Here is a 144,179-nt window from a genome sequence, read left to right as displayed (position 1 = left end):
CCTCCACCCCTCTGCAATTGGCCACTGCATCTGATGATGCTGCAACGTCTGATGAGTGCTTAGCTGGCTCAGGCTCCAACAGCCAGAGGACGGCTGCCAAAGTCATCAGGGCCACCAGGAGAGCAGAGTCAGCAGGCTGCCTCCAACACCACTGACAGCGAGGGGGCGTGGTGGGGGGGGCAGGTGGGTGGGTGCGGGCGGGCACCAAAACAGCACCCACAGACGTAAACTGAAGGCACAATAGGGGCGTGTCACGGCTGACATTTTTGCATTAATTATTTTGACACTTGTGTTAGGGATGGACACTTTGTTCTTTGTTTGTTCATGTGAAGTAATATGAGCATTTATTTGACTTAAATGGGTTGAGTTGGCTGGATGGTATGAATAGGTGTTAGGTGCAGCACAGGTTTGTAAATGTATAGTATCATTTGGTGCTGGCGTACTGGGTTGGGTTCTCATTTATTGATTGTTAGCGAAGGAGACAGTGCCATTGGCTTGACCAGGCATCGATGTCTTGGATGCCTAGCTGAAGGTTCGCTGGATCAAAGCATCCCTGGTGTCCCTTCTTCCATGAAGGTTCCTGTCCTCTGCCTCGAGGTTCTCACTCCATGCTGTTCCTCTGAGCCATCACTTGAGTCATCTTCTGCGGTCTGTGGAGCTGTCTCGCTTTCCTCAGCCTCCAGTGGGTCCCCCCTTGACAGAGTCTGGTTGTGCAGTGTGCAGCATGCGCTGACTATGAGGGAGGCACACTCTGGAGGATACTGCAATGCTCCCACTGACTGGTCCAGGCATCTGAAGTGCATCTTCAGCAGCCCGATGGTCCTCAGCCTCAGTTCCTGGTTGACGGAGTGGGGTCATCAGCCACCTCTTCAAGGAATAGCCCTTGTCACCCAGGAGCCATCCATCCACTCGTGCTGGAGCAACAAACAGCCTTGGTACCTGTGAGTGCCACAAGATGTAAGTGTCATGTAAACTCCCAAAGTAACGGGCACAAACTTGGAGAATTTGTGTCCTGTGGTCACAGATGATCTGAACATTCATTGAGTGGAATCCCTTTCTGTTTACGAAAGCTCTAGCTTCACCTGCTGGCGCCTTGATGCCCACATGAGTGCAATCTATTACACCCTGGATGCGGGGGAACTCAGCCATCGCAGCAAAGCCTCGTGCTCTCTCCACCAGGCTCACCTCAACTGCTCCAAAGTGGATGAACGAGCGGACATGTTGAAAGATAGCGTCAGTCATGAGCTTGATGCAACTGTGTGCAGCTGATTGAGGAATGCCACACAGATTCCCCACTGAGCCCTGGAAAGAACCAGAGACAAAGAAGTTGAGGATTACAGTGACCTTCAAATCCACTGGCATTGGGTCTCTGCCCATGCAGCTGGAGGCGATTTCCGGACCATGTGATATATTGCTGTCCTCCTGGAGAGGTACAGCCTCCTGCAGCACTGGACCTCAGATATCTGGAGGTAGTTGGAGCGCGGCCTGAACACTGTAGACACTGGGTAGTGGTGTCTTCGGCATGTCCTCCTGCCTTGGCCTCCCTGCTGGCCCTGCACCAATTGAGTCTGTGCCTCTCCTCTGACAGGTCAGTCCCTGAGACTCTGCCTGTGCTCACCTGGCCTCCTCTCCCTCCTGCCCCTCTCTTCCTCTTCAGAGGATGTTCCATCAGTGAAATACACTATCCCCATGTGTTGGGATGCCGAGATGCAGTGCCTTGAAAGTGAAGAAGCAACTGTGCTGCAATACTCAGGGGAACCTTCCAGGGAAGATGAGGGCCTGAGATGCTGAAAGGCAGGCTTGGCAACCAAATGAGACATAAAGAGACTCTGGGACAACTCTACTCACACAGCAATGGACTGGCAATGACAGAGAAAGTGCTGCTGCTTTGGAGGCTTTTATCCCACCCGTGGATGAGAAAATAATTAAAATATGATTTCTGCCCACCTGTTTTGCCCATGCGATGAGCTAAAAATCAAATGGGCAATGTAAAATTGCAGTTAATCGGCTTTTTAATGACCTTAATTGACCCTTTAATTGTCAGCAGGTGCGGCTCCAACTCCCACGCGCGCCTGCTGACCTCAATATTTCATGTGTGTGTAATGATGTCGGGACACACGCCCAACACCATTTTGTGCAATTTTACATGTGTTTGGGTCAGGCGCTCACCTGACCTCGGAACGCGTAGATTCAAGCCTTAGTTCTTCTTTCAATCTGACTTGCCTGTTGGCAATGCCCTAACTGAATTCACAGAGTTAACTCAAAACACAGAATCTCACTAAGCTCCATCCATCTCCATGGTAATGTGGCACTCATGGCCTGTTCCCAGATAAAAATGCAAATGAGCTACCTTTTAGTTCCAAAGCTTTCCTCAGCTTTTGGGATATCACACAAATAACTTAAATACTTTGCTGGAATAACTGCAGATGTCATGGCTCCAGTTCTTTAGCTAAGTAAGACCAGCCGTTTTATGACTCTCACCTTTTTACTCTGGATTTATCCCATACATACAAGTTGCCATTTGAATTGTAATTATCTTAAGGCTGTGTGGTTTTCCAGCCTCTAGATACTTAGCAGGGTTTTCTTTTCCCCCATGAATTTACATTTAAGATTACATTTCTAAAACTAAAAAGCTATACATCTAAAACTTATGAATTATGATGTTAGCATATGTAATATCATAGTCTAGGATGAAATTTTCCATTGAGTTGGGCCTTTCTTTAAAGAAACCATTCAGTTTTCCTTTTTACCAAATGTTAGTGGAAATTATTCTTTTTTGCCTACCTGTTTTATACCAATTTGTAATTGACAGCTAAAAATTTCAGGAAGCCAAAAATTTAAGGAGTTTGGGAGATCAGTTCAATAATTAATATTTTCTGTCCAGTAGTTATGAGGATAAATGCTTGCACATGAACGTGCTACATATTTGTAGAAATCAATTTCCAATTTTATACAGTTTACATTTTATATTACAAGTTTCTCTCTGCCCATCATTAATCTCTGCCTTTCCACTCAATATTTAATAATGGAGCCTAGTGTGACAGCTACTGTGAAAATATTTGAATCAGCTGTAAGTGGGCGGGAACTGGTGCATTTCTTGAAGAAATACAATCTGTTATGTGATTGATAACTGTTGTGACTGACCATATAAAACTTTTAAATTAGTAACTATTGAAAATAATTTTGAATATTTTCTATGGGAGTACAATGGAGAGGGGCTAATTAATATCCTTCCTCAGTATTTTTGTGCGTCACATTCCTTTTTTACATTGTGTGCTCACTGCTCAGTATTAACCAGCTGGATATTTTTACACCCATTACCCTCTGCAGGTGATTTGCTCAAAGATTTGGGTGGTGCCCATTTCACCAATGATAGAACAGTGCCTGTAAATTAGAGGATATAGATATTGGTAATGGCACTTGTTGTATGAGAAAATATTGCAATCATACTTTGATTGATGAAAAAGATGGCAGTTTCCAAGATTCAGGCTGGCTTTTGATGGAAAGATCTTAAAGATTTGCTCAGATTTGCTTTAGAAATGGCATTTTCAATAGTAAAATAGTACTGTGATCATGGATGCTTGTGAAATCAGTCTAATGACATGCCCTTCCCACCTCCAAGACTGCCACCAGCAAGAGTAGAAGATTCCGCCCTGTGTAGCTTGTAGCCCCTAGGAAGTCAAGAGATAAAGCCAGACCCACCATACCAACCTCTGCCCCTGTACCCAACCATGGCCCTTTGTAGCCCCTATGCCAACTCATGCTAACCCATGTCCCCCCACCTACCATCCTTTGCCCTTACATGCACCATGCCACCAGTATCCACCATGGACAGACCTCAAAATCCATGCTGAGATCAGGTACAATTAAGTTCTATAAAAATAAGTTATTAAGTGTCTATTGCAGACTTCACCTTATTAACAAAAGCACCCTCATTCATAAAAACCACTTACTACATTTATATTCCTTCACCTACACCAAGCCTTCTAACAACAAACATTTCATTTAAGTGCATAATTTCTTATAACAACAAGCATTGGAATTCATAGAATCTATAACCACTTGTAGCTGTCAATCAAACTGTGAAATGGCAGGCACCCTACTGTGATAATGGATGATTGTGAAATCAGTCACGCACCAAGATTCCAGTAATGGGAGCTTCAGTGAGGCAGCTAATGATTTAAATGGTCAGCTGCTTCCGTAAACTGTGCATGTGCAAAACGTGAACTGCACCCTGCGAAAATGGGAAGCGCCACATTCAGGGGTGGGACTTACGATTTTCAAGCACTTCTGTCTCCATCGTGGCAAAAATCCAAGCCCTAGTGTCCATAAATTATTGCCAATTTCTCATTGCACAAGATGATTTTCTTTCATCACTAATAACATAAGCATATGGAATATATTTAAAACAAAAACAGAATTACCTGGAAAAACTCAGCAGGTCTGGCAGCATTGGCGGAGAAGAAAAGAGTTGACGTTTCGAGTCCTCATGACCCTTCGACAGAACTTGAGTTCGAGTCCAAGAAAGAGTTGAAATATAAGCTGGTTTAAGGTGTGTGTGTGGGGGGCGGAGAGATAGAGAGAGAGAGAGGTGGGGGGGGTGTGGTTGTAGGGACAAACAAGCAGTGATAGAAGCAGATCATCAAAAGATGTCAACGACAATAGTACAATAGAACACATAGGTTTTAAAGTTAAAGTTGGTGATATTATCTAAACGAATGTGCTAATTAAGAATGGATGGTAGGGCACTCAAGGTATAGCTCTAGTGGGGGTTTGTTTTTTTTTTATAATGGAAAAAAGTGGGAAAAGGAAAATCTTTATAATTTATTGGAAAAAAAAGGAAGGGGGAAACAGGGGGTGGGGATGGGGGAGGGAGCTCACGACCTAAAGTTGTTGAATTCAGTATTCAGTCCGGAAGGCTGTAAAGTCCCTAGTCGGAAGATGAGGTGTTGTTCCTCCAGTTTGCGTTGGGCTTCACTGGAACAATGCAGCAAGGGTGGTGCTGTTGTTGTCTGGCGCGCTGACCTCTACCTCACGGAGGCTGAGCGTCAACTCGCAGACACTTCCTCCTACCTCTCCCTGGACCATGACCCCACCACTGAACATCAAGCCATTGTTTCCAGGACTGTCACTGACCTCATCTCCTCTGGGGATCTCCCTACCACAGCTTCCAACCTGATAGTCGCCCAACCTCGGATGGCCCGCTTCTATCTCCTACCCAAGATCCACAAACAGAACTGCCCCGGTAGACCGATCGTCTCAGCTTGCTCCTGCCCCACAGAACTCATTTCTCGTTATCTTGACTCCTTCCTCTCTCTCCTTGTCCAGTCCCGTCCCACCTACATCCGTGATTCCTCTGACACCTTACGTCACATCAACAATTTCCAGTTCCCTGGCCCCTACCGCTTCCTCTTCACCATGGACGTCCAATCCCTCTACACCTCCATCCCCAACCAGGATGGTCTGAGGGCCCTTAGCTTCTTCCTCGAACAGAGGCCCGAACAATCCCCATCCACCACTACTCTCCTCCATCTGGCTGAACTTGTTCTCACGCTGAACAATTTCTCCTTCAACTCCTCTCACTTCCTCCAAATAAAAGGTGTGGCTATGGGTACCCGCATGGGCCCCAGCCATGCCTGTCTCTTTATGGGGTATGTGGAACATTCCTTGTTGCAGTCCTACTCCGGCCCCCTTCCACAACTCTTTCTCCGGTACATCAATGATTACTTCGGTGCCGCTTCATGCTCTCGTCGGGACTTGGAAAAATTTATTAATTTTGCTTCCAATCTCCACCCCTCCATCATTTTCACGTGGTCCATCTCTGACACTTCCCTTCCCTTCCTTGACCTCTCTGTTTCAATCTCTGGTGATAGACTGTCCACCAATATCCATTACAAACCCACCGACTCCCACAGCTATCTCGACTACAGCTCCTCACACCCCGCTTCCTGTAAGGACTCCATCCCATTCTCTCAGTTCCTTCGCCTCTGTCGCATCTGTTCCGATGATGCTACCTTCAAAAACAGTTCCTCTGACATGTCCTCCTTCTTCCTTAACCGAGGTTTTCCACCCACGGTCGTTGACAGGGCCCTCAACCGTGTCCGGCCCATCTCCCGCGCATCCGCCCTCAAGCCTTCTCCTCCCTCCCAGAAACATGATAGGGTCCCCCTTGTCCTCACTTATCACCCCACCAGCCTCCGCATTCAAAGGATCATCCTCCGCCATTTCTGCCAACTCCAGCATGATGCCACCACCAAACACATCTTCCCTTCACCCCCCTTATTGGCATTCCATAGGGATCGCTCCCTCCGGGACACTCTGGTCCACTCCTCCATCACCCCCTACTCCTCAACCCCCTCCTATGGCACCACCCCATGCCCACGCAAAAGATGCAACACCTGCCCCTTCACTTCCTCTCTCCTCACCGTCCAAGGACCCAAACACTCCTTTCAAGTGAAGCAGCATTTCACTTGCATTTCCCCCAACTTAGTCTACTGCATTCGTTGCTCCCAATGTGGTCTCTTCTACATTGGAGAGACCAAACGTAAACTGGGCGACCGCTTTGCAGAACACCTGCGGTCTGTCCGCAAGAATGACCCAAACCTCCCTGTCGCTTGCCATTTTAACACTCCACCCTGCTCTCTTGCCCACATGTCTGTCCTTGGCTTGCTGCATTGTTCCAGTGAAGCCCAACGCAAACTGGAGGAACAACACCTCATCTTCCGACTAGGGACTTTACAGCCTTCCGGACTGAATATTGAATTCAACAACTTTAGGTCGTGAGCTCCCTCCCCCATCCCCACCCCCTTTCTGCTTCCCCCTTCCTTTTTTTTCCAATAAATTATAAAGATTTTCCTTTTCCCACCTATTTCTATTATAAAAAAAAAACAAACCCCCACTAGAGCTATACCTTGAGTGCCCTACCATCCATTCTTAATTAGCACATTCGTTTCGATAATATCACCAACTTTAACTTTAAAACCTATGTGTTCTATTGTACTATTGTCGTTGACATCTTTTGATGATCTGCTTCTATCACTGCTTGTTTGTCCCTACAACCACACCCCCCCCCACCTCTCTCTCTCTCTATCTCTCCGACCCCCCACACACACACCTTAAACCAGCTTATATTTCAACTCTTTCTTGGACTCGAACTCAAGTTCTGTCGAAGGGTCATGAGGACTCGAAACGTCAACTCTTTTCTTCTCCGCCGATGCTGCCAGACCTGCTGAGTTTTTCCAGGTAATTCTGTTTTTGTTTTGGATTTCCAGCACCCGCAGTTTTTTTGTTTTTATCTCTGGAATATATTTACATGTTCCAAGTGTTTATTATTTAATACATTTTCCAGTAAAACAGTCAATAAATTCATCCTTCACTGGAGCTACAAACATAAAAGAGTCTAATATGCTACGAGTATCACGGTTGAGCCTTGTACCTGTGTAAAATGATGTGGAGTCAGTTAATCCAAGTTACATTGCCATCTCTGATGTTTGGTGAGGAAGCAGATCTCTGCTCAGCAGCATTCAATGTTTTGAGGTAGCCTGTACTATTTGACAAAACATATACACCATTAGCTTGGTGGCCTTAGTCCTACCGTATAACAGTTTTTGCACTAATACTGGATCTTATATCAAAGTCATTGACAAAAACCTGGATTATACATGGTCTGTAGGTAGGGGATCATTGTTTCATTAAGTTCCCTCTCAATTCCTCCCAAAATGGTCTGTGTAGTTTGCAATGGTTATACTGTGAGCAAAAACCCACATTAATATGAATTAAGTTCTCGGGACTTTAAAGACAGTTTAAAGGCAGATCAAGCTTCCCAATGATCAATGCAGGGAAGCCCTTTTGCATGCATTAGCAAGTCTTGCATGCTCACTAAAAGGCCTCCTCACCGAAATTAAGCCCCCCCTCCAAATTAAGCTGCCCACCAGCAAGAAATTAGAATGTTCACATTTACAACTGTATATGAGTGGCTTGCTCCTTGTAAGCTTGACTTCCTCCACAATTTTGAGGGTGAGTAGACGCTGCTTTGGCCTTTTTGGGGACCACTCACAAATTTTGACTCACATCGGGTGCCGGGAGGACAAGCTGCGTGAGGGCTGGACACAGGAGGCAGGCGAAGGGTGGAAGGGAGGAGGGCTGTCCAGGGAAGGAAGGCAGACTGTCCCAGGTGAGGAGGGAAGCAGCAAGGCAATGTGAGGGTACAGCAAGGTGGGATGGAGGGAAGGGTCTTTCTTGTTGGGCCTGGGGGTCCTGTGGCTGGGTGAGGGAGGAGGGTTCCCGGGCAGGGATGTCGGGAGAGAGATAGTCCTAGAGGGCAGGGTCACTATTGTCAATGGTGGGGTCCTGGGGGGTGAATTGAGGGTACTGGGCAGTGGATGGAACAGTCACAATGAGAGGGAGAAATGGGATGCAATAAATTGGCAGGTCCAGAGTGATGGTTGGGTCAGTGACGGTTTCACGGGGGCATGGTGGTCACGGAAACGTATGAAACAGGTGGCTCAGATAATGGAAGGTGTTACAGTCAGGGTGGGCATGGGGACAGTAAAAGGTGTAGGTTTAGAGGGGCAGGATGGCATGTGGAGGTGGATGGTAATAGGTGCAAGGGTAACAAAGGTAGGTTCAGGGGTGACAGAGGGTAGAGTAGCAAACACTCCAGACCCTCCAATCACAGACCCCTTTATTATTATTGCGAGACTGTGATCCATCCCTGGGGACACCCCAGTCAAGTTAAACATCTTTCCTGCACAGACTCTGCCAAACCCTGTTAGAGCTGCTGATGCTTCACATGGATAGCCTCACAGTCCTCGGCATGGTCCAGCACACAGGACCATTCTACTCTCTCTCGTCTCGTGGACTAAGACCTTGGTCCTTCGATGAGGTCCAATGTATTTTGTTTGCAAACCCCTTATGTAAGATCTACTCCCACCATTAATAAGGAGACAAGCAGGCCAAACAAATCTCCATGTGAGATCTGACAAAGGCTTCAGTCAACTGCATACAGACCTCTTTATTCCTACACTCAATCCCTCTTACATCATTGCTTCCTTACTTGCAGCCTCCCCCTACATGTTAGCTCAAAATGCCAAATCACCAAGGAAGGCCAGTAGCGATTGGATGTGCCCACCACAGCTTTCTTCAGACACGTAGGGCAGCCTCTAGTTTTCTACTATTAAGAAAAAGAATGCAAGAAGGAAAAACTGGCTACCAATAGGGAGTTAGAATTTGCCGTCAGGGATTTCAAATAAACTGGCACAAGGACAGAGCAAGGGTTCCAGCGAGAATCGGGGATTTTTAAAACATAACTGGCGTGAGGACAGATGAAAGCTCCAGCGAGAGTCAGGGATTTTTTTTAAAATACCGTTGCGAGGATGGAGCGAGAGTTCCAGTGAGAGTTGGGGAGTGGAATTTTCCATGCCCGTTGGCGTGAGGTGTGTTTGGCGGTGTGAGCGGACAATATGGCAAGATGCCAAAAATCAGTTTCACGATGTTGTGAAGCCAGTTTGTGATCATCCATTCTGTCCATCAATGCTGGGCCATGTTTCCTTCCGTCAGATGTCAGGAACTTCATTGTAATACATCTGCACATTGTTATAAGCCCAGCTTGCTGGAATCATCCCCCCATGCTGAATCATCCGCGCACATCAGTGTGACTGCACGCCGACTGTACATAAGCGACGTGCACCTGATGAGCTGCATGTCGCTCGGGACATCGAGGTCTGTTTGCCTACCTTGCTTTAGGCAGCACTCGCAGTCATCAACATCAGGCCTCGCAGGCAGCTCCACATCATTTTTAGGGGGACGCAGGGGCAGCTCTCTACCTAACAGACCAGCTATAAGATGGGTGGTTTATTAACGGCTGCAGGGCTAGGGCTTGCTTGGGGAAGAAGTGGCCTAAGGTAAGGGAAGAGACTGTGGGGCGAGGGCTGTAATGGGGAAGAGGGTATCCTACGGTGTGTGTGGGGACACATGTTGATCTGTGCAAGTGGCCTCAAGATGGTGAGGGCTGAGGAGGGAGCCTCCAGAGGAGATGAGGCCAGGTGGAGATGTGAGGGTGTGTGAGAGACAGTGAGTGGGTGATGTCCCTTGAGATGTTAGTAAATGAGATACCAGTGAATGTGAGATGGGCTTGTGAGTGTGTGAGATTAGAGTGATGAGATGGTTGCCTTATCCTGGCGGCATGGATGAGTCATTCATGCTCCATCTGCATTGGATGGCTGACCTCTTCTGTGAAGCATTGGCACTGATCACCACTGCCATCGTCTACCAAGCCAGAGTGGTAATGTTGCTGCCCCTCCTGCGGCCAGAGCAGGAGTAGAAGACATCAAGGAGAGCCTCCAAGGTTTCCAAAAGGTACTCAAGAGAAGCATCACTAAACCAGGGGGCTTCAGTCTTCTTGCCTTTCAGGACCATGTCTTCTTTACAGCAGCCCTGGGCTGGGAGCACTGAGAGGTGTGCGCGCGGCTGCACTTTAAGCGTGGCGCCCAGCGTGTTGAAGCAGTGAGGTGACGGAGAAGCATGATTAATGAGGTGAGATTGGGATGATACGGTGTGAAAAGCCGCCATTGTGGCTGGTGGGTAAAACGTTCTTTTCCATGCCCAGTACCGAACTTAGCGCAAAGTTGGGATGATTCCACCCGGGAATTTTTAAAATAACTGGCACGAGGACAGAGTGAGAGTTCCCGTGAGAGTCGGGGCTTTTAAAAAAACTGCCGCGTGGACTGAGCGAGAGTTAATTAATATTTTATTGTGTTTACTTGAATTCCAATTTCGGTGCAGTAAATAAATAACTCAAGGCAATGCAGGGTTGCTCACGCTCTGTCGAGTGCACATCCTGTACTATGTGGGGACTCCAGGACACTACCCCGGCAACTACATGTGGAGAAAGTGCCATCAAATGGAAAAACTCGAGAACCATACCTTGGAACCCGAGGAGCAGCTGTTGTCTCTGAGGTGCATTCATGATGGTGACAGCCACATGGATAGCACATTTCAGAAGGTGCTCACCCTAAAGCTTAAGAAAGAGCAGGCAGAGGAGGTCTGGGTGGCTGCCAGACAGACAAGAAAGACTCCTGCAGGTAGTGCAGCAGACTCCTGAGGACATCCCACTTTCTAACAGGTACTCAGCGCTGAGTACCAAAGGGGAGAGCGTTCCTCTGCAGAGAGCAGTGAGAGTCATGACCACAGCACCGTGGGTGGCTCAGCTGTGCTGGGAGGGAGGAGAAAAGACAGGAGAGCAATAGTGGTAAGGAATTCTATAGTTAGGGGAACAGACAGGTGCTTCTGTGGTCACAGACATGATTCCTGGATGGTATATTGCCTCCCTGGTGCAAGGGTCATGGATATCACCAAGCGGCTTCTGAGCATTCTGGGGGGTGAGGGTGCACAGCCAGAGGTCATGGTTCACATTGGTACCAATGATATAGGTAGAAAAAGGGATGAGCTCCTGCAGGCTGAGTTCAGAGAATGAGGAAAGAGATTAGCAAGCAGGACCTTAAAGGTAGTAATCTCCAGATTATTTCCAAGGCCACGTGCTAGTGAGTATGGAAATAGGGGAATCCACTGTATGGATGTGTGGCTGGAGAGATGGTGCAGGAAGGAGGGCTTCACATTTCTGGGGCATTCAGATCAGTTCTGGGGAATGTGGGATCTAAAAAGCTGGACAGTCTACACCTGAATATGACTGGGACAAATCTCCTTGCAGGGAGATTTGCTAGTGTTGTTGGGGAGAGTTTAAACTAGATTGGCAGGGGGACAGGAATCTGAGGGCAAAATCAGATAGGACAAATTCAGAGCAAGGAGCGGGAGACAGAAAATTAGCGAGTGACTCTGAAAGACAGAAGAAGCAAAGGTTAAAAGATTTACAGCACAGGAATTTGGCAATGTTAAAACTATTCAAACAAAGCCGATGAGCTGAGGGCACAGATAGACACATGGCAGCATGATATCATTGCTATAATGGAAACTTGGCTTAAAGATGGGCAAAAATGGCAGCTCAACATCCCTGGATCTAAGGTTTTCAGACAGGATAGAGAGGGGGCAATAAAGTGAGGGTATAGCATTATTGGTTAAACAATCAATTACAGCTGTGAGGTGGGATAATATGCTAAATGAATCATCAAATGAGGCCATTTGGTTGAGCTCAGCAATAAAAAGGGGGCAGCCACACTACTAGGAGTGTACTATGGACCCTCCCAAAGCAGGAGGGAGATAGAGGAGCAAATATGTAGACAAATACCTGAGTGCAAAAACAATAGGGCAATAATAGTTGAGGACTTCAGTTACCCTATCAACTGGGATATGAACAGTATAATAGGCACAGAGGGCACACAATTCTTAAACTGCATTCAATAGAACTTTTTTAGCCAGCACGTAACAAGCCCAATGAGAGGGGTGCAATTCTAGATTTAGTCTAAGGAAATGAAGCTGGGCAAGTGAATGAAATAGCAGTAGGTAACCATTTTGGAGATAGTGACCATAATACAGTTACATTCAATATAATTATGGAAAATGATAAAAATAGCACAGTAAAAGTTTTAAATTCGGGAAAGACAAATTTTACGAAGCTAGGAGGTGATCTGGCGAAAGTGGACTGGTTACAGCTACTGGAAGGGAAATCAGTGAAAGACCAGTGGGAGGCATTCGAAAGCAAGATTCCATGGGCACAGTGTAGACATGTCCCCAAAAAAGCAAGAAGGTGTTTGTTTTGTTCCTTCTATCGGGTCGCTTTGCTCGTGAACATGATCGCACACCTATCTACCAGTGGGTGAGTTGGCAAACAATATACTGCAGAAGCAGACACCAATATAAGATAATGCACATGCTGTTTATTTACACAAGTAACAGAGGACTAACACAATGGGCTGTAACTTCCTCAGCATCGGATTGCCACTCCGTGCCCACTTACCTACACCAAATTCCTTCCATGTCCATCTCACGCAACCTTCTGACTCAGACTAGGGGAGACTCAGGCAGCACAGCTATCTCCAATGTCCAGTGCTGAAGTCCACCACTGTCGAATTGAAGGAGGACTTCAATTCAATAGGAGCACTAGCTGCCATAAAGCAGATCAGTTTAAAGGTCCCATTGAAATTGACAGACCATGGAGAAGGTAAGTGCCAAAGGTAAGAGAAAAGGAGTTGGGGGGTGGGGGTGTTTGGAGGTCGGGTGAGGATGGGGAGAGGGTGGTCGGACATCAGGGGTGGGGGTCGGACATCGTGGTGGGGGGGGGGGGGGTGCCAGACATTGGGAGGTTGGGGGGGGTCAGACATCGGGGAGTTTGGGGATGGTGAGGATAGTTGGACAGCGGGGAGCTTGGGGAGGTTCAGTGGGGTGGGTGGGGGTGGTTGGATATCGGGAGGGGGGGTCGGATATCGGGGGGGTGGGTGGAGGGGGTCTGACATTGGGAGGGGGTGGGGTAGTTGAGGGTACCTAGGTCAGGGGGGGATTTTGAGGTCAGGGTCGTGGGCTCCGAGGTCGGTGGGGTGGGTGGTCAAGTGTTCTGAGGTCTGGGTGGGGGGGGTGGGTTCAGGGGTTCTGAGGTCAGGTTGGGGATGTCAGGGGGTTCCGAGGTTTGGGGAGATCAGGGGTGTCCGAGGTCAGGAGGGTCGGGGGCAGGGATGGGTTCTGAAGTTGAGGGGGGTGCCTGAGGTTGGGGAAGGCTCCAAGGTTGGGGAGGTCGGGGTTCCGAGTTCGGAGGAGGGGTCGGGGTTCCGAGGTTAGGGGAGGGGGTTGGGGTTCCGAGGTTGGGGAGGTCGGGGTTCTGAGGTTGGAGGAGGGGGTTGGGGTTCTGAGGTTGTAGGAGGGGGTCAGGGTTCCGAGGTTGGAGGAGGGGGTTGGGGTTTTGAGTTTGGAGGAGGGGGTCGGGGTTCCGAGGTCGGAGGAGGGGTTTGGGGTTCCGAGGTTGGGGAGGTCGGCGTTCCGAGGTTGGAGGAGGAGGTCGGGGTTCCGAGGTCGGAGGAGAGGGTTGGGGTTACGAGGTCCCAGGAGGGGGTCAGGGTTCGGAGGTCAGAGGACGCAGTCGGGGTTCCGAGGTCGGAGTAGGGAGTTGGGGTTCAGAGGTTGGGGAGGTCGGGGTTCCGAGGTCCCAGGAGGGGGTCGGGGTTCCAAGGTCGGGGAGGGCCCGAAGTCAGGGGGCTGGGGGGGACCCTGAGGTGGGAGGGGTCCATGTCGTTGTGGTACCTGGCATAGCCATCTGAAGTTTGCGATTGAAATCACATTTCCGGATGGTTCCCAGCGCAGCGTAATTGTCCAGAGGAAGTTAGCACTTCTGGGCAATTGCCATACAAACCCTTACATGGGAATTTGCCAGAGGGATTCTCTAGCGCATCTTTGAGGTACCCCCCAAATCCAACGCTGGGGAGCGCGGTAGTTAAGGCCAATGTATGCTTCTCCAACCAGATCCTATTCTAAACTACTGATGAACATTGTAGCCCGCACTACACAGCCATTGGGTAATACAGTCATGTGGTCAATCTTCTCACGTTCTCTTAAAGCTGTATTGCACCTCAGATTACCACAGCGACACTGCCCCTGGTTATCTAGAAGCTCACAAGGTAGGATGAAGCAGTAAAAGAAAGCTTATGACAATCACAAAAAACTTTATAATGTAGAAAGCCTAGAGGAGTATAGAAAGTGCAGGGGGTAGTAAAAAAGGTAATTAGGAAAGCAAAGGGGATACGAAAAATTATTGGCAGGTAAAATCAGTATATTAAAAGCAAGAGAATAGCTAAAGAAAGGGTAGGGCCTATCAGAGATGTACATGGTAACTTGTGAGTTAATGCAGAAGATGTGGGCAGGGTTCTCAATGAGTACTTTGTCTCTGTCTTCGCTAAGGAGAGGGATGATGCAGACATTCTAGTTAAACAGGAGGAGTGTGAAATATTAGATACAATCAGAGAGGAAGTATTGGGGGGACTGAAATCCTTGAAGGTGGATAAAAGACCAGGGCTAGATGGATTGTATCCCAGGCTGTTAAAGAAAGCCAGGGAAGAAATAGTGAATGTTCTGAGGATCATTTTCCAATCCTCAGTAGATACCAGACAAGGTCCCAGAGGATTGGCGGTCTACAAATGTTGTACCATTATTTTAAAAGGGTGCAAGGGATAGGCCAGAAAACTATAGGCCAGTCAGCCTGACTTCAGTGGTGGGCAAATTATTGGAAACAATTCTGAGAATCAGGATAAAATGTCACTTAGAAAGGCTTGGGCTGATCAGGGATAGCCAGCATGGTTTTGTTATGGGAAGGGCATGTCTTACTGATTTGATCAAATTTTTTGAGGAAATAGCAAGGAGGATTGATGAAGGTTGTGCAGTGGATGTTGTCTAAATGGATTTTAGTAAGGCATTTGACAAGGTCCCACATGGCAGACTGGTCAGGAAAGTAAAAGCCCATAGGATACAGGGGAATGTGGTGAGTTGGATACAAAATTTGATCAGCGACAAGAAACAAAGGGGAATGGTTGATCGATGTTTTTGTGAATCAAGAACAGTTTCCAGTGGCATCCCACAGGGCTCAGGGTTGGGTCCCTTGCTGTTTGTTGTACATATTAATGATTTGGATTTAAATTTGGGTGACATGATTGGGAAATTTGCAGAAGACACAAAAATTGGCCATGTAGTTGATGGTGAAGGGAATAGCTGTTGTCTCCAGAACTATATCAATGGCTTGATTAAGTGACCGGAAAGGTGGCAAATGGAATTCAATCCAGAGAAGTGTGAGGTAATGCATTTGGGGAGGGCAAACAAATCAAGGGAATTCACAATAAATGGGAGGGTACTGGAAGGGTTAGAGGTGGTGACAGACCTTGGAGTGCATGTCCACAGGTTCCTGAAGCTGGCAGGACAGGTAGATAACGTGGTAAACAAAGCATGCTTTCCTTTATTGGATAAGGTATAGAAAACAAAAGCAAGGATGTAATGATGGAACTTTATAAAATGCTGGTTAGGACACAGCTGGAATTTTGTGTACAGTTCTGGTCACCAAATTACAGGAAGGACACAATTGCTCTGGAGAGAGTGCAGAGGAGATTTACAAGAATATTGTCAGAGCTTGAAAACTGCAGCTATGAGTAAAGATTGGGTAGACTAGTGTTGTTTTCCTTAGAACAGAGGAGGCTGAGGGGTGACTGATTGAGGTGTACAAAATTATGAGGGGCCTTGGTAGGATAGATTGGTAGAAGGATTAGAGGGGACATGAGGACAAGCTTTTTCACCCAGAGGATGGTGGGCATCTGGAACTCACTGCCTAAATTGGTGGTAGAGTCTGAAACACTCAACTCATTTCAAAGGTACCACAGACCAGGTGCTGGAAGGAGGGATTAGAATTGGCAGCTAATATTTTATTTTTATTTTTGAGTGGTGCAGACATGATGGGCTGAAAGGTCTCTTTCTGTGCAGATAACTTTTCTCTGGTTCAATGGTTCTAAGACAGTGTAGAGCTTCACTCTCTCATTCCTGAAACTGCATCTACAGTGTTTCTTGCTGCTCACATGACAGATTTAACTCCCCTGGGGTACTCGTGGCATCTATGTACATCTCACATCAGGGCAGCAGCAGCAGGAATTGCAATGACCTTGCTGAACACATTTTCAGAGGTCAGAACAAGTATTGACTTGCATGATGCACGCTCACAAATGATGGCCAGTGCTTAATCATGCACATGTGGGATTATTGAGTAATCACTACGTTGATAACGTGAAAGAAGTGAATTTATAGAAGGTCATTACTGGAACTGGATAGGGGTCCAAATTCAATACCCTTAAATACCTGCTACCATGGAAGCAATTGGTAGCAAAACGAGAATTCAGGAATCTTCCAAATAGGGCAAGTAAACATATATTTACAAGTGCCAAAACAATATAGAATAGTTGTACACCTGTGTGCCTTCAAAACTTCTTCATCTTTCTTTGCCTACTGCGACATCTAGGTGTAGCTCCAACATCTGCATCTGATTTGAAGACAGCCTGCTATGCCCTGTTGACTGTGATAACTTTGGCAGGCGTCCTCTGGTGGCCTGAGGCCTAGATAGCCTTGGCTTGCTAAGGGTCTCCTGCTCAGGTGTTGGTGCACCCTCCTCGGCCTGACCTGCTGGAGGCAATGGTGTCACTGGCAGGCGGGAGGTGGAGTCGCAGGGGACCCTTGGATACCCTGTGATGAAGCCGTCTGGCTGCCTGGTTGGCAGTCCTCTTTCCTTTGGGTGCCCGATGGCACCACCCTGGCTCCTTGAGGAGAAGGGGCACTAAGAGGGAGGTCGAGGTGTCTCATCCCCCTCGCCTAGCCATGACTGCACTGCACCCATGGCTAGAACGAAGGAGTGCAGGTCCAAGTGCATATCCAGCAGCCGTTCTGCTGGACCTGGGCCTCTAAGGTGGCCACCACCCTTTCTATAGAGGCAGCAAAGCACCCAGATGCCGGAGCCACAACAGTGGACAGAATGTGAACTGACCTCTCCAGCCTTCAGTCCAGCCTGCAACTGGCCTCTGGCATCTCTGCCTGATGTTCCTCTGCCTGTCTCTGCACCTCTATTGGGTCTCTTAGGGCCGAGTCAAGAGGCTCATCATCTGCATGGGGTTGGGCAGGGGCTTGGTCTCTTGCAATCCTCCGAGCATCACAGACCTCACTGCATCCGTTAGCTGTGAACCCATATCAGTGATTGTGACCCCAAGACTACTCTAGAATGTGGACCCATCAAGGTGACTGTATGTGTGCTGGTGGAGGGTGCAGCTGAATGCCGTGACAGTGTATCGTCTCCAGCTTCTGAGGCATCCTCCTCAGAGGTGGGGTTGCGGCTGGTTCCGTGGGTGGTCTGCATTGTGGGGCTCCCCGTTTTCTTGTTGATACCTGGAATAGAGAAAAGAAAGATTTAGTAAATGCCTAAGCAGGGTCCTTAATTAAACCAATGTGTTACTCTGTGGGTGCAGCTGACAACACCAGACTGGGTGCATTCTCGCTGGCGTCCTGGGGGAATCCAATCTCACCTTCAGCACAGGCATGGTCTGCTCCACCCTGGTTATTTTGGCCGCCTGCCCAGGGATGAACAGCAGGAGGTCCTCCCGGTCTTAAAGGGCAGCCAGACTAAAGCTCCTGACCTGCAGTGAATGAAAGGCTGTCCAAGTGCCCTTTAAATATGACACCGGGACATTTGTCCCCAAGAATTAACAATAGGAGGATGATTTCTTGTTTGCCCCTGCAGTGAGGTTTGGTGAGCTCCTTACGGATATACAGGTAATGAGCTGAATAGTGCAAGATTGTGCATGGTCAGTCATCCCACCCCACAGCAGAAATCACTCCCACTTCCAGGCCCCCCACCAAACTTAAACTCTTAGAATGGAAGATTCCGGCCAGTTATGCTTCATAAAAATTACATGGACGATTTTGAGGAGAATAGACTTTATTAAAAATAAGGCCTGACTTTTCCGTTCAGCATGCACTGATGTGTAAAATGATGCAGGGTGACATCGGGTGTGTGTCCCGACGTCACCATCCGTCATTCCGGTCTTCAGTTCAGCTGGCGGCACCGGAGTCGGCTGCGCGCCCGCCGAACTGTCAAAGGCCTATTAAGGCCATTTAAAAACTAATTGGAATAATTAACAGGGCTGCCCGTCCAACTTAAGGTTGGTGGCAGGAAAAGAGCCCAGGCAGCCTTTGCATTTATCATGGAACCTCATCCACAGGCGGGGTGAGGTTTCATGAATGGTTTATAAATGTAATCAAATTTTTTAGTGAAATTCATTGACATGTCTCAGCTCATTTTAAAAATCTTTTTATCAGTTTTTCAGAATGAAATTAATCTCCCTGAGGCGGATCAGTGCCTCAGGGAGATTTCTGCGCTCTTTTGCACACATGCGCTAAAGAGCGCAGGCCCCGACTCTCCCTCCTCCCCCCCCCGCCCGCACAGGTAGTGCTGAGCACTACTGGCTGTGCGTCACGCTGGGCGGGCCTTAATTCCTTAATTGGCCCACCCACAGAAAATGGCGGCGCACAGCCAATCGTGGGCGGCAATCGGCTGCGCGCCTGCCAGTGCCCATTCCCGCCCAGCCCGCACAACAGGGAGAAAATTCTCCCCTCTAAGAGTTGCTCCATTTTACAATACATACAAGTAGTGAGCAGGTGACTTGTTGGTCTAGGGATATAATTCTCATTTTGGGGTAATGCATTAAAACTTGCAGGAGGCCCTGGGTTCAAATCCTGGACAAGCCTTATTTTTCTGGCATGGACTCAATAGGCTGAATAGCCTCCATCTGTTGCTGTTATGACTCTATGGCACTATGGTTAAGTCCTGAAACATATGAATACATTTGTGTGCTACAGTTTTGGCTCATGCGAAAGGGACTCATGCCATCTTTATACCTCAACAATTGGTGCTGTGTTATTTTCCAACAAAGGAAGCTGGAATAAGCAGTCAAGATTTATATTGTCGTGCAGAGGGACACAGCACTCTTCTTCTTGGCCTTCAATGGATGGGAAAGTTTTACTGATTAACAACAGCTAATGGAACAATTCTTAAAATAAGACATTCACTTTCTGAAAAACAAAAAGAACTAAGTTTCAAAGGAGTTTCAGGTATGTTGTGTCAAATTGAAGCAAAATGGTGCAAGATCATCTCTGAGGTGATTACTCCTGCTGCATATTCTGCTAAGGGTAGCTCATCTGCAAATGGCTGGTACATAAGCTATTGCCTTGTGGATAGCAGAGAAGCGCGAAGGGTTAGGAAGTGAGATATTAGCCATAATGAGCTAATGAGCTGACTAGTGCAAGACCGCACTATGTACCAGCCCTGCTTTTGTGTGCACAGTGTTTATATGGCTGGTCAAGTTAAGCATCAGGTCAAAGGTGAACTACCGCACCCTCAGGATGGTGATGGTGAGGAACTTGAGGCTGAACACTCTACAATCCTTAGATCAGGTATGGAACTGTTTGTTTATGACAAATGGAAGGTCATTGATGAAGCAGCTGAGTGTAGACAGAAGATGCCTCCCTGAGGAACCCCAACTCCTTGAAGCTGCAATGATTAACCTGCCAGCAATCCTAATACTACTCATTTATGTCAGGCATGGCTCCAACCACAGGAAGATTATTTTCCTTGGCCCCCATCCCCATGCCCACCCCCCATTCCCCCCATGCCCACTAATCTCGATATTACTCTCCTCGGTGGAATGCTGCATTAATTCAATGTCAGGTAGTTGTATCTCTCCTCTGGCATTAAGCCTTCATTGGAACTTTCTATTCTCATTTCTTAAAAAGCAATTTATTTTCCTGCAAAGAAATTATAATCATTGCTCTGAGGCGATATTTAGCACTACTGCTGAATGCTAGCAGGGCCTACAGTCTTTGCTATTTTATTGCACTTAACTTCTTAATATTACATGGAATATACCAAATTGGCTGGCTATTGGCATCTAGATGATGGGAATCTTAATTGCACAGAGGTGTATTGTCCACTTGACACTTTTGGCTAAAGACACTTAACATTTCAACCTTGTATTTTACATTGATTGGTTACCCACAATCATTCTGAACTGAATTTGGTGGAGATACAAAGCCCTGATCTTTTGGAAACCTTTTAGCACATGTGTTGGAACTTTGTCACTCACGTCAATACTGTCATGAACCATATATATTTGCAGTAGGCAGGTTAGTTATTCCCTCATGATGATTCCCTTAGCACCTGATAAAGACCCATCTGACTGTCATTGTAGCTATGACCTTCAGGGCTGGGCTAGCTCAGTTATAGTACTGTTGAGCCACCCCAGATGTTGCACATTTAAACCTTCAGTGCTTCTTCCCAGTGTATTCAACATGAAGGACTGATTGAGCAGTTGAGGGAAATGGTTGTAATATGGAGAGTGCATTTGACCTGAAGCCATGAAACTTCATGGGTTCAGAGACAATGTTGAGGACTCTCTGGTCCTAATCCACAAATATATATCACTGTGCCTTAACCTACGGCTTGTGATACAATAAGCCGAGTGAGTGTGTGAGAAGGAGAAGGATATATAGGCTGGACACTTCTTTAATGTGTATTAATTCATCAGTTAGAGTTTTATGACAACCTGCTTTCTCTTGGTGGATATTTTTCCAGTGCTATCTCGAGCACACATTACCATGTAGAACTGAAACAGAGTTGCTAGTCCAATACAATACCACATCCCAATACAATACCACACCCTCCTAGTTAATTGACCTTAGCTGAAATGGTAGTATGGACTCCACAACTGGTCTCAAAACCCCAGGTTAGAGAGAGAAAATCAGACAGAAATCCCATTCATGATCTGTATCCAGTCCAACGGCCATGCCAAAAATTTCACATTTGGACATTGGGTGAGAAGAGGATTGGGTGCAGTATTGATGCTGCCCATGATTGAAGAGCCCTCAGCAATAACGCACATACATGAATATTAGTTACTTGGGAGAGGTGGTGGATGGTGTCCAGAAGCTGCAGAAAAGATCCACAACAGAAGTGAATGATTTGACAAAAGGAAGAAAAAATAAATGGCCCAAGCAATTGTAGTTTGAAAGGAGACAACCACATCCAGAATATTGCTAGGATTAAATTCTGAATTGACCAAATTCTGTTGATCTATTGCCAGAATACTAGTGCAATTTTTTAAACTTGTTGTACAGTAGTAAACTTAGATGCATAAAGAAATCCAAATTGAAATCTTGGTTCAACATCTTTGTGTGAGGTTTTCGAGCTCTGTGAACTGGAGAAAAGAAAGATAAAAAAAACACCTTAGAGAGAAAGAGTGAAGTGAACCCGGTGGAAGGAGCACTTGGCTGTTGCAAAGTACACAGCTATATCTCATCAGCTTCATTCAAACAGGCAACAAATGGGTCCTATTCTTCCAACATTACAGCATTTCTCAAATAAAAAGCAAGTGGAATTACAAGAAAAGATGTCCAGAGGCCTTTAAAGAGAAAATTTTCTAAAATCAGACATAACACAAAGTTCTTTTGTAGCTCCTTTAGTCCCAAATATATAAAATACCTATAGAATTGACAATGATGTTGTTTGCAATGTTTGCCATTACAGATGATGCACCGATGTTTGCTGTGCCTCAAGCAATATCAATGCAGATATCCACAAATGCACAGGTATATCGTATCATATGATGAACAGGATGATGTGATCTCACCACCACCATCAAAGGAATGAATGTTATACATTTGAAACACAAGGTTCCAACCAGACTTTGTGAAGGGAAATCAACCCTTGCAACCTCAAGAGCAACCAACATACATATTTAAGTGATGCAATGCAGAAGACGGGGGCGGGGGCGGTGGGGGTGATACTTTGGTCAGTGTTTATTGCAACATTATCCTCAGGCCCCCTGGAGTTGCAAGGGGCAGGAAAATTCCAATTTAGTTTGTCATTAAAAGAAATCCAATGTTATCCAGACTGCCTTCAAAAGGTGGATGCATATTGAATGAAATGTGTACTATTGAATACAGTGGCCTGCTGATGTAACTCAACTCCTCCTAAGCATCCTGCTCTGTGCTTTTTTCATGCATCGCAATGTTCTTTTTTATAATTAAAATAATATTCTTTGTGGATATGACTACCTCAAAATTATGAACAACACAGAACCATATGGTGCAGAAAGAGGCCATTCAGTCCATCATGTCTGCGCTGACAAAAAAGAGAAAAAAGAAACTAGCCTCTCATTTTAATCCCACTTTCCAGCACTTGGTCCATAGCCTTGCATCTGCACTTCAGATGCAGATCCAGGTACCTTTTAAATGAGTTGAGTGTTTCGGCCTCTACCCATTGAATTCCAGATGCCCTGGGTGAAAAAGCTTTTCCTTATGTCCCCTCTAATCCTTCTACTAATCATCTGAAATCTTTGCCGCATGGTAATTGATCCCTCAGCTAGGGAAAACAATTCTTTCTTGTCTACCCTATATAGGCCCCTCATCATTTTGTACACCTCAATTAGGTCACCCCTTAGCCTCTTCTGTTCGAAGGAAAGCAACCCTAGTCTATCCAATCTCTCCTCATAGCTGCAATTTACAAACTCTGGCAACATTCTTGTAAAAATCTCCTCTGCACTCTCTCCAGGGCAATTATGTTCTTCCTGTAATGCAGTGACCAGAACTGTACACAAAATTCCAGCCGTGGCCCAACCAGCATTTTATACAGTTCCATCACTACATCAGTGTTTTTGTATTCAATACCTCACCCAATAAAGGAAAGCATTCCATATGCTTTCTTGACCACCTTGGCCACCTGTTCTGCCCCCTTCAAGGGCCTGTGAACATGCACTCCAAGGTCTCTCACTTCCTCAGCTGCTCTCAATAATTTCCCATTTTGTGAGTATTCCCTTGCTTTGTTTGCCCTCCCCAAATGCATTACCTCATACTTTTCCGGATTTAATTCCATTTGACACTTCTCCATTCACTCAACCAAACAATCCTGGAATTGACTGCCAACCTCTTCACTAACAACCACAAGACAATTTTCATGTCATCTGCAAATTTCCCAATCATGCCTCCCACATTGAAATCCAGGTCATTTATATAAACAACATACAGCAAGGGCCCCAACACTGAGCCCTGTGAAACAACTACTGGAAACCATTTCCCATTCACAAAAATATCCATCAACCATTACCCTTGTTTCCTGTCATTGAGCTAATTTTGGATCCAATTTGCCACCTTCCCCGGATCCCATGAGATCTCATTTACCTGACCAGTCTGCCATGTGGGACCTAGTCAAATGCCTTACTAAAACCCATGTAGACAACATCTATGGCACAACCCTCATCAATCCCCCTTGTTACTTCCTCAAAAATTCAATTTAGTAAGACACGATCCTCCCCTAACAAAACCATGATGACTATCCCCGATCAATCTGTGCCTTTCTAAGTGGCAGTTTATCCTGTTTCTCAGAATTGCTTCCAATAATTTTCCCACCACTGATGTCAGGCTAACCAGCCTATAATCTTCTGACCTATCCCTCGCACCCTTTTTAAATAATGGTACAACAGTCACAGACCTCCAATCTTCTGGTACCTCGTCCGGTGTCTACTGAGGATTGGAAAATGATCCTCAAAGCACTTGCTATTTCCTCCCTGGCTTTCTTTAACAGCCTGGGAAACAATCCATTTGGCCCTGATGATTTATCCACCTTCAAGAATGCCAGTCTCTCCAGTATTTCCTGTACCACTATGCTTATTGTGTCTAGTATTTCAGACTCCTTCTCTTTAACTAGAATGTCTGCATCATCCCTCTCCTTAGTGAAGACAAAGACAAAGTACTCATTGAGAATCCTGCCCACACCTTCCGCATCAAACTACAAGTTATCATGTACATCTCTGATAGGCTTCACCTTTTCGTTAGTTATTCTCTTGCTCTTAATGTACTGGTAAAACATCTTTAAATAGGATTTTCTTTGATTTTACCTGCCCATATCTTTTCATATCCTCTCTTTGCTTTTCTAATTACCATTTTTACTTCACCCCTGCACTTTCTATACTCCACTAGATTTTCTATAGTATTAAGTCATTTGTGTCTGCCATAAGCTTTCTTTTTCTGCTTTATCTTGGCCTGTATGCTCCTGGATTACCAGGGGACTTTAGATTTGGCAGTACCACCCTTTTTCCTTGTAGGGCCATGTCTACACTGTGTCCGTAGAATCGCTCCTTTGAATACCTCCCTCTGATCTGACAGTTTTTCCTAATAGCTGTATCCAGTACACTCTTGCTAGCTCACCTCTCAGCTTTGTAAAATTTGATTTCCTCCAATTTAGAATTTTTAGTCCTGTTCTACCTTTGTCCTTTTCCATAATGATGCTAAATCTAATTATATTATGGTCACTATCTCCAAAGTTCCCCACTGCTACTTCATCCACTTGCCCAGTTTCATTTTCTAAGACTAAATCTAGAATTGCGGCCCTTCTCATTGGGCTTGTTACGTGCTGGCTAAAAAAGTTCTCTTGAGTGCAGTTCAAGAATTTTGCACCCTCTATGCCCTTCACCCTGTTCATATTCCCATTAACATTAGGGTAGTTGAAATCCCCAACGATTACTGCCCTATTGTTTTTCATTCAGAAATCTATCTACATATTTGCTTTTCTAACTCCTTTCCCCTATTTGGGGGTCTATAGTACTCTCCTAGCAGTGTGGCTGCCCCTTTTTTATTTCTGAGCTCAACTCATTTGGCCTTATTTAATGCTTCATTTAGTATATCATCCCACCTCACAGCTGTAATTGATTCTTTAACCAACAATACTACACCCCCACCTTTTTTATCCCCCTCCCTATCCTGTTTGAAAACTCTATATCCATTTTTGCCCCTTCTTAAGCCAAGTTTCCATTATAGCAATCATATCATGCTACCTGTGTCTATCTGTGCCCTCAGCTCATTGGCTTTATTTACTATGCTTCTTGCATTTACACATATTTCTTTTAACACTGCCAAATTCCCGTGCTGGACACTTTTTAACGTGTGCTGCTTCTGTTTTTCAGAGTGACTCACTAATTCTCCATCCCCCATTCCCTGCTCTGAATTGCTCTGAGTCTCCCTTCCCCCTGCCAATCTAGTTATGCCCCCCCGCCTCCACAATAGCACTAGCAAATCTCCCTGTGAGGATATTCACCCTGTCCTGTTCAGGTGTAGACCATCCCGATGGTACATATCTCACCTTCCCAAGAACTGATCCCAATGCCTCAAAAATCTGATGCCCTCACACCTACACCAGCTTTCCAGTCACATATTCATTCGCTCAATTCTCCTATTTCAATATTCACTTGCATGTGGGACTGGGAGTAATTCTGAGATTACTGCTTTAGAGGTCCTGCTTTTCAATCTCCTTCCTAGCTCCCTAAAGTCTGCTTTCAGGACCTCATCCCTTTTCATACCTAAGTCATTTGTACCAAGTGGATCGCAACCTCTGGCTGATCACCCTCCCCCAGAAGAATGTTCTGCAGCTGCTCTGCGACATCCTTGACCCTGGCACCAGGGAGGCAACATACCGTCCTGGGGTCACGTCTATGGCCACAGAAACGCCTATTTGTTCCCTAACTAATGAATCCCCTATTACTTATGTTCTTCCCATCTTCTTTCTCCTCTCCTGCACAGCACAGCTGCCTGCAGTGCCACAAACTTGGTTCTGACTGCACACCTCTGAAGAACCAATACCCTCACCAGTATCCAAAACGGAAAACTGATTGGTGAGCGGGATCCCAGGGGACTCTTGCACTACTTGCCTAATTTTCTTGGACTGCCTGGTGGACATCCATTCCCTTTCTGCCTCCAGGCTCATAAGCTTCGATGTGACGACCTCTCTAAATGTGCTATTCACATAGCTCTCAGCCTCTCAGATGTGCCACAGTGACTCCAGCCACCGCTCAAGCTCTGAAACCCAGAGCTCAAGGTTCTGCAGCTGGTGACACTTCCTGCATACGTAGTCATCTAGGACACTGGTAGCATCAACATTGCACATAGTACAAGACATGCATTCCACACAACTGAGCTGTCCTGCCATGGCTTCAATTTACTTCCTTTGCATTAACTTTATTTTATTCTGGTTTACTATGTATCTTTATTTTACCTTGGCCTTGACTTAACTTTATTTCCCTGTTGCTTGTGTTTCTTACTTAAATGTAAGTGGCCCCTCCTTTTAAAAAGAATGTACTTTTTTAATTCTCAGCTACTTGATGACACTCCCTAACAGCAGTTTCACCAACCAATGAACTTATGTTTCTCCTGTGATGTTAGATGCTAGATGCTGTTGACTTCCTGGCTCGGGATCCTCCTCTCACACTATCCTCTAGGAGCTGCTGACTGCCTGGCTCGGGGTCCTCCTCTCACACCCTCCTCTGGCCCAGGCAAAGTGTTCATACTGAAAATATACTCATAAACCAGGTCATGTACATGAAAAATTAGGAAATCTATAAAATTTAAAGACTTGTGTATACCAAACAAAATAAGTAAATGTTGCATTTTCTTGACAGGAGTTGACTGACTGGCTAAGTCTCTCCAATGCTTTTGTTTCTGATTTACAACATCTCCTGTGTTTTGTTTTTTGTTCATCTTGCTTAATTCACTGCTACTTGTCTTCCAGGAATGCCACCTTGAAGAAGTTCTGCCCCCTTTGACATGATTTCAACTCCTTTTACTCTGTTCACTGTTCACCCTTTCTTGTTTATATTTGATTACATCTGCTACTACCAGTTCCCACAGCCACATCTCTTTCCTCAGCATGTCTCCAGATTTGTTGTACATTTCCTTCCTGTTTCTGATCCACCTACAATCATCAATATCTTTGTGATATTAAATGTTCCTTGAACCACTGCTCTTGCTGCTTCATGAGATCCACCCTCACCTCCAAGGCATTGCTATGGCAACCCGCATGGATTATGCTTTTTGTCATTCCAACCCTACTCAGGTTCCCTCTTTGACCTCTTTTTTTTGGTACATTGATGACCATGTTTTGCTTCCTGACTTCGTTTGAATCTAGAGAACTTGATTAATTTTGTTCCAAATTTCTTCCCATGACTTATCTCAATGAGGTCCTTTCTTTTCCCTTCCCATCTCTGGCTGTCCAATATCTGGTACAAGCTCACTGACTTCCACAATGATCTGTATTAGACTGTAAGGACAAAATCCACTTCACAAATTTCTCTGTCTCCGTTGCACCTGTTATAACTTGCCACCTTCCACATTAGAGCTTCTGAAATGTCTTCCTTTCTCCTCAGCCAAAATTGATCCCTCATGATTGAAATGATCCTTGAACAAGTCTCTCCTGTTTCCCATTCAACTGCTCTCCTCCCTTTCCTTCTTCCACAGAACAGTGAAAGGATCCTTTTTGTCCTCAATTACCATCCCACCAGTCTTCACATTCAACAGACTATCTTCTCATCTTTTGTCATGGCCAATGCAATTTCACTACCAAAAACATCTCTCCCTCCCCTCTTGGCAAAAAGAACTGATTCCACTTGAAATCCAGTTTCACTTTTCCATCCACTTCCCTTACCCTGGCACCTTCCCATGCAAATACAGGAAAGGCAAAACCTGTGTATTTTCCAACTCCCATACTAATGTCCAAAACTCTAGACACTCCTTCCAGGTAAAGCAGCAATTTATGTGTACCTCTTTCAACCTAGTGTAGTATATTCACTGCTCACAGTATAGCCCCCTGTATACTGGGGAATCTAAATGGAGATTAGGTGATTTTTTTTGTCAAACACCTCCAGCATGTCACTGGCGTGCTCCCAAATTCCCTGTTGCTTGCCACTTCAATTCTCTAGCCCAAACCCACTCGCACTCAGATTTCTTGGTCTTTGTCTTTTCTACAATTTTCCCATAAAGTTCAACACAAATTCAAGGAACAGCACTTCATCTTCCTTCTAGGAACATTTCAGCCCTCTAGTCTGAGTGTCTTTAACAACTTCAAACTTTAACTGATGTTTCCGTTCTAGGAGGTGCCAGCAGCAGGGAGTGTGTACCAATATATTTTTAGGAATGGTGGAGGAACCAGATTACTGTTATGGGTGGGCACCCCCAAAACCCTTGTCACAATACTGCTGGCAGAGTGATCTACATTCCTGCTCTCAGCCCACTTTTTCTTCCATTAGATGTCTGGTTGGTTGGAACCTGCACCACATTGGAGGGAGGACAGAACCCAAATTGAAAGAACCATTTACAATGTCGTCTAACATGGAGTCAGGAAGGCAGGAACAGATGCTGCCGATGTTAGAGGTGGAAGTATGTGGTCTGGGTGATTAAGTGGGTATGGGACCACAAGTTCAACTTGGGGCCCAATATGATGATAATGTTAAGATCAATCTGGTTCAATCCCAGAAAGTTGAAAGGGGGAAAGAATCAATGGAAAGGGTAGTGGGCTGAAGACTTGGCTTTAGTCCTCTCAATGAGTGTTTGGAGGAAATTATGGGTGGGATTTTCCACCCTCTCCCACAGCCGGGATTGTCCAGTGCCACTGAAAGTCAATGGACTTTTGGCTAGGCCGCGGCTGAAGGTTAAGCGGTTTGACAGTACAGAGGGAATGCAGTGGTTGAGAAAGATGGCGGAGAGGTAGAGCTGAGTGCCTTCCGTATACAAAAAGAGGTGCCTCCACATTCCATAGATGATGTTACCAAGAGTCATTGTTTAGGAAAAGAAGTGAAGGGGCCAAAGATAGATCTCTGGGGTCTTCAGGAGATATCAGTGCCAGGGTGAGGATTTGCTATCACTAGAGATCTGGCTATCATTTGATAGGCAAGAGTGAAACCAAATCAGAACAGTCCCAATTGAGCTGGACAGCAGAAGTGTAGAGGGGGTTGGTGTGGCCAACCATGTCAAAGGCTGAAGAGAGGTTAAGGAGGGAAAATACAGCATAGTCACAGTGGATTAATATTATTTCATGGGTGTCTTGAAATGCAAACCTGGTTGAGGAAATTCAAGCATGGTGTTGTGGGCAAGACGAGCATGTATTTGAGAGGCGACAACATGGTCAGCGACCTTGGATAAGAAAAGGAAGTTGGAAATAGAGGGTTAGTTTAGGAGGCAAGAGGAGTTGAATGTGGTTTATTTTTGAGTAGGTGGTGATGACAACTATTTTAAAGGGAGAGGAACAGAATCAGAGAAGAGAACACAATTTTCTGAGTCTAATACCATACTGGACAGAAAGGGCAGGACTTACAGTTTTGGTCACTTTACTTTAGCATTGGAAGCAGTTCAAGGAAGGTTCACCAGGCTAATTCCTGGGATGAGGTTTTTATCTTATGAGAAAAGGTTGAGCAGGTTGGGCCTATACTCATTGCTGATTGGAAGAATGAGAGGTGATCTTATTGAAACATGTAAGATTCCAAGGGGGCTTGATGGGGTAGTTGCTGGGAGGATTTTTCCCCTCATGGGGGAATCTAGAACCAGGGGACACAGTTTCAAAATAAGTGGTCTACCATTTAACACAGAGGTGTGGAGGAATTTATTATTTCAGAGGGTCATTAGTCTGTGGAATTCTCTCCCTTGCTGAGCAATGGTGGCTGAGTTATATATATTCAAGGCTGAGTTGGACAGACTTTTGGACATCAGGGGAGTCGAGTGCTATGGGGGGGCAGGCAGGAAAGTGGAATTACGGCACAATCAGGTCAGCCATGATCTTATTGAATGGCAGAGCAGGTTTGAGGGCAAAATGGCCTACCCCTGCTACTATTTCTTGTGTTCTTATGTCCTTACAGACAGAAACATTTGGCACAGTTTTTGAACAGACGATCTTGTGGTCATAGAGAAGTTATTGGGATAGAAATGAGTCTTGGGCAGTGATGTTAAATAGGTACTAGGGCATTGATTGTCCTTTTTACCCTTGATTCTCTTTTCCACTTCAATGGCAAAGAAAAATGGACGGCATTTAAAACTGGCCATTGATTCTTAGCATCCAGCTTGTGTTCCCTCCCAAGATGAATTGTTTTTTTTTTAAAGATGCAACCTAATTTGACGGTTGGAGAAGAAAAAGAAATCTCCCAGATACAGCTGTCTGATTGCGAAGGTGGGAAGCCTAGTAAAAAATTGAACTTTTTACAATCACTGACACAATGGGCAGAATTAAGGCCCACCCAGCGTGACATTCGGTGTGAAGCACTATGCACTTCCCGTGCGAGCAGGGGGATTCCCTAAAAGCGAGAGTGCGCTCGTTCACACATGTGCACAAAAGAGCACACATCTCCCTGAGGCTAAGCGCAGCCTCAGGGAGATCGCTTCCACTTTGAACAATATTAAAAATAGAAAAATAAATTCTCTAACATGTCCCCCTCATGTGACAATGTCACATGAGATGGGACATGTTAAACCTTAAGGTTGGACGGGCAGGTCCTTTAATTGTTTAAATGATCCTGTCAGTTGGCCATAAACAGGTCGGTGGGCCTGCAGCTGATTTTGCTGCACCCCCGCCTTCCTGAAAATTTAAATGGGGCGGGATGATGTCGGGGGTTTCGCCCGATGTCACCGCGCATCATTTTACGCATCAGCGAGCAGGCCCCACCCCCTGTTCGCCGACGGAAAAATTCTGCCCAATGTGTCTTTATGATACTCGATTAAAAGCTCAACTGCGTGATCTGAGCTTTCAACCATACATCTCATTGTATTCTGTACCCTTAGGCTTGACATTGTCTGAATCTTGCTCACTTTGGACTCCCATCTGTTAGTGCTGCTACCAGTCATCTGCCATCTATCACTGCCACTACCTGCCTGTCTACTGAGGTTTTAACTGCCCAGTCCTTTCTGCCACCTGTCACTGCTGCTATTGGGTAGCACAAAGTCACATCTTCTATTGATGCTAATGGCCCATTGTGCTTTGTTGACTATGCTGCAATCCAAAATGGAGTAACTTCAACCATCAGGTGCTTTCTCAACCAGCATGTGAGCAGCACAAATAGTAGTCAAAAAAAATGACTATCCACTCCAAAATGGATGATTGTCAACTACGTAGCCTGAAGAATATGTGAATTGCACTATAGGCACCAGCTAGGATCAGCTAACTCAGCACAAACTAAGGGGCACAACCTAGGGCTTCTGAACTGTATTGGTCACCAGAGCTGGTGCCTTTGTGGGGGCCCTTTCCTCTGATTGGATATTTCTTTAAAATCATTTATCTATTAATAAAATAGCTGTTTAGAATACCTTGATAGCCACTTGGCTATTAAAATAAATAATGTGTTTTTTTTAATGTTAATCCTATTTTGGGAACATCTCCAATGAATTTGTACATGGCTTAAAACATGATACCAGCAGCTGTGAAAGTTCTGAAGTCTAGAGGATCTTTGTATTTGAAGAAAAGGTGAGCAACAGGGCAGGATGGACTCACTTAACATAGCAGCCAATTCCAGGCTCTGCAGAATCTGCAAAAGAAAATCAGAAAATGGCAGCTCAGATTAGGTTAGGAGGCATCATGAGGTAAATAAATTAGCTTTATTTAAGAGGTATTGTCTTAATAGCACAATGCATGGACTTTTCTAGCAGTTGCATGGTGTACCTGATATTTTCTTTGAAATGGGATTACATGGCCTCCATCCAGCAAATCTATTTTTCACCATGCTAAAATAAGTGATCATGGCCTTGTGGCTGAATGGGTGTTAGAGTAATTGGAGCATGTCAGCAGAAATTTTAGCTTGCTCATAATTTTTCCTCTCCAAGACAGGTGTGATGATAAGGGTTTCTTTGTTTTGTTCTTATCAGCACTTACTGAGTTTAAGAGGGAAAAAAACAAAATAGATACTGTTCTCAGAGCAACAGAACCTCAGCTGTGTAAAATCATAACCACATAGTACAAGTTAATTAATTTTGGCTCCTATTTTTAAGAGCAGCCTGACACTTCACTTTGGGGCAGGCGTATATATATATATTTTTTAATTCACTCATGGGATGTGGGCATCTCTGGCAAGGCCAGCATCTATTGCCCAACCCTAATTGTCCTTGAGAAGGCAGTGGTGAGTTGCCTTCTTGAACTGTTGCAGTCCATGTGGTGTAGGTACACCCGCAGTGCTTATAGGGAGGGAGTTCCAGGGTTTTGATAGTGAAGGAAGGGCGATATATTTCCAAGTCAGGATGGTGAGTGAGTTGGAGGGGAACTTCGAGGCAGTGGTGTTCCCATGAGTCTGCTGATGTGTATGTCCAAATAGTAGCAGTCATGGGTTTGGAAGGTACTGTCTCAGGAGCCTTGGTGAGTTCCTGCAGTGCATCTTGTAGATGGTACACACTGCTGCCACTGTGCATCAGTGGTGGAGGAAGTGAATGCTTTTGGATGGGGTGTCAATCAAGCGGGCTGCTTTGTCCTGGATGGTGTCAAGCTTCTTGAGTATTGCTGGAGCTGCACTCATCCAGGCAAGTGGGGAGTATTCCAAAACGTTCCTGACTTGTGCCTTGTACACTGTGACCATTTTTACATTGATAATGAGCCATTAATGCTAGAGCACTGTGCTCCTGCTGCAGACATTAAGCAGACAAATTTGTTCACTCTAATGATGACAAAGACCAAAATGTCATGGCCGCCAAGAATTTTTTTTTATTCATTCATAGGAATTGGGCATAGCTAGCAAAACCAGCATTTACTGTCCATTGTTGTTAATATTGAACTTATAATTCATATGTTTTTAAGTACAATTTCTAGCTAAGAAACTGATAAGCAACCCTGAAGTACATGCAATTCAAACAAACTTGGATTTTATTACACTTAAAAGGTTGGGGCCATGCTGATTTAAGAGGTTAACAGCTAGTAAGATAAGATCCTAAAACAGCAGATCCTAAAACAACTTGGGCTTACTTAGCTAAAGAACTGGAGACATAACATTTGCAGATATTTCAGTAAAGGATAAGTTATTCATGTAGTTTCCCAGAATTAAGGAAAACTTGGAACTGAAAGGTGGTTAATTTTCATTTTTACCTGGGAACAGGCCGCATGTGTCACGTTGGCATGGGATGGGTGGAGCTTAATCAGATCTTTCATTTTGAGTTATTCCTAAGAATAGCCAGCAGGCAAGACTGGTTGATATTTGGAAAAGAAACTGTGTCAGCTTTGGGTCTTATGGACAGAAACTTGTTGAGGCATCGGGGTCTTGCCTGCTGGATGGGGTAGGGTGAAAGAGGGTCAGAAGCAAGGGCAGGAGGGTCACTTTCACTGGGCCCTCCTTCCTGATATCCAGTCCCTTGATTAAAGACACTGAAAGTTTTTGATCTGCTATATCCGTTCTCCTGTCCTGAAGATGCAAACATATTAGGAACACAGTCAAACGGATTGGCAACCTTTTGGTACCTCATCTCAGGTGACCAATTTCATTTGGGTCAGAGTGAATCCAATTGGTGCATAAAATGAGAATCCACTGAAAACAGAAATAAAGAACACTACATGTCTGCTCAGAAGCTTACAGTTTAACTTTTTGATTTTTGCTCTCTCCTCCTTCTGAGTCTGTTTCTTTTATATCAGTCTGCCTTATCATTTTTGCAACTCTACTCCCATATATTTTGGCTGTCTAATTGCTCATCTTCACTTGGTTTTAAAATGGTGACCAAGATTTCAGAGAAAAAAAGTCACCACATATTTGTGAGGAAATTCCTAGTAACACAATCGTGCAAGACCCTATAGGTTGAGCATTTTCATGTTTTCATGCACTTACTTCTATTTGCCTCAAAGTTCTCTTTAAGTAAGTAAAATCCTCAAGAGATCCAAGAGGTTTAAGCTGGGACCTTAATTTATGAAAGGAAAAACCATCTCACGCACGTCTCCATGAAATATCCACTACATTACACCCGTATCAAATCTGATCCTTCAAAATGAGCAATGAGCTACATTATTTGTTATACTGTAAAATATATTCTATAGAGATTTGAAAGCATTCTACATTCAACATCTGGAAAAGTGCATTGTAAATAGTTGTCTGTTTCATAAGCAAAGCAAGAGGGAACATCAAAAACTTAAACTGTCCTTTGAAACACTGACATTTCATACAAGGATGTAAATCATTTTTGGAGCTATTATTCTTCAAGAATGTAGTTAAGTACTTTAAAATAAAACTCACAGGAACAACAGTTAAATAATGTTAAATGAGTTACGCACGAGACACCATCGATGGCAAAAAAGCTTTTAAAAAGTGCTAATGTCCCCTTGCAAGTCTCTGCCTAAAGATTAAAAGGAGAGGTTTAAATTATTAAAGGGAAATACAGTCAAGTACATGCAGTCAATTACTATTATTCCAGTAGAACATTAAAAAAAGTTTTAGTGCAATTATAGGCCGGAATATTGCCCTTGTTGGACAGGCTCAGCGGGGATGAGTAGGAGCATTCAGGAAGCCGACCGCTGCCCGCAATTGGGGCCCGATGATGATTTCATGCTGGCGGGCCAATTAAGGCCTGCCCAGTTTGAAATGCGTGCTGCAGCACCTAGCGCTACCTATGTTTTGGGGGGGGTGGTGGGGGCGGGTGGTGGGTGGGTGGTGGGGGGGCGATGGAGGAGGGCGAGCATGCAAGTTCATATATGCGTGCAGGTGCACACAGGGAAAGCTCCCAGAGGCACAGAGATGTCTCAGGGAGATAAAGATTTTTGAAAATGGAAAATAGAGAACTTTGAAATGTTAAAAAACATGTGACTCTGTCACATGAGCAGGAACATGTTATGAATAAAATGTTAAAATGTTAATTTAATTTTTAATTGATGTTGGAAACCTCATCCTAAAAAATCCAAAGGCTGCCTGGCCTTTTTGCCTGCCCGATTAAATCGTCAATGGCCTTAATAGGCCGGTTAATTGTTGACGGGTGCGCTGCCGACTCCCACGCGAGTGCATGATGACATTGGGACGCTCGCCCGACATCATCGCACATCATTTTACATTTATTCAGGTCGGTGCACGCCCACCCGACGAGCGCAATATTCTGGCCATAAAATCGAAAATTTCAAATTAATATTTGAAAATAAGCATTTTTTTGCTAATTCACTCCACTGTTACCTCACAATTCTCGATTCCTGTTTCAGTTGAGAGGCTTTCCATCCAGGCTTCCAAACGTTATCACTTTCTCATTTTCATTGTTGATGTTTGATTTGCAGAATGTTCATTTGAGTAGACGGGACTAGTGCTTTTTGTAACACATCATGTAGCAATTAAAAGAAACTAGGAATTGTCACTCAGTGAAAACTGACAAATCTGAGTGTCACTTGAAGGGAAATTCTCCATTGCAGTCTTTGCCTGGCTAATACTGGAGCTGAACATTAAGTTATATATTAAGAACTTACTTCACCCATTACAATTAAAATACATTTTTTAAAGAAATTGCCTAGCAAATTATATTTTCAAACAGGAAAATATATTGGTTTCAGGTACTGGGTTTTGTGTGTGAAACGATGAGAAAATTTTACTTCAGAGCTGAAAGACTATGGGCAGGATTTTCTGGCCCTACAGTGGGCATCATGGCAGGCAGGGGCGGAAAATATTGCAACATCGGAAAAATCAGTTTACCACCGTCATAAGAGCAGTCCGAGATTGTCCACTCCAGCTATCAATGGCAGCCCACATTTCCCGACACGGCACGTTGGGAACGTCACTTTAATGCATTTGCATCTCAATATAAGGGCTGCTCGCTGGAATCATCCCCCCACTGAATCAAGAGGGCACGTGGGTGTCCTATTAGACCGACATGTTTCACAACTATATATAAGCGGCGTGCACCTGGCGATCTGTGCTTCACTTGTGAATTCGAGGTCCGTTCACCTACCTTACATGGTGCAGCGCCCGTGGCAACTCAGGCTCAGTGCCAGGCTTCGCAGGCAGCACCACATCACTTTCAGTGGGGAGTGAGAGGCAAGTGTCTACCTACCAGGCCAGTGGTAGGGTGACTTTTAATGTGCTGCAGGGCAAGGCCTCTACTGGGGAAGGAGGGAATCTGGCCTAAGGCATGGGAAGGGGCTGCAGGGCAAGGCTTCCACTGGAGGATAAGAGTGGGAAAGGTTGCGCTCAGACACATGACTTGGTTGGGGGGGGGTGGGAGGGTGGGGGGGTGCGTCCTCAGTGCCAGGATCGAGTGAGAGTCGGTTACAGAATGGCATAAGGTTACTTTGGGTCAGAATGGGAGGATTGCTGATTGGAGAGGCATTTCAATGTTGAGCTTGTCCCAGCCTAGGCAAGGGGAGGGCTTGTCAGTCCAGTCTCAGTTGTGCCCAGGATGTTGTGCACAGGGTACAGTTGTAAAATCATGCACGTTGGTCCGGTGGGGGGAGGTTTCTGACATCATACTGGGCGGCAGATGGCACACTCAGTCAGAGGAGGCATCTGCAGCCTTTAGATGTGGAAAATGTATTTTCGGGGCATTTGAGGGGGTCAGGACGGGAGGTAGATGTCAGACTGTGCAAATGTCCTCAAGATGGGGAGGGGCGAGATCCACATGGGGCATAGGCACATCTACCTCACCATATTCTGGGGGTAACAAAGTCCACCACTACCATCATGATGGGATCAGGGAATTCAGGCGGAGGATTGAGAGGTATGGAGAGGTATTGAGGGAGGAAAACCTGAACATCAAGCTCCTACAGGACAATGGAAGGGATTTTCAGACACACCCAGGGAGGGTCCAAGCTGGTCTGGCAATGAGAGCTCAGCGCCACCATCTTCCAACCTGCAGCAATGGTGCAGTACAAAATTAAAATGAGGAAAAACACTGCCAATGAGGGCTCTGAGGGCCAATTGGAGGGCAGGTGTATGCACTGGAGTGGGGGGGGGCGGTGGCGGAGGAGCTCAGCAAAGGGCACCCAACTTACTTGTGCATTCGCAAATGAGGAGAGATGCACATTTGAGACATGTTAGGGGTCTTTCAATAACAATGCAGGGAATCAGGAAGGTGAAGCGCTTTCATGCAAACCTAATCCTGCAAAGTGGCCCTAATCGATCTCCTTGTATTAACCCCTTGTTCACAGTGTGGAAATTCCCCAGAGTAGTAATGCACTGCAGAGCAACCGGACAAACGGACAAGCTTCAGATACGTGTTAGAATCGTTGCGCTGGCAGCTTCACAGAAGAGAAGCCCCAGGCCCCCCTCAAATAATCTCAGTTCCTGACTAAACATTTTCCCACATGTTTATTCCAAAGGGTGTGGTATTAGAGTGCAGTGAATGAGGATCCAAATGCCTGAGCTGAAAGCAGCACATCCAAGCACCTTGCCAAAGAAACCCCATAGCAGTCGGCCATGTAAAGTGGGTGGGGGGAGGCGTAACATGAAACGAACCTTACGCTGGCCTGGATTTTTGGGGCGATTAGTTTCTGACGCTAGAACAAAGCCCTTGAACCCACATTCACTGATGAGCTATTGACAGAAATAGGAGCTTCGCAGGCTGAAGCTGATTCATGTCTTTTTCTCATTGACGCTGCAGAGAGGAGACCAGCAGGAAGATGGAGCCTGGATTTATCGCTGCTACATAATCACATACAGGCAGGAGAGGGGGAGGAGAGGATTGCGATGGAGGCGCCAGGCTCGCCAAAGGGAGAAGCTAAACTCTCAAGATCAAGGGGCAGCAGGGGCCCCTCCAGACGCAGAGGATGAGGGCCGCAGAGATATGGTACACAGGTGCCTCGCAAGACCGAAGGCATACAGAACTCCCAGGTCTTATCTGCAGAGGAGCGAGAGACAGTGTCACCGACGCCTCCACTTTTCCAGGGATCTGGTGACTCAAATTTGCCACATTCTCCAGGATTTGGTGCCATGGGGTCTGGGAGGGCATCCATTGCCACTGGGAAAAATCGTCCCAGATTTGCACCAAGTGCAGTAGCAGGCGGGTAAAATGACATTTTACCCCCTGGCTGCAATAGCAGCTTCTCACACTGTATCATCCCAAACCCATCACATTAATTATGCATTCCCTGGAAACATGCCGTTTCAATGGCAGGCAGATCTGATTGACGCCACGCCATCATCTTACCACTTCATCACACCGCACGCACACCTCTCAGTGCTCCCAGCCCAGGGCTGCTGCGCTGAAGATGTGGCTCAAAAGGCAAGAAGACTGCAGCCCCCAGGTTTAGTGACAGGTCCCCCGATCACCTTTTGGACACTGTGGAGGCCCACCATGATGTCCTTTACAGTTCTGTTGAAGGGTCATGAGGACTCGAAACGTCAACTCTTTTCTTCTCCGCCGATGCTGCCAGACCTGCTGAGTTTTTCCAGGTAATTCTGTTTTTGTTTTATGATGTCCTTTACCCCTGCTTTGGCCACAGGAGGGGCAACAACATTACCACTCCAATTTGGTAGGTCATGGCAGTGATGATCAGTGCCAACGCTGCACAGAAGAGGTTGGCCATCCAATGCAGATAGACGATGAATGATCTCATCCATGCCACCAGAGTAAGGCAACCATCTCATCAGTCTAGACTTACACACTCACAAGGCCATCACACATTCACTGGCATCTTACTCACTGCCAGCTCAAGGGACATCACCACTCACTCTTTCACATACTATTACATCTCCATCTGGCTTCATCTGCTCTGGAGGCTACCTCCTCAGCCCTCATCATCTCGAGGCCACTTGCACAGATGAACTTGTGCCCCCACACAAACTGTGGGTTACCCCACCTCCCCAGTACAGCCATCACCCTGCAGTCTTCTTCCTTGCCTGAGGACACTTCTCCCCCTTCTCCAAACAGGGCCTAGCCCTGCAGCCGTTGAAAAGCCATTCCCAGCTTCATGATTGATCTGGTAGGTGGACACCTGCTCTTGAGCTAAAAGCGGTGAGGTGCTGTCTATAAAGCCTGGCACTGATGACTACGAGTGGTGCCCAAAGCACGGTAAGCAAACAAACCTCAAAGTCCTGAGCGGAGTGCAGCTCTCCAGGTACACATCACTTAAGTGCAGTTGTGATAGACGTTGGCATGCAATCACGCTGATATGGGCGGACAATTTAACTTGGGGGGATGAGTCCAGCGTACTAGCCTTATAATGATATGCAGATGTATTACAATGAGGTTCCCGGTGTCTGAAGGCGGGGAATGCAGCCCACCATCAATGGGCTTAGCGGACGATCACAAACTGGTTTCACAATGTCGTGAAACTGATTTTTGGCCTTCTCACCATATTGTCCGCTCAGGCCGCAGCACATTGGCTGTGTAAGTAGCTGCTGCACTGACCTCCTATATTAGTTGTTCCTTCCAGGGCTCTACTGGGGTCCTCTGTGGGACCTCTCAAGCATCCACTCATAAATGCATACATGAGGTCACAGATGTTCATTTTGCCAAGGCCCACAATTACATCAACTTCAATAGACATCAAGCAAGCAAGAGCGGCAGAGCAGTGATCATTGCAGCAATTTCTGGGTTCGCACAGATGCAGCGTCACATCGACAGCAATCATGTGGCTATAAAAGTTCCTTGGCAGCAGACACTCCAAAACACAAACACCAAAGGCTTCTATTTGCTCAATGTACAGCTGGCCTGTGACCATCAGAAACCTCTCATGCAGGTTTGTGCCAGATGCCCAGGAAGTGTCCACAACTCATACATCTTGAGTAGATTTCTGATCCTGGACATCTTCAAGGGACAACACAGGTTCCAGGGTTGGTTCCTTGGTGACAAGGGGTACCCACAAAGAACGTAGTTAATGATGACTGTGCAGTGGCCACAGAATCTTGCAGAGAGAAGGTACAACAATGCTCATGCCCCTGCTGAGCATTGGTGGAGCAGACCCTAGGCATTTTACAGATGTGATTCCGATGTCTGGACAGATCTGGTGGAGCACTCCAGTACAGTCCCCAGAGGTTCTCGTGGATCATCATGACTTGCTGCGCGCTGCACAACCTGGTGCTGCAAAGGGAGAAGGACTTGCCAGATGCCAACATGGAGGAGCTGCATATCTCCTCAGATGAGGAGGACATGAAGAAGTTGAGTTCAAGGCTGCCCAGGCTGCAGGGGAAGAGGCCACACCATGGGCCAGATGAGGCAGGCGTTCATGTGAGACCCTCATAGCCACCAGACTCCACAAGGAGGATGACGAGTTGCAGTGAATATCCTCTTGGATAAGTGCCTCCATCATGAGCCAACATGAACAGCAGCATTGCTATTCCTCTCTTTTCTACCATGTACTTCAACATGAGAGTGAATAGTTACACATCAGGCTCACATTGTCCTGATCCTTTCAAGGATGATGAAATCTCGAGGGCATGTGTCCTTGCTGAGATGAGGTGCTAACTGGAGGAAGGTGTCCTGGCATCAGCTACCTTTTCAAGCAGTACCCAGTCATGCAGGTATCTCAGTTGCAACTGCAGCCTACAAGAACCAGGAGCTACTCCACTATCCTCAGTGGGCTCATAGCTGAAATGGCTTCATCTCTTGTTCATTTGAATATTACAATTAAGCGATAAAGCTTCATCTGTTTCAATTGTCTGAGCGGGTCTGCCAGATTTATGCCTGCAAAATGTGAGATCCCAATTAGAAAATGTATTGTATAATTCCAGAAAGAAAATAATTAATAATGGGAGCTAGTAATGATTAGACTGCACATTCCAATCATCTAAGACCCAATAATCAGCATAACAGATCTGATTCACTGGCAGATACTGCCCTTTCAGTTTCAGTCTCCCTTCAAGTTTCTTTGCACCAAATATTCCACCATAACATCCTTTTCTGGAAAAAGCATTTTAAGCTCTTGTTGCTTGCCACCTAGAGACTAGTATACAGGCAACTGAAGGTCAGCCTCTGCTTTGCTTTCACCTTACTCAATAAAGTACACAAATTTTAGTTTCTCATGAAGGATTCTACATGTGATGGAAATAACATCAAGCTGTTTTGTAATGTCTTCCTTGGTTGCTTGTGGAAATGGTTGAAGGGTGCATTCCTGAAATGAAATTCACTGTGATACTAGTTAAAAGAAAAGAAAAGAAAGGACTTGAAGCTATATGGTATCTTTCATGACCTTAGAACGTCCCGAAGCGCTTTACAGCCAATGAAGCAATTTTTGAAGTGTCATTAATGTTATGATGTTGGGAAACACAATAGTCAATTGGCAAACAGTGTTTTTTTCTCCTTCATTCACTGGCATTTATTGCCAGTTCTTAATTGCACCTGGGAAGCTGGTGGCAGGCCACCTTCTTAAGCTGCTGCAATCTGCATTGAAACACTGCCACAGTACTGCTCAGGATGGAGTTCCGGGATTGTGACCCAATGACAGTGAAGGAGTAGAGATATATTTCCATGTCATGATGGTGTGCAACTCGGACAGAATCTTGGCAGTGGTGATGTGTCTATACTCCACCTGCCCTTATCCTTCTTGACGGAAGAAGCCTCAGGTTGGGGAATTGCAGCGGAAGGAGCCTTGGCAAATTGCTACAGTGCATCTTGTAGATGGTACACACTGCAGCCACAGTGCACCAGTGGTGGAAGGATTGAAGATTTAAGGAGGTGAATGGGGTGCCGATCAAACAGGCTGCTTTGACCTGTATGGTGTCAAGCTTCTTGAATGTTTTTGGAGCTGCACTTATCCAGGTAAGTAAGTAATGCATCTCTCATGCCCATATCTTCATCCTTGGCCTGCTGCAATGTTCCAGTGAAGCTCAACGCAAACTGGAGGAACAGCACCTCATCTTCCAACTAGGCACTTTGCAGCCTTCCGGACTTAACATTGAGTTCAACAACTTCAGATCATGAACTCTCTCCTCCATCTCCACCCTCTTTCCGATCCCCCTTTTTCCAATAATTTATATTTTTAAAATATATTTTTCATTTCCCACCTATTTCCATTATGTTAAATGTATTTCCATCCATTGTTTCATCTCCAACTTTTAGCCTCTTTCGATCCCTTCCCCCCACCCCACCCCCACAAGGGCTATCTGTTACTTGCTCGTCCTGCTTTCTACCCTTAATGTCACCATTAGCACATTTCTTAGCTAATATCACCCCTTTGTCCTTTTGTCTATGACATCTTTGGCAATCTCTCCTTTGCCTCCATCTATCACTGGCCCTCTATCCAGCTCTACCTGTCCAACCCCCCTCAACCAGCTTATATTTCACCTCATTTCTATATTCCCTCAGTTCTGATGAAGAGTCATACGGATTCGAATTGTTAACTGTATTCCTCTCCGCAGATGCTGTCAGACCTGCTGAGTTTTTCCAGGTATTTTTGTTTTTAAGTATTCCATCACACTCCTGACATGCCTTGTGGACAGTACACAGGCTTTGGGGAGTCAGGAGGTGAGTTACTCACTGTGAATTCCCAGCTTCTGACCTGCTCTTGTATCCATTGTATTTATATGGGTGGTCCTGTTCAATTGCTGGTCAATGCTAACCCTCAGGATGCTGATTGTAGAGGATTTGATGATGGTAATGCTGCTGAATGTTAAGGGTTGTACTCTTTATTTTTGGAAATGGTCATTGTCTAGCTTTTGTGCAACGTGAATGACATGTACCGCTTACTAGCCCAAGTCTGAATGTTGTCCGGTTCTTGTTGCATATGGACACTGGCTGCTTCATTATCTGAGGATTTGCAAATGGAACTGAACACTGTGCATTAGCAAACAGCCCCACTTCTAACACTTTATTGGAGGACAGGTCATTGATGAAGCAGCTGGAGCTTAGGACATTACCCGGAGAAAGTTACACTGCAATGTCCTGGGGATGAGTTGATTGGCCTTCAACAACAACAATCAACTTGTGCTGCATAAGAACATAAGAAATAGGAACAGAAGGCCATTCAGTCCTTTGAGCTTACTATACCATTCAATAAGGCCATGGTTGATCTCAAAGCCACCTGCCTACATTATCCCCTTAGCACCCAAAAACGTATCAATTTCTGTTTATATATACTCAACGACTGAGCATTCACAGCTCTTTGGGTTGAGAATTCTAAAGATGCATAACTCTCTGTGAAGAAATTTCAGTTCTAAATAGCTGACACTAATTCTGAGACTTGGCCGCTAGTTCTTGACTCCCCAGCTGGGGACAACATCCTCCAGCATCCAACCTACCAAGCTCCTTAAGAATTGTATGTGTTTCAGTGTGGTCATTCTGCTAATCTCTAGGGAATAGAGGCTTAGTCTACTCAATCACTCCTCCTAGGAAAATCTCCTAGCAAACCTTTGTTGCACTCCGTCTAAGTCAAGTACATCCTTCCTGAGGCAAGAAAATCAAAACTGCACACATTAGTCCAGTAAAGGGTTATCAATCCTCCAGGATTGCCCTGGAGTCTCCTGGAATTGAAAATTATTCTCCAGGACATACTCTCTTCAGGTACCATGCCCTAAGAGGGCGTTTGCAACCATGGGCTTCCATGTGTTGGTCCATAGTTAAACCTGGCAAGGCCCTGCAGTGGTTTACCATTGCCTTCTGCAAATTCTGGCTAACCAGGAGAGTCTCCCACTCTTACTGCCTGCCAAAGGCATATTGGAAGAATTTACAAGCTGATACTGAATTTGTCTGGCCATGGAGTACCAGAGTGGGACTTGAACCCAGATTTTCTGGCTCAGGGACAGGTTTGCTACCCATTGTGGGATAACACGCTTCACTTCACAACACTGCTGGAAGCAAAGCCCAGGGGAAAAGCTACGTGGATCATTTTTAAAAAAATCTTTTATCTCTTTAGTTTATTTAATAAACAATTGTTGGAGATGGGAGAAAAAAAGGCTGTTTGGCCAATCGTCAAGAATCATCCAATTGGAGAAAATGAAAAGTCTGTTTGCTTTCTGATTGGTTGTGGGAAGGCGGGGCTCTGTGATGGCATGATGGGTGACCAATGGCAGGAGTTTAGGGGCAGGGCCGTTGGATGAAGGTACTCATGTGATGACATCTCCAGGAATATATCCAGCCAGATTTGGCAACCGAGGCATGATCTCACTGCAGCCTTATATAATTTCAGAAAACTTCCAAACTCCTAAATTTCAATTCCTTTGTAAGAAAGGCTAACATGCCATTTTCTTTCCAGATTGGTTGATATATCTGTATGTTAACTTTCAGTGATTAGTGTGCAAGGACATCCAGATCCCTCTGAATACCAATGTTTCCCAGTCTCACACTATTTAAAAAATATATTGCTCTTCTACTTTTCTTTCCAAAGTGGATAATTTCACATTACCTCTCTTGTATTCCATATGCCATTTTCTTTCTCACTCACTTAACCTGTCCACATCCCTTTGCAGCCTCTTTCTATCCTTCTCACAGCTTACTTCCCTACCTAACTTTGTTTTGTCACCAAAACTGGATAGAGTACACACAGCTCCCTCATATAAGGCATTGACACCGATTGTAAGTAGCTGATGACCGAGTTGATCTTTGCAGTACCACCCTAGTTACAGCCTGCCAGCTGAAAATGGCCTGTTTGTTCCTACTTGCCGCTTTCTCTGCTAGGTATTACTCCAGCCAATGAAGAGTTTTCCCCTGATTTCCATTGACTTCAACTTTACTAGGGGTCCGCCAGGTTCTATCTATTCTTATCTATTTAACCATAACCAGAGTATCACATACTTATTGTTATCACTTATTGTTATAAATTAACAATATGCTTATTATGTATAAATATAAAATCAGCTTGAAATATATAAAGGAGTAGCTTAGCCGGCATCCAGCACCAGATGAACAGAAATTAAATATTGGGAAGACTGAAGACAAAAACAGAATTACCTGGAAAAGCTCAGCAGGTCTGGCAGCATTGGCGGAGAAGAAAAGAGTTGACGTTTCGAGTCCTCATGACCCTTCAACAGAATTGAGTGAATCCAAGGAAGGGGTGAAATATAAGCTGGTTTAAGGTGTGTGTAGGGGTGGGGGGGGGGAGAGAAGTGGAGGGGGTTGGTCTGGTTGTAGGGACAAACAAGCAGTGATAGAAGCAGATCATCAAAAGATGTCACAGACAACAGAACAAAAGAACACATAGGTGTTAAAGTTGGTGATATTATCTAAACGAATGTGCTAATTAAGAATGGATGGTAGGGCACTCAAGGTATAGCTCTAGTGGGGGTGGGGGGAGCATAAAAGATTTTAAAATATTTAAAAATAATGGAAATAGGTGGGAAAAGAAAAATCTATATAATTTATTGGAAAAAACAAAAGGAAGGGGGAAGAAACAGAAAGGGGGTGGGGATGGAGGAGGGAGCTCATGACCTAAAGTTGTTGAACTCAATATTCAGTCCGGAAGGCTGTAAAGTGCCTAGTCGGAAGATGAGATGTTGTTCCTCCAGTTTGCGTTGGGCTTCACTGGAACAATGCAGCAAGCCAAGGACAGACATGTGGGCAAGAGAGCAGGGTGGAGTGTTAAAATGGCAAGCGACAGGGAGGTTTGGGTCATTCTTGCAGACAGACCGCAGGTGTTCTACAAAGCGGTCGCCCAGTTTACGTTTGGTCTCTCCAATGTAGAGGAGACCACATTGGGAGCAATGAATGCAGTAGACTAAGTTGGGGGAAATGCAAGTGAAATGCTGCTTTACTTGAAAGGAGTGTTTGGGCCCTTGGACGGTGAGGAGAGAGGAAGTGAAGGGGCAGGTGTTACATCTTTTGCGTGGGCATGGGATGGTGCCATAAGAGGGGGTTGAGGAGTAGGGGGTGATGGAGGAGTGGACCAGGGTCTCCCGGAGGGAACGATCCCTACGGAATGCCGATGGGGGGGTGAAGGGAAGATGTGTTTGGTGGTGGCATCATGCTGGAGTTGGCAGAAATGGCGGAGGATGATCCTTTGAATGCGGAGGCTGGTGGGGTGATAAGTGAGGACAAGGGGGACCCTATCATGTTTCTGGGAAGGAGGAGAAGGCGTGTGGGTGGATGCACGGGAGTTGGGTTGGACACGGTTGAGGGCCATGTCAATGACCATGTGTGGAAAACCTCGGTTAAGGAAGAAGGAGGACATGTCAGAGGAACTGTTTTTGAAGGTAGCATCATCGGAACATTCCTTTCTCAGTGACTGTCTCCGTCTCCAATTTACCCCACGTGGATTTCAACTGAAATTCCACCCCTCATGTTTCGAACCCACCCAGGATTACAGGTATCTCCGGGACATAAAATGGACTGCTGTTCCCATCACATTCTGAGATCCACACTCAGTGCCATGCACCGCCATATGAACACACTCGATCTCTCCCTCCAGCAGCACCGCCGTACCCTTTTTCAAAGCTGCGCGTGCCCCCAGTTTCATTTTATTCTTCGTCTCATCCGACGCCTCAACAAGAAACTTTTTCTCTTTCTCTCAAGTGCTAAGGAACGCAAGCTCCAACAACTCATTGACACCAACATCCATCTAGGACCCTCCACCCCTGCCTGTCCCTCCGTCCACACCCCATCTTCCAATCCCAGCCCCAGCCGTGTATTCACCATACCCCCTGACCTTCCCCTCTCCGATGCTGAACGTTCAGTGCTCAGCAAAGGACTTAGTTTCATACCCTTACGCCCTCACCTCAATGAATTTCGGACTCGGCATGATGCTGAACTCTTCTTCCGCCGTTTTCGTCTCCGGGCTCACTTCTTTGGGCAGGAGTCCTCTCCCCGTTCAACGGATCCTTTCACCCACCTCCAATATTCTCCCTCCACCTGGACCCCTCCCTCTGGATTTTTACCTTCTCTTGATCTTTTCATTGAGAACTGTCGGCGCGACATTAGTCGTCTCAATTTCTCTGCTCCTCTCACCCATTCTAATCTTTCTCTCTCTGAACTTACTGCGCTCCATTCTCTCAGGTCCAACCCTGACATTTTCATCAAACCCGCTGACAAGGGTGGTGCTGTTGTTGTCTGGCGCACTGACCTCTACCTCGCGGAGGCTGAGCGTCAACTTGCAGACACTTCCTCCTACCTCTCCCTGGACCATGACCCCACCACTGAACATCAAGCCATTGTTTCCAGGACTGTCACTGACCTCATCTCCTCTGGGGATCTTCCTCCCACAGCTTCCAACCTGATAGTCGCCCAACCTCAGACGGCCCGCTTCTACCTCCTACCCAAAATCCACAAACAGAACTGTCCCGGTAGACCGATCGTGTCAGCTTGCTCCTGCCCCACAGAACTCATTTCTCATTATCTTGACTCCCTTCTCTCTCCCCTTGTTCAGTCCCTTCCCACCTACATCCTTGATTCCTCTGACACCTTAAGTCACATCAACAATTTCCAGTTCCCTGGCCCCAACCGCTTCCTCTTCACCATGGACGTCCAATCCCTCTACACCTCCATCCCCCACCAGGATGGTCTGAGGGTCCTTAGCTTCTTCCTCGAACAGAGGCCCGAACAATCCCCATCCACCACTACTCTCCTCCGTCTGGCTGAACTTGTTCTCATGCTGAACAATTTCTCCTTTAACTCCTCTCACTTCCTCCAAATAAAAGGTGTGGCTATGGGTACCCGCATGGACCCCAGCTATGCCTGTCTCTTTATGGTTATGTGGAACATTCCTTGTTCCAGTCCTACTCCAGCCCCCTTCCACAACTCTTTCCAGTACATCAATGATTACTTCGGTGCCGCTTCATGCTCTCGTCGGGACTTGGAAAAATTTATTAATTTTGCTTCCAATCTCCACCCCTCCATCATTTTCATGTGGTCCATCTCTGACAATTCCCTTCGCTTCCTTGATCTCTCTGTTTCAATCTCTGGTGATAGACTGTCCACCGATATCCATTACAAACCTACCGACTCCCACAGCTACCTCGACTACAGCTTCTCACACCCTGCTTCCTGTAAGGACTCCATCCCATTCTCTCAGTTCCTTCGCCTCCGTCGCATCTGTTCCGATGATGCTACCTTCAAAAACAGTTCCTCTGACATGTCCTCCTTCTTCCTTAACCGAGGTTTTCCACCCACGGTCGTTGACAGAGCCCTCAACCGTGTCTGGCCCATCTCCCACGCATCCGCCCTCACGCCTTCTCCTCCTTCCCAGAAACATGATAGGGTCCCCTTTGTCCTCACTTATCACCCCACCAGCCTCCGCATTCAAAGGATCATCCTCCGCCATTTCTGCCAACTCCAGCATGATGCCACCACCAAACACATCTTCCCTTCACCCCCCCCTATCGGCATTCTGTAGGGATCATTCCCTCCAGGACACCCTGGTCCACTCCTCCATCACCCCCTACTCCTCAACCCCCTCCTATGGACCACCCCATGCCCACGCAAAAGATGTAACACCTGCCCCTTCACTTCCTCTCTCCTCACTGGCCAAGGGCCCAAACAATCCTTTCAAGTGAAGCAACATTTCACTTGCATTTCCCCCAACTTAGTCTATTGCATTCGTTGCTCCCAATGTGGTCTCTTCTACATTGGAGAGACCAAACTTAAACTGGGCGACCGCTTTGCAGAACACCTGCGGTCTGTCCGCAAGAATGACCCAAACCTCACTGTCACTTGCCATTTTAACACTCCACCCTGCTCTCTTGCCCACATGTCTGTCCTTGGCTTGCTGCATTGTTCCAGTGAAGCCCAACGCAAACTGGAGGAACAGCACCTCATCTTCCAACTAGGCACTTTGAGCCTTCCGGACTGAATATTGAGTTCAACAACTTTAGGTCTTGAGCTCCCTCCTTTCATCCCCACCCCCTTTCTGTTTCTTCCCCCTTCCTTTTGTTTTTTCCAATAAATTATATAGATTTTTCTTTTCCCACCTATTTCCATTATTTTTAAATATTTTAAAATCTTTTATGCTCCCCCACCCCCTCTAGAGCTATACCTTGAGTGCCCTACCATCCATTCTTAATTAGCACATTCGTTTAGATAATATCACCAACTTTAACACCCATGTGTTCTTTTGTTCTGTTGTCTGTGACATCTTTTGATGATCTGCTTCTATCACTGCTTGTTTGTCCCTACAACCACACCAACCATCTCCACATCTCTCCCCCCACCCAAACCCCCCCCCAACACACACACCTTAAACCAGCTTATATTTCACCCCTTCCTTGGATTCACTCAGTTCTGTTGAAGGGTCATGAGGACTCGAAACGTCAACTCTTTTCTTCTCCGCCGATGCTGCCAGACCTGCTGAGTTTTTCCAGGTAATTCTGTTATTGTTTTGGATTTCCAGCATCCGCAGTTTTTTTGTTTTTATTTTTGAAGACTGAAGACATTGTTTTCAGTCCCCACTCCACTTCTGTTTCCCTAGCTGCTGACTCCATCCCTTTCCCTGGCAACCATCCGAGATATCTGCATTCATCTAGTTCTGGCCCCTTGAGCATCCCCAATTTTAATCACTCCATCACTGCTAGGCATGCCTTCAGTTGCTTTGGCCCTAAGCTCTGTAATATCCTCACCACATCTCTCCTCCTCTCTACCTCACTTTCTTGATCTGAGACACTCCTTAAAACCTTCTTCTTGGACCAAGCTTATGATCATTTCCCCTAATATCTCCTTACATGGCTCAATGTCAAATTTTGTTTTATAATGCTCCTGTGAAGTGTTTTAGGACACTAAAGGCACAATATAAATACAAGTTGTTGTTATTATTGAAGCTAGCAGGATTGGGCAGGTTTGATGCGTCTCCCAGAAATGCATTGTCTCAGATTTTGCAGTCAGGAACAAACATGGCTGCTCACAAAAATCTCTGTGTTGTGATTTTCCTCTTTCCCAATGTCAGTTTAAAGGGGATATTTTGCTGTGAAACACCAAGCAGGGCAAATAGACAATCACATAGAAGTATTCGCAAACACCAAATCAGGATGTTAAAAACACTCAGGGCAGAACTTTCCCCCCATCGGGGGGGAAGTTTAAGAGCAAGCGTGTGGAGACACGCCCCCAATTGGGGGTGGCCGCCATTTTACGTGGGCGGGCCAATTAAGGCCCGCCCAGCGTGATGTCCACACGGAAGCACTATGCACTCCTTGTGCAGGCCGAGGGGGGGATTCTCTGAGCCAAGAAGTGCGCTCTTTCGCGCATGTGCACGAGAGAGCACACTCATCTCCCTGAGGCTAAGTGCTGCCTCAGGGAGATCGGCACCAAATTTAAAAATGTGAAAAATAGAAAAAAAAAATTCCCTGACATGTCCCCTCATGTGACACTGTCACATAAGTTGGTACATGCCTATCACTTTTAAATAAAGTTTATTTACATTTTTAAAAACCCACATGAAACCTCATCCTGTCCATGGATGAGGTTTCATGCTTTTTTTAATGCCGCCAGGGCTTCTGGCCTGCCCACCAACCTTAAGATTGAACAGGCAGGTCCATTAATTACTTTAATGACTTTCAATGGCCTCAATTGGCCATTGATAGGTCGGTGGGTGCACAGCTGATTCTGCTGAGCTCCCACCTACCTGAAAATTTAAATGGGGCGCGGTGACGTCGGGAGTTCCGCCTGACATCATCCCGTGTCATTTTACACGTCGGCGAGCGGGTCCATCCCACGCTCGCCGACCAGGAAATCCTGGCCTCACTATCTTCCACATTTAATTTAATCTTCAGATGGCAAAATACATGATTATGACTGGGCTCACACAGAAACTAAAACAAAGGTAAACACATTTGTAAAAAAGGAAAATAGAAAAAATATAAAGTATAATTTTTTTGTATCATTATGGAGGAATTTGACATTTCACAAATATATAATTCGCTCTTAGGGCCAATGGGTGTGTTTAGTAGTAATTGCAAAGATAGTACACTGGTAAACATAACAAAAGAACATAAGAATTAGGAGCAGGAGGAGGACATTTGGCCCTTTGAGGCTGCACCTCCATTCAATATGATCATGGCTGATCTGATTTTGGCTTTAACTCCGTTTTCCTGCTTGCCCCCTCCCCTGCCCCCATACCCTTGACTCCCATGTCAGCCAAAAATCTGTCTGAATCAGCCTTTAATATTTTCAATGACCCAGCCTCCACTGCTCTCTGTGGAAGAGAATTCCAAAGATTAACGATCTTCCGAGAGAAAAAAATTCTCTTCGTCTTAGTCTTAAGCGGCAGATCTTTTATTTTTAAGCTGTGCACCCAGTTCTAGATTCCCCCTCAAGGGGACCATCCTCCAGCATCCACCCTGTCAAGCCCCCTCAGAATCTTATATGTTTCAATAAGATCACCTCTCATTTTCCTAAACTCCAATGAGTGTGGGCCCAACCTGCTTAACCTTTCTTCATAAGGCAACTCCTTCATCCCGGAAATCAGCCTATTGACCTGCTGAACCGCTTCCAATGCAAGCATACCCTCCTTAAGTAAAGAGACCAAAACTGCACATGAAACTATAGGTGCGGTCTCACTAATAGCCTTATACACTTGTAGCAAGACGTAGCTCGTTTTATACTCCATCTCCCTTGCAATAAAGGTCAATTCTCCATTTGCCTTCCTAATTACTTGCTGTACCTGCATGCTAACACTTTTTGATTCATGTTCAAGGGCACCCACATCCCTCTGTACCTCAGCATTCTGCAGTCTCTCTCCATTTAAATAATAATAATCTGCTTTTCTATTCTTCCTGCCAAAATGAACAACCTCACATTTCCCACACTAAATTCCATCTGTCAAATTTTTGCCCGCTCACTTATCAACCTATATATTTTTACAGGCTCTTTGTATCCTCCTCGCAACTTGCTTTCTCACTTGCTTTTGCTAAAATACGGTCTGTCCATTCATCCATGGCATTAATATGGGTTGAAAATAATTGAGGCCCTTGCACTGATGTCTGTGGAACTCCATTAGTTACACTTGGGCAAGTTGAAAATGACCTATTTATCACAACTCTTGTTTCCTGTTAGTTCACCAATCCTCTATCCATGCAAATATATCACCCCCAAAGCCATGAGCTCTTGTCTTCTGTGGTAACCTTTTTGTGGCACCTTATTGAAAGCCTTTTGGAAAACCAAGTATGCCACCTCTACCAGTACCCCTTTATCCAACCCGTTTGTTACATCCTTAAAGAACTCCAATGACTTTGTCAAACACAATTTCCCTTTCATAGAACCATGTTGATGCTTCCTGATTGTATTATGACTTTCCAAATGTCCTTAATAATGAATTCTAGCATTTCCCATGTACAGATGTTAGACTAACTGGCCTATTATTTCCTACATTATTTCTCCCTTCTTTCTTGAATAGAGGTGTTATATTTGATCTTTTCCAATCCATTGGGACCTTTCCAGAAACTAGGGAATTTTGGAAGATTACAAAACTCAACCAATGCATCCACTATCTCTTCTGCCATCTCCTTCAAGACCATAGGATATACAAGCCATCAGGTCCAGGGAACTTGTCAGTCTTTAGTCCATTCAGTTTTCTCAGTATCTCTAGTAATCATGATTGTTTTAAGTTTATCCCTCCCTTTTGCCTTTTGATTTTCAACTATTCTTGAGATGCTTTTAGTGTCTTCTACTGTGAAGAGAGTTATAAAATGCTTGTTCAAATTCTCTGCCATTTCCTTGTTCCCTACTGTCAATTCCCCAATCTTATTCTCTTCCATTTTATATACTTGTAGAAGCTTTTATATAGCTTGCTAGTTTTCTCTCATACTCTAATTTTTCCTTCTTCACATTTTTTAGTCATCCTTTGGTGGTTTCTAAAAATTTCCCAACCTTCTGATCTACCACAAATCTTCACAGTATTGTAAACCTTTTCTTTCAATTTAATGCCATCCTTATCTTTCTCAGTTAGTGCAGATGGTGCATCCTTCTCCTAGAGTCTTTCTTTCTCAATGGAATATATCTTTTTTTGAGAGTTATGGATTTTCTCTTTACATGTCTGATACTGCTTGCCTACTGTTTTATCTTTTTAACTTATTTTCCCAGTCCACTTTAGCCAAATCTGTATTCCTACCCTTGCAATTGCCTTTATTTAAGTATAAGATACTGGGTTTAGACTAGCATTTCTCACCCTCAAACTGAATGTCATGATTGTGCTTGCCTAGAGGATTCTTTACTATGACGTCATTAATTAATCCTGTCTCATTACACATTACCATGTCTAACATAACTTGTCACCTGGTTGGTTCCAGAACTTAATTGTTCGAAGAAACTGTCCAAAATACACTCTGTGAACGCAACCTCCAGGATAACATTGCCACTTTGGTTCAAGCAATCTATATGAAGACTAAAATCACTCACACTTATTGCAATACATTTCTTACAAGTCCAATTATTTCTTGATTTATACTTCTTCCCAATACCACCTCACAAATAATGTATTCCTGGGAAACATGCTATTTCGATGGGGGAGGGGCTCTCATTCACCCGCCAAGCCATCACCTCACCGCTTCATCACACCGGGCACCATATTTAAAGCACAGCCACGCCAACACCTCTCAGTGCTTCCAGCCAGGGACTACTGCAGAGAAGACGGGACCCCAAAAGGCAAGAAGATTGCAGGCCCGCCGCCCCTGTTTAATGATGCATCCCTCGAGCATCTTTTGCATGCAGCGGAGGCCAATGTGATGTCCTCTGCCCCCGCTCTGGCCTCAGGAGGGCCAGCAACATCACCACCCCAAAATGGGAAGTAGTGGCAGCAGTGAGCAGCGCTAATGCCCTACAAGAGAGGACAGCCACCTAATGCCTAAAAAGGATGAATGCTTCATCCGCTCTGCCAGGGTAAAACACGCTTCTCATCACTCTCAACTCACACACTCACAAGCTAAAAGCAAAATGCTGCGGATGCTGGAAATCTGAAACAAAAACAGGAATTGCTGGAAAAACACAGCAGGTCCAAGAACACCTGTGGAGGAAAAAAAAGAGTTAACATTTCGAGTCCTTATGACTCTTCTTCAGAGCTAGATAGAAGTAAAAATGCAATGAAATTTATGCTGTTTAATGGGGGGTAGAGTAGGTGAAGCTGGATAGAAGGATAGGTGGAGGCAAAGGAGAGATTGTCAGAGATGTCATGGACAAAAGGACAAAGAGGTGTTAATGCTAGTGACACTGGCTAAAGGAGGTGCTGATAGTGGCATTAAGGATAGAAAGCAGAATGTGATAATAGCAGGACAAGGGTAAGCACTCTGGAAAGAACAACATGAACACGTGATAGGTGGTCCTTGGGGTGGGAGTGGGGTGCGGGGAGGTGGTGGGAAAATAGATTGAAAATAGGACATAAGGCAGGGATAAAACAATGACTAAAAATGAAAATAAATAAAAATAAGTGGATAAAAAATTAAAATTTAAAAATTTAAAAATAAAAATTAAGAAATGAGAATGAATATAGAAGCAAGGGGAATCAAAAAGGGGTGGGGGTGGAGGAGAGAGCTCATGGTCTGAAATTGTTGGACTCAATGTTAAGTCCAGAAGGCTGTAAAGTGCCTAATTGGAAGATGAGCTGCTGTTCCTCCAGTTTGCTTTGGGCTTCACTGGAACATTACAGCAGGCCAAGGACAGACATGTGGGCATAAGAGAAGGATGGGGTGTTGAAATGACAAGAAACAGGGAGGTCTGGGTAATGCTTGCGGACAGACCGAAGGTGTTCCGCAAAGCGATCACCCAGTCTGCGTTTGGTCAGTCCAATGTAGAAGAGGCTGCATTGGGAGCAGTGAATGCAGTAGACTAAGTTGAAGTCACCTGAAAGGAGTGCTTAGGCCCTTGGACGGTGAGGAGGGAGGCAGTAAAGGGACAGGTGTTGCACCTTCTGCGATTGCGTGGGAAGGTGCCATGGGAAGGGGATGAGGTGTTGAGGGTGATGGAGGAGTGGACCAGAGTGTCCCAGAGACAACTGACCCTATGGAATGCTGACAGGGAGGATGAAGGGAAGATGTGTTTGGTGGTGGCATCATGCTGGAATTGGTGGAAATGGCAGAGCATGATCCTTTGAATGCAGAGGCTGGTGGGATGAAAAATGAGGACAAGGGGAATCCTATCATGGTTCTGGGAGGGAGAGGAAGGTGTGAGGGCAGAGGCACAGGAGATGGGTTGGACACGGTTGAAGGCCCTGTATGGAAAATCTCAGTTGAAGAAGAAGGAAGACATGTCAGAAGCACCATTTTGGGAAGTGGCATCATCGGAACAGATGTGATGGAGGTGAAGGAACTGAGAGAATGGAATGGAGTCCTTACAGGAAGCAGGGTGTGAGGACCTGTAGTTGAGGTAGCTGTGGGAGTCGGTGGGCTCGTAGTGAATATTGGTGGACAGTCTATCACCAGAAATTGAGACACCTGAGTTACACGAACGCTACTCATCAGAACAAGGAACAATAGGCAGGGAGACATTCTTGGGAGTTTAGTGACAATAGTGAACATTATGTACAAGTGATTAACACCCGTGCCCAGGCTGTGCAACTACATCTTCTTAACGAGCTTGGCTTAAATAGCCAAGTGGTTATGGTACTGGGTTTGTAACCCCAAAATCGAGAGTTCAAATCTCACAATGGCAAACTATGAAACAATGTAACTTCATCTGAAACAGATGGAAACGGGTTTGTACTCGAAAGAGTTATAATTACCTCAAAAGAGTTACATCTTCTTAACGAGCTTGGCTTAAATAGCCAAGTGGTTATGGTACTGGGTTTGTAACCCCAAGATCAAAAGTTCAAATCTCACAATGGCAAACTATGAAACAATGTAATGTCATCTGAATAGAAGCTTGGCCTAAATAGCCAAGTGGTTATGGTACTGGGTTTGTAACCCCAAGATCAAGGGTTCAAATCTCACAATGGCAAACTATGAAACAATGTAACTTCATCTGAAACAGATGGTAACAGGTTTGTACTTGAAAGAGTTAAAATAAACTATCGAGCTTAGCCTAAATAGCCAAGTGGTTATGGTACTGGGTTTGTAACCCCAAGATCAAGAGTTCAAATCTCACAATGGCAAACTATGATCCTGCAGGAGTTGGCGCGACGTGCGTCTGTGAGTGTCCAGGTCGTAGCCGATGCCATCCAAGACCTGAGAACGGTCGTGCTCGGACCCGACGTTATTAAAGCTTGGCCTAATAGCCAAGTGGTTATGGTACTGGGTTTGTAACCCTAAGATCAAGAGTTCAAATCTCACAATGGCAAACTATGAAACAATGTAACTTCATCTGAAACAGATGGAAACAGGTTTACTCAAAAGAGTATCAAGAGTTCATTTGCTTGGCCTAACTAGCCAAGTGGTTATGGTACTGGGTTTGTAACCCCAAGATCAAGGGTTCAAATCTCACAATGGCAAACTATGAAACAATGTAACTTCATCTGAAACGGATGGAAATGGGTTTGTACTCAAAAGAGTTACATCTTCTTAACGAGCTTGGCTTAAATAGCCAAGTGGTTATGGTACTGGGTTTGTAACCCCAAGATCAAAAGTTCAAATCTCACAATGGCAAACTATGAAACAATGTAATGTCATCTGAATAGAAGCTTGGCCTAAATAGCCAAGTGGTTATGGTACTGGGTTTGTAACCCCAAGATCAAGGGTTCAAATCTCACAATGGCAAACTATGAAACAATGTAACTTCATCTGAAACAGATGGTAACAGGTTTGTACTTGAAAGAGTTAAAATAAACTATCGAGCTTAGCCTAAATAGCCAAGTGGTTATGGTACTGGGTTTGTAACCCCAAGATCAAGAGTTCAAATCTCACAATGGCAAACTATGATCCTGCAGGAGTTGGCGCGACGTGCGTCTGTGAGTGTCCAGGTCGTAGCCGATGCCATCCAAGACCTGAGAACGGTCGTGCTCGGACCCGACGTTATTTTGGGTCTTGAGGTGGCCCAGGTGCGCGGTGGTCTTCCGTCTGAACGTTCCCCTGTTCGGACAAAATTCCACATTGGCCCCAAGCCCCGAACCCTCCCTCGGGTGCTGGTGCCCCGCAAAATGAGTCGCCTCGGGGACATGCCCTCTGTGCCTTTTGGCACGGCAAAGAGGGGCTTTTTGTACGGACTGCTGCTGCACACCTTCCATTTTCTCGCCCTTGTCCGTCGACCGGACACGCCCTGGCGTGCCTTGTTGCCGTCCAGTGGCGGAGGCCCTCGATGGGAGGCCCTCTACGGAGGTGTCCTCCCCCTTTCTATCAGGGACCTGGGTTGGAGCGTGTTGCATGCAGCAGTCCCTTATAATAAGAGGATGCATAGGTTCACGGACTCTCAGGACATGTGCCCTTTTTGCAGTCTTGTGGAGTCCGTGGACCATGTATACATAGGGTGTTGTAGACTGCACTCCCTTTTTAGTTATTTGAAAAACCTTTTATTGATGTTTTGTTTGCACTTCAGCCCCATGGTCCTGATCTATGGGCACCCGGTGCGGAAGGGGGTCGGGAAGGAGGAGGACCTCCTCGTGAACCTGCTCCTGGGCCTGGCCAAGTTGGCCATTAACAGGTCCAGGCAGCGGGCAATCGATGGGGGAGTCCCGCCCGATTGTTTGTCCCTTTTCCGTGGCTACGTTCGCTGCCGGATGTCCCTGGAGAAGGAGCACGCGGTGTCCCCTGGCACTCTCGAGGCCTTCCATGCTCGGTGGGCACCGCGGGGACTGGGGTGTTTTGTTGACCCCTTTAATCACATTTTGATTTAAAGTTTGTAAGTTTCCTTTAAACTTTGTTCTTGGTTTTACAGCTGACCTGAATTAGGGGCTGTGCCTGATTTATCCCAATTTTGTTGATTTGGTTTTCATTTAAAAGATTATCAAGAGTTCAAATCTCACAATGGCAAACTATGATCCCGCAGGAGTTGGCGCGACGCGCGTCTGTGACTGTCCAGGTCGCAGCCGATGCCATCCAAGACCTGAGAACGGTCGTGCTCGGACCCAACGTTATTTTGGGTCTTGAGGTGGCCCAGGTGTGCGGTGGTCTTCCGTCTGAACGTTCCCCTGTTCGGACAGAATTCCACATTGGCCCTAAGCCCCGAATCCTCCCTCGGGTGCTGGTGCCCCGCAATATGAGCTGCCTCGGGGACGTGCCCTCCGTGCCTTTTGGCACGGCAAAGAGGGGCTTTTTGTACGGACTGCTGCTGCACACCTTCCATTTTCTCGCCCTTGTCCATCGCCCGGACACGCCCTGGCGTGCCTTGTTGCCGTCCGGTGGCGGAGGCCTCCGATGGGAGGCCCTCTACGGAGGTGTCCTCCCCCTTTCTATCGGGGACCTGGGTTGGAGGGTGTTGCATGCAGCAGTCCCCTATAATAAGAGGATGCATAGGTTCACGGAATCTCAGGACACGTGCCCTTTTTGCGGTCTTGTGGAGTCCGTGGACCATGTATACATAGGGTGTTGTAGGCTGCACTCCCTTTTTAGTTACTTGAAAAACCTTTTATTGATGTTTTGTTTGCACTTCAGCTCCACACTCCTTATCTATGGGCACCCGGTGCGGAAGGGGGTCGGGAAGGAGGAGGACCTCCTCGTGAACCTGCTCCTGGGCCTGGCCAAGTTGGCCATTAACAGGTCCAGGCAGCGGGTGATCGACGGGGGAGTCCTGCCCGATTGTTTGTCCCTCTTCCGCGGCTACGTTCGCTGCTGGATGTCCCTGGAGAGGGAGCACGCGGTGTCTGCTGGCACTCTTGAGGCCTTCCGTGCTTGGTGGGCACCGCGGGGACTGGGGTGTTTTGTTGACCCCTTTAATCACATTTTGATTTAAAGTTTGTAAGGTTCCTTTAAACTTTGTCCTTGGTTTAACAGCTGACCTGAATTAGGGGCTGTGCCTGATTTATCCCAATTTTGTTGATTTGGTGTTCATTTAAAAGATTATCAAGAGTTCAAATCTCACCATGGCAAATTATGAAACAATGTAATTTCATCTGGGCAGGGAAAAGATCCAGAAGTAAAGTAATGGGCAGTCATTCTTGATGAATAAAAGAAAGTGGGCAGCCCAATGGGCGGTCAATTGCACCCTCGGGGTCCGGGACCGTCACGGTACCCCGCACTGCACGTGAGGTGTGAGTAAGTTGCGGGACCTGGTCAGGTCCTTCGACTTAGTGGACGTCTGGCAAAATCTCCATCCTGACTCCAACGTGTTCACCTTTGTGTCACCTGGAGTCGGAGCGTCCAGACTCGACCGCCTTTACTTTTTAAAGGCGTACGTGTCCTGCGTTCCGGCTGCTTCTATACAGCAGGTTCCGTGCACGGACCACCGTCTGGTGTGGGCGGAGCTCACTTCGTTCTGCGCTCGGACGGGGTCCACGTACTGGCATTTTAGTAACCTGTTGTTGGAAGACCAGCGGTTCCTGGACTCGTTCCGTCGCTTCTGGGCCGGCTGGAGAAGGAAGCAGGGAGGCTTCCCCTCCTTGAGGCTATGGTGGGACGTGGGCAAGACTCACGTCCGAGTTTTCTGTCAACAGTACGCGAAGGGGTCGACAAAGAGACGCAAATCCAGGGTCGAGGATTTGGAGAAGGAGGTGCTCGACCTGGAGGCACGTCTCCGTCAGCCCGACGCGGACCCGGCCCTGCGGTCGGTGTACGATGAGAAGAAGGGAGCGCTGCAGGACCTGCAACTGATCGGGTCTCAGGGCGCGTTCGTGAGGTCGCGGATCTGTTTCCTTAAGGAGATGGACCGTGGCTCCCCCTTCTTCTACTCGCTGGAAAAAAGGCACGGGGTCCGTAAGCAGCTCCTTACGCTGCTGGCTGACGACGGATCCCTTGTCTCGGATCCGGAGGGCATCAGGGCCATCGCCCTGTTCACTGCCCTGTTCTCTCCGGATCCGTCCAGTGAAGAAGCTTGCAGAGTTTTGTGGGAGGACCTCCTGCAGGTCAGCCCGGAGTGCGCCGGAAAGCTCGACTCCCCTATAAGTCTGGGGGAGCTGACCGGCGCACTCGACAGTCTTTCTAGGGGCAAAACCCCGGGACTAGACGGGCTGACCGTGGAGTTCTTCAGGGCATTCTGGGACGTCTTGGGGAGCGACTTCGCGGGGGTACTGGGGGAGAGCATTGCTACCGGGGAGATGCCCCTTTCGTGGCGCAGGGCCGTGATTGCCCTGCTGCCGAAGAAGGGGGATCTCCGCCTTCTTAAAAACTGGCGCCCGGTCTCCCTCCTCAGCACGGACTACAAAATCTTCGCCTGAGCCATGTCTTCTCGGCTCAGCACCGTGCTGGACCACATGATCCACCCTGACCAGTCCTACACCGTCCCGGACCGAACCATTTATGATAACATCAATCTGGTCCGGGACATCATCCACCATTCCCAGAGGGCTGGTCTGTCGAGCGCCTTCCTGTCTCTCGATCAGGAGAAGGCATTCGACAGGGTGGATCACGAATACTTACTCGGAACTCTGCGAGCTTTCGGGTTCGGGACACATTTTGTCCCCCGGATCCGACTTCTGTACACCGCCGCGGAGTGTCTAGTGAAGGTTAACAGGTCCCTGACAGCGCCCCTTCGCTTTGGGAGAGGGGTACGTCAGGGCTGCCCCCTATCTGGCCAGTTGTATTCTATTTGCGTGGAGCCTTTCCTGCGCCTCTTGCGGAGGAGGTTGTCGGGATTGGTTCTGCGCGGGCCGGGCATCGGGGTGGTCCTTTCGGCTTACGCCGATGACGTACTCCTTATGTTTAGTGACCCGGCTGACCTGCGGAGGATGCGCGAGTGCCAGGAGGTCTACTCTGCCGCTTCTTCTGCCAGGGTCAACTGGGGTAAATGTTCTGGACTCCTGGTCGGTCAGTGGCAGATGGATCCCCTACCCGAGGAGCTCAGGCCTTTTACCTGGAGCAGGACCAGCCTCCTCTACCTGGGGGTCCATCTCTGCCCCGCTGAGGAATCCTGGCCGGCAAACTGGCAGGAACTGGAGACGAAAGTCACCGCTCGCCTGCGGCGCTGGACAGGACTGCTCCGAGTGCTATCTTACCGAGGTCGAGTTCTGGTCATAAACCAGCTGATCGCCACCATGTTGTGGTATCGGCTGGTCACTTTGACCCCTCCCCCGGACTTTGTCACAAGAATCCAGAGAATGTTAGTCGACTTCTTCTGGGACAAAAGATTGCACTGGGTCGCTGCCGAGGTTCTGAGTCTCACGCTTAGGGAGGGTGGTCAGGCGCTAGTGTGCCTACGCACACAGGTGGCGACTTTCCGCCTTCAGACCCTGCAGCGATACCTCTACGTCGAGCCTCCTCCTAGATGGTGTGCCCTGACGACATATTTCTTCCGTCAGGTGCACGGCCTGAATTATGACGTGCAGCTCCTGTTTATAGAACAGCTGGGCCTCGGTGGCTCCTTGCAGGCGTTGCCCGTCTTTTACCAGGACCTGATCAAAGTCTGGAAAGTGGTCGCCTCGTGACGCAGCTCTCCCCCGTCAGGAGTAGCGGCTAGCATCAGAGAGCTGCTGCTCAGGAATCCGCCCCTCCGTCCTTTTCAGTGGTTGGCGGAGAGGAGGGCTGTAGCCGCAGGGGTGACCAGGATCGGGGACGTGCTGGGTGGCGGAGGACTGGGCTGGATGCTCCCGCAGGAGTTGGCACGACGCGCGTCTGTGAGTGTCCAGGTCGCAGCCGATGCCATCCAAGACCTGAGAACGGTCGTGCTCGGACCCGACGTTATTTTGGGTCTTGAGGTGGCCCAGGTGCGCGGTGGTCTTCCGTCTGAACGTTCCCCTGTTCAGACAGAATTCCACATTGGCCCCAAGCCCCGAACCCTCCCTCGGGTGCTGGTGCCCGGCAATATGAGCCGCCTCGGGGACATGCCCTCCGTGCCTTTTGGCACGGCAAAGAGGGGCTTTTTGTACGGACTGCTGCTGCACACCTTCCATTTTCTCGCCCTTGTCCGTCGACCGGACATGCCCTGGCGTGCCTTGTTGCCGTCCGGCGGCGGAGGCCCCCGATGGGAGGCCCTCTACGGAGATGTCCTCCTCCTTTCTATCGGGGACCTGGGTTGGAGGGTGTTGCATGCAGCAGTCCCCTATAATAAGAGGATACATAGGTTCACGGACTCTCAGGACACGTGCCCTTTTTGCGGTCTTGTGGAGTCCGTGGACCATGTATACATAGGGTGTTGTAGGCTGCACTCCCTTTTTAGTTATTTGTAAAACCTTTTGTTGATGTTTTGTTTGCACTTCAGCCCCACGCTCCTGATCTATGGGCACCCGGTGCGGAAGGGGGTCGGGAAGGAGGAGGACCTCCTCGTGAACCTGCTCCTGGGTCTGGCCAAGTTGGCCATTAACAGGTCCAGGCAGCGGGCGATCGACGGGGGAGTCCCGCCCGATTGTTTGTCCCTCTTCTGCGGCTACGTTCGCTGCCGGATGTCCCTGGAGAGGGAGCACACGGTGTCTGCTGGCACTCACGAGGCCTTCCGTGCTCGGTGGGCACCGCGGGGACTGGGGTGTTTTGTTGACCCCTTTAATCACATTTTGATTTAAAGTTTGTAAGTTTCCTTTAAAATTTGTTCTTGGTTTTACAGCTGACCTGAATTAGGGGCTGTGCCTGATTTATCCCAACTTTGTTGATTTGGTTTAATTGTTTTCATTTAAAAGATTATCAAGAGTTCAAATCTCACAATGGCAAACTATGAAACAATGTAACTTCATCTGAAACAGATGGAAACGGGTTTGTACTTGAAAGAGTTACATCTTCTTAACCTTCCTAACCCTGCCTTGGTGCTCCCCGGACATCCACAGCGGAAGTGGAGGCAGCCTGCAGTACCCTGCCTGTGATGATCTTGGTGGCCTGGACAGCCAAGACATGGAGGGCCCCAGCCTGCTTTTGGGGACCTGCTGTGTGGTAAGGCACCCTCCTTGGCCTATGCAGCTGGAGCTGCTGAGGTCACAGGAAGAGGGGAGTCAGATGGGCCGGACACTCCTGGACTCACCTAGGTGGATTTCCCTGGAGAAGTACACCTGCTGATCCTCCTCCCTATGGGTGCCCAAGGGCCCCTGACTGACTCCTTGACTAGAAAGGTAGCCAGAGTGAGATTGAGCTTTCCACAATCCTCCCACATACACACTGTTGGAGGTCAATTATGGTGTCAGCGATGGAGTTAAGCCTGCGCAGCAGTGCAGGAGCAACTTCCTGGACCAAGGTCTCCATGGCAACCGCCGTCCTACCAGTGTTGACCTCAGTGTGTTGGCATGCCAGCATTACCACATCAGAGTGAAAGTGGATGGACTCCTCCATCATGCCTTGCAATCTGAGGAGTGCAGCAGACATCCCTTCCTGATGTTCCCAAGCCTGCCTCTGCAGCTCCAGCAACTGCGACATGACCGAGTCCAGAGGTTTGTCAACTGACTCGGACTCAACAAATTTCTGGCCTCCAACAGTCCTCGAATGCCTGACACCGGGGAAGTTCCTGCATTGCCTGCAGGAACAGTGGGATGTACTCACCAGATTGTGATCCCGAGGCTATTGCAAAGCTAGGTCTCACCGAGGTGTGTGTCTCTGTGCTAGTGGAGGGTGTGGGTGTGCGCTGTGACAGGTCTTCAAGGAGGGTGCCTCCATATTCCACTTCAGAAGTTTGTTTGGGACTTGATTGGAGGCCCTGGGTCATGGAAACTGTCGGCTGTTTCCCAGATGTGCCTGCGAAAGCAAGGTGAGATAATTAGTGCATGGCAGTGGCCTGTGGAACAGGAACATCACTCACAGCATGGTCGTCTGATGGATGTTGCACTGCTGGACCCTCACTTGGTAGAGCAGCGCCGACCTCACCGTCAACACAGGAACTGTCCAGATACTCACCAGCCAGCTGGATGACTCTGTTCACAAACTCTATGAGGACCTTGATTTCGGGCATACCTCCAATGGTCTGCGACCTCTCCCTCCTGTGCCAGTTTCTCCTACATGAATTGAGATGGAGCGAGTATAAGCAGGACACCCGCCAAGCCGGATGATAAGAATGCCTGGCATGTGTGAGTGGTGAATAGTCCCATGGATGGGATGAGGACAATGAAGGTGTGTGTGAGAGAATGAATGATGATGTCTCTTGAACCAGCAGTGAGTGAGATATCTGTGGATGTGTGATGGGTTTGTGAGTGTGTGAGTTGAGAGTGATGAGAAGAGAGACTTACCCTGGCGGAATGGAGGAGGTAATTCATCCTCTTGTGGCAGTGGATGGCTGTCCTTTTTTGAAGGGCGTTGGCGCTGACCACCACTGCTACCACCTCCGAAGCCAGAATTAGTGAGGTTGCTGCACATCCTGGGGCCAGAGCAGGGGTAGAGAACATCATGGTGAGCCTCCACTGTGCCCAAAAGGCATTTGAGGGATGCATCATTGAACCTGGGGGGTGCAGTCTTTTTGCCTTTCAGGGCCAAGTCTTCTTTGCAACAGTCTCATGGCTACACTTTAAATATGGTGCCTGACCCGCTGAAGCGATGAGGTGATGGTGTGGTGGGCAAATGAGAGCCTACCTGTCATGGAAATGGTGTGTGTCCCCGGAATGCATAATTAATGCGACCGGTTTGGGATGATGCAGCATGAGAAGCCGCAATTGTGGCCGATGGGTGAAGCCTTGTTTTTAACACCCGCCACCACACTTAGTACAAATCTAGGGCACATGTGCGCAAGTCAGGACTTCCTCAGAGCTCCAACGTATAACAGCGGTAAACGTTTCAACATTTACCACGGTTGCCATCAGAAGACCTGGGCCAAAATCTGAGGATGCGATGGTGTAGTGGTATTTTGTCACTGGACTAGTAATCCAGAGACCCAGAGTAATGCCTGGGTTCAAATCCTGCCACAGCAGATGGTGGAATTTGAATTCAATAGAAAGTCTAATGATGACCATGAAATCATTGTCGATTGTTGTAAAAACCCAAATGTTTCACTAATGCCCTTTAGGGAAGGAAATATGTTGTCCTTATCTGGTCTAGCTACATGTACAGCAATGTGGTTGACTCTTAAATCTCCTATGAAATGGCTTGAGCGAGCCACAAAAAAGGAATGAAACTGGACAGACCACCTGGCATCGACCTAGACCTAGGTGCTGGAAATTATACCAGCAATCACAGCCCTGTCGACCCTGCAAAGTCCTCCTTACTAACACCTTGGGGTGAGTGCCGAAATTGGGAGACCTGTCTCACAGACTAGTCAAGCAACAGCCTGACATAGTCATCCTCATGGATACATACCCAGACACCACCATCACCATCCCTGGGTATGTCCTGTCCCAGCAGCAGGACAGACCCAGCAGAGGTGGCAACACAGTGGCTTACAGTCAGGATGGAGTTGCCCTGGGAGTCCTCAACATTGACTCCAGACCCCATGAAGCATCAGGTTAATCATGGGCAAGGAAACCTCCTGCTGATTATCACGTACCGCCCTCCCTCAGCTGATGAATCAGTGCCCCTCCATGCTGAACATCAATTGGAGGAAGCACTGAGGGTGGCAAGATCACAGAATGTACTCTGGGTGGGGGACTTCAATGATCATCACCAAGAGTGGCTCAATAGCATCACTGCTGAATGAGCTGGCCGAGTCCTAAATGACAAAGCTACTCGACTGGGTCTCCGGCAGGTAGTGAGGATAAAACATACTTGACCTCATCCTCACCAACCTGCCTGCCGCATCTGCCCATGACCATATCGGTAGGAGTGACCACCGCACAGTCATTGTGGAGACAAAGGCCCACCTTCACATTGAGGATACCTTCTGTTGTGTGGCACTACAACCATGCTAAAGGGGATAAATTTCGAACAGATCCAGCAACTCAAGACTGGGCATCCATGAGGTGCTGTGGGCCATCAGCAGCAGCAGAATTGTATTCGAACACAATCTGTAGCCTCGTGGCCTGGCATATCCCCCACTTTACCATTACCATCAAGCCAGGGGATCAACCCTGGTTCAGTAAAGAGTGCAGGAGGGCATTCCTGAAGCAGCACCAGGCATACTTAAACATGAGGTCAACTTGGTGAAGCTATAACACAGGACTACTTGTGTGCCAAACAACATAAGCAGCAAGTGATAGACAGAGCTAAGCGGTCCCACAACCAACAGATCAGAACTAACCTCTGCAGTCCTGCCACGTCCAGTTGGGGGAAGGTGATGGCATAGTGGTATTGTCACTGGACTGGTATTCTAGAGACCCAGGATAATGCTCTGGGGAACTGGGTTCGAATCTCACTAGGGCAGATGATAAATTTGAATTCAATAAAAATCTAGAATTGAAAGTCTGATGATGACCATGAAACGATTGCTGTAAAAACCCATCTGGTTCACTCATGTCCTTTAGGGAAGGGAACCTGCTATCTTTACCTGGTCTGGCCTACATGTGACTCCAAACCCATAGCAATATGGTTGGCTCTTAAAAAATGCCCTCTGAACAAGGGTAATTAGGGATGGGCAATAAATGCTGGCCTAGGCAGTGATGACCTCATCACATAACATGAAAATGGGGGTGGTGAACAATTAAACAACTCACTGGAGGAGGAGGCTCCAGAAATATCCCCATCCTCAATGATGGAGGACCCCAGCACAGCAGTGCAAAAGATAAGGCTGAAGCATTCGCAACATTCTTCAGCCAGAAGTGCTGAGTGGATGATCCATCACAGATGCCAGCCTTCAGCCAATTTGATTCACTCCCTGTGGTATCAAGAAAAGGCTATGGGCCCAAACAATATTCCGGCAATAGTACTAAAGACTTGTGCTCCAGAACTTGCTGCGCCTAGCCAAGCTGTTCTAGTACAGCTACAACACTGACATCTACCCAGCTATGTGGAAAATTGCCCGGGTACGTCCTGTACACACAAAGCATAAGAAATCCAACCTGGCCAATTACTGCCCCATCAGTCTACTCTCAATCATCAGTAAAGTAATGGAAGGGGTCATCAATAGTACTTTCAATCAGCACTTCCTTAGCAATGGTCTGCTCACAGATGCCCAGTTTGGGTTCTGCCAGGGCCACTCAGCTCCTGACCGCATTACAGCCTTGGTTCAAAGATGGACAAAAGAGCTGAACTCCCGAGGTGAGGTGAGAGTGACTGCCCTTGACATCAAGGCAGCACTTGACCAAGTGTGGCATCAATGAGCCCTAGCAAAACTGGGGTCAATGGGAATTGTGGGGGGGAAACTGTCCACTGGTTGGAGTCATACCTAGCACAAAGGAAGATGGTTGTGGTTGTTGGAGGTCAATCATCTCAGCTCCAGGATATCACTGCAGGAGTTCCTCAGGGTAGTGTCCTAGGCCCAACCATCTTCAGCTGCTTCATCAATGACCTTCCTTCTATCGTAAGGTCAGAAGTGGAGATGTTTGCTGATGATTGCACAATATTCAGCACCATTCGTGACTCCTCAGATACTGAAGCAGTCTATGTCCAAATGCAGTAAGACTTGGACAATATCAGGCTTGGGCTGAGAAGTGGCAAGTAACATTGGTGTCACATAAGTGTCAGACAATGACCATCTCCAACAAGACAGAATCCATTCATCACCCCTTGATGTTCAATGGCATTACCATCACTGAATCCCCCACTATCAACATCCTGGAGGTTACCATTAACCAGAAACTGAACTGGGCTAGCCATATAAATACTTTGGCTACAAGAGCAGGTCAAAGGATAGGAATCATGCGATGAGTAACTCATCTCCTAACTCCCCAAAGCCTGTTTACCATCTACAAGGCACAAGTCAGCAGTCTGATGGAATAGTCCCCACTTGCCTGGATGAGTGCAGCTCCCATAACACTCAAGAAGCTTGATACCATCCAGGACAAAGCAGCCCGCTTGATTGGCACCATATCCACAAACATTCATCCCTCCACCACAGACACACAGTAGCAGCAGTGTGTACCATCTACAAGATGCACTGCAGGAGTTCACCAAGGCTCCTTAGATAGCACCTTCCAAACCAATGACTGCTACCGTCTAGAAGGACAAGGGCAGTAGATAGATGGGAACACCACCATCTGGAGGTTCCCCTCCAAGTCACACACCATCCAAACTTGGAAATATATCCCCGTTCCTTCACTGTCGCTGGGTTAAAATTCTGGAACTCCCTTCCTAACCATATTGTGGGTGTGCCCACACCCCGTGAACTGCAGCAGTTCAAGAAGGCAGCTCACCACCACCTTCTCAAGGGCAACTAGGGATGGGCAATAAATGCTGGCCCAGCCAGCAAAGCCCACATCCCGTGAATGAATTTTAAAAATCTATTATCTTTCATTAATTGCCTTGTATTCAAAAACAAACTTGAAGTGTTTAGAGAGTAAGACAATGATACGACACTAACCCTATTCAGGTCATTGCAGTCTGATCAGAGTTTCTATATTTTCCAGGTTCACTTTCATGTGTGGTGTCTTCTGACAGCATTAGGCCAGCCAACAAGGTGGAGATGGAACATTGAATTTCAGCAAATAAAGCAAACAGTAAAGCAAACAATGTCTATTTAAGGGATCTAGTTAAAAAAAGAGTCTCTACAAACTGCAGCAAACTAAACTCATGATTGAAGCTGAAGCAACTCCTCCTGGTAAAAGCACAAATGATTTATCTAGCAAAAAACAGGGATTGGAGGATAATTACAGAATATAAATTATGTGCATAAAACAAATTCAAGTTATTTACAGCAGTGCATGTCTCCAGGTGTAGGTAATGGGGGAGTTACTCAATTATCTCCATTCTAATTGGCAGTAGTGGTGTCACAATTTTGCGGCCATGTTACGGCACCTCTGCTGACATTCAGGCAGCTTCGTGGGTTTCTGGTAACTGTTTTCTTAATTAATTTACCATTGTTAAACTTATATTACTGTACGATTAAATGGTACCAGTTAAAACGAGTCCAAGGAAAGATCTATCGTGGTATTGTGCAGGGCCCGGGAGAGATGGTACCAGGCACTGGAGCCCGGGGGATGTGGGGAGCCTGGGCTCTGCGTGGTAAACCGAGTTCCTCATCGTCCAGACTGAGCTGCAGACCCGACTTTTAAAAAAAACACATCTGTCAGCCTGAAGGTTCCAATTTTTTTTAAATCCGGTCTGTCAGTGTCAGTGTCAATTTCACTGAGCTGCCCGCGCTGCTGCTTCTGACCTTTGGGCAGTTTTATGGCTCTGATTTTTTTTAAAAAGCCTGCCAGGAATCCACAAAGTTGCCTGAAGGTCAGCAGCAGCACAGCAACAGTCCGGGGACAGCTGTTGCTTGAAAAAATGGTAAGTCAAATCTCTGTAACTTTAGAGCCAATTGGAAGCCGTGTATAGGGGAGGGGGGTGGGGGCGCAGGGGGAGGTTTGGAGATGAAATTAGAGAGGAGTGGGGGCATGTTGGGGGAGGTTAGAGGAGGTTGAGGGGAGATTGGTGGGGTGTTGCGGGCAGGTTGGAGGAGGGAGGTTAGGAGGGAAGGTTGTGAGGGAGGTTAGAGAGGTATTGCAGGGTTGGGAATAATGTTGGATGGGGGTTGGGTGGGAGGTTAGCTACAGAATGGAACTGTTTTTGTACATGTAGTGATTTCTTTGTAGCTACTTTCCTAACATCAACTGATTGCTCTGTGATTAATTATCCTTAGAGAATCATCATTGGACCTCCAATTTCACCATTGTTACAGTCACTCTGTCTACTGCATGCAGGTGTAAAGAAAGAAAGATAAAACTCACATTTATACAACACCTTTCACGATGTGTCAAATCACTGTACAGCCAATTAAGCACTTTTAACTTGTAGTCACTGGCATAATGTAGGCAATGTTATCAAATGGCAGAGCTGTCACGAGGGGCCGAATGGCCTATTCCTGCACCTAATGTGTATGTTCGTACTTCATTCTGGGATGGATGAGATGAACTAGGCTACATTGCCTTTGTCATCCATAATTATCTTAGGAATAAAGGATGGAATCATGGCTGGAGTTCTGTTTATTTTGCTACTAATGCAAGTTTACTGTGAGCAAGCTTTGTGGGGTGAGATTGCCATGACAGGAGTGCATAATGGGCTTATAATGAATCTGTTTTAGTAAAACCTGCTTTAGACTGAACATGAGTTTTTTCCATTGACTTCAATCTTGTCCTTTTGTCTACTTATCAATCATTCCACTCAATCTTGATGCTTTTTATGAGTTTTTGAGGTATTGAAATATCGTGATAGAAATGTGTTGATAGTAGATATTAAAAATATATTGCAATGAGAAGCAGCAATCAGCAGAGTCTTCAGAATTATTGAGCGAGAAAGATAAAATTGTGAAACATTAAGTCTTTGTCTTCTGGTCTCTTAAAAGTTGTGTTGCACAAAGACACCTGAGGGCTCCAAAGTTTCTCACTGATAGTGAAGACGTAGATTGTTCAATCATTCTATTTTGTTGCTAAGGAGGCATTTGATCCTTCAACCCTATGAGATTACTAACAAAATAGAACCCAATCACACCCCTTGTACGAAATAATTATATTGAATAATATCATGCACCCAGACAGAAGAAAATCTTCTTCTACCCCTACAGAATGGAAAAAATCTTGTGCAGTTCATCTGTATTGCTAGTAATGAATCTTTCCTCCAAATATCAATTTACTATCACCATATCCATATGGTGCAATGCACACAACATGGTAATGAGGGCTGAGCAGTCACCGAAATCAGTGTTATCATCTGCAAAACATTATAAATAACTAATGGAATACTTTCCTGTCAAATTAACAATATTGCATGATGTTCTTAAAGTAAACTTTGTATTTTCTGGTTTGTTTAATAATCATGCTGGGGTCACCTATATAGCACACAGAAACTGACACTGCATTATATTGTTGTTGCTTTTAATATTAATGACAGAAGTGGCATATATATCAGATGATATTTGTAACCAGATGCAAACAATGGGCATTATCATTTTATTAGGACCTTTCTGTGATTGTTTGGTTAATTGATTAGTGAATCTTGAAAGGGGAAAAAAATCATGCATGAATAAGGCGGAGGGTTAAAGTGGGGGGGTGGGGTGGTGGTGGTGGGAGGCAGGAATAAGGGGCTCAGAAACGGAGAAACACCAGGGCCCATAATTTCTGTCCCTGGCCGTGATATTCTGTGTCAAAAGTAACTTTTCCATTCCTGAGTACTGAACTGGATGGAAAAAACTGTCAGCTCAAGCTTTATGCACAGGTATGGTGAACAAAGAAACTCCAACTTGTCTGAATCACTTTATTATGCATATTAAAGTATACTATGCACATTGGGTAATACCTACTCAAAACTAAGCATCGATACCTTATTGATTTAGAATAGTCCTTGAGACTGTTATCCCTTAACTGCCTAAACTCGCTTACCACGAGCATTGTATAAGACATATCACTGCCTGGTGTACATTCCACCTCTTGTCTGGTTAACTTCTTTCCTTAATCATTCATGTGGCTTCACATTCCTATACTGTAACCTACAAAGTCCAGCTTGTTAAAGCAATTCAGGTTTCAACTGTTGTCACAAGTGTGAGAAAATCATGCCTGCTCAAGGAAATCAACAAAATCTTCTGCAATACTATTGGAAAGAAAATTATATACAAACTGAATTTGATCTGGCCGTAACTAGAATTTTAAGAAGAGAATTTAACTCCCTCTCCTCTATCGGGACCAGGGCAGAAGTGGAGCTAAAATTAGTTCATTTATCACCTATGTGCCGCCATCTCAACCGAGAATTTCTTTTGACACCTAAGTGCCTGCTTGAAGCAGGTGGTAGTCTAAATATTACAAACAATTGGAGTCCTGAGATCTCATTAAGACTCAATGCAAAAAGTCCCATGCAACACTGAACTTCCTGAGGGCATTAAGAATCAACTATGTAGTGCGGGACCATGGTCACCCGGTAAGGTGACAGGCTCCCCTTCTTAAGGCACAACTGATGGAAAATGCTGAGCTGCTCAAATCCCAAAGGGAAACTTTAAAAAACTGTCACAATGGTTTTGCAATTTGTATAAATTTCAAGATGCATGCCTTGAATTCAGTAGTAATAAGACCTCCAAGTCTAATAGGCTACTTACAAAATTAAATTAAACTTTTACTAATAGAAGAAATGATTTTAAGTGCTTACATAGATCTACAAATTATTACTATAACTTCTAGCTCCCCCATTAACCTAACTCTCAGTTACACTTTCATTAAGCCAACAGTAAGACACACAGACCCAGGCAAAGAAACACGATGGGCAGAATTTTCCGAGCCTGCTGGTGGCAGGAGTAATAGGTGGTGTGCATAGAAAACATGGCGTGACCTGCTTTGTGACGACATGAAGGCAGGTTGCAATTGTTCACTCAGCCCGCCAACGGTGGGCCGCGTTTCCCGTCATTGGTCGGCGGGGAGCTAATTGTAATACATCAGCAAATAATTAAAAGGCCAGCCCATCAGGCTCTTGGAACCCCACTGTATCCTCCATCCAAATTGGCGGGAAAGCACGCCGATGTGTTTCATGCAGACAATGCACTTGGCAGCCTTCACTTTGGGGGAACTGAGGTGAATGAGCAGCAGCTTTCCCCACAGCTCACACATTGTTTACAGGCCTCAGGGGCGCCAGGGGGGGCGGAAGTAACTGATGCCTGGCCCAGGAGGTGACTGCTGAGGAGAGGGGTGTTGACCGCGGCGGTGGGGGGAGAGTGACTGCTGAGGTGGTGGGGGGGGGAGGCGGGTGGTGTCCAGGGACACCTGCTGGCCAGCCTCAGAGGCGACCATTGTTGGTGGGGGGAGCAGGGTTCAAGTACTGCCCTGGCGCTACATCCTGCACACAGGCAGTCAAGGTGAGGGGCAGGGTAAAGGAGGGGAGTGGCCACGCATTTGGTTCACCTGTATAAACTGACCATGCTTCTGCAACTGAGACAGATCAGGCGCAGCCACAGTGATATGATTGGGGTCAGGCTCCCAGCCTGCCCACCCATGCAAGCAACACAGAGGCACCAAAGAGCTGCCTAGCGCTCCACACCTTACCCCCACCAGCCCCCCCATCCCCCGGCGCAGACTTTGAGTCCGCCACCACTTTATTGGACTGTGGAGCAGTTGGACTGCACACGTTGCATAATCTCCTCGCCCACATTGACCATGTAGCAGTCACTGCTGGAAGCGCTCACAGCCCCTTGCAATCTCAGCACCCCAGTTTGGAGCAGTATCCCCCATGTTGCAGGTTGACAGGGCAGCCATGCAGCGCACTCATCTCTGGCCATCCGAGGGGTGACCAGCACTCTCCGGGAAGCATTAAGGGCTGGTCACACAGAGCCAGGAAAGGTGCTAAGTAACCACGTCTCCATCTTTTTCATGCTGCAGGAGGATCATGTCAGGATCATGAATCTTTGTGACCTAGCTGTATGCCTGATGGCCTATAGAGACCGTAGAAGATGGAGGAATGAGCAACTGAGGGACCTGGCTGCACAAAGGCAGGAGCAGCCTCCTCATGAAGAAGGGGCAGCAGGGGCTCCTGCACATGCTGCCCAGGAGCAACAGCGAGCCATGGCTAGTCGGCACCTAGCAACACCCAGGGTCTATAGACACTGCCCTGCCATTCCTGCAGATGACTGAGAACCAGTGTCGCTGATGACTGTGCATGTCTAGGGACCTGGTGGCTCACATCTACCACTTCCTGCAGGACTTGGCACCAAGGGGACCTGGAGGGCATCCATTGCCAATGGCTGTGAAAGTGACCAGGGTGCTCAATTTCTATACCAGTGGCTCCTTTCAGGGCTCCACAGGTGATCTCTGTGGGATTTCACAATCCACCACCACAAATGCATCCATGAGGTCACGGATGCCATCTTCTCCATGGCACACAACTTTGTGCATTTCACCCAGGGCAAGGACAGCCAGGGTGCAAGGGCCATTGGATTCGCCCTGATCTCAGGATTCCCACAGGTGCAGGGTGTGATTGACTGCACTCATGTGGCGCTCAGGTCTCCATCGCTACACTAGGTGGACTTCATCAACCGCAAGGGCTTCCACTCACTGAACCTGCAGCTAGTATGTGTTCACCAGAAATGCACCCTGTAGGTGTGCGCACGGTTTCCAGTGACTGTGCAACACGTCTACATCCTGAGTCGCTCGCAGATCCCTGCAGTCTTCCATGGTCCACAGAGGCTGCAGGGTTGGCTCCTCAGGGACAAGGGCTACCTGCAGAGGCTGTAGCTGATGACACCCATGCGGCGGATCGATGGTATAATGAGGCTCATGCAGCAGCTTGCACCTTGGTGGAGCAGTGGGTAGACAAGGCAGGTGCACTTGGGAGGCCCTAATAGCTGCAAGATTTGTGGAGGATGATGAGGACATGCAATGAGGACTCCCCATCGATCTTCACATCAAGGTTGTGAACGTTTGACTCCAATCTGGCTTATTGCAACACCAATACCCTCTGTGAGAATGCTCTTGTCATGGAGATGCAGCGAAGGCCCTAATAGTTGTTCGATCACAGGAGGATGATGACAACATGTAGTGAGATATTCACATAGGCTCTGAGAATGTCTGACTCCTGTCTGGCTGAGGACATTTCGCTTGCGCTTCATGATCAGGTCCAGCTCAGAGAAGCAGCCATGGAACATTAGGCGCAATTGATGCTGTGTCCGTCTTCAGCACCTCAGCCCTTCAGGAGCTAGTGTACAGCATCACTGGTCACAGATGCTGGTGTGATGGGGGCCAGCCCCACCTTAAAGGTGCGGAGAGCACACAGAATATGATGGAACTCTGTGGCACCTGCCCACTACATTCTGGCAGCAATGACCAGCACTGCCGAGGTATAGGCATCAATAATGTTTCCAGGGAGTGTGAGGCTGGACCATCACTTTGGCCTGAAGGCTGCATAGAGCAAAAGGGAAGAAGCCCTGGACTGAGATACCTGCCTTTTATCTTGTGCAGGGACGTTTCACATCTGAGTGACAAGAAAACTGCTCATCAGAACAAGGAGCCACAGGCAGGGTGACATTCTTGGGAGTTTATTGACAATAGTGAACAGTATGCACAAGTGATCAATACCCACGGCCAGGCTGTGCAACTACTTTTACTTAACTTTCCTAACCCTGCTGCTCTGTCTTGGTGCTCTCCAGACATCCACAGCGAAGTTAGAGGCAGCCTGCTGACTGTGATGCCCTGTCTGTGATGGCTTTGGCGGGCGTGCTCTGGAGGGCCGAGACTTTGTGGGCACCAGCCTGCTTTCAGGGTCCTGCTGTGTGGCAGCGGCACCCTCCTTGGCCTGTGGAGCTGGAGCTGCAGGGGTCAAAAGAAGAGAGGTTTCGGATGACCCTGGAGTGTGCCCCTGCTGATCCTCCTCCCTATGGGTGCCCAAGGGCCCCTGGCTGACTCCATGAGAGGAAAGGGTAGCTGGTGTGAGATTGAGTTGCCCCCAGCACCCTTCTCATGTACACACTGTTGGAGGCCAACTATGGTTTCAGCGATATTGTGATCCCAGGGCCACTCTAAAGCTAGGTCCCACCGAGGTGTGTGTCTCTGTGTGGGTGAGCGCTTTGATGGGACTTCAAGGAGGATTCCTCCAGATTTATCTTCAGAGGTTTCTTTGGGGCTTGATTGGAGGCCCTGGGTCATAGACTCTGTCTGCTGTTTGGCAGATGTGCCTGCGAAAGCAAGGGGAGATAATTAGTGAAAGGCAGTGGCCGGAGAAAGAGAACACATCACTCATGGCTTGGTTGTCTGATGGTTGTTGCACTGCTGGATCCTCACTTGGTAGAGTAGCACCAACCTCACTGTCAGCATAGGAACTATCCAGATCTTCATTGGTCAGCTAGATGGCTCTGTTTTTGAATTCTATCAGGACTCTGATCTCCAGCATCCCTCCACCTGTCTGCATTCTTTCCCTCCTGTTGTGAGCCAGTTTGTCCTAGGTGGGGAATAGAGATGGGAAGAGTGTATCAGGATGCCTGCCAGGCCAGATGATAAGTATGCCTGGCCTTTGTGGGTGGTGAGTGGTCCCATGAATGGGATGAGGACAATGACAGTGTACGTGAGTGAGTGAATGGTGATGTCTCTTGCACTGGCAGTGAGTGAGAGCCCTGTGGATGTGTGATGGGTTTGAGTGTGTGAATTGGCAGTGATGAAAAGAGTGACTTACCCGGGCGGAATGGAGATCATTTATCTTTGGGTGGCTGCCCTCCTCTGCAGCACGTTTGCAATGACCACCACTACCATTGCCCCCCAAGCTGGGTTGGTGACTTTGTTGCCGATCCTGCGGCCAGAGCAGGGATACATCACATCCCTGTTGGCCTCCACAGCATCCAGTAGTCGCTCGAGGGACTCAAGTGGGGCTGCAGTCTTTTATCCTTTGCTGGCCATGTCTCCCAAGCAGCAGTGCTAAGCTGGTGGCAATGAGCGCTTTACTAGCAGTTGCCTTTTAAAGATGGCAGCCGGTGTGATGCAACAGCAGGGTGATGGCAAGCGGGCGAATGAGAGCCCACCTGGCATGGAAACAGCATGTTTTGTGGGAGTGAATAAATAATGAGGCAGGCTTGGGACGATACACCATGAAAACCCTCCATTTCCGTCAGTGACTGGACTCCATTTTACCTACCCACTATCATACTTAGTGCAATTCTGGGAAAACTCCGCCCAATACCCTGAATAATCCACTCAAAGTGAGTTTCCTTAACTTCAGTTCTTTGTAGACAGCAGCTTGAGGCTTAGGTGCTGGAGGCATTTCACACTTGTTAGATTTTAGAATTTCTTCCCTTACACACAGCCTTCTCTCCTTTACACATATTTTCCCCTTTGAATGCAAATCCCCATTGTTTCATTATGTCTTTGGACTTTACCTCTCTAATAATAAAAATATCTCATAGTACCAATTTTACCAGTAAATTTTGGGAAAAATAAACACACTGTTTCTTAACTTCTGGCTAGGTGAAGCATTTCACCCCTCCTTTGAAATCACTCTAGTCTGGTTTATTTAAAAATGCAAATGTTCCTTTTACACCTATGTTTATCTACTTAACATTTCAAACCTAACTTATCTTCTGTTACATCAAAGCCTTTAGACCAGCTGCCTTTAATTCAATTAAGTTAAATACACACAGGCATAGACACAGACCCCACTATTACTCTACAATAAAGTTCAGTAACATTATGAAAATTATGTCTTCCTGACATCCGCCTCTGTATTAAAAAAAATGAACCATCATAATTTAAAAAGACAGATTTATTTTCTGAATCCATCTTACATTACCTCCTATATTTATTACTCTATTACATTTCCAGGTGCATGCATTAACATAACAATATATGTACAAATCCTTGGTATCATCAGAAATCATTCCAGTCCAGTGTCCAGGTTTTTAAGTATCCAATTTTCCCTTTAAGCTTAAAACGCTTGCAATGTATCTGCAATCAGATTTTCTCATCCTGCTACATGTGTAATCTATAGATTAAATAGTTGCAGTAATAAACTCCACCTGAATAGCCTTGCACTTCTGTCTTCAAAATTGTCCAGAAACTTTAAAGGATTGCGGTCTGTATAAACAATTGTTTCTGATGAATTGTTTGCAACATAAATTTCAAAATGCTGCAATGCTAACACCGGACCCAAAGTCTCCTTTTCAATTGTTGAATATCTACTCTGTTGTACATTCAACTTCCGTGAAAAATACCCTATACCCTTTTCAATTCCAGTGGCATCTTCTTGTAACAGTATGGCCCCAATGCCTATATCACTTGCGTCAAAAGCCAACTTAAATTGCTTGGCGTAATAGGGTACAGCCGAAGTTGGTGTCATAGTTAATACAATTTTCAAACTGTCAAATGCCTTCTGACAGTCCTGTGTCCATTGAAATTTCCTGTTCCTTTTTAATATCTCAGTCAAGGGAGTAACCACACTGCTAAAATTTGGTACAAATTTCCGATAAAACCCACTGATGCCCAAAAATCTCAAAGCTTCTCATTTTGTTGTAGGCACGTTGAAGTCCACGATAGCCTTGACTTTTACATCTCTCAGAGCCACCTTACCATGTCCAATGATATGGCCTAGATACATAACTTGCACTTTTGCAAATTCACTTTCAGCCAAGTTCATCATCAAGTTAGCTTCTTGTAATCGATGAAACAATTATTCCAGATATTGTAAATGCTCCTCCCTTGTCTGACTGAAAATTATCAAGTTGTCAATATAAGCAGCACAATTGCTCAGGCCGGCAATTACTTTGTTTGTCAGTCTTTGTAGTGTTACAGGTGCATTTTTCATACCAAACGGCATGACTTTTAACTGATATAGTCCATCTGGCGTCACTAAAGCAGATATCTCCTTTGCTTTCTCCGATAACAGTACTTGCCAATATCCTCTTAGCAAGTCTTTGTGACAAATTTTGATTGTCCCACTTTCTCAATACAATTGTCCAACCGTGATATGGGATATGGATCCTCTTTTGTCACCACATTCACCTTTCAATAGTTCACACACAGTCTTTGTGTTCCATTTGGTTTCAGTACCAGCACAATAGGCGAAATCCAGTTGCTGCAAATAAACTCAATGATATCATTTTGAAGCATGAATTCAATCTCTTTCTGTACTTGTGATAACTTTGCCAGATTTAATCTATAAGAATGTTGTCATAGTGAAAATGAAACTTCTACAGACACATTATATATAGTTAAATTTGTTCTTCCTGCAAATATCTTCATGTAACCGCAATAGCTTCTTCAAATCACTTTAACATTTGCCTGGAAGGTAACTCAATATTACATTCAAGTTTTCAAGTACCCCCTCATTATCCAGTTTGATTAGAGGAAAATCAATTTCAGAATCTTGTATTTCTACTTCTTTCTCGTTATCCACCACCACCAGTACCTCCTTTTGGTCCTCTTCCCTGTCAAAGTAATTTTTAAGTATATTTACAAGATACACCCTCTGCTTCTTTCTTCTATCTGGAATATTTATTAAATAATTTACTTCACTCAATTTATTTTCAATCCTGTAGGGCCCACTAAACCTTGCCTTTACCGGGTCACCCAGTACTTTCTTCCCAGCAACAAATCTACGAGCTGTAGCTTTCCTGTCTGCCTTCACTTTCATCAATTGTGATATCTTTAAATGTTCTCTAGCCAAGTCACATGCTCTGTCCAATCTCTCTCTAAAGTTTGATACATAATACAGGAGAGTATTTTCTGAATTCTGACCCACCAAGCTTTCATGAATCAATTTCAGTGATCCGCTCGCCTCATGACCATAAACTTATTCAAAAGGATTGAAACCAGTCGATGCATTAGGAGTGTCCTTAACAGCAAATAACAAGAATAGAACTCCTCTATCCCAATCCTGTGGATGATCCTGTATGCCCTCATCATAGTTTTTAAGTGTTTGATGCCATCCTTTCCAAAGTCCCTTGTGATTTAGGATGATAAGCTGTTGACTGAAGCTCTTTTATCCCCAAACTGTTCATTACTTCCTTAAACAGCTGTGACATGAAATTTGAACCCTGATCTGATAGTATTTCTTTAGGTAAACCAAATCTTGCAAAACATTTATTTAAATTTTCCACAGTTTTTTTTGTTGTAACATTTCTCAAAGGTACTGCTTCAGAAAATCTGGTAGACACATCCATTATTGTCAGTAAATAATGGTTTCCGCTTTTAGTTTTAGGGAGGGATCCTACACAATCAGTCATGACCCTGTTAAAAGGTTCTTCAAATGCTGGTATTGGAATTAAAGGTGCCAGTCTAATCACTGCTTGTGGTTTCCCTATCACCTGACATGTGTGACATGTTCTCTCATATTTGACTACAGCCCTTGCAATCAAGGCCAAAAAAATGTTTTTGAATCTTGGCGTGTGCCTTTCTAATTCCTAAATATCCCCCATTGGAATTCCATGAGCTATCCTCAGAATGTCATTTCTATGTCCAAATGTATTACAATCTGATGTATCTCTCTCCAACCTTCATTTGCTGAAGCATGATTAGGCCTCTATTTTCTCATTAAAACATTACCCTTAAGGTAATAACATTCTGGAATACATTTTGCTTCTGTTTCTGAGTAAGCTGTCTGGTATAAATGTTTTATTTGTGAATCCTTTTTCTGTAACTCCCCTAACCAACTTGAGTTAAACACCTCAGCTAAATTGTCCTCTGTTCTTTCTTCCTGAACAATGTTAGCAAACACAGTTGTCAGCTAATTGGACTTCCAAACCTTCCCTCTGCCTTTGAACTTCCTGTTCTTCTTGTTTCAAACTATGAGCGTGTGGTCTCATTACCACACAATCTGGAAACAATCCAGGATACTCTCTCTGCAACACTTCTGTTGAAAACACTTTTACAGGCTGCTCAACTACCATAGGCATCATCCACATCTGTGATCCAGCTATATCATTACCCAAAATAAATTGAACCACTGCGATGGGCAATTTTTTTCCAATACTCCAGCAATCACCATACCTGTTTTCCACTTACTCTTTAAATTTACTTTCCACAGTGGAATAGGTTTAGCATCTCCATGAATCCCACTTATTATCATCTGTTCCTGCAATACTCCCTCTGAACAACAAATGTCATTAAGGATTGACTAGCCCCTGTGTCTCTTAAAATTTTAACATTTTTACCTATTCCACCCTGTGCACATGGAAAGACTTTCCCTTCACACACAAAATCTTTAAACGTTTCTGCAATCTGCTGCTCAGAATTCTCTTGGGTAAATTGTAAACACATTCCCACATCTTTCCCTATCACTGATTCTTCCTGTTTTACCTGTACACAAACCATTCATTTTTCCAGTGCCTGAGCCTCAGAACCCATAATACTTTTACTTCCAAAATTTTTCTGTACCCTGAAAATACTAACAGACTTTCTCTGCAATTTCCAGCACACAGATTTTATGTGTACATCTTTATTACAATGAAAAACACCTCAATTTCTGAATGTCACTTCCACCCTCAGCACTTTCCTTTTTATCCTGAAAAAAAAAATCCTGGTAATTTCCACCTACTCCTTATCTTCCCTGACTACCCACATTCCTTTCACCTTCCCACTTTCTATCCTTCTCTGATTTAAAAGCGTGAAGTTAAAAGGTTTAGATCTATTAATTGTCTCATATTCATCAGCTATCTCTGTTGCTTGACTTATTGTTTGAACCGTCTGTTCCTCCACATGAGTTCTCACTTAAGAAGAGCTTGTACAAATTTAAACATCTCCCCACAGGGTTTTAGGTTAAAGTTTTTTTCATCATCAGAACTTTCTTCAGAATCTGAGATCTCTTTTTTAGCTTCCATCCTTTTAAGCCGGTGTTCCCTTTCTCTTTTCTTCTCTCTTTCCCTTGCCTCTCTTTCTTTATCCTTCTCTATTGCCTGGAATTCCAGTCTCAGCTTCCTTTCTTTCTCTTGCCTTTCTGCTGCTCCCTTTGAAATGTCCTTTCTCTTTTTCTTTCTCTGCCCTTCCTTTTTCTGCTGCCTCTAGCTCAAGTTTTTCCATTTCCTTTGCTTGTTCAAGTTCAAGCTTCTTCATTTCTAACTGAAGTCTCATGACTTCCAGCTGTGACTCACTAGTGTGAAGTATCACTTCCAACATTAAATGCTGTGCTATACCTTCAATTATGTCTGATTTCTTTGCACCTGCAGGTAATCCCAATTGTAACTTACCTGCCAGACAAGCCTTAGCAATGGTCAAAGCCATTTTGTAGTCTCACCACTTTAACAAAAAACTTCACACCAACTCTTGAATTCAAAGTGGTTCTCGTACTCGTAACCTTAAAATTCAGCAACTCCAAACGCAATCAAGGAGTTTCAAATATACTCCGGATGACCCCCCAACTTTGTTATGGCACAGCTGATGGTAAATGCTGAGCTGCTCAAATCCCAGAGGGAAGCTTGAAACAACGGTTTTGCAATTTGTATAAATTTCAAGATACGTGCCTTGAATTCAGTAGTAATAAGACCACCAGGTCTTACAGATTCCTTACTAAACTAAATTAAACCTTTATTAATAGAAGAAATTATTTTAAGTACCTACATAGATCTACAAATCACTACTATGATAACTTCTAACTCCCCTAGTTAATCTAACTCCCAGTTACGCTTTTGTTAAGGCAACAGTAAGACACAAAGATTTTAAAAGACCCAGGCACAGAAACACAATACCCTGAATAATGTAATTCAAAGTGAGTTTTCTTAACTTTAGCTCTTTGTAGACAGCAGCTTGAGGCTTAGATGCTGGAGGCATTTCACTTGTTAGATCTTAGAATACCTTCCCTTACACACAGCCTTCTCTCCTTTATGCATATTTTCTCTTTTGAATACAAATTCTCATTGTTTCACTATGCCTTTAGACTTTATCTATTTAATAATAAAAATCTCTCATAGTACCAATTTTACCAGCAATCGTTAGGAAAAATAAAGACACTGTTTCTTAACTTCTCCTGGCTAAGTGAAACATTCCAACCCTCCTTTGAAATCAATCTAGTCTGGTTTATTTAGAAGTACAAATATTCTCTTTACACCTATGCTTATTTACTTAACATTTCAAACCTAGCTAATCTTCTTTACATCAAAGCCTTCAGACCAGCTGCCTTTAATTCAATTAAGTCACACACACACACACACACACACACACACACACTACACACACAGACCCCACTATTACTCTACTTTACAATAAATTCCAACAACATTATGAAAATTATTATATCTTCTTGACACCTCCTTGAAGGATATTAATGCATCAGTTAGGTTTTTACAACAGACCAGCAATTTTCGTGGTTATTTTATCTGATGCTAGTCCACCAATTTCACCCTGATAAAGAAGCTCTGATCCCTCAGTGTACTGTCATATACATGTTATCCCTTTGATGGAAATTTATATTTATGTCAGGATTCTCCTCTTTGGAGTGGATTTCTGCCCTCTCCTCTGATTTTCCTTAGATCTGAACCATTTCTTTTAGTCAGAGCTTATTGAATATTCACAATGTGTGTTTAGGGGATTTGTAACAGCAAGTGCGAGCACACCATTGGAAATTCAGGGAAGCTGCAGTGGGACAGTCAGGGTAACTAGCAGCCAACAGAGTCACTGATGGTGACATCACCTTATTGAGAAAAACTCAATCAATGGAGTAGCTTGCTTCAGTGTTGGAGACATTTAAAGAACACATCCAGAAACAAGGTGTTGCATCTATTGATCGCTTTAATTAGTGATGGAAATGGCTGCCTCACAACTTGTATTGCCCATGATATGCAGGTGGGTTGTGGAAATAACAATGCAGTGCTGATTGACATGAAAATCATCTTAGGGTCATAACTGTGTAATTAGATCCGTATTTCAATATTCTAATTAGGCTTATGCTTTTTATCAGTAGATGCCAAAATTGAAGTCCACTGGATCCATGCCTGTTGTTGAAGTTAAGACTAAGTCACAGCAGCTTTCTTTCCTGGAAAGAGTTTATTGACTTAGTTCACAGTCAACAGTACTCCCACCACCCGCAGTGTCCCAGTTATCCCTGTTTATGTTTTTGCAAGAAGCTGATGCAAATAACGGACATGATTGTGGGAAAAAGGAAATGCTCCCTTTTGGCATTTATGAGAATGTAAATAGCAGAGGATGGTTTCAATCCATTGACCTCTGGGTTACGGGTCCAGCACGCTTCCGCTGCATCACTCTGCTTCATTTATCCCTGTTTATATGTGTACAAATACCCATCACCTGTTTAACAATGTAATTACCATTAAATCTTAACAAAGTAATTGCCATTAAATCTTAACAATGCAATTGATAAGACATTGACAATGGTGGATGTCCAGCAATGATTTAGAGGCTCTTGTGCTACAAATTTCATCTCGCTACCATCCTGTTCAACCTGTTAACAAGCATAAATAGGGCTGCAGTGTGGTAACAACTGAACCCACTGCGAGGCAGGAGAACATAGACCATTATATACAAACTGACCAGTGGTCTAGTTCTTGAGAAGCACAAGAACCCCTTAAGCAGATGCCGTGCAGGGTACGAGTGTGAAAATGAATAAACCTAAAGCTGCTAAATGAACTCTAGCAACACAATCTGTAAATCTGTAGCAACATAAGTTTCAGATCCCAGCTGGTCACAGCATTCCTAGGAGATTGGAAATAGAGCCAGAATTCCTGTTCCTGATTGCTATCCCCCTCTGAAAGTGCACACATGTGGATGATAGATGAGGTCAGGCTGTTGATCTACACATTCAAATAGCTTGCCAACACTCATCAATGAAGAATGGTTACTGAACTGAGGTGCGGAAGGACACTCCATGTGGAGTTTTACTTTGACAGAATTCACTCCATTAAGGAGAGGAGGATCAAAGGAAAAACAAGAAAAATTGGATAGAAAAATGTTAATTTTTGGTCAATAGTTTGCTTCTAAACATTAATGTATTCTCTGCAGCCTGGTATATGGTTAATGTAAATTATCTGACTACACTCAAATCTATTGCTTTGCAGAGTGATTTGTTCACCTGTATTTGTGGCTGGAGATAGGCTACAATTCAGAAAAAGCCTTTCAGATTTTGCTAATCACCATAAAAACACTAAAATATCTCAGTGTGTCCCTTTTTTTAATCTATGCTAAGATTTCACTATTATTCATAGCAATTCCCAATTTTCCATTATCTCCCTTCCTTTTCATGATGTCTCCCCATTCCATTGCACTGCAGAGAATGGGTGTGTTGTTTGCATACACCTTATCTGCTGCTGATACCAATGCAAGCCCATAGATCAGATAATAGGTGCTAATTGGGAAAGCAGACAGTCTAAGCTTGTTCAAACTTTACTAGCAGGCTGACTAAGAGCTATCTGAGCGATGTGCATCGCTGAACATAGTGGGCAGTTTGGAACTAGGCTAATTCAAAGCTACAATCCCAAGAGGTACAGAAAGAACATTTTGACCACTATGGTGAGGCCACTTTATGTACTGCTTGTTCTCACAGCGATTTAAAAATAGTTGAAAACAAAAGTAAACTCGAAGACTGTAACCTATTCTTTTAAAATGCTTTCCATGGAAACACTACAAATTAATTGTTTTGCATTTTGCTCCTTGACTTTTATTTCCATACCTAGGAATGCTCCCAAACTGAAATTGTCTTGTGTCTTTCCACCATTGTTACCAGCGTGACTCCTAGTCGAGCCAGCAGGAACTATTTTGGTGTTGGAGGAAGGACAATTATATTACTTTTTCTTCTCTTTCCCTTCAGTCAAGCTTTCATTCATTACAATGCCTGAAGGATCGTCAAAACTGGCAACTTACTGTCCACCAGCTAGAAGAAATGTTACCAGAAGTAGCAACTTCAACCAAAGACACCCAATTCACGGTCCAGTGCAATGCCACAGTGTATCAGTGGGCTTGTTTGCTTACCACTGTAAAATGAACTGAGTGTACAAAAGTTTTTCAAACTACAGTGAAATCTTGCTGAGTCAAATCCCACGGGATCAGCCCACAAATTTGTGTTAAGCGGAGCTTCGTGATAGCTGAGGAGGCCCCATTCCCACATGAATGCATCTCTATGTAACCCAATATGCCTACAAAATGCAGGTTATCTCAAAAGCAACAGATTCAAATGCCAAATGCAAACACAATAAAGCAGTAAATGTGTGAAAAAATCTTTATTCAATTTGTTCACACCTTACAATAGCCTGACCTTGTAAAACACCAGAGCTTTATAATGAAAAATGTCAAGAATTAGCTTCGGAGAAACTCTGTACTGAACTCTGTAAAAACGTACTGTCTTCAGATGTGCGCGATACAGCCCACCACGTCGTCAATGCGGTCAAGCATGCTTTCCGTGTTTTCATGCTGCAGTACGAAATTCCAGGGTATGTCTACGGCCTTTGCAGCATCAGCTAGGGAAACAGGCGGGTGGACGGGCAGATATTCATCAGACTTTCAGGGTCATTGCCCCCCTCAGTTGAAGATTGTATCTACGATTGCATCATTTGTCAGTGCTGTTGTGCAGCATTTGGCATCTTCCACCTCCACGTTAGTTTCCATGGCTGTCTTTGTTGGAATTTCCATGCCGGCCTTCCGCAGGCAAGAGAAAAGTGCTTTATTGGGTTGGTTGGCCTCACCCTGCTCCTTCTTGTTCATGATATCTTACACAGTTGTAACCTGTTTGAGCCCAGTGTGGTAGAAACAGTTGGCAATTGTGGCTTCCGTTACCATCTTCCATGCCTTCTTCATTATGAACATGGCCACTAGAATAGTTGGATTGTATTCCTGCTTCTTATCGATGGCCTTGATAACCTGAGAGATTGCTTGCTTGTTGAACTGTTCCAAGATGTTCGCCTTGTGTTCCTAAATGGTGGACAAACCCGATGGTAGAATATCCCACTCATTTTCGATGTCTGCTTTTTGCTTCGCACCATGTTTTCCACTTGCTGTATCAGCTTCACCTTCTCTCTGATCGACAACACTTTTAACTTACTCACAAGCTCTGCATGTCCTTTTACAAGGAGATCTTGATCCCTAATATAAAAACAAAAAAACTGCGGATGCGGGAAATCCAAAACAAAAACAAAAACAGAATTACCTGGAAAAACTCAGCAGGTCTGGCAGCATCGGCGGAGAAGAAAAGAGTCGATGTTTCGAGTCCTCATGACCCTTCGACAGAATCAAGTTCTGTCGAAGGGTCATGAGGACTCGAAACGTCAACTCTTTTCTTCTCCGCCGATGCTGCCAGACCTGCTGAGTTTTTCCAGGTAATTCTGTTCTTGATCCCTAATGATGGCTACATGATTTCACGCTCTTCTGTGGTCTAACTCTGCTTTGTTTGGTCAGTGCAGTCATATGACAAGCTGAGACAAGTTCGGTTTCCAGATTTACTAGTGCAGAATATTGGCTTATCATAGACATCATTCAATGGGATTTGCTATTCTGCCAGTGGGAATGGTTGACAACTCTGACATAACCGGAATTTCATGTCATCTGAGTTTGCCTCATCGCGATTTCACTGTACTTTTAAATCTTCTCTTTATTGTTGAAAAATCTATACCTCCATTTGGGAAAAAAGTGTTTCATTAATCCCAAAGCATTTCCATGTTTTGTAGGCATTTAATGTGTTTTTTGTGTTGATAACTTGGTAGTTAACATATTTAGATAGCTCTGGTCATTACATTGTTAAATGTCATGCTCTGGGACTTGAGCAAGCTTTTCCCCAGCTAAAGAAACATAAATGTTCAGCTGTGATAGAAGTTTGTGAGTTCCCCTAACATAAATTAAGCTGATATCATCAGAGGACTATAAAACTGATTTATTATAAATACTGTTCTCATTTGTTTACAGCTTAAATTCTTTGGTTCTGGTCAATTAGCACATTAGCCATCTCTCAAAGTGACAGGTGCTTAAAAGCATGTTACAAAAGCTTTCAGGAGCAAAAAAATGGAGAAGCAGGATGAAAATATGTTGCAGAGAAACCAGATATAATGGAGAGAAAATAACCTGCTGATACCTCCACTACCAAAATATTTATACCACATGATTGCATTTGCTTGCCTGTAAAGGTAAATGAGCTGTTTTTAAACAAATATTTTCCACCAATTTCCTTTGTTGTAAGTTGGTTTTTGGAAAGGTTTTAGGAAAAAAAATGCAAGGAGTTGTCTTATTTTTGAAGACTCTAGCTGCTGGCTCTTAAAGATTCCATCTCCACCCACCCCCTACCACCACTTCTGCGAGGGCCAGCAGAGGTTGAACTTTGTAGATAAAGATCATTTGGGAACTGGTACTAGAAACTTAATGTTGTTTAAATTGAACTCTGCTTCAATGAACTGGCAAAAGACCATTTTTTTTCATAAGGCTATGGAATTCAGTGAAAAGTTAAGGCCAGGCAGCTCTTCCTGTCATTTTGTTTTGGTTGCAAGATCACCTTATACTGTACCCTGAGTGGAACTGCATATACGCATCTTATTTATTCAGCTGGATCCATCAAGCCTGTGTTTCCAGTCTGCTCCAACATATAAACAGATTTCGTAAGAGGTTGCCTTTTCCCCTCCCCAGTGAGATTACCACTTAGGAAAGAGTGTGATCGAATTAATGGAAGGCCAGAAATTCCACTTTCAGGGCCAGCCCTGATGGGAACCACATTGCCATTCAATGAAAATGTAGAGAAAAAGGTGATGGATACCAAAAGAAGTTGACAGTTGACCTTAGGTCTATTATCTCATTACTGAAGCTATGAATCTAAAACATCTGGGTTAGCATTTTGAAACCTTACTCCTTTCAATCAGAAACTAATTATCTGACCAATACAGATTAAATAGTAATCTACAATCTAAGACAGATGAACTTATCCCTTTGAGTTGTTTTGAATACAATTTTTCTTTTAAATAGTTTCAATAATGTGATAAGAGAAACTGAATATATGCAGTTACAAATGCATCCATCACAATTGGGTTTGGTACTGGGTCACACAGAACGGAAGGTCCTATGTTCAATTGCAGCCAGTGCTGTGGTAGAGCACTGCTAGCCTTAGTGTCCTAATCTTGGTGAGGGAGTAACAGAATTCAGTTGAGATTCCTACTTCTAATAACTATCCAATCACGCTTGCAGGTAATGACTCTTGGTTGGGGTACAACTTTACCTCACAAAAGTGGTCATTTTTGACGTATAAACCTAGGTAGTGAGTGCCAACATGATATTAGACTGTGTAGGGTGATCTTGTCTTCATCAATGTTTGCACACATCCACAGTGATCAGGGGTGAGTCCTGAATAATTTGTTCCCTCGCTTTAACACAGGATTACGAATTGTTGCACTCCAAATGCTGTACTGACTGAAGAAGCATGGATCCTCAACAATAAGTTGCATTTATATAGCACTTTTAATGTGGAAAAATGCCCTACCACATTTCACAGATGCACAATCAGAAATAAATGGATGCTGAGCTACAGAATATGATGCCAGAAGACATGATTTGAAGCTTGGTAAAAAATGTTGGTTTTAAGAATGGTTTTAAAGGAAGAGAGGGTAGTGGAGAGTTGGAGGAGCACAAAATGAGCCCTGAGGATTTCTACAAGGAGGCACATGTCTCTAACAGAATAGTCATTAATAGGGTGATTGTGACTTAAAGTGGCAGTTTCACTGTCTTGCTCTGCAACATGTTCCAGATCGTACATTCTATATTGTAGCCTCCTGTGCTCTGCACAACTTTGCTAACTTAAAATAGACTGGACATGGACATTCCTGGGAAGGTGGCACTAGCTGCTTTGGAGACATAACAACTTGGAGAAGTGCATCAGGATGATCCTCAGTCTGAGGACTCCTGGATGATGACTGAAACGGATATCAGAACACAACATTAACAAAGTAATTTAATCTTTTTAAAGGTCATTTGTCCCCAGTGCTTTATCCTCCTCCACGTTCAAATAAATGGCAAATCCTTCTGTCTAATACTCATCCTATAACATCACATCCTATTACATCTTACTTCTTTGGTTCAACATGATTGTACAAGCCCTAATTATCTGAATGAATAAGCCAGTGAAAAATAGGTGTATACATTCCTGAATAATTATCAGCTCCATGGATAACACAAATAAATAAAAGAAAAGCCCTAAAACGTTCATAAACCAACCTAGTATTTTCTCACACCAGGATTCCCCGGGTCTCTAACCATGCCCTTCATTATTATTCTGTTCTAGCGCTTCACCTAGCTGCAACCTAAGGGTTAGTGTCACAAATAGTGGTTGGCTTTTAAGTCAGTCTCTGGGATGAGCGGCAACCGACAAGAGTGACTTTGGGGTTTATAGGCATCGTCAGGGTAGCTTTTCCCATTATTGCAGGAATAAATAGATACATATAGCTTCATTAGAACCTGCAACTGTCCCCAATCTCAGCAGCAGGCTGGAACAAGACAGTGCCTCCTCTTCCTCTTCATCCATAGAAGCATAGTTGTATTCCCTAGTGACATTGGAGGACAGATTAAACAGAATGCTTTCACACCAGCTTTCAGACTCGGATCATTAAAATGCTAGCACATGTCTCATAGAGCTGTCAAGATCTGATAGTTGCCTTTGGACTAGCCAGCCTGATGATCAGTAGGGACACAGCTGCAGAGCTCAGTCGGATGTTGACAGCTGAAGATTGCATGGTGTATCTGGCCATCCCATTCGAAGCGCCATGCAGGTGGAACACAGAAGGTGACACCTAACTCCTCAGGTAGGAGCTCCAGAGATACAGCCCACTGCAAGTTCCTCCCATGAAGGGAGCACAACATCTGTCCAATTAACCTTTCATACTGCAAAGGTGGCCAACAACCTTTCATGATTGTAGCCTTCAAATAGCACCTAGGAGAAGCAGTGATTTTTTTTAATGTTCGTTCATGGGATGTGGGCATCGCTTAGAACAGCATTTACTGCTCATCCCTAATTACCCTTGTCCAGAGGATATTTGTAAGAGTCAACCACATTGCTGTGGGTCTGGAGTCACATGTAGGCCAGGAGGTAAGAACAGCAGATTTCCTTCCCTAAAGGACATGAGTGAGCCAGATGGGTTTTTACAACAATTGGCAATGGTTTCGTGGTCATCATCAGACATTTAATTCCAGATTTTTTTTATTGAATTCAAATTTCACCATCCAGAATCTGGGTCCCCAGAGCATTACCCTGGGTCCCTGGGTTACTAGTCCAGTGACCATACCACTATGCCACCGCATAGAGAAAGATAACCATATTTAGGCACCTACTGAATATGTGCTGCAGGATGGCTAGTATTTGCTTATGAGATTGTTGCAATAAATTAAAAAGTACACACATTTCATTCTCAGTTATTCATGGAACTTATAATGACTTGCATGGGCGGATAAGGACAAAGGTGTCTGGGGTGCCATGAGGTTCTAGGGTGTGTACAGCACTAAAGTGATTATAATTTCCCAGAAATGAAGGAATGGAGTATTGTCAGTGGTGTCAAAACCAGACTATTAAATAGATGAGAATCCCTCCAATGCTTGTTGCAGTTGTCACAACAACATCATGCATTTATATAGTGCCTTTAATAGAAAACAACCGCTGACCTCAAAGAAAGCTGTCTACAAAGAGCTAGCAATTTCAATGACGTGGACTCCTCCTTCCCTGATGTCAATTTAATTCTGGTGCCAAGTCAAGGGGACCTCCATGCGTGCAGTAGCAGTGATGTCAGCGAGCAGGGTAAGCAGACAGTCACATTGAAGTATTCACTCAAGCAGCAAACCAGGAAGTTAAAAGCACTGATTATCCTTCACTTTTAAAATATATCTTCAGATAGTGAAATAATTGGTTATGATTGGATTTAGACAGAAGCTAAAAGCCAATACAAACAACCTTTTAAAAATACAATTTCAGACATATGTGCAATTTTTTTTATCACAATAGAGAAATTTGACATTCCATAAATATAAAATGAGCTTTTCAGGAAGGGTGTGGGCATTTAGCAGTAATTATGATGCAAGTACAGCATTAAAAACCCAGATACACCTCATTCAACAAAGTGTAACTTTTTCAAGGATTTTTACGGCGAGACAAACAGGGTAAAATGGAAGTTTTTGTCAATTCACTGATTGTTTAGGGATTGTAATTGGGGAGGGGGGCCCTCAATAGTGCACGCTCTGGAGAAGCATGGAATCACTGACAGCAATTTCTGGATTCCTGTGTTAATCTACACATGTGTGGACTCCTGTTGTTGCTGTCTGTCTCAGTGTAATAATGATGACGAACTCTAATAGCTTCACAGGTGGAGGTGATGGTGTAGAGGTATTAATCACTGGATTACTAACCCAGAGACCTAGGGTAATGTTCTAGGGACCTAAGTTCAATCCTCCCACAGCAGATGGTGGAATCTGAATTCAATAAAAAGATCTGAAATTGAAAGTCAAATGATGACTGTGAAGCCATTGTTGATTTTTGTTGTTAAAAACCCATCTGGTTCACTAATGTCCTCTAGGGAAGGGATCTTACCTGGTCTGGTCTGGCCTACATATGACTCCCAGCACACAGCAATGCGGCTGACTCTTAAATGCCCTCTGAACTAGGGATGGGCAATAAATGCTGGCCAGAAACACTCACGTCCCATGAACAAATAATAAAAAAAAAATTACCAGCACAAAAAAAGGCAAAAAAAAATTCCAAGGTGTTCACTGAGAAATTCCTGGCGTGACAGTTTCTTATGCTGATCCACTCCAAGTTCCCATAGTACAAGAATGAATACAATTCAAAAAGTGCTTCAGTGGCTATAAAGCAGTTTGAGACATCCTAAGGTCATGAAAGGTGCTATATAAATGCAAATTCTTTCTTCTCTAAAGTACCGTAACAGGAATTGCAAACCCAGACCTGTTTGGAAGGCAAAGCTGTGCAAGACACAGCAACTTATAATTAAGAAGGTTATACAATTAGAAGCATATAGAACAACCCCACTACCCTCCAACCACCACTAATGGTTCAGAGCATGTTCTCTCCATCTGCCTCTCAACTCAAACAGCATCAGTTAACCTTATGAATACCTATGGTCCAACACTGTGCTTCACTACAGAGGTGAAAGACCAGTTCTGTGAGGAGCTTGACACTGCTATCAGCAGAATCCCTAAATCAGAACGTCTTTACCTACTAGGGGATTTCGACACAAGAGTGGTTGCAATCCATGAGGCATGACCCTCCTGCCTTGGACATCATGGCCTAGAAAAGATAAATGAAATTAGGCAGAGACTACTTGAGCTGTGCTGCTACCACAAGCTTTGTGTAATTAAAACCTTCTTTCAGAGCAAACCATGCCACAGGTGTCCTGGAGCTATCCAAGATCAGGGCATTGGCAGCAGTTGGACTGGATCATCACCAGATATGACTCTGTGAACAGCGTTCTCAACACATGTAGCTACAACAGTGCTGACTGCAATACAGTGTGGACTAGAGTGAGGATGCATCCCTTGAAGTTTTTTCCATTCAAAGCAGAAATGCCAATCTCTTTTAATGTCAGTCACACTGCCTATCTCAATAAAAAATCAACAATTCTTCGACTCAATTGAATAGGCACTCTCTGGCATTCCCACACAGAGCGCAAAAGTGAAATGGAACATACCTCGATACACTACCTACAATACCGCACTCTCTACATATGGGAAGCAAGAACAGAAAAATGCTGACTGATTTGAGGCTAACATCCATGTGATGGAACCTTTCAATGAAGCCAGATGGTCCACTGTCATTAATTACAAGTGAGATCTGAATGGGAAAACTGAATGCACTAAAAGCCGCTCAAAGTAAAGTCCAATGGACTGCTAGGTGGTGCGCCAGTGACTACTGGCTATGATTTTGCTAGAGTGCTTGTATGCCCTTCAACACAGGAAATGTTAGGGGCATATATGAAGGGATCAAAAAGGCAACATGCCCATCAACAAAGAAAACAACTCCATTGAAAACAAAGGCAGGGAAGGTGATCACCAAGCAAGATGGAGAGATGGGTGAAACACCACCTTGAGTTGTACTCGCGGGAGAACACGGTCACTGTGGAAGCTCTAGACACTATAGAAAGCCTGCCTGTCATGGCAGAGCTGGATAGTGAACCCACAGTGGAGGAGCTTAGCAAAGCTATAGACTAACTTGCCGTGGGCAAAGCTCCAGGTGCTAATGTGATACCACTTGAACTCATCAAGTATGGGAAACTGGCACTCCTGCAGCATCTGCTCAAACTTTTCAGTCTCTGCCGAAGGGAGGAGGCAGTGTCTCAGTACGTGCGTGATACAAAGATTATTACCTTGTAGAACACAATAGGTAAGGTCAGCTATGACAGGGCAGCATCTGAACCATTTGAGATCGCAGGGGTCAAACAGGGTTGTGCTCTGTCACTGACATTCTTTGGCATATCTCTTTGCTGCTGTCATTCTAGTCATCTACAGAGGGTGTCCACTTACACATGAGAACTGATGAAAAGCTATTCAGCCTAACTCTCCTGAGATCCAAGACAAAGGTGTACCAAGTCGATATCAGAGAGTTGCTCTGCCGACGATGCCGCACTGACATTCCATACTGGGAGCATCTTTAGCGGCAAATGGACAGACTCCCTCACAGCTATAAAGAGCACAGTTTGACAATCAATTGCAGCTGGAGGACCATCATCTCAGTGAAAGATGCTCTTTGGTCTGCCCGAAACTTGCTGGTTTTCCAGTGTAAAGAGTCACCCACAACCAAGTGTTGCAGACTGACACATGCCAAGGTTCAGGATTATGTGCTGAGAGACACATTAAAGCTTGGGGCAGCCACTGCAAGTGCACTGGGGAAAGGCCACTGTCTAAGGCCTTTCAGCTATTGTACACCGAGGGCCTGGAAACTGGGTAAGACCCCTTAGGCTGTATGTTTGACATGTACTGGGAATTGTAAATATTAGCTGTAATTGTAAATGTAGTGAATAACATACAGTGTTGGAAGAAACTGATTTGGTTTGCATCTTATGTAATGCCAACTTTTAACGGACATGTAACACGTTTTTAGAAATTTTATGAATAAAGTATATCTTTGGGGAAAAAATGTGCCTCTCTGTAGCACCTCAACTTTCTTGCCACTTGCAGACAGGCCATAATCCACTGTATCAAGGAATATATCTTTTTAGCTACAAGCCATGTGAGTGCTCGACTATCTTCTTTGAAGAGCTCAGAGAGGTCAGAATTCCTGAGGATGAAGGCATTGCGATAGGATGTAGAAAATTCTTTGCACAATCTGGTTATTCAAAGAGTCGACCTCCTTTCTATTCAGAAAGATGAAGAATTTAACTGTAGGATCTTGAGTTGCAATGTGCAATCTATCTAATGTAGTCTGAATTCAGTGGAACCCAGCTTTGTGATTAAATAGGGTGAGTCTATCATACAGCTCATCTTGTTTTCACACCAGATTGGATGAATTCACCTAAAAATGGTGTCGATTACCTGATGAACTGACAGCCAAACAGCACACTGGGTGATAATGCACAAATGACCCCCGCTGCTTGGCAAGGCACAGAAATTGAGTGGAGTTTTAGCTTTTATAATTATACACAGAGGTACCTTGGCTGTTGATCTTTATGAAGAATCAGGTGCAATTCTTTGAGGACGCAAACTTTTCCCATGTATAACTACTAACTGGATCATCACAGGACCTACATGGCTTACATATTTTTGGTGGTGGGATAATATCTTGTTGAGTGTATCTGTCTCACTCTCCCTTCATCCATCTCACATTCTCCAGGTCTTGCCTAATTAAAATAGTGAACAAGTAAGTGGCCATTAGGAATCCTATGTTACTTGGGATTCCCTAACATGAGTAATGAGGGTATTGATGACAGAACATACGAACATACGACTTAGGAGCAGGAGTGGGCCCCTCGACCCTTCGAGCCTGCTCCGCCATTCAATAAGATCATGGCTATTCTGATTGTAACCTCAACTCCACCTTCCCACCTACCCTCAAAAAGATGAAGCCACAGGACATCTGGTGGCCTCACAGGCTTTCAGGCTGTTCAGGAACAGTTGCAATTATCAGCAGCAGAAAGTGTCGAGTGGATGATTCATCTCGGCCTCCTCTTGAGGTCCCCCCAACACAAATACCAAATCAATTCATTCCATCTTAAACAAAGAGATGCCTGAAAGCACTGGGTACAGCAATGGCTATGGTCTCTGACAACATCCCAGCAGTGAAATGAAGACTTGAGTTTCAGAATTATCCATGCCCCTAGCCAAGCTGTTCCATTACAGCTACTACGCTGACATCCACCTAACAATCTATCAATGCCTGTATCTTGCATTTGATGTTGGGTATTGATGCAAAGCATCTGCATCTGATGTTTGATGAAAAATGAAAGAAATCTAACTTCAGCATCAATAAAAAATGGAAAGTGAGAGGCATATGACAGTGGGATTTGTTTCATTTGCATACTGGATTGTATAGGTGTCTTACCCTGAGGCTGCATTACCAGACACCTGCCATGGGATATACTGTATAAGCTACTTCCAAAGATTTTATAAGTTGTAGCAGATGGTAGTTCATTTTTAAATAGTTAGTTGCTTCATAAATTATTTAACTTTGGATGATACTCAATATGGACCCCAATTCAAAATTGGAGTCCTTGGCAATCAGAGGGAAAACGCTCCGCTGGTTGGCAATCTTCCTTTGTGCTAGATATGATTCAAATCATCTCAGCCCCAGGGCATCACTGCAGGGGTTCCTCAGGGTAATGTCCTAGGCTCCAGAGCTCATTATAATCTTGGTGTAAACATGGACAATACAGCTGAATTCTAGAGATGAGGTGAGATTGACTGCACTTGGCATCATGGAGCCCTAGCAAAACTGAAGTCGATGGGAATCAAAGGGGGAGATCTTCACTGGTTGGAGCCATACCTAGAAGAAAGGAAGATCGCTGTGGTTGTTAGAGGCTAATCATCTCTGTCGCAGGACATCACTGTCGGAGTTCCTCAGATTAGGGCCCTAGGCCCAACCATCTTCAACTGCTTCATCAATGACCTTCCTGCTTCATCAATGACCTTCCCTTCAACAATGCACAATGTTCAGTACCATCAGAACTCCTCAGATACTGAAGCAGTCCAGGTCCCAATGCAGCAAGACCCAGAAAACATTCAGGCTTGGGCTGCTAAATGACCAGTAACATTCGCATCACACAAATTCTTTTTTATTGATTCATGGGATGTGGACATCGCTGGCTAGACCAGCATTTATTGTCCATACCTAATTGCCCTTGAGATGGTGGTGGTGAGCTGTCTTCTTGAACCGCTGCCTTCCATGTGATGTAGGTACGCCCACAGTGCTGTTAGGGAAGGGGTTCCAGGATTTTGACCCAGCAACAGTGAAGGAACAGCGATATATTTCCAAGTCAGGATGATGAGTGGCTTGGAGGGGAACCTTCAGGTGGTGGTGTTCCTATCTATCTGCTGCCCTTGTCCTTCTAGGTGGTAGCAGTCATGGGTTTGGAAAGTGCTCTCTAAATATCAGGCAGTGACCACCTTCAAAGAGATAGATCTAACCGTCTCCCTTTGACATTCAACAGCATTAACACTGCTGAATCCCCCACCGTCAACATCCTGGGGTTTACTATTGACCAGAAACTGAACTGGACCAGCCATATAAATACTGTGGCTGCAAGAGCAGGTCAGAGGCTGGGAACTGTTAGACGAGTAACTCACCTCTTGACTTCCGAAAGCCTGTCTACCATCCACAAGGCACATGTCAGAAGTGAGATAGAATACTCTCCATTTGCCTGGGTGAGTGCAGCTCCAGCAACACACCAGAAGCTCGACTCTATGCAGAACAAAGCAATCCACTTGATGGGCACCCCATCCACCACCATAAACACTCACTCCTTCCACCACCAGCACACAGTGGTAGCAGTGTGTACCATTTACAAGATGCACTGTAATAACTCAGCAAGCCTCCTTCAACAACACTTTCCCAACCTGTGACTTCTACCATCTTCAGGAACAAAGGTAGTAAAAGCATGAGAATCACACTATCTGGAAGTTCCCCTCCATAGAGTCACAGAGTTATACAGCACAGAAACAGATCCTTTGGCCCATCTTGTCCATCAAGCACCTATCTATTCTAATTCCATTTTCCAGCACTTGGCCTGTTGCCAATTCACACACTATCCTGACTTGGAAATATACTGCCGTTCCTTCACTGCCGATGAGTCACAATCCTTGAATTCCTCCCTAACAGCACTGTGAGTGTATCTACACCACAGGGACTGCAGTGCTTTAAGAATGCAGCTCACTATCACCTTCTCAAAGGCAATTAGCAATGGAAAATAAATGCTGGCCCAGCCAGTGATGCTCACATCTCGTGAACAAGAAAATATTTAAAAAAAATAATTGCTCCAAATTCTCTCCTGTTATTCAATAAATCAATCTTCAAAGCTTCTCTTCGAGACTTCTCCAGATTGCAGGCTGTGAAGCAAACCACTTCTGCCAGTATCAGCTTCTTCTAACAATTGATAATCCCCCTCTTTTTAATGGTGTCAGGTATCCTTGGTGCATTGGGGTGCAAGTCATGACTTATGGCCATTCTTGCATTATTCATCCTCATTTATAAATATTACAATGATCTGCAGTATCAGTGCTTACTCAACAGGAAAGTCTCAGACTCAAACACTAGTTACGTGGCAGAAACATGGCAGAAAGAGACCATGAAACAAATTATCTCCCAAGTACAATGTACTTACACCCCAAATTCACCGCAAAATTTAAGGAAATTCATAACCTCACTGACATTAATTTAGTATTCATATACTTTCATTAGATCCTGTGAGCTATTTCACCACTTCATGTTATCAGTATAGGTTGTTCAAAAAATATTTTTGTAAAAATCAACAGAAAGCTCTCATGGTTCAGCAAGTTTGTTTTCTGAGTACCTGAGCCATAAAGAGCAGAGATGTCCCAGATTCAATCCACAGCCTGTGTTGTGTTAGCTGTTTTCAGCTGGGACAGCCGTTAGGAGAGGAATAATCATTGACCCTGGATTAGGAAAGAAAATTGGCAAGGTTCTTTTCACTCCTAAAAGCTGTCCAGTGACTCCAGCTGAATGATATGTGTGAGGACCTCAGGTGGATTAAGGCAAGATCATGCTCAGCAATCATGCTCCTCACAGTTTAACATCCTGACACAACTCACACAGAGGTTATGGATATTGGATCAGGTTCTGAAGAACTGTCATTCCCCACAAAACCACAGCCAACCAGGAACCAAAGTATTCAAGAGGGTAAGGGACAGGAGAAAATTGGCTGAGCAAGCTGGAAAGAAAAGGACAGAAAAAACAGAAAAAAAACAGTTAATTGTAATTCTTTGTATTTGCTTTGATTTTTTTAAAAGGGGCACTAATTGTGAAATCCTCCAGCCTTTCCTAGATCAACTGTATATTTGTGTTGATTTAACAGAGCTTTGCTGTAGTTCCACAAGGACTGCAGAATGTGTTTTGCAGCATTAAACATTTTATCGCATCAAAATCATGTTAACATTTACATGACATTTTGGCAAAGCAATTTGGAAATATCAGGTCGTATCCTCTCAACCACAATTTCTTTTCTGATTTCTGTTTTTCATTTGTTAAAGTTGTCAAATGTGTGCTGGAATACCCTTGAGACTATAGTTCATTGTCTGACTTGGAAAACATTGCACAACTCTTAAGCATAGCATACGAGATGGAAATCAAAATACACACAGCAAAGTTTGAGTTTTTTTCACTGAAGTCCTGCTGCAATATATTTGGAAAACACTATAATGAACCACACACAGATTTTGTTCACAGCATGAGCATTGACCACAATTAATTTTGTTCCACTTACTGTGTTGTTACATCTTAGAACTCAGTAAATTTGATGATTTCTTCCCACGAAGTAGTTAAAGGTTAAAAAAGATTTGCTAATTGCCATGCAGTAAATCAGGAAAAAATAGTGTAATTGGGAATCTAGAACATTATTGGTTTGTTTTTAAGGGGACAAGCTCAATTAGAGTTGATACAAAATGTAACTTGTGACAATGAAGATATTGGTTGTCAGTGGGATGGGATCACAGCAGGCAGAATCTCTAAGTGTTTGATCTCAACTGTACAATTGTGGAAAGTCAAAGGAGACAGCAGATGCTTTCCTTCATGGAGGAAAGGAAAATCAGGCAAAGAATCATCTTGGGCTGATCATGAACATATTTTAGTACCCCAGTACAGAGCAGTACCAGCAAGATGCAGAGTTGCCTTAAACGGATCAGAACTGAAGACCTTAAGGAGCCCAATGGAATGGTGGAATAAAGGTGATAAATAAATCTTTTAAAAACATGCACAAACACCGTTAATGGAAGTGCTGGTTTAAGTTTCTGACTGTGGACTTTTCCTGATATTGAGATACTTAGTGATATGAGAGAGAAAGAACTGCATTTATATAATGCTTTTCATTACTTTAGAAAGTCCTCAAATGCTTTATAGATAATTAAATATCTTTGAGGTGAACATCACTGTTATAAGAATTGCGGTCATCAGTTTGTTCACAGAAAGGTCCTGCAAAAGCAATGACACAATGACCAGATAATTTGTTTAGTGATGTTGATCGAAGGATTGAAGGCTTCAGTTAATTACCTCACCCTATAAACAGCACTTCTGACATTCAGTTCTCAGTACGACCCTGGAACATCATCCTAGACTTTGTGCCAAGGTCCCTAGAGAAACTTGAGCCCATAACCTTCTACCTCTGATATGAGATTGTGGCCATTGTTGCCACAGATAACACCTAATAAACAATTTAAAAATGCTTCCTCTGTTGTTGCATTGCAATTAAAAATGGGCCGTAACTTTCGAGCTCCAGGGCATTGTAACTGGGGGATACCCCAAAGATGCACTGGAGAACAACCCCCACCCCCACTTCCCGCCTAACACTAGAGGTTCCCAGTTAAGGTTTGCACAGCAATTGCCCGGGAATTGAAATTTCTAATGGATAATTGCCCTGCGCTGGGAACCATCTAAAAATGCGATTTAAATTCTGAACTTTGGATGTTCCGACTGTTTTACTTCTATAGTTACCCAGAAAAAATTAGAAGAATTAAAACCATTTCTAGCTTCTGGGTAACTATTGTACAGATCCACACAACTCCCCCCCATGGTACTCCACCCCCCATGGAACCTACCCCACCCAACCCGGGGGTGGGGTGGGGGGAGTGGGGGACTGCTCCCTTCTCTACCACCCTGCCACCAAATGGGACTCCATCCCCAGGATTACCCCCAACCCTCAACTACCTCCACAAGCCCCATCCCACCAGATGAGTCCACTGCTGACTGCCCTCCCCTCCCCCACAACTGTTCCAACCCCACCTAGTGCCCAACCCACCCCAAGTGCCCGAACCCCCATGAGTGGCCATCGCCCTCCCCACACCAACTCCTCCCCCCCAAATTCTAACCATTTACCTGACAAACCTCCTTTCTCCTTGGCTTGAAAATGGCTGGACCTTTAAACCTACCTGCTTAACGGCAGCCGGTGACATTAAGAAAGGAGCGTGGCCTCCTTGTGTCTGACTTTGAAGCCCTTGACAGAGGGCCCCAGGAACATGCTGCCTTGCACAGTTCTCACGCAGCCTGAATCAGAGGGTCAGGTGAGAAAGGGTCAGAAAGTTTTCAAGGTAAAAAAGCAGGAGCGGAGTGGCAGTCTGACCTTGTTTGTCACGCCGAGGAAGTTCAGGCCCAATGTTTTTAATTGAAAGCTATTTGCATGTGAGATACAATCCAACAAAGTCCCATTGGGATAGATTCAACAACAAACAATTAATTAATAAATGCAACTTCTCCATCTAACAGCCTGATATTCAGATGTGAATTTTCTGGCAAAGAGATCTTGTTGTAGAACGTCAGCACTTTGAAGCTGAAAGACAGAGGGAGGGGGGAAAGAATGATCAAACAGCTTATCAAAAATTGATTGCAATTTACAAAAGAGTTAAAATGACGCAGTTGTTACCTTGATATTACACATAGTTCTACTAAGCTGCCACAATTGTCCTGTGCAATTGCAAACCATCAAATTTCACTCCTTTATTGAGCCATGAATATGAAATACAATGTAAAGCTGTGGTTACAAATATAGCAACTATATTCCATCAGGAAACTTCTCCTAGTCTGTTCCAAAGAATGTTTGCATTTATTATGAATTAACCATGTTCATTTCGTGGTAAGTCCTTCACTTTCCCTTGTAATTTAGAAGGATTCAGGTCACTTTGGATTCTAAGTTTGTACACTGGTTTGTCAGTATTCAGGACCTGTTATGCATTTATTTGATTAGTCCATGGAAGTCAAAATAAACTCTTCCACGCTTTGTGCTCCTCAAAAACAATCTATATAGATAGAAAGCATTTTTACCTAGATTTAAGGAGCATGCAGAAGGCTTGGTGCCATTTTCAGATGAATGCAGTGATTCAATGAATGCACCAAATATGAGATTGCTTATTCTGTTGTCCATTAGTCTATCAGGAGCATTACAACCTCCATCCCCACTGCTCTGCTGTGGACCAGCACCCCCATTATGAGGTTCCTTATCAAAATCCCAGGTAGTTTACCGAAAAGAGATGAACACACCACCTCCCTTATGACCACTGGGGGAAATCAGATGAAAGTACATAAGCACAAGATCAACCATCCTTCCAACCCAATTTCTAGTCACATGATGGATGTGTTGCAACATGTTCTCCTTCTAGATTAATATGTTTCATAAGAACGCACATGGTCACAAAGTTCTCCCATAAGATTACCAAGAAATAATTGAATCTATGCTAACATTAAAATTAGAGCAACATTTGGCTGTCAGGGAGGAGAGCTTTGCACACGTATGTCTGCTAGTGAGCTTTCCTTGACTAGGGAGTGACATGGAGCCAGCTGTGTAAATCAGTATAACTCTGGTCTGCTGGCTTTGCAGCACTCTACTGTAATTAAACCACCATGTCACCATCCTAACAACAATGGGTATCATTTTGGTAGCTGGAGACTGAGGTGAAGAATATGCAAAGTTGTCCTCAGCTAGTCCAAAAGCATCTAATACTAAGCATGAGAGAATTTTAAACATGGAAAATTTACAGGAAATATAGTTTAAAAAACTACAAGGAAAGAACTTAATCTGAAAGTTTCTTAGTTATTAATATATTCACCAAATCTTAATACTTATATTTTATGCTACTTCTCAGAAGGCATGTCATTTTTTTCTGTGAAATATATTTTTTTCCTTCCCTTTGACATTGCGCAACTCTCATTGATTAACAGCTGCTAAATGATTTAATCATTGTTATTTGTAAGTCAGTAGAGTTGCACTCAATCCTTGTTCAATATCTGTGCTCCATGTATGTTAAAGCAATCAAATGAAGTGCATCTTACAGCACTAAAAAACTTTTTCACTTCATATGTTTTTTCAACTAAGAAATAATGTTCCACCTAGACTTAGTAAACATAAATTTTACACACTGAGCAAAAAGCTGGAACAAAAATCTTGCTGCAGTTGTTATATTTATCTCAATGCAAAGCATTGTAAATCTGTAACAATTACTTTTTTGAAATGAGACTCGATGAGGAGATGTCAGGGGGAGAGACAGAGGGAGAGAATCTCTCGTGCATAGATGTCACAGGTTTAATTAGAATGTAAAAATCAGTGGAAACTTTTCCTAACACAATATTGTCAGAGTCCTCGTGAAGGAACTGGGGCAGAGGGAAAGAATTTTCAAATTCACGTGAAAAACAGGTAACAGGCACTGGAAAATCTGGTGGATACCTTGGATACTATTTGTCTGCCTGATTCAATTTTAAAGCAGGCCTTAAAATGGGCGCCCAGAACACCTACCCAAAACAGGCAGAAGGTTGTTTAAATATACAAATTGGTACCCTATGCCTGTAGGAAGACTCCCAATGGAAACCTTAATGTGCAAATAGGCAAAGCATGTGCCAACATGGTAGTTTCAGTTGTACAGAGTGAGTGATCTAAACAATGGTCTTTAATGGCATCACTGTCAGAAAAAGGTAAGTTTTTGTTCTATTTTTTAATGAATATTTGGTTGCTGCTGGCCTATTCTAGCCCTGGTGTCCCAGGATCCACTAATAAAGACCCTGCTTGCCAGATGGCTCTGTGCATAAGCCAGGCAATCACCCAAATTTGGCACATAGGAGCAGAGCGCCCGATTAGTGCCCACAACTTGCTGAGTAGGTTCAAGTGAGGCCCAAATCTGAAATGATTTGGGTCTTCTGACTGTGGCCTTGGTCAGGTGCTGTAGGTGCACTGCTGATTAAATCCATTTTAGGCTCAAGTTAAAAATACCCCTGTGGGGTAGGTTTCAACTTTCATCACCAGTGTAGTTTAAGGGGTTCTGGCATAGCAAAGGTAACTGTGGGACTGAGAAACAGTATTGCCCACAGTGTGTTGTAAAAAGACATATGACCTGAGACTAGGGTCAGTTGTCAATTGGACAGAGACCTGTGTAGAAGCAAGCATGGAGTTAGCTCATAGCTTGGGCTCCTGTATATATGTATATAGTTATGTGTTATCAATAAACACTTAATGTTTAACTATACATGACTCAGAACCTCCTTGTGAGACCTAGTGAACATGCAGCATACAACATGGTGACAATGAATGAAAAAAATCCAGAACCTCAGAGAAGCTGGAGCAGAAATTCAAATGCTAGAAAACTGAAGGAACAGCATTCTGACCTGATTAAAAAGTACCTGAAGTGAAATAACAGAGGGAGATAGCCTGAAAGACGCTCCATTGCAGAATTTGAGGCAGAAGAAAAAACTCTGCTGTACAGCAGAGGACTCCACAAGATCTTGTGGAAGTCCATTGTGAATGCCCACAGGGTGCAGAGTCAAAGGACCTAGCAAAAAAATTCAGTTCTAAGCTAGGACTAATCAAAAAAGCTTTAGTGCTGTTAAAAAAAAGTCAGAGCAGCCCGGCTTCGAAAGCATCGCGGGCAGCCTGGGTTGAAAATCAGCACCATACCACGTGGTGGCTGAGGTCGCAATAATAAAAGGAAGTGAAAGGCTTAAAAATCTTCGCCAAAGCCAGGATTACCAAATCCTCTGATATTGCAGGCATGGCCCAGGATAGTTGACAGAGTAAACCGCTTCACAAAGCTAAAGACAAAGTGGTCAGAGCCGCCATCGCTGTGGGAGCCCGCCAAAGTGTGACAAGCATAGGAAAATTCTTAAAAAATAGTTACTGTGGTGACATATTTAAAACTTGTACAGCTTTTAAAGCTGCACTGACCTGAAGTTTAAAGCTGCACTGACCCGAAGTTTAAAGCGACCGTCATTACCCGGCCAATTTGGAATGTTCCAAGTGGCAGGCCAACCATAAAACGGGATTTTCACATAAAGATTTTTAAGGTACATGATAACTTCAGGATTGGATAAAAAGACAGGAGCTGAACAAGTGAATACACTACTTCATTCAGTAGGTCCTATAGCCGGTGATGTTATTGCGAGGCAAGCAATAAACAAGTCCTCTGAAATATTTGATGACTTTCTAAAATAATTCAATACTTATTTTAATCTAAGAAGCAACAAAATTTTAGAGAGTGAAAATCAACAAACATATCCAACAGCCTGAAGAACCAGTTGACACTTTTATAAATGAATTGTACAGATTGACTGAAGGCTGTGACCATGGTAACCTAAAGTCAGTCTTCATAAGGGACATAATTGTTGTCCGAGTGATTAGTCTTGTCCTTTAAGACATACTACAGGCCTAGGAAGATCTGACTCGAGAAATGGCCTCCAAATCATCAGACAGCCTGAAATCCAACAGTACTGATCCATTTTACATGGTGAAAGCAAGCCATGGTCCTGAATAACCCCAACTGTTCAGTGAGTGAAACAAAGGCAGAGAGGGTCCAGGCCAAGGGAGGCAATACCTAAACATATCACAAGAGGATGGGTGACCTTGTCAGTGCTGTGGAGCTAAACAGTTTCACAGACGAGAGCAGTATCCAGCAATCTCAGTGCAGTGTTTCAACTGCAACCAGCTGGGCAACTTCAGAAGGCCATGCTAAGCTAAGGTATCCAAATGGAATGAGGAACCCAAGACAATCCATGAGATTAAGGTATCACACTAGGAAGAATCCCAACTGTGCTTCGTGGGTGAGGTCAAGGATCCAGCATTCTCTTTTCAGAATGCGGACAACTCAGTAAACGGTCACCTCACCAACTTCAAATTGGACACAGGAGCCAGTGTTATGGTCCTCTGGTACAAAGAACCATACTGGTTACACAAAGCGTGATGCCATCCACAATGCAGCTATATGGAGCAGGTGGCATCAAGCTCCCAGTTAAAGGTACATTGCAGATGACACTCTAATACAAAGATAAAGAGTAAGGGAGACATTATTTGTAGTCCACAATCAAGAATTTTCCCTTTTAAGCAGAAAGGCCTGCGTTGACCTCAATCTCCTTCAAAAAATTGACAATGTCAACCAGGAAGGGTCTGGTTCCAAATTTAAAAATGAGTTTCCAAACTCTTCACTGGATTGGGGCGACTCAGGGCCTCGTACATTATTACATTAAGGGAGGTTGCCAAGCCCGTGTGCTTGTTCACACCACGTAAAAAAACACACTCGCTCATGAAGCAAGTACAGCAACAACAGGATGAGATGACCATCTCCCCCGCCACTCAGCCACCCGAATGGTGCCCTGGGATGATCCTAGTTCTGAAGCCAAAGGGGTCCATCTGTACGTGTGTGGGCCTGACACATTTCAACAAGGCAGAGCCAAGAGAAGCCCCACCCAATGTCCTCGGTAGGCGACAGCCAGACCAAGCCCGCCAAAAGCTCAGTGTTTTCCATGCTCAATGCTAACAGTGGCTTCTGGCAACTTCCACTAGATGAGAAATCCAGACTGCTGACTACATTTATCACCCTTTTTGGCAGATTCTGTTTCAACCACTTGTCATTCGGCATTACCTCGGCACCCGAGATTTTTCAATGTACGATGTTGGCCATTTTGGAAGGCCTAGAGGGTGTCATCTGCCATGTGGATGGTCTTTTGGTTCACAGCCTGACCATGGATGAACACGACAGGGGGCTCATGGCTGTCCTGAAATGCTTGCAGGAAGCAGAGCTGACGTGAAACGAGAAATGTGAGTTCTCCAAGGCCTTGATTTGGTTCTTAGGCCACAATGTCAGCAGCAAAGGCATCATGGCAGACCCACAAAAACAAAATCGATGAGCAAGTCCCCAAACCCCATCATCTACTCCAGACCTCCAGAGATTCCTGAGCATGGTGAACCAGTAGCTCCTTCCAGAGCTCCACAGGTGACCTGTGCAGGATCTTGCAAGCCTCCACACACAAGGAGATCACGGATGCCATCTTTGCAAAGGAGTAAAACTTTGTGCACTTCGCCCGGGATCAGGAAAGCCAGCAAGCAAGAGCGCTGGGATTTGCTCAGATCTCTGGTTTTCCACAGGTGCAGGATGCCATCAACTGAACTCATGTGGCACTCAGATCTCCATGGCAACAAGCAGTCAACTATGTCAACCGCAAGGGCTTCCACTCGCTGAATGTTCAGCTGGTGTGCGACCACCACAAACGTATCCTACAGGTCTGCACATGACTCCCAGGAAGCCTCCAAGGCTCCTGCCTACTTAGCAGGTCTCAGATCCCTGACATCTTTCAGGGTCCAGGGAGACTGCAGGGGTGAGGGTCACCCACAGAGGACATGGTTGATGAAACCCCATGTGGTGGTCTCAGACTGCAGCAGAGCAACGGTATAATGACGCTCATGCCATGACCTGGACTTTGGTGGAGCAAACAATAGGCATTCTGAAAATGTGATTCCAGTGCCTCAACAGGTCAGATGGAGCACTGCAATAGAGTTCCCCCCCACCGCCGCAGAGAGTGTTGCGCATCATTGTAGCCTGCTGCGTACTACACAACCTGGCGCTGTATCGGGAGGTAGGACCTGGTGGAGGAGATGGACAACTGCATGTCTCCTCCAATGAGGAGGAAGTCAAAAGGAATAATGGTGATGACGTCCTTGAAGGCGAGGATGTTAGCGATGAGACCATCACACCGGTCAAACAAGGCAGGCGTGCTCAGGAAGTCCTTGTAGCCGCAAGATTCCTGGAGGATGATGAGGGGTTGCAGTGAGGACAGTCCTGACATCCTTACCTTACATCCATGAGCGTTTGACTCCTGTATGGCTGATGGCAGTGCACATACCCTCAGTGCTCAGGCTCATGTCATGGAGACGCAGTAGAGGCCCTAATAGTGACTCAGTTGCAGGAGGATGATTCCAATATGCAGTGAGGATACTCCACAGATCTTAACATAGCCTCTGAAAATGTCTGACTCCTGTCTGACTGAGAACAGCTCACCTGCGCTCTGTGATCAGGGTCATATCATGGAGATGCAGCCATGAAACCTTAAACACACCTGATCCTTTCTCTGCTTTCAACACCCGACTCCTTCAGGAGTGCTATGTCAGCAGTCACAGATGCTGAAGAAATGGGGAGTCAGCCCCACCTCAAAGATGTTGAGAGCACACGGAGAGAATGATGGAACTCTGTGACGCCTGGCCAATACATTCTGGCAGCAATGACAAGCACCATCGAGGTGCAGGCATCACTAATGTGTCCAGTGAGTGTGAAGCCAGACCATCACTTTGGTTTTAAGTGTGCACACTGCACAGGGAATAGGCCCTGGACTGAGACACCTGTCTTGGCAGCTACCAAGGTTTCACATCTGAGTGACATGAACACTGCTCATCAGAACAAGGAGCCATAGCCAAGGAGACATTCTTGGGAGTTTATTTACAATAGTGAACTTCATGTACAAGTGATTAACACCCATGCCCTGCCTGTGCACCTACATTTTCTTAACTTTCCTAACCCTGTAGCTACATCTTGGTGCTTACCTGACATCCACAGTGGAGGTGGAGGCTGTCTGCTGACTGCTACACCCTGTCTGTGAAGACCTTGATGGGCATCCTCTGGAGGGCTGAGACTTGGAGGGCCCCGGCTTGCTTTCAGGGTCCTGCTGTGTGGCAGTGGCACCCTCCTCATCCTGGTGAGGAGCTGCTGGGGTCACAGGAAGAGGGGATTCGGATGGGCTGGACATTCCCAGAGTCACCTGGGTGGATGGCCCTGGGGTGTGCACCTGCTGATCCTCCTCCCTACGAGTGCCCAATGTCTCTGGCTGACTCCTTGAGGAGAAGGGGAAGCTGGAGTGAGATCGAGCTGCCCCGCACCCCTCTCGCGTACACACTGTTGGAGGCCAATTATGGCATCAACAATGGAGTTCAGCCCGCGCAGCAGTGCAGGACCAATGTCTTACACCAAGGTCTCCATGGTGGCCGCCATCCTACTAGTGTTGACCTCAGTGCATTGGCATGCTGACGCTATTGCCTCAGCCTGAAAGCAGACAGATTCCTCCATTGTGCCGTGCAATCTGAGGAGTTCAGCAGGCATCGCTTCCTGATGTTCCCGAGTTTGCTTTTGCACCTCCAGCAACCGTGACATGACCGAGTCCAGAGGCTCCTCATCCGACTTGGCCTCAGCAGATTTCTGGACTCCAGCAGTCCTCTGAGTGCCAGAAACCTGGGAAGTCCCTGCCTCCGCCTGCTGTGGATCAGACAGTACAATGTGCTCACCAGATTGTGACCCTGAGGCTACTTTTGAACTAATTCCCATCAAGGATCCCCGCACTGGTGGAGGGTGTGAGTGAGCGCTGTGATGGGTTTTCATTTAGGATGTCATCAGATTGTTCTTCCAAGGTGCCTTTGAGGCTTCAGCCAAGGACCTGGCTCATGGGCTCCCTCAGCTATTTCCCCGATGTGCCTGCGAAAGCAAAGAGAGATAATTAGTGCATGGCTGGGGTCTGTGGAACAGGGGAACACACTCACAGCATGGCTGTCTGTTGGATGTTTCACTGCTGGATCCTCACTTGGTTGAGCATGACCAACCTCACTATCAACACAGGACTGGTCCAGATCCTCACTGGCCAGCTGGACAACTCTATTCTCAAAGTCTGTGAGGACTTTGATAATGGCCATTCCTCCACCAGTCAGCACCCTCTCCCTTTTGTTGTGTGCCAGATTGTCCTGCATAAATACAGATGGAGAGAGCATAAGCAGGACGCCTGCCAGGCCACATGAGAATGATGCCTGGCAAATGTGAGTGGTGAGTGCTGCCATGGACGAGATGAGGACACAATCCACAGGGCAGATGAAGGTGTATGTGAGAGAGTGAATGGCGATGTCCCTTTAACTGGCAGTGAGTGAGATCCTGGCGGATGTGTGATGGGTTAATGAGTGAGTGAGTTGAGAGTGATGAGAAGAGCAACTTACCCCCTGGTGGAACAGAGGAGATCATTCATCCTCTTTCGGCACTGGATGGCTGCCATGTTTTGCAGGGCGTTGGCGCTGACAAGCACTGCCACTGCCTCCCATCCTGGATTGATGACTTTCTTTGCTGGTCTTCACTCAGAGCAGAGGTGGAGGACATGGCAGCAGGCCCCCACTGCATCCAACAGGCACCTGAAGGAGGTATTGCTAAATTTGGGGGGCAACATGTTTCCTCCCTGTGGCAGCCATGACTTTCCAGCAGCTTCCGATCACTTGGCGAGTGCCAGCTCTGTAAAGGGGCGACCTATAAATATAGCACCCAGAAGTGACGATGAGGTAGACAAATCAGAGTGCGCCCCACCAGCGATCCAGCATGTTTCCCGTGAATGCTATATTAGTGAAGCAGAATGAATTGGGAATGGGATGATACAGCGTGGAAATTTGCCATTACTGCCGGTGGGGAAAACAGCTTTATTCACACCCGCTATCGCACTTAGTGCAAATCTGGGACGATTCCACCCAGAGAAATGTATGCAGTTGTTGAAAAAAAAGCTCTTGCAATAACATACACACTATCGACCTAAATGTTACCATTGAAATGGACCATAAGCAATGGTCTCACTGTTAGATGAAAAGGAACTTGCAAAGTTGCCCCCCAGAACTCAATGACTGGATTTATGCCTCATGAGATTCGCATATGAGATCATGTATATTCAAGGGAAACATCAAACAACTGCAGACACTCTAGTCAAGGTCACAGACGACCTTCCTGCGACACATGGTGTCAACCTGGTTGAGGAGATCCAGTTATACTCCCAATTGGTGAAGAGACAACTGCCGGCTACCTCAGAGAAACTTCAGCAGATCCACCAGAAGCAGATGACAGATGAGCAGTGTGTCCGCATCCACCATCACTGTCAACAAAGGTGGCCACAGGAAAAGCCAGGTGAAAGCATCATGAAAATTTGGTTTGAAGAGCAAAAACACTTCAGTATTGCTGAAAAAAGAGACATGTCGAAGTTTTTCATTTTGCACTGATCAGGACACTTCGTAAAGATTCCAATATAAGGGGAAAACAAAAATTTATACTGTATGAGAAGAGGGTGCTGATTGGTTGGCAAGTGGACACTGATTGGTAGAGGTGTTGCCATGGATAATGCACCAATGTATGGTGACTGACAGTTAACTGCCAAGAATTGTTTGAAATTTAAACTAGGCAGCTTGACCCTGATTGGTCAAGACATTGTGCTGAGGAATGAGTCAGTGAATGGCTGTCACTTGTTTTGCTTAGCTGAAATAGGAGCAACATGTGTACATTATATCTGTCTGCAAAGAACAGGGACCTGTGTATTAACAAATGTAGATTCTAGTAAACACAAATGCATTATGAGCCCGACTGACAATCTTAAATTGGTTGGCAGCTTAATTCTTAGCACACTGGGGATTATTTAGCAAGTGTTGCCCAATCATGGAATCATATCTAATGGTGGACTCCGTGCTCCGAGTTAAAGAAAAACTTTACTGTGATAGATCATTTGCTAGTATACAAGGAGCAATTGGTCATTCCAGTCTTCCTTCAGCTGGAGATTCTCCAAAAAACTCACCAAGGCAACTTGGGCTTTACAGAGCGCAGAGCAGGTGCCCAATCTGCAATGGAGTGGTCGGGCATATCAAGGACAATCGCAGAAGTAATTGTAAACTGCCAGGTGTGCGCACTGCACAGGCCAGACCAGGGAGAGCTCCAATCCCCATACAGTCCCCCACCAGGCCATGGCAATGGTTGGGAATCAATTTATTCATCTTTCATGGGGAGCATGGTTGGTTACTTCTCCCAGTAGATCGAGGTGAAGTAATTACACACGACAACCACTGAGGCAGTCATGAGATCCTTGAAGAAAATGTTTGCAAGCCATGGTATCCAGGACCAGGTGGTGCCCAATAACGGCCCGCAATTCGCAAAAGAAAACTTCACCCAATTTTCCATCAGTTGTGGCTTTCAACACTGCACTAGCTCCCCAACATATCCACAATCAGATGATGAGGTGCAAATAGGCATCTGCAACATTAAAGCTCTTCTGAGAAAGAACGACAACTTCCCTACGACGCTTTTAGCTTATAGATCCACCCTGCTGCAATGTGGATTAACCCCATCAGAGCCTAGGATGGGCAGGAAACTCCGTACCCAACTCCCACTGTTGCTAAAGAAACGAATCCCAAGGTTGGCAGTCAAGGATTACCGAAAATTTCAGGATTAAGAACAATCCTACAGGCAATGGCAGGCTTCCACCTACAATAGAAGGCTCTGCACTAGAAACCTGTCACAATTACATGAAGGGGACAGGTTGTGGATCAGGGACATTGAAAGAGAGGGTGTCATTGCCTGCAAATACAATGGCCAGCCAAGGTTGTACCTCATCTATACACCAAAATGTACAATCAGGAGGAACAGGAGGAGCCTCCTCCTCATCCCTCAAGGCAAACCTTCTACTATACATTTGAGCAAATTAGAAAAAGAAACCAAATGCCAGAAACACAGACCACAACACAAACTCTGAATTAACAATGGTTGCCCAAATCAACAGACCCTACCACTCCTCCGAATGTGACCAGAATGAGATCTGGAAGAATTTTCAAGCCTCCAGACCATCTGACTTTATAAAGTTAAAGACTTGAGAGGGAGAGAAGGGGTAGCATGATTGTAATGTAAATATGTTAGATAAAGACTTGGGGGAGGTGTACTATAAAGCAAGGGTTAATGTGGGACTGGAAAACAATAATGCCCACAGGGTAATGTAAATAAAAACATGGCCTGAGATAAGGTCAGCTCTGGACTGGACAGAGAGCTGTGTAGAAGCAAGCATGGAGTTAGCTCATAGCTTGGGCCATACTCTGTCTACATGCACATAGTTAGGTGCTATCAATAAACACTAAATGTTCAGCCATATAAGACTCAGAACCTCTTCGTGAGACCTACTGAACTTGCAACATACAACAACCAGTGTGGTAAAATCGCAGCAATGTATGACCTGTCCATTATACACCCTCATTGTTTTCCTTTCCACTGAATTCAGTGAAAGGGAAATTCATCAAGGTGGATGATGAGCAGTAGATCTGCTGTGGCTAGTCCTCCGCCCAGCACTGAAAGTTAAAATCCAGCCTGAGAAACTTCTTTCCTGTACGGAGCTAGATGTATTGCAGTTGTGTTGCAGATGGAATCATAAATGCACTTAACAGGGAAGTTAAATAAACAAATGAGGGAAAAATGAAAGGTTAATGTGGATAGTTCTAGATGAAGCAGTGGGGGTGGGGTGTGCGGGGAGGTTCATGTGGGAGCATAAAAACCAGCACAGACCACTTGGGCCAAATGGCCAGTTTCTGTGCCATATGTTCCATGTATTCTAATGCCCCTTAGGATTCACTACTAGCATAGCAAGTTCTCCAAAGACAGTGAACTCAGTGACGGCAGTACATTCCTATCAGCTATTGTTGTCAATTGTTGCTCCATCCCCCTTTCTACAGCTGTGATATTTAAATGTCAACATTCACTCCCAGCTCCTGACTTTAGTCCAATTTCCTGGAGTTGATTTAAATCAAAGGCGTAGCAGTACTCCAGATTTAAGGAGAGGAGCTTTAGAGTTGTAATCAAAAGTCTTTAAAGAGAAATGTCCTTTAAATATCACAATGCAAGAATAGCAGTAGGTAATAGGAACACATTGGTTACAATCAGAAAAAACAAAGATAGAATGTATTTGTAGATTGAGCATTTATCTGAGAATTTTGGTGGATGAAACCTTTTTAATGTGGATCATCAAGGTCATAGTTTTGTCAGAATTGTTTGGGTGAAGTTTGTGGGTGGTAATCCTATTTGTCTGTTTGATGTAAATAATCCAAGGCTATTTTACGAAGACTTCAGACTTGGTAGCCCCAATTTAATGCCTCAGGTATATGAGAGTGGGACACATGGGGGGGTTAAAATGCAAGCAGCATGATACTCAATTCATCTTTGCCAACTTCCCACCTTTTACCAATTTGGCAGGCACGTTTTGGGCAGAATGTCGGGTCCTTACTCCATGTAGGCATAGCTAGATTGAAACACAAAAGCTGGGTTCTGGCAATGTAATTCAGATCCCAATACATTTTAATGCACATTCATGTGTTCAACGCTGACCTCACCAGCAGCACTGAGGAGCCTTAGGAACTGAAAATGACCAGGTCATTTGGATAATCCAAATGGTTTGAATGGTCTTCTGAGCTTCATAAGAAAACTTGGGGACCTCTCCTGCCCTAGGATCCCCCCAGCCCATGAGTACCAGAACCTCCCTGGCACATTTAATTGACAGAGAGTGCTCCTGTGTGGGTTGCCACTGGTGACCTCATGCTTTGATAGAATAGATGCAGAGAAACTAATTCCTAAGGTGGGAGAATCAAGAACAAGGAGACACAATCTTAAAATTTGAGCTGGGCCATTCAGAATCAAAATCACAAAGCAATTTTTCACACAAAGGGCAGTGAAAATAGGAACATGCTCCCTAAAAGGTTATGGATGCTGGGGAACAATTGAAACTTAAAAGGCTTGTCCTATTACATTTCACTGGCATCCACATCATTCCCGCCATGTTCGGGTGGGAGTCACTTCCACATGATAATGATACAGAATCACAGAATCACAGTTCAGAAGAGGCCCTTCAGCCCATCGAGTCTGCACCGATACCTGGAAGCTAAAATGGTGTAAGCCTTATGCCAGTGAGTCAGGGTGAACCTACCATTCATTCACTGTTAGACCCAGGTTAAAATTATTGTTTCAGCTCTTTGTGGTGTTTAGGGCCTAATGCTCCTTGTCACCCAATGCTACAGATGAGGACAACACTGAATGCACAATTGCGCATTAAAATGTGTTGGGTTCTAACTTACATCCTTTGTGACTGTGACTGCCATAAGCCTTCCCTCTTCATCAATCTTGAAGTGTCTGCAGACATTGACTTGGTTGTCCACACCATCCTCCTCCAAAACTTCTCCTCCATCATCCAGCTGGATGCCCTCCCCTGTTTCCATTCCAATCTATCCAACCATGGCCAGAGAATCACCTACAATGGCTTTTCTTCCCGCTCCAACACCATTATTTCTGTTGATCACCTAGGGATCCATTCTTGGCCCACTCCCACTTCAGCAGCATCATCTGATAACACAATTTCATTTTAAATATGTATGCTGGTGACAGCTAGCTCTACCTCACCACCACCTTTCATGACCCCTGAACTCTCTCTAAATTGTCTGACTACTTGTCTGGCATCCAGTACTGGATGAGCAGGAATTTCCTCCAGCTAAATATTGGGAAGTCCAAAGTTAATGTTTTCGGTTCCCATCACAAACTCTGTTCCCCATCCCCACAGCTCCATTCCTCTACTTAACAAATGTCTGAACCAGATTGTTCATAACCTTGGTGTTGTTTTTGACCATGAGATGAGCTTCCAACCACATGTTTCCTTCACAAAGACCATTTATTTCCACCTCCGTAACATTGCCTGGCTCAAACACTTAAGTCCATTTGCTACTGAAGCCATCATTCAAGTCTTTGTTATTTCCAAGCTGGACTATTATAGTGCACTCCTGGTTGGTCTCCCACATTATACCCTCTGTAAACTTGAGGCTGTCTGTGGCCTAACTCACACCAAGTCCCATTCATCCATCACCCTTATGCTTGCTGATCAACATTGGCTCCACATTAAGGAATGCCACGATTCTCTTCTTTTCAAATTGCTCCACGGCCTTGCCCTTCCTTATCTCCATAACTTCTTCCAGCCCTACAACCCTCCGAGATATCTGCACTCCTCCAGTCCTGGCCTTTAGTACATTCCCAATTTTAATCATTCCACCATGGGTGGCTTGCCTAAATTCTGGAATTCTCTCCCTAAACCTCTGTGCCATGCTATCACTTTTTCCTTTAATACATGCCATAAACCTATTTCTTTGATCAAGTTTTTAGCCATTTGTCCTAATATCACCTAATGTGGCGTGGTGTCAATTTTTCTGTTTAATAGCACTCCTGTGAAGCACTCCTTTTATTCTTTCATGGGACATAAGCTTCATTGACAAGGCCAGCATTTGTTGCCCCTCCCTCATTTCTCTTGAGAAGGTGTTGAGCCACCATCTTGATCCACTGCCGTTCAGACAAATTACAACATTAAAGATGCTATATGAATACAAGTTGTTGTTGCTTTTATTGTTATTCCATTTAGATCAGCTGCTGTCCAGGAGATACACTCAATACCAATGGCAACACCATGATATAAATGAGTTTGTGCTAATGCCTCCAGCAACATGAACAGCAACATCAAGAGTTGCTCATCCCTGCATCCATTACAGACAATCGTGAACAACACAGTGAATACCATAAGCTGTCATTTAGTAACAGCTCAGCATCACCTTCTCAAGCGCAATTGGGGTGGGAAATAAAAACTGGCCTTGCCAGCGATTCCCACATCCTTAGGATGAATTAAAGAAACAATACTACGCCTGAATTTATCTACAGCAAACTCTGGGCAGAATCATCCCCGATTTGCCTTAAGTGCAGTAGCAGGTGGGTAAAATGACGTTTTACCCGCCAGCTACAATGGCGGCTCTTCACTCTGTATCGTCCCAAACCCACCACATTAATTATGCATTCCTGGGAATCACGCTGTTTCCATGGTGGGCGGGCTCTCATTCACCCACCTTGCCGCTTCCTCACGCCGGGCCCAACATTTAAAGTGCAGCCGTGCGCACATGTCTCAGTGCTTCCAGCCCAGGACTGCCGCACAGAAGACACGATGGCCCCGAAAGGCAAAAAGGCTGCAGCCCCCAGTTTAGTGACGTGTCCCTCAAACGTCTTTTGAACGCAGTGGAGACCTGCCATGATGTCCTCCACTCCCATCTGACAGGATGGGCAGCAACATCACTAAGCCAACATGGTAGCTGTGGTCAGCACCAATGCTCTGCAGAAGAGGACAGCCACCCAGTGCTGCAACAGGATGAATGGTCTCATCAGTTCCATCAGGATAACTCACTCTTCTCATCACTCTCCACTCACAAACTCATCACACATCCACAGGGATCTCACACCTTAAGGGACAACACCACTAACTCTCACACACACCCTCACATCTCCATCAGGCTCATATCCTTTGGAGCTCGTGTCCTCATCTTGTCCATGGCTCCGCTCACCGCAAACATTCCAGGCAGTGTCATGTGTCCTGCTCACACTCCCTCCATCTGTTTTCAAGCAGGAGGAGCTGGCTCACAACAGCAGGAAGGGGTCCCAGACCGGGGTTGGAGTGGCCCACATTAGGCCTCTCAATCGCTTTGTGGAGCATCCATTGCACTGACTGGTGAGGAAACGGAGTGTGCCTATGGTGAGGGTGAGGTCACACAACCTCTTGAGGATCCTGCACCACATCATCCCTCTCTCAATGCAACTGTGAGTGCTCTCTCTCCTGCTTTTGACTCTGCTGACATGCACTCATTATCTCTACTTTGGTTCACAAGGAGCTCTGCCAAACAACCGACACCCTCAGCCAGCCAGTCCCTCAGCTCCATCCAGGTCCTCACCTCCAGCCAAGAGGACACCTCCTCCATTGAAGAGCTGTAAATAAGCAGCCTGGAAGACCCATCACAGCACTTGCCCACACCTTGCACCAGCGCAGAGACACACACCTCAGTGAGACCTAGATCTAGAGCAGGCTCGGGTTCACAATCTGGTGGTCACTTCAGGGATACATGTCCGCAGCAGGAGCAGGCAGGTTCAGCCAAGCTCCCCACTACTCAGGGGGGAAAAGGCATCTGTGAGGTCTGAGTCAGCTGACAAGCCTCAGGACTTGGCCTTCCAACTCATTGTGGAGAGTCAGCAGGCGTGGGAACATCATGCAGAGCTGTTGGAAGCCCTCAACAGAAAGACTCGCAAGTCAGAGGAGTGCATCAGCCTGCTCTCTGATGAAGTGGTGCCCACATGTGTGTGTATGGAGGTCTCCATGGAGAGGATGGCGGACACCATGGAGACCCTGGTCCAGCAGAACAGGAAGATGTGTGTAAACCTGCACTCCATCGCGGTAGCCATGGGTGAGTTCCTGCAGTGGCAACGCGAGAGGGAAACAGGGCACCTCGACATCCCTCCAGGTGCTCCTCCCCCACAAGGAGTCAGGCTGGGGCCCCCAGGCACCTGAAGGGAGGAGCAGCAGCAACTGGACACCCCTGGGTCATCCACTCAGGAAGCTGAGGCTGTCCTCTCCCTCTGAGTCCCCTTTGTCTGTGAGCCCCTCAACCTCGTCCTCCATCACCGCAGAGGGAGCAGTTGGCCAATGAGTGATTCTGGTAAGAGAAATGTGTGTGTGTGTGTGTGTGTGGCAGGGCCTTTCGGAGCCTTGTGTAAGCACTCTCCCACACACGCGGATCCTTCACGTATCACACTCACCTCAATGTCCTGAGCGTTTTGAATGCTGCCTGTTGGGATTCACTTTCAGGTGTCCATCTGAGCTGACCTGCATCTCCGCCCACCCAATGATCACACTCCCATGTGGCACCTGATCTCGCCCACCGTGACTCTCATTTCACTTTCGATTTAGACAGTATGGTCTGGGTTCGATTTTTTGCAAGCTCCCCCGTCTTTTTCCCTCCTCCAGCCACCCATTTCCTTTCCTCCATCACTGGCATCACCTTCCACCTCACCTCCATGACCTACCAGCCACAACCTTTGCGGATGTCCAGGTGAACGTGAACATTCCCAAAAGTTCCACCCCCATCCACATTCACCTCCGCAACCTCCCCTTTCCCACACCCAGGGTTCATGTCTGCCTCCGAGTCCCCACCAACCACCCTCGCTGTCCCTTCCACCACAACCATCGAACCCTCACCCACCCACCCTACTGCCTCACTCTGCCCTCGGTTATTCTCACCATTCCTTTGTTCCATGCCTGCTCTCAGTTCCCTCCCCAGGAGGCAGTCATGGGCTCATCACAGCCCTCCGTTGTATATTCACCTGGACATCCCCCCTTCGGATCCCTTCCCCCCTTGAAAACCCCTCCCCCCCGGACTCCCCCACCCGCTTTGATCCACCCCCCAGCCCCCGGATTTCACCCCCGCTTAGTCCGTCCCCCTTCCCCGCTTAGTCCCTCCCCCTTCCTGACTACTTCAGACACCCTTAGCCCTTCCCCCCTCTCAAATCTTTCCTCCAGCCTTACTTCTTCCTCCAGCATTACTCCTTCACCCTTCCTGTCTCCTTCAGACAGCCTTATTCTTCCTCCAGCCTTATTTCCTCCCCTCTCCAACCTCCTTGCTCCCCACAGACTCCATCCCCTCTCCACACTCCTTCCTCCCTCCAAATTTCTTCCCTTAAACCTTCCACCCCCTCCTTACATCTACCTCCCCAGTTGCCATCTTCTCCCCTGTTACCCCCTCATCCCCCATACTCCCTCCCCCTCCCAAACTACCCCCCCAACATCTTCATTCCCCCCCTCACAACCTCACCCCATCCTGACACCTTCATTCCCCACCATCAACCTCACCTTATCATGACACCTTAATTCCCCCCCCTCGCAACCTCACCCCATCCTGACACCTCTTCTTCTCCCAGTCAATCCTAGACCTTCCTCTCCCACCCCCCGGCACATCTTCCTCTCCCAAACACAGCTGGACCTTCCTCTCCACCCCCTCGACCATCATCTGTTGTGACCAGACCCTCAATGGCGACTTTCTACTTTCCATGAGCTGCTTCGCAGCAGAGTCATTTCCATGAGAATCCATCCAGCATTCCATGGACACTCCTCCAGTGTGCTATTGGTGTTGGGCTCCATCAACTTCTGCTCCTCAGCTGTCCACAATGTGAACAAGGCCCTGGCAGTAAGTCCTGAATTCTGCCCGTCACGGTTGTCAAGATATGTTCTGCACTGGCATGGCCGGATGATCCAGCAGGGGGGATGATTCCAGCAGGATGGCCTTATAATGATATATACAGATGCATTACAATGAGGTTCTCAATGCCCAATGGCAGGGAACATGGCCTGCCATCAACAGGCTGAGCGGACAATCGCAAACTGGTTTCATGACATCCTGAAACTGATCTTTGGCCTTCTCGCCAGATTATCCACTTATGCTGCCGAGCATGCCCAATGCCAGTGGGCATGGACGATTCCATTCCTTTGTGTTATCTGGCACTTTACCTACCAGAATTCTCTACTAACCAGAATTCCTGATGTTCCCCTAATGTGAATCATCACTTTAGCAACCAGAAGCAATTATGAAGTTATCCAGAACCCGTACATGTATATTGTATTATTTTGTCCTTTCATATATATTTTTATATTGATTAGAAACAAAAATAATACAGTTTTTTTACTTCCTGAGTACTTGCTACAAATATTACACGATATTCCATTGGTAAATGGAACTCTCCATTAACCGGCACTTTTGATCAACAGGAACCACCTCATGCATGCTGGATAATAAAGATTTTACTGTGTCTAGAAACAGGCTAATGATCCCACAACTAATGACTAAAATTGTAAAATTTCAAGGTGATGGGATATGCCTCCATCTGGTAGGCTATTAGGTATCTTTAACCCTTTCAGGTGCCGACCATCACTGAAGAAACAAAGGATGAATCATCTTTTAAACTGACCACAAACAAATATCTATGTATACCATAACCCAATGAGTGCTGAATCAGCACCGGTGTACATTTGACCCATCTGAGGAGTTTGTTTCATCTCAGCTCTGATTTGAACATTAATAGCTGTTCTTTTCTCAGCTTCTAAACTCCTTATTACAACCACGCTTAGGTTTGCCCAGTAGAAGCTATTATCACTCCCTTCAAATGGCAAATTTAGTAACCAGAATTTATTTCAATAACTCTGATAAAATATTGAAAATAAACATAAGAAAAAAAGCAAAAAAACAAATCTCAGGTAAATATTTGCCTATAACACCTACATTTTGACATTTAAATTTGTGATAAGCAAAACAGGAATTTCAAATTACTTACGTGTACAGCAGTTAAGCAAAAATGTTCATATTATATTTCAAACCACACTGAAACTACCCAATCAAGGGTGACATGTTGAAACTCTGCAATGTTTTGCTGCAGCTTACCTAACATGAATGTTGTCTTTCATTAATTAGAAAAAACACCAAAGAAGATAGAAAACAGCAAAAATTGTAAAATAAATATTCAACAAAAACCACAAACGCTAGTCATGCTGGAGCTACCAAATGCCACCTACTGCTCAGCACAATCCTATCACATTATAAAACTAAAATAATCAAACCAGCAGATAGGAAAAGAAAACATAGAAGCCACCAAGATTTCCCTGCAAAGCCAGGCATTGCACGTACTGAGCTGGATTATGGCAAAGAGTGAACTGTAAATTGAAAACAGAGAGGTCATTTTCTGTTTTCACAATTCCGGAAGGAGGCTTATCTGCTGGAAGTGCAAAGTTGGAAAATTATCCCTGAGGATTCAAATATTTGATTTGAACAAACCTGTGGTAGACCATTTTCCCTACTGGCAACCTTAAAAAAATACACCAACTCACCAGCTTGCAAATAACATCGAAGTGAACCATACACACTGCTGCTTTAGTTTTAGCTTTTTGCTGCATTTATTCCTTGTCGCTCATTACAGTACTTCATAACAATAATGACTAATTCTTTATCAATACCAAAGGTGTCCTTTACTTTTCCTTTCCAGCCTAGATAACATTCAACTAACAGTTTTTGGTGAGCAAAATCAAAATTTAGATGAGGTGTTTAGTGAGAATAATGTAGCTAAGCTTGCTGACGATACAAAGCTAGATGGGAATTCAAGCTTTGTGGAGGACACAAAAAGATTGCAAATGAGATATAAGCAGGTTAAGTGACTGGGGTAGATGGAGTATAATTTGGGGAAGTGGCAATAAAAACAGAAAAGTAGAATATTTTTTATATAGTGTGACACTTGTAAATATTGATGTTCAGATGTGTGTATTCTTACAAAGAACACAATGTTAGCATACAGTTAGAGCAAGCAATTAGGAAGGCAAATGGCATGTTGGGCTTTACTGCAAGGAGTTTGGGATACAAGAATAAGGAAGCGTTGCAACAATTGTATAGGGCATGATGATACCACATTTGGAATATTGTGCACTGTTTTAGTCTCCATATTTAAGGAAGAATATATTTGCATTGGAGGTAGCACAGAGAAAGTTCAGTAGATTGAGTTCTGGGATGATAGGTTGCTCTATGATGAAAGGCTGAGTAAACTGGGCCTATACATTTTACAGTTTAGAAGAATGAGAGTTGATCTCACCGAAACAAACACGATTCTGAAAGGCTTGACAATTGTAGACAGTGAGAGGTTGTTTTCTCTGGCTGGGGAATCTAGAGCTTGGGGAACACAGTCTTAGGATAAGGGGTTGATTGTTCAGGACTAAGATGAGGAGAAATTTCTTCACTCAGAGGGTTATGAATCTCTGGAACCCAGAGGGTTGTGGATGCTTCATCATGATTACATCCAGGACTGAGACAGACAAATTTTGCCCTGTCTAGGGAATCAAAAGATATGGGAAAGTGGAGTTAAGGCAGAAAATCAGCGATGATCTTTTTGAATGGTGGGGCAGGCTCGTGAGGCCATACAGTCTACATCTGCTCCTATTTCTTATTTTTTTTATGTAAAACCTGTAACTTTTAAAACAGCCTATGTTCCTTTTTAGATTTTTTACTTTAGCATGTATCAGGTGGATGCTGGTTGGAAGAATTGCAATGCTTCCCCCATATGTCGGTGGAAGTCCCAAATCAATTTGATGATAAAGTCTCATTCAAATTTCTTTTTGAACACTGATAAGCTGCTTTCCATTCTAGTGGGGCACAGGAAATCTGGTAAAAAGCAACAGGGCAGGAGCCTGCAACGCCAAAGAGCTGGACTGATTGGGGCTGAGGGAATGGAAGGAATTATTAAAGGGGGCACAGATCGCTCTCAAGGAGGTGGCAGAGCAATTATTCTCATATTGAGGCTCAGAAAGTGCTGAAAAGAGTTCTTTATCTTCGTATCAGAGCTGCTTCCAGTGAGGCCTTTAAGGGATGTTGGTTCTGGCCTGATTTACATTGGCATTTTAGAGGCTCCAGCTACTTTCCAGCATGGTCGTTGGCCAAATCAAGGCTTGCTCAAAAATCACAGGAGGCATTGATCACACAGGAAGTCAAATGGAAGTCTTTTCTAGCAGCTTTTTTCTCTGACTAACATGCTGCTGAAAACTCTGTAGCCATTCACCAGGTCTTCTCAGCATGACCACATTTATGCTGAAAGTTTTTCTGCAGTCTGTTAATTTTACTGAACCCAATTCAAAAATGAAACCATTTGCCCGGAGGTCACTGTACATTCTGCCAAGTAAACAAAAGGCCTAAAGTTAAAAGTTGTTGTAACTGTTCTACAACCTTTCAGAAGGCAGCGCTGGTACAGTGTTATACAGCTGCATTCAATGGCATCTAACATCATATATGGTATGCATAAATCAAATTTTAATGAAAAATGGTATCTTCTAATGTCAAAATCAAAGCCATTTATTCTATTTTACATGTGGTAATTGCCAATTTCAGTACTCTTATATAAATAACTTAGCCAAGTATTAGCAAATTGTATTCAAAGATTAGTGTATGAAGTGTGGAAACAGATTTGTTCTTCTGAACTTCATTTGCATTGTCTATTCAGCTAAAGGGAAGAAGGCTACTTCCTAAGCCCCTCAGTTGTCACAAGCATGGATGGAGAATTGGTTAGCAGGCAGGAAACAGAGAGTAGGAATAAATGGGTCCATTTTGTATTGGCAGGTGGTGACTAATGGGGTACCACAAGGGTCAATGCTTGGGCCCCAGCTATTCACAATATATATCAATGATTTGGATCAGGGAACCAACTGTAATATTTCCAAGTTTGCTGATGACACAAAACTTGTGAGCAATGAGGAGGGCATTAAGAGGCTTCATGATGATTTAGACAGGTTGAGTGAGTGGGAAAATACTTAGCAGATGCAGTATAACATGGATAAGTGTGAAGTCATCCACTTCAGTAGGAAAAACAGAATGGCAGAGTATTACTTAAATGGTGATAGATTGGGAAATGTTGATGTATAAAGGGACCTGGATATCCTTGTACAGCAATCATTGAAAGCAAGCATGCAGGTGCAGCAAGCAGTTAAGAAGGCAAATGGTATGTTGACATTCATTGTGAGACGACTTGAGTAAAGGAGCAAGGGTGTCTTACTGCAGCTGTATAGGGCCTTGGTAAGACTACACCTGAAGTATTGTGTGCAATTATGGTAGGCCTGTATTCACTGGAGTTTAGAAGAATGAGAGGAGACCTCTCATTGAAACATAAAATTTTGACAGGGGTGTGCAGATTGGATGCAGGGATGATACTTCCTCTGGCTTTGGGCGGTGGGGGGGGGGGGGGGGGGGGGGGGGGGGGGGGGGTTGGGGGTGGTGGGGGCGGGGGGGGTGGTGCAGTTTAGAACAAGGGGTCACAGTTTCAGGTTATGGGGTAGAACATTTAAGACTGAGATGAGGAGAAACCTCTTCACTTAGAGGGCAGTGAACCTATGGAATTCTCTACCACAAAGGGCCGTGGAGGCCAAGTCATTGAATATATTTAAGAAAGAAATAGATAAGATTTCTGGACTCTAAAGGCATCAAGGGGTATGGCAAGAGTTGGGAATACGGCATTGAGATAGTGAATCAGCCATGATCGTATTGAATGGCAGAGCAGGTTCAAAGGGCCGAATGACCTACTTGTGCTCCTATTTTCTACGTTTCTATTATATTCACAACTGTAAGAACTGTTATGTTTTTGTAATGAACTTGATGTACTGGAAAGGTTTCTTACTTGAAACAGATAACTTTATCACAGAGCTCTTTTTGAGGCTATATGCTTGAACCAGGTCCACAACTAGAAAGTGCCGCCCCCCAGATTACCTGCACTTAGGGCTCAATCATCAGAACAATCATGTGACCCCTAAAGGCAGTAGGAAAGTTATCCTTCAATAATTACATTTCCTCCTCCTTTAGTTTTGTTACGTTTCCTATTTACAAAGAATATTTTAATCCACAACATATGCATATATACATAGGTCATGTGATTAAAGATTAAGTCTCTGAGGTTTTCTAATTCAGTTAGGACGACATAGCTCTACTACTTGAGATTCTCCCACTTGATCAACATGATCAGGAACTGCAGCATCAGTTACATCCTTAGAAAGTGGTAGTTCAGGATTAGGCAATTCAATAGAGACATCAGGTATGTCTAGGTCGATCTGTCACTTCAGGGATTAAAGGTTCGACATTAATTACAGGCAGAATATCTGGTTGTTGGAATGTCTCCCTATTCCTTAGGTGATCCACATGTTTTCTAACAATTTGGTCTTCCACTGCCGCTTGGAATGACAAGGGTCCAGCTTCAGAGACACTTATACCAGGTACCCAACTAGGTCCGTTTCCAAAATTCAGCATGAAAACTTTAACTCCTACTGTGCATCTTCGAGCTTTGCTATGAATATCATGATTTAATTTTTGACTACTCTGGTTCTTCGCTACCTTCCCCTCTAAGTTTGGAAACACCAGACTTGACCTTGTATGTAGGCGGCATCTCATCAGTAATTCAGACAATGTTGAACCCATAGTTGCATGAGCAGTTGTACAATAATTGAGAAGAAAACATGAAAGTCAAGTTTCTATAGTACCTTCGGACAGCCTTTTCATTCTTGATTTGAAAGTTTGCACTGCTCTTTTAGCTAACCCATTTGCTGAGGGATGATATGGTGCTGTTTCAATATGCTTAATTCTATTTAAACTCATGAATCTCTGAAATTCCGTACTAGTGAAGACAGTACCATTATCTGAAACAATGAGTTCTGGTAGGCCATGTATACTAAAACGGTGGTGCAGCTTTTCAATAGCTGTGCATGATGTTGGTGATCTAACTTCATACACATGCATCCACTTAGAATGTGCATCGATGATCAATAAAAACATAGTACCTAAAAATGGACCTACATAATCTATATATTGTCTAACCTAGAGTCGACCAGGCCACTCCCACGGATACAGTGGAGCTGAAACAGGCAACTTCTGTGTTGCGGACACTGGAGACAGTGCTAGACCATGCCTTCGATATCACTGTCTATGCCTAGTCACCAGACATAGCTTTGCGCAAGCATCTTCATCTTTGATATGCCAGGGTATGTACTCTGAAGTTCTGTCAAGAGCGGTTCTCTTCCTTGTGAAGGAATGATGCCTCTTGATCGCCACAACAAGATTCCATTTTGATAACTAAACTCTGTTTTACAGGCATGGAACTGTCTTGTCTCTTCAGACACTGGTGAATTCGACCATCCTTGCAATACCTGGTCTCGGGCTTTTGACAAAATTGGATCCCTGTTTGTCCAATTCCTTATTTGCTTCACACACACAGGCGAAGAGTCCTAGAAATTCAGCACAAGCACAATTTCTTGTGGCACTGAAGCATGTACAATGCTATCTGGCAACAGAAGACAACAGAGTGCATCTGCATTTGTCAGGACAGTGCATAAAGGTGTACTCATATGCTGATAATATCAAAGCCCAATGTTGAATTCTTGCTAAGGCAATTGGCAGAATAGCTTTATCCTCACTAAATAAACCTGTTGTAGACTTGATTTTTCATACATGTTTCTCATTAGAAACATCGAACTTTATTTATAGGCTGCAACAGCAGTTACATGTTTCCATCAAGCTCCACAACTAGAAGAAGGACTCCCACTCCAAGGTTTCCCGCACTTGGAGCCAATTCATTCACACTGTCATGTGATACTATACAACACAATAAGTCTTAAAGCTACAGACACTACATTCCTTAAAGTTACAATTACTACAAAATCCATTAATAGTTTATAGTCCGACACTATGGTCCATGCAGATACTGGCGGAATTTCTTCACTCCAAATATTACAGGTAAACCTTCCCTTTCAAGTTGTGAATAACCCCCCTCGGCTGCAGACAGGGCACTGGAGACATAGCCTATTGGCTTTTCTGAATTGATTTCTGTCTTTTCTTCTTCTGTTTGCTGCAGAGTTTTGTCTTGTCCTTCATTTTGATTTCACAGTCGGCCAGATTCCTCTCTGGAGAAAAGTTAACTTGGTTCAATTTGGTGTTGAGCTCCCCATGGCTTTGTTACCCACTCACATCTAGGAAAGTTCCACGACTTTTCCTTCTAACGTTTCTTTTGTTTCATTCAGCTGATTCTTCAGCTCTTCTGTCTCCTTCTTGTATCTCTTGGCTTCCTCCTGGAACATTGAACATTGTTGAGTCTTCTCTGCCAACTGTTTCTTCAGTTTGTGCAGAGTGGCACTGTATTCATTTTGTTTCTTTTCGTGATTTTCCCGTGGAACCAACTCAGGCCTGAGGGATCCTTGCATCCTGTGAAGGTCCTTCAGTTCTCCTAACTCATTCTGAAATATACTGTCATATTCTCTATCAACTCAGGAATTCCTCCTGTTCTCACTTGAAATAGTTCTGACCAGTTGAGCTTAATTTTTTTGTAACCAGTTGCAGTGCAGAAGACTAAGTCCTTCACCTGTCACTATGATCACTGGAAGCTGGGCTATCTGTTGTCTATAGGACACAGATACTGTGGTGATGCCCTTTACCGGTATTGACTCTCCAATGTATGTCTTCTTTTGAGCCGTGGTTTGCTCCAGATTCAGTGGTTGGCTACCTTCATTTAGGTATTTAAATGTGTGTTCTCCCACTACTGTGGTCAATACTCTTGTGTCTACCTCCATGAATGGAGGCTTCCCACACACTTGAATGGTGACGGTGATTGGTTCAGTTTTTACTGCTTTGACATTGTAAAGGGAATAGATATCAGAATCAGCAGTTTCTGGTTGTTATATTATGCACTTCAATCTGGTCTGCTGTCTGATGGGCTGTCTCGATTTTGCCCTGCATTACTTTATTACGTGCCCTTTTTGTGGCAGTAATGGCATTCTGCTTCCTTGAATCTGCTGGTTTCCAGTACATGGTTACCCTCACATCAGTAACAGATTAACTTTGGAGTCTCTACTGAAATGCTTCTTCTAGGCCTTTTTGTTTTTCAGGCAGTAAAGACAGTCTCCTGGTTCGCTGCTGTTCTCTGGTTTTTGTGCCACGACCAGCAGTAAGTTCCCGCTCCAACTGCAGAACGACACCATGTTACACACTCTGTAAAGCCTGTGAGTCCCTCGCAGTGTTTTCCATGGCTAGCGCTACGTCCATGGCGCGCTTCAAATCAATGTTAACATCTGCAAGGAAACGGCGCTGAATGGCGTCATCAGGAGCACCACACACTAACTGGTCCCACAACATGTCAGAGTGTGTCTATGAAGTTGCAGTGCTCAGTGAACTGCTTCAACCTCACTATATAAGTTGTGATGCACATTCCTGGGGCCCTTACTCTGGAGTTAAACTTAAACATCTGCATTATTACTGATGGGCTCAGCTGAAAATGAATCTTCACGCGGTCTACCAATGTGTTAAAAGATTTAGAATTGGGCATGTTCGGGTCCGTCAGACTGAGGGTGAGGTTATATGTCTTGTTACCATAGCCACTCAGAAGAATTGCTTTCTGCTTCTGCTCCACTGTTATTTTGTTTGCCATGAAATAAAAACCTAGGCGCTCTACATACTGGGTCTAGTCTTCCATGGATGTGTTATAAAGGTTGATTCTGCTGAAGAGCTGCATGACTGGTGAGTATACTGTTCTCTCTTTCTTTAATAACTGATATACTCACATTCACAAGGCGAGGTGCAGCATCAGAGCTATTTTACCCTCATCACCAAATGCAATGAACATGATGTACTGGACAGGTTTCATGCTTGAAACGGAAGACTTTATTTACAGAGCTCTTTTAGAAGCTACATGCTTGAACCAGGTCTAGAAAGCTCCACGCGCAGCACCCCACCCCACCCCCGGATTACCTATGCTTAGGGCTCATTCATCAGAGCAATCATGTGACCCCTAAAGGCAATAGGAAAGGTTATACCTTCAATCATTATAATTAGCAATAATTTGTCATGAAGCAATTAAGTTTCATGTCACACCAGGAAGTTAGCACCATGGAAGCATCAGCAACACTGTACAGAGAAAGAAGCTGTCATTATGGTCAATTCAGCCTGTAAGTACTCCAGGCTGCTAGAGGAAGATAAGCCCAAACAATAGTGAGTAGCTTTATCAGGGCACATTGTGACAAAGGGCAACCAGCATCCAACTGGATGGAGAGCTGGCAGGGCATGTCTGAAATGTCTTCTTGTCCGAGTTGGTATTCCAGCATTTCTAATTTTCTTTTTATTTTAGAATTACATTCTTACAATCACTCTGAGGTCAAAGCACCATGCACAGCAACCAGACAAAAATCTCAGATGTGTAGTATAAATATATTTATAATATAAATTTATACAGAATTTTAATTTACCTATAATGGTTTTAGCTGCACTGATCTTTTCAGCATAATTCACTTAAAATTGGCCAAACCAGCTCAAAGGCTCGAAGAATTTCAAACACTATTACATCCATTACAATCAAGTTCCCAAGACCTTTTGCACTAGTTTAAAAAACATTGTGCTGGAGTCAACCTTACCTACAGAAGTCAGCAATTTCAATTGGACAACACTGATCTAAACCCCTGTCAGCTATGGGAACCTGGAGTCCTAAACATGGCAGCCAATCTGCTCCAGCCATTTGTGGCACAGCTTTGTGCAGCACATCATGCTTAGAAAGTACTCCAGCGGGGACAGGCCATGTGTTGTGCTGGAAACCTAAAGAGTGGACAGATTGTTATGTTGAGCAGGGTTCCCAATAGTTCAGGGAGTTATCAGCTACACACATGTAACTCTGCAGGTGCTGCATTTCAGTGGCGAGGTATATTGGATTCATAAGGGATACCACTTCCTTAATGTGCAGTTGGTGTCTGTGATCATGCACAGAGCATCATGTCCATGATTGCACGCTCTCCTGGCAGGCGCCATGATGGTTTTATCCTGTGGCAATCAACTATTCCTGCTATATTTGAGCCACCACATTGAACTAGAGGGTGGCTGCTCAGCAACAAGCATTATCCATTTTACCTGTGGCCTACCACTCTCCTCTGCCACCAACCAGATGGAGACAGTGCACATTCCAGGACCATGCTGCAACCAGAAACATCATGGGGCAACCCATCAGCACCCTAAAACAACAGTCCTGCTGCCTAAAGGCCTCAGGAGGCACTGACAATGCTCACTGTAGTGTGATTCCAAATTCATGGTGGTCAGCTGCTACACATCTGGCTTTCATGAGGTCACAGGCAATGCCACCAGGACTTGAGTGATCACCTCGGGAGGAAGGAAGGGGGAGGAGGAAGGGGAGAGGCATCTGGAACCCCATTACTCTAGACAGGCTGTTTGTGAGCAGCCAATCAAACTCTGGTTCCCCTAAAACCATCCCCACATCCCCATTGCTCATTTCCCCAGCTTTCTATCCTTCTGCTGCAGACCTTCACAGAATCTTCTTGGCCAAATTCCTGAAATAAAAAAACCCAAGACTTCCAATCAAAATTGAACTACTCACCCTCCTGCATTCCCTTAACAGCTGTCTTTGCCTGGTCTAGTGCTTCTATGCAGATCTTTCCCTATGGATGGAACATGAATGTTGGAAGACTGCTGACTTTCACTAGGGTTTGAGACTGCAGAAGAGTTGGGGTGAGAGAGGGGGGTGGGGTGGAAAGCAAGAGGCACATGATCACACCATCTGCACATTGTTTTGACTTGTGAGTCCCAATTGCACGCTTGTTGCAGGGTGACCGAGTTGGTACTTTAGATAGAGTAGTCCTGCAGACACCTCTTAGATGGAACTCTTTCTGTTTACTTACAAGGTATTCAGCAGCTACACATGTGTGCTTCTACACCAAACTCTATCTACAAGCTTCTGCTGCTCATTTGCAGGCTACTGACTTCCAACTAACTAGAGTTTGCCCGCGCTACTCCACTATTGGTTACACAAGATCATGTGATCTTCCTTTATAACAATCTTCTCAAAGGTATACTACACATTAGATAAAACCATAGTTACCATAAAACTCCCCCTTTACCCGGAAACATATTTTTACATTTACAATTACAATTTTTTTCAAAATAGCGCATTGATAAGTAATTCACAAATTCAGTCTTTCTGGGGGTTTCCTTTGGCATGTAGAACGTCTCAGCTCTACAAATTCAGATGCTTTGTCAGGAACCTCATTTTCTGGAGTTGTCTGAACATCAGGTTCTTCAGCAAGTACCAGCAAATCTGTTTCCTCAACTCTTGTAGGTACAACAGGCACTTCAGACACATCTGTACTATGCTGAGTTCTCTCAACAGGAAACGTTAACTCGGTCGTGAACACTGGTGGATCATTTCTTGATGATTTGTCTTTCTCTTCCTCAAATGACCCATGTGTCCATATGACTCGGCCTTCCACCCTCATGTGGTAAAATAGAGGTCCAACCACTGCACTTATTTCACCTGGTAACCATTTTGGTCCTTCTCCAAAGTTCTTCACATATACCGTCTCTCCCACAGTAAATTTCCCCTGATGACTATGCCAGTCATGTCCAGTTTTCAAGGCTTCCCTGACTCCCTTCCACATTCCCCACTAAGCTTGGCATTATTAAGCTCAACCTCGTCCTGAGATGGTGTTTCAACAATAATTCCACAGGTGTGATACTTGTTGTTGTATGAGAGGTGGTCCTATAATGAAAAAGAAAGTGTGCTAGCGTGCTAGCTTGGTTGCTAGGAAATCACCAGTTAACATTTTCATGTCTGATCTGAACATTTGAACTGCTCTTTCGGTCAGTCCATTTGAAGAAAGGTGGCATGGCGAAGTTTTCACGAGTTATACCGTTGAGGCTGGCAAACCGTTGAAACTCAGCACTCGTAAATGCTAAAAAAAATTGTCCACCTTACCTGCCCACCGGGGATCAGGCATTAGGCCTCCTACCCTGGAGATATACAAAACCCATCTCATGCAGCCTCTCCGTCCTTCGTCTTGGGTCTTGTGACATCTCTACGGGTGGTCCCTGTGAGACGATTCTCTGACTACTGGTCTCCGAAGATCTGTAAAAGTTCCAATGTCAGAGAGATCGTCTGTTGAAGAGTCATAAGGACTCAAAACGTCAACTCTTTTCTTCTCCGCCGATGCTGCCAGACCTGCTGAGTTTTCCAGGTAATTCTGTTTTTGACTCATAAATGCTATGCTGTTATCAGATACGACCACTTCTGGTCATCCATTAATTGTAAAACTTTGATGTAGTTTCTCAACTGTAGCCGAAGACGTTGGTAACTTAACCTCATATATGTCCATCCATTTTGAGTGAGCATCAACAATGAGCAGGAACATTGTTCCCATGAAAGGCCCCACATAGTCAATGTGTAAATGTACCCATGATCTTCCTGGCCACTCCCAAGGGTGTAACGGAACTGTTGAAGGTAACTTTTGCAATTGCTGACACTGCACACAATTCTTCACTAAGCTCTCTATTTCTCTATGCATTCCAGGCCTCCAGAGATAGTTGTGTGCTATGATCTTCATTCAGGATATTTCTGGATGTGCACTATGTAGTTCAATTAACAATGGCTTTCTTCCCTTTGGAGGAACTATCACTCGTGCTCCCCCAAATACAATACCATCCTGGCTGGTTATTTTATGCCTTCTGTTAAAGTACATTTTCATTTTGGCAGATACAGGTTCTTGTGACCAAACATGAAGCACTTGTTCCCGTACTTGAGATAGGACTGGGTCCTAACTTATCCAGTCTCTGATCTGTCCAGCACATACCGATGATGAATCTAAGAAATTTAACAATAACACGACTTCTAGTGGAACTGGGATATCTTCACCATTTTCTTGTAAAGACAACCGACTAATCGGAGTTCAAAATTTGATTTCCAGTATACTCATATCCTGTCAGAATCAGGGCTCTATTTGTGTTTCTGTGTCTTCTTTCGATGGGCTTTTTTCTTTTCAACGGAGATTTTAATCTCCGCCTGCTTTTCGACTTCCATAATAGCCAGACTACTCTCAGATGTAAGCTCGACTTGAGTGAACTCAGTGGTTGAGTCTCCCAGAATTTCATCATCTGTATGCTTCTGAGAAAATTCTGCGACTTTTGCCTCTAAAGCCTCTTTGGCTTCATTTAGCTGATTCTTCAGCTCTTCCATCTCTTTTTTGTATTTGTTTGCTGCCTCCTGGAAAATTGAACATTGTTATATCTTCTCTGCCAACTCATCCTTCAGTTTATTCAGAGAAGTGCTGAACTCTTTCTGTTTATCTTCATACTTTTTCAGAGATACATACTTAGACAGGAGGGAAACTTGTAATGTGTGAAGGTCTTTCAGCAGGTTATCTTTATCCTTCCGCAGGTTGCTCAATTCATCTCAAACTCTGTCATTCAGCATGGTCTCTTCAAGTTCCTTTTGCCATTCTCCTATGTTCTGACTTAAGATAGCCTGCTTCTCTTCAGGTCGTTGAGTCCTTACAATCTCCTTTTCCAAAACAGGAATGTTTTCAGCTTCCTTTTGGAACCTAAATGACCAATCAAAGTTGATTTCCTTCAGCCAGTTTCACCCTAAAAGGCTTGGTCCTCTGCCTTTCAATACCAATACTGATAGTTTTACCAATTGGCTCCCGTAATGGACAGTAACTCTACTTAAGCCTTTGACTTGGATATCTTCACCCATGTAAGTTTTTAATTTGGCATCAGTTTCTTCCAAATGTAATTTATGTTCACCATAATTCAGGCATTTGAAGGTGGGTTCACCAATTACTGTAGTGGAAGCTCCTGTGTCCATTTGTATCCAAATAGGTCTGCCATTCACTTTTACTGTTACATAAATTGGTTCTGTTTTCCCTACCTTCAAATTAAATAATGAATAAATATCTGAATTTGTTGCTTCAGACTCTTCTACACTGTAAATCCACAGGGTTTTTTCTTTTGTTTGAAAGTCTGCCTGATTCTTCCCTTGAACAGTCTCATTATGTGTCCATTTCGATAACAATTAAAACATTCAATTTTTTTAAACTGCTAATAATTACTAATCTGCTTATTTCCACCTCTGTTGCCATTATTCCTTATTTTCACTGCTGACTCAATTCTTTTTATTTTTCTGCTAGCGGTGGCTGTTTCCCGCTTCTCAGCAGAGTCTTGCATTTTTGCGCCCTCTTTGGCTGGGGCTTCTTGCCCAATGTGGAGGATGGAGCCATTTTGGGCTCCCTGTTTGGCTTTTGAATCCCTTACTGCATTTCCATGGCCAGTGCTATCTCTAGCGCCTTCTTAAAATCTAAATTTGTTTCGGACAGTAATCTCTTAAGAATCGTGTCCTCATTCACACCGCACACTAAACGATCTCTGAGTATATCCTTTAAAGATGTACAAAACTCCAATGTTCTGTTAACTGTTTTAAACTTGTCTCATAACAAGCAACTGTCTCCCCCAGGGCTCTATTTCTTGAATTAAATTTGAAACGTTGCATCGTTACCAAGGGCTTTGGCTGGTAACGACCCTTCACGGGGACTACCAATTCACCAAAGTTTTTCAAATCTGGGGCACTGGGTGTCATCAAGCTTCAAATTAAGCCGTCGGCTTTATTCCCACGTGTAGATAAGAGGATCACCCACCTCTCCTCTTCCCCTGTAATGTCGTTCGCTTGGAAATAGAATGCAAGGCGTTTAATATAATGAGCCCAAACATCCATGGCTGGATTGAATTGATCAATTCTCCCATATTGCGGCATGCTTTGAGGGTATTGCTTCAATGATTTGAACAGAAACTTCTACTTACTCCGACTGCGAGGTACAGCCCAATTTCAATTCTTTTGGTTTCATCCATGATTTCACTTTCAATGCTAGTTCGTTGTATCTTCTTTCTATGCTCACTTTTTCCTTGTCACCGATTTGTTGCATCCTCATCACAAGTTTGTTGGGTCTCTGCTTTTTCTTCATTTTATCCTCATCTCCAGTTTGTTGTGACTTGTGAGTCCCAATTGCACGCTTGTTGCAGGGTGACCAAATTGGTACACTAGATAGAGTAGTTCTGCAGACACTTCTTAGGTGGAACACATTCTGTTTATTTACAAGGTGCTCAACTGCTACACATGTCTACACCAAACTCTATCTACATACTTTCACTGCTCACTTGCAGACTACTGACTTCCAACTAACTACCGAGTTAGCCCATGCTACTCCATTATTGGTTACACAAGATCATGTGATCTTCCTTTATAACATTCTTCTTAAAGGTATACTACACATTAGGTAAAACCATAGTTACCACACACATCATGCCAGATAGTAGGATGAGGGTGAGCTGAGGCTTGAGAAGGGACATAAGGCAGAAATATGCCATTGTCCTGCATGTTCTCAGTGATGCTAGGTGAAATGGCCTCAGTCACTGTTGGCCCAATAATTACCAACACCATTCCCTTCTGACAATTCAGGTGATGCAGGCATGCCTGCCCCTGCCACTTTTCTGTTGCTCCCATCTAATATGTGCAACCCTGTACTGCAAGTAGAGTGAAGAATGTCACTGAGTGTGTTGCAATGTGTTTGGGTGATGTACCTGTCATAGCTGAATAGCCAGAAGTATGAGGAAGCTGAGGGAAATGGGTGTAAAGCTTGCAGTATTGATAAGTATGTGAGGTTGATATGGAATGTTTGAATTTGGGCACGAATCTTGATTGTTGATTGTGAGTGATGGGGGTTTGGTGCATTGAGCAATAATGGGATTGGTGATGCAATGGATGAGAAGGCATCTGAGAATACATTCAGGGACAATGACTACCCGTCTGAGCTCATTGAACTCCTTCCAACGTTGCAACCAGGTTCTTTAGACCAGACTTCTTGAATTGATCTCAGTGGCTATTTGTTCCCATTCCATTATGGCATGTGCTTGGAGAGCCTCCTGGCCACCTGTGGAAACATGACCTCTCTTTTCCTTTCCACTCCCTGAACTTCCAATGCCGCATCAGAGAATCTGGGAGTACTCTCTCTGGTCTGCTGCTCAACTTCAAGGCCACTCCTTCCCTGAAAGACTTTCACAAATAGTTCCACCAATGCTGCACCAAAATGCAGCATCCCTTTAAAAGTTGTAATCTGTATTTAAGAAATGCAGGCTGGATGTAACTTGTGCTAGCCACACATGCCACTGGGCCTCCTGCTGAGCGTGCAGCCAGACATCAACACATTTAGTGCTGCACACCACAATCATGGTGTTGAGCAGGCAGCCCAAAGTTTGTGTGCTGCCCGCAACACTTTGACTGGGGACCAACTAAAGATGCATTGTGATCCCTACAGGGTTTTAAAAGAATTTTTTGCCCGCATATCTCTATTATTATGAATTTGTGATTTAACAAAATACAGGTATAAAAATCTTGTTGTGCAAGGGATCAGCAACATGATATTAGTTTCCAATAGTTTCCAGAAAGGGAAAACTTTAATTGCCTAAACACCTGTTACCTGTGCACTTTTAATTGAGAGGGTATTTTAATCTCAGTCTAATTTGCAGGTAGCACAGGAACAACAGAAGGCTATTGTCAATAATGTTAACTGTCACATGAATGTAGCTTTTCTGATCCAATAAATGGAATTTACATTTTTCTTTATCTCATTTGAGCCAATGTATAAGTATATTGCTTCTCTTTATTTCACTACCTGACTTACTCTATTATTAGTGCACTTTATAATCAATCTCAATGGCTGCAAGTTGCATGCCTGAGCTGATGGCATAAAACAAAGGTACAAGTGTGTGTGAGGCTTTGGATATGTTATCTTACATAATTCTTCCATTGTCTTTTAGATGCATGAAAGGACAAATTGAAGGCATTAAATTTACCTCTGGGCATCAACTTTTAAAAATGATAATCTTAGCTTGCTGCACATTAGTGGTCAGTGGCACTGTGCCACTAATTTGCTGCTTACGTGGGGTAGGATTATGATCCAAGTATCTACCAAACAAAATTCAGGCATTTCCTTTGTGTACTATTGGAATTTCCCCCAGAATTGACTGTTCTTAAAGCGATAGCATCAGCTTTAGCTACAGTTTTACAAAGCAGTGCATAGTGTCATTTACAGACAAGGATATAGCATATTGTCAAATGTCAACATAAATGCTGGTATGTTTTAATATCTCCAGATCATGCATTTACTTATTTACATTTTGTATTTACATGCATCAGTCCATTGTAACATTTAAGAAATTTTCATATAGTTGAAAATGGTTGAGGTTTTAAATTATGTGCAGTGAATATTTTTTAGGTTAAAATCTTCACTACAATAGCAGTAACATTTAAACATATTTAGAAGAAATCACAGCTGTCAATAATAAAACTAGAGCAGCTCTCACCCATTAGAATACTTTGACAACTATTAACATCATGAAATTTAAATGATATTTCTCTTTCCATCTAAGTTTCTTGCTTGTATGCTTCCCCCACCCACCTCCCCCCTCCCCCCACCTAATATATCACTCCTGCCATATAATGTGTTTCTGTTATGGATTCAAAACTACTTATAAAAACTTAACTAAGCAATGTCAGACAGCCAACTGGTGAGTAGCATACTACTGATCCTGATGGTATTGTGGCAACTGCAACCTTATTTTTTAGGTGTTTTATGGATTTAAAACCAACTATAAAAGTTCAAAGGTTTAAAAAGCAAGCCTATTTTCCATGATCTGCGCTGCAAAAAATATATGCTGCAGTTTTGTTTAGAAAGTGGCAGCTAATTTTCTATAACTCATTTTTTTTCTCTGCTTATCTCCCTTTTTGCTCTTTCTAGCCCATGTACCTCCTATAGGCAAGCTACTCCCAGGATTCATTTAATCTTTTTTGGAATGGTTGTGAGGGTAACATTGTGCTGCCATTTTCTTAGAATTTCCCTTTCCTTTTTTCTGTGGCAGTGTATGAACTCTGCTTGGCAGCTTTCCAAAGCAATACAGCTGAGATTGGAAACTTTGTATGGCAACAGGTGGAACCTGCATTCCCACCATTTTGTGCTACTAAACAATTCTGCTGAGTCATTGTGCCACTTATGCTTATTAGCCCCTATCCTCTTTTGTGGTCTCCATTCCCATTTGAGGAAGTCAGTTAGTGACCTTCTTCTAGTTTTAGGCAAGTGCCACTCTCTTAACATTTCTAATTTTTCAACCTCGGTGACATTACACCGTATGAAACATGGGTCTTCACCTGGTTTCTCATTAAGAATATCTTAAGGGCTAGTTACTAGATGGGGTGCAAAATCAATCTGGGTAACTCTTCCTTTCAAATTGTCTGACCTCTGCACTGTCATCCCAATGACCATCAAGAACAGTCATTTGCTATGTGAAAACTCATAGACTTAATGTCTGCCCTACTTCCCCTTGGTGTCCAAGCCAGGTGGTTTAATACTGAGTGATAAATTCAGTGGTCTAAAAAAGAGAATTGGCCCAAAACATTTAACAAGGAGTGCTGATAAAAATGGCTTAGTGATGAGTAATGGACCTAGCGCTTTAATGAGGAGTCCTAGTCCCAGTGGTCTAATAAGAAGACACGGCCCTAACGATTTAATGAGGAGAGATGGCCCGGTAGTTTAACACACAGTGCTGGTACTAAATTTTCAAATCATTCTGCTCCCTTGAATTGTTTAACCACACTGCTCCTATGGTCCTTTTTAAATGATTGTTACTCTTCTGCTAAGCATATGTTCAACAATTGGCACATAACATTTTTTTTTTTACAGACTGCAGTCCAATATTGGCATTTACAACATCCGCATGTTGGTACTCGAAAGCAGTCCATAAGAAGTTGTTATCCACCAGCAGTTAACATTAAACCATCAGGGCCAACAGTAAAATGTTATACAATACTTTGGGGAGCAGCATGTGGTAATTTCAATCATCTTGTTATACTGCTCCCCTGTTATAAAATGGGTTTTGGCTTTCTCCCAAACACCACATTATAATGAGAGTTTGCTATATATGTCAAAGCGTTAAAGAATTATCCACCCCCTGTTTAGAATGATTGAGCATTGGCATTTCTCAGGCATACTTCACTGATGCTGCAATATATACTTCAGCAGTTAAAGCATTGATGTGAAACACGATTATGAGAAAGGCCTGAGAGTTCTACAGTGCTTGCTATCGTTAACTCTGAATTTCTGCCCTCGCCAGCATTTAACAACGGTTTTCAAGTAGGAAATCATTTATATAAGATTTAGTGTTTCAAGACTTTGAAAAGTAAAAAGTTCGCTCTCAGTTTAATATATATTTTCCCAACGAAGGTTTTTTTTAAAGGGTAACTAACTGCCAGTTACTTTATGATCATGTCATTTAGTTTATATACTGCAGTATAGAACATTTTAACAAAAGCTGCACTTACAAATACTCCAAATTCATCTCTTGAGCAGAAGTAATTATACTGGATTTCTTACAAGGGCTGTATTTTCCCCTTATGTTTGAGTCTAAATAGTGACTTCTGCATGTTTTCGAATCACACAACCTTCTCCCGGAACAGTGGCTTTAGTAAATAGTTCAAACAGAATTTACTATTGCTTGCTCACAGTAGTTGTTGCATTCATTGGGCAATAGAAGATGTGCTCCTTGTCTGTTGATAAGCCAGCCAAATCTTTCTGCACTACCAATATTCATCAAGGTCAATTTTGGAAGACATCTGTCCTTTTGTACAATTGAGTTCAACTATTACATTATCTTGTACATTGAAGGCAATTGAGTTTTCCAGTTTGTAAGGTAAGGAATGCTTGGCCACCATCCAACCAACAATATTATGGTGCAGTGCAACAAAAGTACTGGGACTAGAGATTTGATCATGCTCAGTGCTGGGGACGGGGAGCGCTCTACACGTGCCTGTTACTATTGATTCAGGCCACATGGAATATATATGCTGTATGATCATTTTAATCAGGCAAGTGTACAGCCAGCACCACCCCCACTACATATTGGCTGCGCGCCTATCAGAGAGTGTCCACGATACCACATAAAGGCAGCCAGTACCTCTTAAAGGGAAGGTGCACTCTGGCTTCTGACGCCAGGGGAACTCTTATTCAGAAATTTGGTTGAAACAAGTGCTGAGAGAAGACAAAGGTTCTTGGATGTTTCCTGAGCAGTTCTGATGCAGGCATTTCCCCTGAGGGAGTTATGGGAAAAGATTGCAGAGTTTGCAAAAGCTAGCAGCCAGAAGCACCCAGGACATGGCTGCAATGCTGGAAGAAGTTTAAAGACTTCACCAGAATGCTGCTTTCTTGCTCCCTGCTCTCACCTCTACCGCCTACAGCTTCACAAATCAAAAGGATCACACCACTAACAAAACTCCCCTCCCCTGGTGTTCTTCATTTTCCTGCAGTCACTGCACCACCATGTAGGACCCCAATTTGAATAAAATATTCTGCCTGTTAAATATAATCCAGGTGTTTGCTATTGCTCAGTTTCTAGCACTCTCACCTCTGAGTCAGAGGTTGTGGGCTTAAGTCTGACTCCAGATACTTGAGCACACAGATCTAGATTGACACTCCAGTGCAGTACTCAGGGAGTACCATACTGTCAGAGGTGCCGTCTTTCAGGTGAGACTTTAAGTTGAGGTCCTGTCTGCTCTCTCAGGTGGAAGTAAAAGATCCCATTACACTATTTTGAAGAAAAGCAGGGGGAGATATTTATATTTATCCCTCAGTCATCAAAACATATATCTGGTCATTACCACTGCTGTTTGTGGGAGCTTACTGTGCACAAACTGGCTGTCCCATTTCCTAAATTACAATAGCAATTACACTTCAAAAGCACTTAGTTTGTAAAACATTTGGGAAGTCCCAAGGCTGTGAAGGCTGCTATATAAATGCAAGTCATTCTTTTCTTTCTTTCCAGATGGGTGCTGCTAATGTCAACACAGCCACTTTGAGCAGTAGGCAGGAGAAAACAGTTCGGACCCAATATTCTAAATTCCCAATTTTTACTGGTGTTCCACTTTAAGGTTTACAAAACCAGTTCGGGCCAGTATGCTAAATTCCCAGTTTTTACTGGTTTTTCCTTCTGGGTATAACACAGGCAGCTTATGACTGGCTGGAATGTATATGTGCTTCAAATTGGGACCTCATTAAGCCAATTAGTAACCTGGATGGCAGTATTTCTAGGCTCTGATTCTCTAGATTATGCCAACCCAGCTCAACCCTTCCATACCCCATGTTTGAAATGGCTTGTGCCATGGAACAGCAAGAAAATGGAAACACCACCTTCACGCATATAAAGAAAACTGGTAAATTTTGAGAAAAGGATATTAGGTTTCCATAAGACCTCAGTATTGGGCATATCTGAATTTACAATATGTGTACCTGGCAGGCAAGACCCCTTACTGGAAAAGAAATGCTAGTGCGTAGTGTGCACCCAAACTACTGATACCCATTCCCAACAAGTTATGTCCCTCTATGGAACCACAAATTCAGAAAATCTACCCTAAAGAAAGCTAGTGTTTCTCTTCCTTACCATTAGTCAGTGACTTAACGTGGATGTTAATGCCACTGGAAATCGGACTAAGATTGCCCCCAAAGCTACATGGACTGCCAACACTTACCATCCATTGTACACCTTAACAAATATTCACTTGGCCATGGTATAAGAGAGCAGCTGGTGCCTATCTAGCTGTAGACCTGGTTGTGTCACCACCTTCATGCATTTAAAGAAAACTGGTAAATTTTGAGAAAAGGATATTAGGTTTCCATAAGACCTCAGTTTGGTCACCTTACTTAAGGGAGGAAATACTTGCAATGGAGTCAGTGCAGAGAAGATTCACTAGGTTATTTCCTGGGATGAAGGAGTTGTCTTATGAGAAAACTTTGAACAGGTTGGGCCTATACTTATTGGAGTTTAGAGGAATGAGAGGTGATCTCATTGAGGCATATAAGATTCCGAGGGGGCTTGACAGAGTAGATGCTGAGAGGATGTTTCCCCTCATGGGGAAATCTGGAACTAGGGGGCACAGTTTCAAAATAAGGGATCTCCCATTTCAGATGAAGATGAGGAATTTCTTCTCTCAAAGGGTTGTTAGTGTTTGGAATTCTCTCGCCCAGTGGAGGCTGGGTCATTGAATTTATCAAGGCAGAGTTAGACAGATTTTTGATTGACAAGGGTTATAGGGGACAGGTAGGTGTTGTAGGGTGGCCAAGTTGTGGTATTAATGACACAGTTGATCTGCAGACACTTCTTTGGTGGAAATTTTAAGTTTACTTACAATATACTCAGCAGCAACTACATGTGCGCTTTCAACTCCAACTCTATCTCTATACTCTCCTATTGGTTACTACAGATCATGTGATCAGGGCCCATTTCAGTGGCGGAGTTCGTCTTGAAAAATATGTACTTGTAAATATAATATGTATTACCAAGTTAAAGGGGGAGGAATGAAGTAATTATGGTTTTACAGATCATGTGATTTGTAGTAGTATTATTATCAAGTATTATTCTTAAAGGTACATTAGACACTAAATAAAACCATAATTACTTCATTCTTCCCCCTTTAACTCAATAATACTTTTATATTTACGAGTACATATTCTTCAAGACAGAATTTAGTCCTCGATGGGCGGGCGGGCCCCACCAGCTCAGCGGCGGGCAGGCAGCCGAACTCCACGCTGAAACAGGCCCTGCCGCCATTTTGAGTGGGCAGGCCAATTAAGGACGGCCCAGCGGGCTGCCCAACGGGAAGCACTGTGCACTTCCTGTGCAGGGAGGGGAGGGAATCCCCAACTGTCAAAGTGCACTCATTCGCACATGCACATGAAAGAGCGCACTGCTCCCTGAGACTAAGTGCTGTCTCAGGGAAAGCACTGACAGTTTAAAATACATCAAAGATAACAAAATAAAAAAATTATTAACATGTCCCCCTCATGTGACAATGTCACAGGAGATGGGACATGTTAATAAATATTATATAAACTTTATTAGAGATTTTTAAAACAGACATGAAACCTCATCCCATCAGTGGTTGAGGTTTCATGTTTTTTCTCCTTCCCGCCGGGGCTCCTGGCCTGCCCACCAGCCTTAAGGTTGGACGGGCAAGGCCTTTAATTACCTTAATTACCATGTCAATGGCCTCAATTGGCCATTGACAGGTCAGCGGGCGGACAGCTGATTTCGCTGTCCGCCTGCCTTCCTGAATATTTAAATGGGGTGGGATGACGTCGGGGGATTCCTCCCAACGTCATCCTGCATCATTTTCCCATCGGCGAGTGGGCCCCACCCCCAAATCACCGACAGGAATATTCTGGCCATAATATTTACGCTGGTTAACGAATTTACAGGTTCAGTCTTTCAGTTGGTTTCCTGGTACATGTGGAACGTTGCAGCTCCACAACTTCAGATTCTTTGTCAGGAAACTCCTTTTCTGGAGTTGCCTGAACACCAGGTGCTTCGGTGGGCACTTACAGTTCTGTATCCTCAACTCTTACAGGAACATCAGACTTGTCAGTGCTGGGTTGAGTATCCTCACAGTTCCTGGTCATGATCACTGGTGGAACCAAGTCTTGGTGATTTGTCTCTCTCTTCCTTAAATGGTCCACATGTTTATGGATGATCTGACCTTCCATCTCCACGTGATAAGATAGAGGTACAGTCATTGCACTTATTTCACCTGGTAACCACATTGGTCTTTCCCTGAAATTCTTCACATCTATCTGCTCTCCCTGGTACACTTCCTCTCATGACTATGCCGGCCATGTCTAGTTTTCTGGCTTCCCTGTCTTCTTTCCATATTCTCCTCTAAATGCGGCATTATTAAGCTCAATCTCATCCTGAGACAGCATTTCAACAATAAATCCGCAGGTGTGACACTTGTTGTTGTGTGAGGAATAGTCCTGCAATGAAAAATAAAACGTGCTAGCTTGGTGGCCAGGGAATTACCAGTTAGCTTTCTCATGTCTGCCTTGAACGTTTGAACTGCCCTTTTGGCCAGTCTGTTTGAGGAAGGGTGGTGTGGTGCAGTTTTCACATCAGTGATACCGTTGAGACTGATAAACTGTTGAAACTCAGCATTCGTAAATGCCGTGCCATTATCAGAAACGACTACTTCTGGTAGGTCATGAATGGCAAAACTCTGACATAGTTTCTCAATTCTAGCAGCTGACATTAGTGACTTCACCTCATGTATGTCCAACCATTTTGAATGGGCATCGACAATGAGCAGAAACATTGTTCGCAGGAAAGATCCAACATAGTCAATGTGTAACCGCACCCAGGGTCTACTTGGCCACTCCATAGGTGTAATGGAGCTGTTGCTGGTAACTTTGGCAGTTGCTGACATTGCACACAGTGCTTTACTAAACTCTCTATTTCGCCATCCATCCCAGGCCCCATAGATAGCTGTGTGCTATGGTCTTCATTTGGGAAATTCCTGG

The sequence above is a fragment of the Carcharodon carcharias genome, chromosome 20 (genome assembly GCF_017639515.1).
Source record: "Carcharodon carcharias isolate sCarCar2 chromosome 20, sCarCar2.pri, whole genome shotgun sequence".
In the NCBI taxonomy this organism is placed as follows: Eukaryota; Metazoa; Chordata; class Chondrichthyes; order Lamniformes; family Lamnidae; genus Carcharodon; species Carcharodon carcharias.
Note: the sequence above shows the minus strand (reverse complement) of the source record.